The 144,179-nt window shown below is 48.7% G+C and overlaps 1 protein-coding gene across 1 annotated transcript; it reads left to right on the top strand.

The window, feature by feature from the left end:
• The first annotated feature begins 60,926 nt into the window (after nucleotides 1-60,926).
• On the top strand, nucleotides 60,927-119,539 carry UBE2S (ubiquitin conjugating enzyme E2 S). Its single transcript, XM_075329440.1, has 4 exons — nucleotides 60,927-61,261; nucleotides 80,601-80,748; nucleotides 116,135-116,325; nucleotides 119,038-119,539. Exons 1-4 carry the CDS (start codon nucleotides 61,259-61,261, stop codon nucleotides 119,329-119,331), a joined length of 636 nt encoding a protein of 211 aa, XP_075185555.1. The 5' UTR covers nucleotides 60,927-61,258; the 3' UTR covers nucleotides 119,332-119,539.
• Nucleotides 119,540-144,179: the final 24,640 nt, after the last annotated feature.

Raw genomic sequence — 144,179 nt, 5'->3', positions numbered from 1 at the left:
TAACGCAATGCTGGGGGATCATCAGGGGTAAAAAAAGTCATACATAACGGTAATAGTTATAGAGCGGGATATGAACGGTCCAACCCGAAAGCCTTTTGATAATATACCAGAAAAACTTGGTTTTAATCACATGATATGACATATCATCTGGGCACAGGACAGGACACAGCGCTGGCTCCCTGCGGTTAGATGTGCTTCGGCGCTCGGGACACTTTGTCCTTGCAGGTTGAGCTTTTCTTCAGACCAAGTATCGGTGAAAGAAGTGTTCATTATAACACTTGGTCACTATACTGGAACACTGTGTAAAGGAGCTTTTCTTTGCAGGATTATATAGATTCCGATGCTGCGTATTGATACAGCACCCCCTACCTCAGTGACCAAGAAATTACAGGACTGGACACACTAACAGTGTAGATATTGGTGTAACACCATCAACTAAAGAAATTGGACTCTTTGCATGTATAGATGTCCCTGCTGCCCTAATGTGACCTAGACATGGTTAGGATGTGATCCATAAGCCTTTTAAACACAAGGATAGGAAGACTCATGTGATACCTTAGGAGTTTTTTTGATTTACTAAACTCCTAGCATCCCATTGGCTATTCATCCATTTTTGGAGTTATAACGAGAGACAAGTTCTTCTGAATGAGAATATCTGCCAGCATATCATGTGATTAAAACCAAGTTTTTCTGGTATATTATCAAAAGGCTTTCGGGTTGGACCGTTCATATCCCGCTCTATAACTATTACCGTTATGTATGACTTTTTTTACCCCTGATGATCCCCCAGCATTGCGTTAGGTGGGGGAGAAACGCGTCGGGAGAGCGTGGGGTGACAGCTACTGCAGCGGGTCCCCTACAGCTCCACCTAACAAAATTTAAATTCATCTGACTGAAGTATCTTATTGAGTCAGGAACCAAATTTAACGCATTTGTGTTTATGTGTATATTTATGGTTTTGCACTAATCACCTGGGTTGGTGGTGGACACCCCTTGGCTAGAGATAGGGACAGGGAGGGACAGCCACCCGGAACGGGGAGTGTCCAGTAACTTAGGACACCCTCCGTCGTCAGGAAGGGTCAATAAAGGCTATGAGATCAGTAATCTGACGACTCTGTGAATATCTATCTATCGCTATCCTTTTCACGCTGAAACTATCTCCTCCCAACATCTCACTGGCACTGTGTTGTCCTTTATGTATTTTTAGAGAGACACTGTTTGTCATTTTTTATAATTTTCTAAATAAAACTTAAATATTTTTAGAGGTATTGTTTTTTCTGTGGTCTTATGCTGATACCATACCTCGGTTCTATATTTATTTGTGGTTCAAGCAGGGTGAAATGGGTTCAAGAGCGTGGGAAAAGGATGGGGGCGCATGTGTTAGTAAAGGCAGTGAGCGGGTAATGTGAAAAAGCTGAAAGGCAGGGGACGGGGTGAATTAAGTTCAGGAGCGTGGGAAACAGGCGAGAGCGCATGCGTCAGCGCTGGAAGTGAGCAAGTACTGTAAGAAAGGTGAAATGTCGGGGACGGGGTTAGATGAGTTCACCAGCGTGAGAAAAAGAGGGGGAAGCGGCATGTATATATAAAGAACAAGTGTGTGGAAATAGGAAAATGAGTGTTATCAGTGAAAATTTTTATAAGTATGCATATACATGAATAATAAAATTCGTTTATCATAGGTGGATGTGGGGAGATCTGTATATATATATATATATATATATATATATATATATATATATAAAAAATATATTTTAAAAATAAGTTATATATATATTTATAAAACAACAATAATTATATGTATGTGTCTTTAAAAATAGAGGGTAGATTTCAATTTTATTATATATAGAAAAATATATATAAAAAAATATAAAAAATAAATAAAAAATAATAAAAAATAGAGATATAAAAAAATATATATATGTATATACAACATGAAACAACAATAGAACCTGGCAGTAAAAATTTCAATAAAAAATATATAAAAACATTGGTAATATGGGCAAGGAAATAAATATAATGTCATATCCATAACAATAATTGATAAATAATAATTATAATAAATTTCCAATGAATGATGAAAGAAATAATGATGAAAGGATAAAACATATATTTAAAAAGAGCTACTAATGAAAAATATCAGTGATCTCATTAAGACCTCGAGGTTTAAGTGTATCAAGTTTATAGATCCAAAAGGTCTCTTTTCTATTGAGGACTTCTATACGGTTAGAGACATAGGGAGGAATATGTTCGATTGGAGTCACTCTTAATCTGGATTTTTTGTTATGGCACACGGTGATGTGTCTGGATAGACCATGCAACATAAAACCAATCTTTATATTGTGCCTATGTGAATTAATCCGATTATGAAGAGCTTGCACTGTTCTGCCCACATATCTTTTATCGCATTCGCACTCAATTAGGTAAATGACAGTCTGATTGGCAGGTGAGGTGGCTTTTGATGGTAAATTCAACCCCCTCTGGATTCAGGCCAAAACTTACTCTATTGTGTTGTATGGACTTACAGCATAGACATTTCTTAGCACCACATCTATATACTCCCATAGGTTTATTGGAGATGGGAGTGGAAAAAACCTCCTTCAGTCTGCTAAGGGCTAATAGGTTTTTTAGTGTAGAGGCTCTGCGGTAGATGATCCCGGGAGTTGCTGGTAGGACCCCTCTCAGAAAAGGATCATTCTGAAGAATGCTCCAATGTCTGCGGATTATGTTTTTAATCAGATCACCATCCCTACTAAAGGTAGTTAGAAAATGGGAAGAAAAATTCCTCTGATCAGTGCTGTTGTCTCTGGAATTAGGATCATTTTTTTGTATAATGAGATCGTTTTGTTTAAGATCCTTGTTCGTCTAATAAGCCTTCTTGATTAAAGTTGGGGGATACTTTTTATTTAAAAACCTTTCTTTCAGGATGTTTGCCTGTTCCCTATAATCTCTATCAAGGGTACAGTTTTTTCTTATTCTTTGAAATTGATTATTGGGAACATTTATAAACCATTTATTATAATAATTACTCGTAAAATCAATATAGCTATTGCTATCGACCTTCTTAAAAAAGGTTTTTGTGTGAATCATCCCTTCCTTATGTGAAATGGTAAGGTCTAGGAAATTAATGGATCCTTTCTCTATAGTGGGTGCAAATTTTAGGCCCCAATCATTATTTTCTATGTGTCCCAAGAAGTCTTGTAGATTATCCTCTGAATTATCCCATATAAGGGTCAGGTCATCAATGTACCTTTTATACACGACAACATGCTTGATGAGACTAGAGGAATAGATGTGTTTTAACTCAAAAAGACCCATGACCAGGTTAGCGAAAGTTGGTGCTACCCTGGAGCCCATCGCTGTGCCACAGCATTGGTGGTACAGTGTTTCCTGAAATGTAAAGAAATTATTGCTCAATTTAAATTTCATACCTTCAAAAAGAAATTTTTTTTGTGGAATGGGTAACCGATCATCACTCTCCAAGAACTGCTTAAAACATTCCATGCCCAAATTGTGTGAAATATTGGTATATAAAGCGGCAATGTCCAGTGAAACAAAACAAAGAGTGTCCATCCATTTAACATCTCTAATGATATTTATCAATTGGGTGGAATCTCTCAAATAACTTTTGAGGTTGACAACATGTGATCTCATGATTTGGTCGATATAGGTAGCCAAATTCCCAGTGAGGGACCCGATCCCAGAAATAATGGGTCTGCCAGGGGGATTATAGGGACATTTATGGATCTTGGTTAGATGATAATAGAAAGCTATTTTGGGGTTTTTTGTTTCAAGGAATTTGCTCTCTTCATTATTTAGGACCCCTAATTCAGTGGCTCCCTGTATCAAAACATGATATTCTCTGATAGCTTGATTGTAAGTAGTAAAATCGGCTACTTCATAGTGTTGAGGGTTACATAGATTCCTCAAAGCCTCTTGTATGTAGGTGTCTCTGTCTTGTAGTACTATCCCCCCCCCTTTATCGGCGTTCTTAATGACCAAAATTGGGTTGTTTTTTAATTTGATCAGAGCACATCTCTCTTCTCTGGTGAGGTTAATTTTCGAGGGGGTCCTATTGGAGGAGAGTTTTTTGAAATCCTCCAAAACTAAATCGTTGAAGGTTTTGATGTGATGTCCTTTACTTTGTAGAGGATAGAAATTAGATTTTAACTTAAGATCAGTATGATGAAAGATATCTTGTGTAGTATTCTTATTGATAGGGTTATATTTATTCATTTGGAAATGTCGGGTTAGCGTTAGTTTCCTGACAAATCTTTGAAAATCCAGATATAGTTCAAAATCATTGGAGGAAGTGGTGGGGCAAAAAGAGAGTCCTTTTTTAAGCACATTGATTTCGATATTAGACAGGGTATAGCTGGATAAATTAAAGATACCCATCATATCACTATTTAGCGTGCACTTTTTCTTTCTTTCTTGTTGGATCCTGGAACCTGCCCTGGTTCCTCTGTAAGGTTTTTTCTTTTTTCCCCCCTTGGAGTTAAAAAACTCCAAGACTAGAGGAATAGATGGACTGTGCTGGACTGTGTATTCCTGGCTCGGGGTAAAAAAGGTACACAGGAATCTTTTTTTGTGGTGTTATCTATTACAATAGTGCCCTCTCTACGGGATTCAGAGGTGGTCAACACAGGGACTGTAGAGGTGGTACACGTTGTAGATTCCTGCGTGAAAGGTAAGGGGATATAATCCTCATGTGTAGATAATTCCAACAAATCAATAAATTCTTTGTCGGGTAAGGTGTCCCCTGTAGGTGGGGAGTCAGCAACCTCAAACTTAGATATAAGATCTCTGTTTTTCTTAATTCTATCAATTTGAACCCTGAGGGCCTCTAACTGTCTCCTGGTCTCTTCAAAATCCCTGGGTTTGGTTAGAGTTTTGTGGGTGTCCAACATTACATCAATAGATGGCAACACAACTGGAGTGTTCATAATGGAGGATTCCTTGGCAGAATCCATGAACACCTCATCAGGGGTATTGATGATGTGAGAGGTCTGAGGAGAAGATGTATCAAGGGTATGAGAGAGTGTGGGTTTCTTATGATCATTTTTATCTGAATCAGTATTATCCCTTTTTGTGTGCAGATTAAATCTTTTATTGTGAAATCTACTATTGACAAAATTCCTAGAATTATTCGTGAAGCTAGGTCTCTGATGAAAGGATTTTTTACGTCCTTCTGAGTGATCCGGACGCTGTGTTCTATTAGGGATCATGTCTTGTCTATCGCGCTGAAGTTTTCTAGACTTCCTGTAGATGGTATCTTGTTCTATTTGGGTGAGTTTAGTATTGATGTCGGAGTTGAGGATTCTGTACTCCGGGTGTAAATCATATCTATCAATCAACAATTCACCTGACCATATATTCATGCCACGGTAATCAACTAGACCAACACAAGAAACTGTTCCCAATCAGGAAACCAATCAGTGGTTCATGTTCAAAACAATAATTTGTATTACACAAATAAAATAACACACATTAAAAAACAGAATTATCCTGTAGGGACACCATTTCATGCCCAGAAACCAAAGGTTACATCCTGACAAATATGGCTATAAGTTACAAAGGCAGGAGATACTCTATATAAGGCTAAGTGCCACTGAGCAGTGCTGCTAGTAAACCATGCATGCACTGACACACATATTACATCAGTAAAGTTACTCAATGAATGAAATAGTGCCTAATAACTGAAAATTAACAATGCCCTGATGTAAACAGAAGGTCATCCCAGGTCTGAACGCCAAAATAGCTACCTGATGGAAACCTGGGTCTGGGTAAATCGTCCCTGCACCCCAACGCCGTTTCGCCCTTGCTTCTTCCGGGGGCGTGCCTAATTGGGGAAAAAGCTGTCTCTTTATAGTGACGCCAATGAAGTAAATTCCTTCACCTGATCGTGCCCCTGTGATGCTCATTTGCAAAGGGTGTATCTCGGCTGCAGGCGCTGATCATCGGCCACTCCCACAGGAACAACACAAGCCGCGCGCGTGGAACGCAAGCTTGAACCGCAAGCTCCGTCTCCATGTGCGCGCGACCGGAAGTTCGGAGGTCCGCTATCAGAGTCTGCGCACAACCGTTTGCAAAGACATATGCTGCACGTAATGTGCCGATCACTGAGAAGAGTGTCTATACACATCTCGCTACAATACTAGTACATATATTACATCTAATATGCGAAACTACTATTTAATGAGAATGTCTGTACATATCTCGCTACATATATTACAGCTGATATAAAATCATACCATATAAATATGGTAAATCATATCTAGTCAAATCTTTATAGAGTTCATTAATATGGGCGGTCGCTTCGCTCGCAATATTACTTCTTTTTTTATATTAGCACTGCAACATGCCCTGCATACAATTCCATAAGTTATTGTCCCATTCTGAAGTAAAAACTGGATCAGACTGAAAAGGAGAGTCATGCTTAATTCTCAAGCCTCTAGGGCACAGTTTCTCTTCCATATAAATGGTAAGAAAACGCGCATCAAGCCCGAAGCGTAATTCCTCTTTCAATAAATCTTCAAGCCGTAAAAACAGTTTTTTCATAGTCATAGTGTCTTCATCTGAATAAACATTAGGTAGATCAAGTTCCAAAGCAGTGTTGTGGGTATCAGGTACACCTACTGTTTGGAGAATTAGTTTTTCTCTGGTGGACAATCGGTTGTTGAAATAATCCATCCCAACGATTGAAGGACCCTCTGCCGCTGTGATCGCAGGTGAAGGAGAACTGGTCACGCCAGATCCAACAGTGAACGTAGATAAAAAGAACCTGCAGACAAAAAAGCGCAATAGGGTCTTACCCTGACAGACAGGGGGTGATAAAGGAGATGATCCTACTCACCAAAGATGGTTGTGAAAGGCACAACTCCTGTAACAGCATAAATCCGGATCAAAGGCAGCAGTACCCCAGGTGGCCGATAACAGAGAGAAATTGTAGAATGGGCTTTGTAAACCGCGCCAAAGATCACTGATGAAATCTTGGATTAATGTAAACTTTTTATTCTTGCACAGGTCTACACGTTTCAGGAGACTCTGCTCCCTTCCTCAGGACCAAACAGGCAAAAGTTACATCAAATCTGTAGAAGTGTATGTCTGCCAGACATATATACACAATGAAATGACAAAGAACCTCCCACAAAAGGAAAAAAATCGGCGGGAAAAAGTCTGAAAGAGATAAAAAAAAATGTTGTGCAGTGAAAAAAAGGAAGGAAGAACAAAAAGTGTTCATGAAACCAGAGATACGATCATGTGGAAATAGCAATAAAAATAATAAAAAAAACTAAACTCACCCAAATAGAAGAAGATACCATCTACAGGAAGTCTAGAAAACTTCAGTGCGATAGACAAGACATGATCCCTCATAGAACACAGCGTCCGGATCACTCAGAAGGACGTAAAAAATCCTTTCATCAGAGACCTAGCTTCACGAATAATTCTAGGAATTTTGTCAATAGTAGATTTCACAATAACAGATTTAATCTGCACACAAAAAGGGATAATACTGATTCAGATAAAAATGATCATAAGAAACCCACACTCTCTCATACCCTTGATACATCTCCTCCTCAGACCTCTCCCATCATCAATACCCCTGATGAGGTGTTCATGGATTCTGCCAAGGAATCCTCCATTATGAACACTCCAGTTGTGTTGCCATCTATTGATGTAATGTTGGACACCCACAAAACTCTAACCAAACCCAGGGATTTTGAAGAGACCAGGAGACAGTTAGAGGCCCTCAGGGTTCAAATTGATAGAATTAAGAAAAACAGAGATCTTATATCTAATTTTGAGGTTGCTGACTCCCCACCTACAGGGGACACCTTACCCGACAAAGAATTTATTGATTTGTTGGAATTATCTACACATGAGGATTATATCCCCTTACCTTTGACGCAGGAATCTACAACGTGTACCACCTCTACAGTCCCTGTGTTGACCACCTCTGAATCCCCTAGAGAGGGCACTATTGTAATAGATAACACCACAAAAAAAGATTCCTGTGTACCTTTTTTACCCCGAGCCAGGAATACACAGTCCAGCATAACCTGTTTTTTAACTCCAAGGGGGGAAAAAAGAAAAAACCTTATAGAGGAACCAGGGCAGGTTCCAGGATCCAACTAGAAAGAAAGAAAAAGTGCACGCTAAATAGTGATATGATGGGTATCTTTAATTTATCCAGCTATACCCTGTCTAATATCGAAATCAATGTGCTTAAAAAAGGACTCTCTTTTTGCCCCACCACTTCCTCCAATGATTTGAACTATATCTGGACTTTCAAAGATTTGTCAGGAAACTAACGCTAACCCGACATTTCCAAATGAATAAATATAACCCTATCAATAAGAATACTACACAAGATATCTTTCATCATACTGATCTTAAGTTAAAATCTAATTTCTATCCTCTACAAAGTAAAGGACATCACATCAAAACCTTCAACAATTTAGTTTTGGAGGATTTCAAAAAACTCTCCTCCAATAGGACCCCCTCGAAAATTAACCTCACCAGAGAAGAGAGATGTGCTCTGATCAAATTAAAAAACAACCCAATTTTGGTCATTAAGAACGCCGATAAAGGGGGGGGGATAGTACTACAAGACAGAGACACCTACATACAAGAGGCTTTGAGGAATCTATGTAACCCTCAACACTATGAAGTAGCCGATTTTACTACTTACAATCAAGCTATCAGAGAATATCATGTTTTGATACAGGGAGCCACTGAATTAGGGGTCCTAAATAATGAAGAGAGCAAATTCCTTGAAACAAAAAACCCCAAAATAGCTTTCTATTATCATCTACCCAAGATCCATAAATGTCCCTATAATCACCCTGGTAGACCCATTATTTCTGGGATCGGGTCCCTCACTGAGAATTTGGCTACCTATATCGACCAAATCATGAGATCACATGTTGTCAACCTCAAAAGTTATTTGAGAGATTCCACCCAATTGATAAATATCATTAGAGATGTTAAATGGATGGACACTTTTTGTTTTGTTTCACTGGACATTGCCGCTTTATATACCAATATTTCACACGATTTGGGCATGGAATGTTTTAAGCAGTTCTTGGAGAGTGATGATCGGTTACCCATTCCACAAAAAAAAATTCTTTTTGAAGGTATGAAATTTAAATTGAGCAATAATTTCTTTACATTTCAGGAAACACTGTACCACCAATGCTGTGGCACAGCGATGGGCTCCAGGGTAGCACCAACTTTCGCTAACCTGGTCATGGGTCTTTTTGAGTTAAAACACATCTATTCCTCTAGTCTCATCAAGCATGTTGTCGTGTATAAAAGGTACATTGACGACCTGTTCCTTATATGGGATAATTCAGAGGATAATCTACAAGACTTCTTGGGACACATAGAAAATAATGATTGGGGCCTAAAATTTGTACCCACTATAGATAAAGGATCCATTAATTTCCTAGACCTTACAATTTCACATAAGGAAGGGATGATTCACACAAAAACCTTTTTTAAGAAGGTCGATAGCAATAGCTATATTGATTTTACGAGTAATCATTATAATAAATGGCTTATAAATGTTCCCAATAATCAATTTCAAAGAATAAGAAAAAACTGTACCCTTGATAGAGATTATAGGGAACAGGCAAACATCCTGAAAGAAAGGTTTTTAAATAAAAAGTATCCCCCAACTTTAATCAAGAAGGCTTATTAGACGAACAAGGATCTTAAACAAAACAATCTCATTATACAAAAAAATGATCCTAATTCCAGAGACAACAGCACTGATCAGAGGAATTTTTCTTCTCATTTTCTAACTACCTTTAGTAGGGATGGTGATCTGATTAAAAACATAATCCGCAGACATTGGAGCATTCTTCAGAATGATCCTTTTCTGAGAGGGGTCCTACCAGCAACCCCCGGGATCATCTACCGCAGAGCCTCTACACTAAAAAACCTATTAGCCCTTAGCAGACTGAAGGAGGTTTTTTCCACTCCCATCTCCAATAAACCTATGGGAGTATATAGATGTGGTGCTAAGAAATGTCTATGCTGTAAGTCCATACAACACAATAGAGTAAGTTTTGGCCTGAATCCAGAGGGGGTTGAATTTACCATCAAAAGCCACCTCACCTGCCAATCAGACTGTCATTTACCTAATTGAGTGCGAATGCGATAAAAGATATGTGGGCAGAACGGTGCAAGCTCTTCATAATCGGATTAATTCACATAGGCACAATATAAAGATTGGTTTTATGTTGCATGGTCTATCCAGACACATCACCGTGTGCCATAACAAAAAATCCAGATTAAGAGTGACTCCAATCGAACATATTCCTCCCTATGTCCCTAACCGTATAGAAGTCCTCAATAGAAAAGAGACCATTTGGATCTATAAATTCGATACACTTAAACCTCGAGGTCTTAATGAGATCACTGATATTTTTCATTAGTAGCTCTTTTTAATTATATGTTTTATCCTTTCAGCATTATTTCTTTTATCATTCATTGGAAATTTATAATCTTTGGAAATTTATTATAATTATTATTTATCAATTATTGTTATGGATTTGACATTATATTTATTTCCTTGCCCATATTACCAATGTTTTTATATATTTTTTATCGAAATTTTTACTGCCAGGTTCTATTGTTGTTTCATGTTGTATATACATATATATATTTTTTTTATATCTCTATTTTTTATTATTTTTTATTTATTTTTTATATTTTTTTATATATATTTTTTTATATATAAAAAAATTGAAATCTACCCTCTATTTTTAAAGACACATACATATAATTATTGTTGTTTTATACATATATATAACTTAGTCTTAAAATATATTTTTTATATATATATATACAGATCTCCCCACATCCACCTATGATAAACGAATTTTATTATTCATGTATATGCATACTTATAAAAATTGTCACTGATAACACTCTTTTTCCTATTTCCACACACTTGTTCTTTATATATACATGCCGCTTCCCCCTATTTTTCTCACGCTGGTGAACTCATCTAACCCCGTCCCCGACATTTCACCTTTCTTACAGTACTTGCTCACTTCCAGCACTGACGCATGCGCTCTCGCCTGTTTCCCACGCTCCTGAACTTAATTCACCCCGTTTCCCCACAACCCTTCCACCTTCCCTCTTTCTTTATATATATATATATATATATATATATATATATTTATGTATGTATGTATGTGTATATATATATATATATATATGTATATATATATATATATATATATATATATATATATATACAGATTTGTTTTGCGATCATACACTGAGTTCTTTGTGAGTTCTATACTTTCTCACCTCAGTCTTACTGTCCTAAACAGACACCTTTTTTAAGTATATATACATATATACATATTATTTTTGACCCAATAATGACACATTTTTTATTTTAAGATTTTTATTATTTTTATTGCTATTTCCACATGATCGCATCTCTGGTTTCATGAACACTTTTTGTTCTTCCTTCCTCCTTTTTTTCACTGGCCCACATTTTTTTTTTGTCTCTTTCAGACTTTTTCCCGCCGATTTTTTTCTTTTTGTGGGAGGTTCTTTGTCATTTCATTGTGTATATATGTCTGGCAGACATACACTTCTACAGATTTGATGTAACTTATGCCTGTTTGATCCTGAGGAAGGGAGCAGAGTCTCCTGAAACGCGTAGACCTGTGCAAGAATAAAAAGTTTACATTAATCCAAGATTTCATCAGTGATCTTTGGCGCGGTTTACAAAGCCCCTTTCTACAATTTCTCTCTGTTATCGGCCACCTGGGGTACTGCTGCCTTTGATCCGGATTTATGCTGTTACAGGAGTTGTGCCTTTCACAACCATCTTTGGTGAGTAGGATCATCTTCTTTATCACCCCGTCTGTGTCAGGGTAAGACCCTATTGCGCTTTTTTGTCTGCAGCTTCTTTTTATCTGCATACGGTATGTTGGTACAGTGTCTGATATAGGGAGAGCTTTTTCAGAGGCAGGGAGAGATTTAAAGCTGTCTTGACATCTGCTACTAATTAATCAACAATCCCAGCACTGCTACATCCCTTGTGTCTCTTCTACTAAGAATAGGTATTGCAAATTCCTAAGAAAAGTCTGAAAATTTCTAAACAATGGGTTAAGGTGTAGTGTAGTGACGTTTAGCCACCATCTCAATTCATACCAGCACAGTTGCGTCCTTGTGTTGGCTTCATAGCGTACATAAACTCCATAGTACTCTACTGCTAAACAAACCTAGTGTAAGTGTAAAAAAACCCCCAACATAAATTGCTGTCACGGCCTGTAGTTCTGCCTGAAGCCAAATACCGTTATAGCACCAATCTAGCATTCTGGTGTTTCATTCATATATGTAGCGCCCCTGAGACCCTCAGTGCACTACAAGGTACTGCATCCTCTAGGGGATGCAGGACTTATCCCCTGGGACCTGGAGTACCAGTGACGATTCCACCCAAACACAATCTGAATCCTAGTTCTCCTTTCCACACTGGGCATAGAGGGTTAACCACGTAAGGGGATGGTCGCCATGGGAACGAGTCTCTGGGTATATCCAGCCTGGTGGGAGGGGTCAGTCAGTCAATAGTGAGGAGGGAGATGAGTAGCACAGAGAAGAGGTGTGCAGACGTGCCTGAGCTGGGTCCATGTAACAGTGACCCCAGGGGCACAGGAGAGAGGTCGCCAGGACAGGTACCAGAGATACTGCTGGGACCGGAGCACGCACGGGGCACAGAGCAAGTTTTACACTGTTTGGAAAACACCTGCCCAGTGAGGACACCTCCACGGACTTAACCGAACCAAATAATCCGGGGGCATCAGCAGTAAACTAGGATCGGGGTTCGGACACTTACCTCCCCGCAGGGTCCGCACTGCCTGTCGTACAGAGAAGGAGACTGTACCCCGCAAGGGACAGTCAGGGTCCCCAGACGCTCCACGCTACGGGGACTCAATCTACAGAGTGCCGGGTACAGAGCAACCTGGGTCACTACATTGGCACTGGTACTCAAAGGGACCAGAAGCAGCAACCCCTGGGTCCACAGTGAGTACAGACTGTTAAAGACAACCTGGTGTGGTCTCCATTATTGCCTCACTACATCTCCCAGGCACAGCCCTATCTGCGGAGGGCCTACCATCACAGCTGCCACTACCATCAGCTCTGGGAGTACCCACATTGAGCAGCGGCGGTTGTCCATCTGTGAAGCCCCTCACCTGCAGCGATCGCCTCCGGGACCTCAGGGACTTCTCTCCACCTCCAGGGACGCCGCAGGGTCTTCACGTGCTGGAAATCATCTGGCAACAGGTATGTCAGGTTAACTTTAATAGGAATCGTAACGCTACTCTCGGTTTTGTGGTCAGGATGAGGGGTGACCACCACTGCAGTTTAACGAGCGTCTGGGGCTGATGGTGTCTGCAGTCTGGTGCTATGGCCTCCCGAGAGTGAGGCTGGCCCCAGGGGCTCGGGTGTATGTGCGTGGAACCACAGGTCGCAGAATAACTCAAACACAGTCCAGAATATCTTTCAGGGTTTTTACTCACGTTCGGTTGTTTCTGTGAGGTAACCCGGGCGATACTGAGATAGACTGCAGGGAGAACCAGGTATCCTTCAGGTTGAAGTAAGGGTGACTGTAAGCTCGCCTTCCTAGCACTTCTTGTTTCGGATAACCCCCGACTTGAAGTATATGGGATTTATCCAGGGAAGTCACAACTCCCTTTTCTACCCTTTCTGGCCCGTTTGCTGGCAGCGTGGACCAGGTAAAGATGGCTTCTCGCCCTATCTCACTTATGGACCCCCTCGTTGTTGCTGATGCTGTGGACTCTGTGTTGTTTGGTGTGGGACTTGTTGTCCACCCCACCGGCAGGTTTCGTAGGTAGTTAAACTTGAGCCTACTTCGGGAACCTGTTTCCCCTGCGTGCCTGGTCTGCCAAGAATCCCCGTACTCAATCACCCCGCTTCTTCCTGAGGTGTCTTTCAGTCTGACTGTGTGGCAACCGAACTCCCCCGCAAACAGCCACTACACTTGCAGGGTCTGACTAGTGTGTCTGCGTGCCCGCTCTCCGCTTCAGACTTGGCTTGTGAGTCCTCCTTCACTGCTTCCCTCTGACTCACTACCACTGCTCAACTCCTTCCAGCTTCTCCCACCGAACAACTAGCTGGGATCTGGAGGCCACGCCCCTCCTGGGTCTGCCCAGGGGTCCCCTCTAAGATGTGTGTGAGCCCTAGTTAAAGTGTGTCTGTGTGTTCACACCCTATTCAGCCTTTGGTATTACCTGTTTGTACTGACCCAGCATGGGTGCAGTACTCAGTGGTACCTGACCAGGTCAGGGGCGCCACATTCCCCCTTAGTTATCAACAGCACATCCTCTGGCTGTAAAGACAAGAAAATTTTACTTTTTAATACAACAGTTCGCACACAGGGAAGGCATTAACATAAAAACATTTAAAACATCATAAAACATTATAAAACATTCCAGGTACCATTTTTCACCACCCTCCACCCACAAGTTCGTAACCCACCCAAAAACCTCTCAGGAGGCAGGTCACTGGTCCTTTTGGCAACCAGCTCTGGGCCAGTCTATCCCAGCCTTTCCTCCAATCTTCCTCTCCTGGGGATGGTGGTTAAAGGTAGGCCCCATAAACAGGCGTACCCGCTTCCGAGTGGTGCAGAGCCAGGCCCCGTAAACAGGTGTGCTCCCTTGTCGTAGGCGAGCCAGGCCCCATAAACAGGCGTGCTCTGAGCTTTTGGACAGCAGGCGCCATCACAGGCGTGCTTCCTGGTGGTGCAGAGCCAGGCCCCATAAACAGGTGTGCTCTGGTGTTGGTACCACTAGGGTAACTTTATACACTGCGAGAGTTTGTGGCTATAGCCAGTTCATAGCCTTATGGTCCGTGTTTTCAAAATGCACAAAACCAGGTGCAAAGAGCAAAAACTTAGGGATTCTCACAAAAGTACTTGTGGGCGCATAATTGAACCGGTAACGTTGCTGAACTTTTAAACATTTTCTGGAAACTTGTTTTCTTTTACTCTGACTCCTCAGCTACATAGACCTCTTCTTCTGGTGCATCTGGATCCAATGCTGCACCTGATGTGGTATCTTCTTTGGCACTTTGTACTGTCTCTTGGGCTGCATCTGGTGCTTTGTCTAGTGCTGTGTCTTCATGAACACCTTGAGCTGTACTTTGTGCTTCATCTGCTGCTGTAACTTGTTCTGCATCTAGATCTGTGTCTTGTTCTTCATCTAGAGCTGTGTCTTGTTCTTCATCTAGAGCTGTGTCTTGTCCTGCATCTAGAGCTGTGTCTTGGGTGTCCCCTAGTGGCGGTGACTTTGGGGACCTGGTGGAATCTGTAGGGAAGTGACTTGGGCTTGCCGCTGTATGCTTGGGGCACTGCACAACGTCTAAGGCATGCCAGCCTCTTTCGCCCATGTGTCTTGTGAATTCCACTATGTCTCCCATATACAGGTCTCGACCTGGGTGTCCTCTCAGCAGGTGGGACTGGACATCTCTTCTGGACACAAATATGCCTTCCTACACGCCGGCCTCTACAATAAAACCGTAGCCAGTGCGCAGGTTGAATTCCTCAACCACTCCGCGGTGGAGGGGACCTCTGACCTGGTGCTTGGCTTGTCGCAGGGACTGTTTTTCCTCCAGATCTCGGGCCTCCACTTGTTCTTGCTCAGGGGTAGGCTGCACAGGGGGGTGTCTTGCTCTCACGCGCGCCGTCCTCCGTGGGCTGGTCTCCGCATCACCATTACCTGGCCGTCTGCTGGCTCCCAGGTCACACGCATACAGGGCATAAAGACTTTTAGTTCTTCCTCTGGTTGCGCTGGCAGCGGCTCCGGAGATGAGCACTCATCAGCTGGCCAAGGTGGTGGACTCTTCTCTGACACAGAGGTTCCTGGGACCGCTCCAGGCCCGGACGGCAGCCTGGGGACCAAGTACATGTCCACCAAGTGGGCTGAGAACCGAGTCTTTAAATCCCTCTTTAATTGAACCATTTCTTCGGCCACTTCTGGCAGGAATGTAGAGGCGGCATCCCCAGTCAGCGACTGGAGTGCTGTGACCGCTTCTGGTCTGCAGGTAGGGGTAGAAGGCATTGCGGCCTGGTCTGGTCTGGCCGGACGCGGGGTTGCTGCGCCCTGGTCTGGTTTGGCCGGGCGCGGCGTTGCTGCGGCCTGGTCTGGTCTGGCCGGGCGCGGCGTTGCTGCAGGCATCACATCAGCCTCATGGGACAGCGCCGGCGGGGCCTGCACACCCGATCGGGCAGTGGCAGCGTGGTACTCACCCAAGGGCAGCAGCATGGGGGTCTGTGTGGTCGCTTCTCGGCACGGTGCTGGCTGCACGGCCCACCTCTCATGGGCCCGAATCGCCACAGCCATCTCCCGCAGCTCAGAGCGCCACTCCATCACTTGCTGGAGGATCCGTGCTTGCACCCGGTCACAGAACTGGGCGAGCTCCGAGTCCCACCAGGCGGCAGTGCCTGGTTCTGGCTCCCCACTTGCAGAAGCCATCCTCTCTCCGTTGCTGCTCACCATTTTCTGGTCACGCTGCAGCCTAAGTTTCGTTTTCTCTCTCTCTCCTCCCAAAGGACTCGAATATTCCAGCAGTCCAGACGCAGATCCGCCCTCATCTTCTCTGTGCACTCGGTCAGAGCCCTCCAGGGGTCTCGGGGTAGCCACACCTCTTCATGGGCGGTTACTTCTTTTTGCGCGGGCTGCTGTTGTTTTCTTGGCGCGCTTTCTGCGGTGGCAATATGGCGGCGTTTCAAATTTTTCAAGCTGACCGCCAAGGTGCACGGTCACGTGTCTTCACAGGTCTAGTCCTTATCCTGTTCGTGACGCCAGATGTGAAGCCCCTCACCTGCAGCGATCGCCTCCGGGACCTCAGGGACTTCTCTCCACCTCCAGGGACGCCGCAGGGTCTTCACGTGCTGGAAATCTTCTGGCAACAGGTATGTCAGGTTAACTTTAATAGGAATCGTGACGCCACTCTCGGTTTTGCGGTCAGGATGAGGGGTGACCGCCACTGCAGTTTAACGAGTGTCTGGGGCTGATGGTGTCTGCAGTGTGGTGTTATAGCCTCCCGAGAGTGAGGCTGGCCCCAGGGGCTCGGGTGTATGTGCGTAAAACCACAGGTCGCAGAATAACTCAAACACAGTCCAGAATGTCTTTCAGGGTTTTTACTCATGTTCGGTTGTTTCTGTGAGGTAACCCGGGCGATACTGAGATAGACTGCAGGGAGAACCAGGTATCCTTCAGGCTGAAGTATGGGTGACTGTAAGAGCGCCTTCCTAGCACTTCTTGTTTCGGATAACCCCCGACTTGAAGTATATGGGATTTATCCAGGGAAGTCACAACTCCCTTTTCTACCCTTTCTGGCCCGTTTACTGGCAGCGTGGACCAAGTAAAGATGGCTTCTCACCTTATCTCACTTATGGACCCCCTCGTTGTTGCTGATGCTGTGGACTCTGTGTTGTTTGCTGTGGGACTTGTTGTCCACCCGACCGGCAGGTTTAGTAGGTAGTTAAACTTGAGCCTACTTCGGGAACCTGTTTCCCCTGCATGCCTGTGTCGCGGGTGGAGGAGGGGACGATGCGCTCTCCCACTGCTCGGGTCCGGCCGCCGCTGCTCTGCGGCTGCTGCTGCTCGGTGGCTCGAGCGATGGGCCGGATCCCGGGGACTCGAGCGGCGTTCCTCGCCCATGAGTGAAAAGGGGATTGATTTTTGGGGATTTATTGTCCGTGACGCCACCCACGGTTGTGGTGATTTTTGGTAACACCACCGCTGCTCTGTATGGGGATCCCGGGAGTGGTGACAGGGAGCAGCAGAGTTGTTAGTTCCCCCCTCCGTGGGTAGGGGTTGGTTGTCCCGGGGCCCAGTGATGGGGTGGAGGATGAGAGATGGCAGGCCACATGCGGGGCCTGGTGAGGTGCAGGGTCGCGGGGGCAGCGCTGTGCCTCACGGCACAGTGGTACTCACTCAGCCTGAGACGGTGACACAGTTCTCGGTAAAACACACGGCTGGAAAGACGGTTCCCACGGACGGCTGCTGTTGCTTTTCCCCGGTAGTTAACGGTGACTGTCTCTTTCCCTGCACCTAAGTTCAATGATGGTAGCGATGGATTCCCACCGGTAACCCGCTCCCCGACTTGGATATGGGCCGGAGGAGCCCCTCTTTGCCCGCAGGCGCTGGCCCTGAGAAACTGGTGCCTTGGCGGTGGCGGTGTCTCTCTCATACGGTTGGACTGTTGCCTTCAATCGGGACTTAGTTGTTTGGAGACCCGGAGGTCCCCTTCACTGACGGATTTGGCAAATTCACGGCAACTCCTAGCCTTGCCGGGATCCGAAAGGCCCCTGCCAATGGTGCTGGCTTCTCCTTGTGTACCGGTCCGGTACCGCCGGGCCACCACCCGTCCACGGTCCTTACGGTAACTCCGATAGGCCACTCCTGCAGACGGTCACCGCCGTCTGCTAACCTTGCTGTCTTTGTCCGGGGCACACACCCGGACCAACTTCAGGCTCTCTAAAGCTGTCACTTTCCTCCTTCACTACTTTCCCTCCTTCCACTTTTTACTCCAAAACTCAACTCCACTCAACTCAACTGCCTGTTTTTTCCCACCTCCAGGACTGTGAACTCCTTGGTGGGTGGAGACCAACCGCCTGGCTCCACCCCCTGGTGTGGACATCAGCCCCTGGAGGAAGGCAACAAGGATTTCTGGTCTAGCTTTGATGTACCTAACCGGGGTGTAGGGTGTGGTGATGTCATTACCTGTGACCCCTGGCTTGTCCAGGGCGTCACACCTGGTCTGCCAAGAGTCCCCGTACTCAATCACCCCGCTTCTTCCTGAGGTGTCTTTCAGTCTGACTGTGTGGCAACCGAACTCCCCCGCAAACAGCCACTACACTTGCAGGGTCTGACTAGCGTGTCTGCGTGCCCGCTCTCCGCTTCAGACTCGGCTTGTGAGTCCTCCTTCACTGCTTCCCTCTGACTCACTACCACTGCTCAACTCCTTCCAGCTTCTCCCACTGCACCACTAGCTGGGATCTAGTGCCTAATACCTAGATAGTGGCCTGCTGCTACTAAAACACAGTCTGAGTGCCAGAAACCAATACTAAAATAAAAGTGGTATCAAACCCTGTTTTCTTTTAGGGCTGAAAGACATTCACAACATCTTTGTCGACTCCTCCAAGTGGTATTTTGTCCAATAAAGGTACCTTGCATTTTATAGACTTACAGAAACAGCTATCGTGGGAAACTATTAACACAATTTACCAACCCGTCATCAGTGTTGTTCTACTGCCTGTACAAAAGGTCACGTTACAGTGTTCACCTTCAAATAATCAAACCCAAAAAATGGGAAAAAGAGGCAGTGAGGGCCGTGGACGAGGTGGTAGTGACAGTGGTGATTGCCCAAGCAGTGTGACCAAGCCAAAGAAAAAGGTTCCTGCTTTATCTACCTCTGCGTTTCTATCACAATTTTCTGTTCCATGTTGGAAACCACTCTTGCGCCCTGAACAGTGCGAACAGGTAACAAGTTGGCTAGCAGAAAATGTCTCCAGTTACTTGTCGAGTAGCAAATCCCAAGTCTGAGCTGGCAACATCCCATATAATTCCCACACCCAGAATAGCGTGCCCCACTTCAATCAGAGTTTCAGATGCCTCATACACAGCAACAACTCCCTCCTCCTCCTACTCTTCATCTGGCTCCTGTGCATCCTCCTCAACATCCGCAGGTGTCCAACCGTCGACATCATTCCCCAGCTGGGATCTCGGAGGCACTGCCTCGGCTAAGCGGCAACACGCTCTACTGAAGCTCATCTGTATCGGTGACAAATTGCACATGGCACCTGAGCTTTTGAAAGCAGTAACTGAGCAGACAGATGAATGGCTTGCACCGTTGGACCTCCGTCCAGAGATGGTAATGTGCGATAATGGTCGTAATCTGGTGGCGGCTTTAAAGCTTGGAAAGCTTGTACACGTTGCTTGTATGGCGCACGTTGTAAATTTAGTAGTTCAGCACATTCTCAAAAAATACCCTGAGATACCAGACCTACTTACCAAGGTACGACGTATTAGTGCTCATTTCCGCAAATCATCTCCCTCTTTTTCTGGCCTGGCAGTGCTGCAGCAGCACTTACACTTGCCTCATCACAGACTAATATGTGACCTCCCTACAAGATGGAATTCAACCTATCATATGTTGGCCAGGATCCATGAACAGCAGAGGGCAGTATCCTAATTCCAGCTGGAACATGCCTGTCAGACGCAGCTGGCAGACATAAGTACTGCAGAGTGGGTGTGTATTGCAGACATTTGTCAGGTCCTAGAGATTTTTGATTACTGTACCAACATTGTGAGCAGTGATTATGCTCTTATCAGCATTACCATTCCACTGATTTGTTTATTGAAACACTCTCTGGATGGTCTGACTGACCAAAGTGTTAATGCACCCGAGGTGTCTGTGGTTCCAGACTTCACAATGGTTGCTGGTAATCCACAGAACCTTGGCCACCAGGCTTAGGCCACCTTTGGTCAGCATCATGAGGATGAGGATGAGGAGGATGATGAAGAACAGGAATGGTTTGAAGTTACTAACCAAGGGATTGACAACCCAAGCTTAAGGGCTGTCCAGCATGGATGGCCTGAGGAGGAGCAGGAGGAGGAGAGACAAACTGTGGAGAAGAGGAGGTTTAGGGAGACAGAATGTATTCTTAGCAGTGACACACAAAGGTTTGGAGTTTGGAGTGTGATACACATGGCACAGTTCATGTCATACTGCCTTTCTCATGACTGTTGGTTAATCCACATTTTGGCAGACAACAACTACTGGTTATGTAGCTTCCTTGACCCACGCTACAGAGACAAATTCGCTTTGCTACTTGTCAAGGCAAATAAGGATTGTACTACGGAAACATTCAAGAGAGCTGTAGTGGACCAGTTGATGAAACGATTACCCTCAGATAATGCTGGTGTCAGAGGTAGCATGTCATGTCACGCAACAGGATTACAAGAGAGGGCTACGCATAGTAGGAGCAACACAGGCGGGGGACTAATGTACCAAAACTGGTCCATTTTCCACAAACCGTCAACTTCCAATCAGATACCGGTTGGGGAACTATGACAAGGAGGGAACACTTAAGTAAGATGGTGAGGGACTATGTAGGTGACCATATCAGCGTGCTTTCAGAGTCTACAGTTCCCTTTAACTATTGGGTTTCCAAGCTCAACACTTGGCTAGACCTTGCCTTATACACTTTGGAAGTGCTAGCTTGCCCTGCTGCGAGTGTGTTGTCTGAGCATGTTTTCAGCTCAGCGCGGTCAATAATAACAGATACTTACACACAACTATCCACGGAAAGTGCAGATAGTTTGACGATGATCAAAATGAACCATAGATGGATTGCCCCAGAGTATCTCAGGCCATCTGTTAACAAGACCCAATAATAACTATAGCCCCAAAATTTGTATTTCTTAAGTTCAAATAAGTGCGATTGTGTCTCATTCAAGACTCTTTTGTCTTCTATCATCTAATGAGACCACATGACTAATCTAACTTGTTATGCTGCTGCGATTTAATTGTTCAGCCTAATCACTCAGGGCAATATTTTTCAAGCCTTTGTACATTATGCACTGGCACGATCACTATCGAGGCTACACTGTCTATAACAATTGATCAGGCAGTCTCTATTTGCGTTCTTTATTGATGCTGTGCTCCACAGTGTGTTACATATGGCCCCCTGCGGAAACAGATTTTTTTTTAGCTCCTTGGCATGTTATGCACAGCTGCAAATCCTCCCAATTTAAAAAATAAAAAAAAAGCAGTTCGGAGTACCTTCTGATGCTGTACTCCATAGTGTCTGAACCATTTTCCCCTGGGGAAACTGAATTTTTTTAAATCCTCGGTGTTAGCTAGTGGAATAAAGCCTGAGTTCCAGAGTGTAACAACTGCCACTTCCACGGTGCTGCATGCTTCACAAACTGCGGTCTAGGAAGCAGGCGAAGATGCCTCCCGATCCCAACCTGCTTTTGGCCAGATGCAATCATCATCAACGACATCAGCTTTGATCTCCCAGCGTGGCGTTCATTTGTCCATAAAACAGACATTACTGAATAATTATTATTATTTATTATTATAATAATTCTTATTATAGCGCCATTAATTCCATGGCACTTTACAAGTAAAAAAGGGTATTTTGAACGTTGCTTACCGCAACCCGGGGGTTTTACTCGCTTGCAGCGATGCAGGGTAGCTTAGGCATACACAGGCAACACAGTCTCTCTCAAAAATGCAGCAGTTTATTAGTAACCAACATAAACTGCCCTTCCAAAACACAATGAAGCCTCTCCTGGCTTAAAGGAAAAGGTAAACTAAACACCTTCACATACCATGGGCTTCAATTCCATTTAAATGTCCATAGTGAAGGTATGGCTGTCTCCCCGGGAGACACGGATTTCTGGTCAGTCTTTGTAGCGGACCGCCCGCTCAGGTTTGGACACGACGAGTGTCAGAGTGGAGCTCCCTCAGCCTCCACACACTCAGTTCCAGATGGTTGAAGGCAACCTACGCTTCTTTAGGCAGGTTCCTTCCAGAGGCTCCAACCTCTCTGAGAATAGCAGCCTCTTTACCTGCCTAGGGCTTCTCCTCATGCAGGGCTGCTCCACACACAGCTTCACACTCACTGACAGTCTCCTAAATCAGACTGGACACACCCACAGGTGGAGGTTTGTGTTTCCAGACCTGCACAGCATACTCTCATTGTTAAAGGGAACCTGACCCTTATATGCAGAACCAAGCCTTTGTGGAACTACGAGTCCCATAGCAACTTCTTCACTTTAATATCGCTGGGACCTTCTCCATTGCGACACATAGCGACCATTTACCACATTGGTGGTTGCTACCTCACAGTATACATAAAACCTAGTACAACAATCATTAACAGTACAAAACAGACTGGTAAAGGAGGAGAGAGGACCCTGCCCGCGAGGGCTCACAGTCTACAGGGAATGGGTGAGGGTATGTGACGCCCTGGCCTATCAGGTCGTCACAAGGTTACTGTGCAACCTGCCCTTCTGCATGGTACCTGCTCCTCCTTGGTTACGGGTCCTGTCCCTTTGGTGTTGCTAAGAACAGGTATACACAAATCCTGAGGAACACTCTGCACCACACCCACCAGACACCCCTTGGGTATCCTGAGGGGAATAGGGCCGGCCAGATGGAGGGATGGTAGAAGGAGGGCCAGAAGTGTCAGGCAGTTCAGTAGTGAGTAGTCAGAGTTGGAGGGCAGCAGTGACAGTGAAAGGTCACACTGCGGAGCTGGGCTCCTGTACTCGTCCCAGGTGGCAGACATTGGCCTGGCCTGGAAGGAGCTGGAACCCCTGTCGCAGGGGGTAGTGGCAAGGGGCACGGTACTGCCATGGAGGGCAGTTCGGCAGCCTTGTGCTACAACCGGGCAGGGGCCAGGGCAGGATGGGTTATGCGAACCCTTTGTAAATATTCCCCCCCTTATTCATTTAGAGTGGCCGCGCGACCCCGCCTCGGGTCCGGAAACCCTTTGAGCCATGGCTGTCGCGGGGCGGCACACCTCAAAAATCTTGGCGTCACGAACAGGATGTGAGCAGGACCCACTTACCTGGGTGACATGTGCCTTGAAAAGTGAAATCCGCGGGTCCAAATACTTTTTCCCGCCACGTCTGCCATTTTTCCACTATTTTTCACGCCAAAACGCCATCTTCCTTGGGGAAAGCGTGGGAAGCCGAAGCCCCGCCCTTCGTCCTCAGCCTGAAACAGGAACCGGAAGTTCCCAGAGGGCTACAGTGTGCAATAGAGTGCTGGGAGAAAACCGAGGGGGCGTGCCTGAATGTAGCGAAAGCGGAAGAGAAGCAGGGATGCCAGGTCTCTGCCATAACGTTCCTGGGCGTTGCAGAGGCAAGATGGCCGAGAAGCGTAACTGCACACTAGAGGATCCAGCACCCAGAGTGGCTAAGCGGAGGGGGATGCAGTGAGCAGCCGCGGCAGTGCGAACCCGTGAGAATGAAGACCCATGTGTGGAGCGGGGAAGTGGTTACCCACTCCCTGCTGATTTCATTGGTCCAGCCGATGTGGCTGAGGGATCCGGGCCGCCCCTGCTCATTGCAAGCACTTGCCCGCCACTGCCTCTGCCTCCTGCCCTGGCTGACCCTGGGACGCTGCCTATGCCAACGGCAGCGGATCCTGTAGCCCCCGAATGGGATGAACAGTCTGAGATTTCCGACCTGATTGACCCAGTTACCGTGGACTCGGAGCCGGAAGAAATAATGGAAGAAGATTCAGGTTCCAGTACCCCAGAAGCAACATGGGTGCCCCGTTATAGAGGAAACGGCCGCAGAATCAGATTGTCGTCATGAGCCCAGATGGCGTTAAAGATCATGCAAATGGAAGTAGAGTCCACTTCAGATGAGGAGATCTCCCCTGGCGACATGGAAGTTGAAGTAGTACCAATCTGCCGTCGCTGCAGTTTATCGGGGCACTATGCAAGAATGTGTCCAAGAGGTGTCGAGCATTAAAGGGACCGAAGTCTGTATGCCTAAAGTTATGCAGACTGCCACTTTTGTTGAACATCCTCAGTGTTCAAATGAGGACACTGTCGGGGGCCAATACCAGGGTCCCTGATGGGAGGTGGCAGCCAAGTTTCCTGCAAGTAGATTTCGCCCTCCTTGTTGAACTTCTTTCCCGCTCTTTTGTTCCAGGGAAGAGGCCATCGGGGCCTAGTAGGTCCATGCTGGCAGATGTCAGGAGGCCCCGGTGGAGGACGGCGCAAGGGGCAACAGCTGCCAGGTTGCTCAGGGCAAAAGTTAACGATGCCATAAGAATTGTTAGGTATCGGTGCTTTTGTTTGTTATTTTTCACAGTTTCTTGGTTTTCATATAGAAACTGCTAGAAAATGAGTGCCTTAATGAACCAGGTTTAAATTGAACTGCAAAGTAACCTGATTTTCCTCTAGATTTGCTACAAGTGTAGACCCGTTCGTTAATTTTACAAGGACTTCGTTATTTTAATAGTTAAGTAAAAATGGACCACGGTCACAGGACTGGTGTAATTGCACCTCCTGTGCCCACAAGAGTCGTCTGACACATCCCGGGACCTTAACCCAGCCACGGACCTGTGGATAGGTATCCAGGACTTTGGGTTGTTTGTGGTGGTGGGTTGTTGGGATCCGGGACATTGGGACTGGACTGTCACAGGAAGGGACTGCAACGGAGCAGGTTGGGTCTCCGCTGCCATCAAAACGTAGCGTCCCCCTGTTGGCAGATGAAGTCTAATTTAGCAACGTTTAAATGAAAGTGCCTCCCCTATGTGGGATGAACCTGTTTAATAAATGTTATTTATGTTAACTCCTTTTTCTACAGTTAATAAATGCTTGGTGTCCTGTAGCTCGCGGGCGAGCTACGATTAACCAAGGGGAAATGTGACGCCCTGGCCTATCAGGTCGTCACAAGGGTACTGTGCAACCTGCCCTTCTGCATGATACCTGCTCCTCCTTGGTTACGGGTCCTGTCCCTTTGGTGTTGCTAAGAACAAGTATACACAAATCCTGAGGAACACTCTGCACCACACCCACCAGACACCCATTGGGCAGCCTGAGGGGAATAGGGCCGCCCAGATGGAGGGATGGTAGAAGGAGGGCCAGAAGTGTCAGGCAGTTCAGTAGTGAGTAGTGAGTAGTCAGAGTTGGAGGGCAGCAGTGACAGTGAAAGGTAACACTGCGGAGCTGGGCTCCTGTATCCGTCCCAGGTGCCAGACTTTGGCCTGGCCTGGAAGTTGCTGGAACCCCGGTCGCAGGGGGTAGTGGCAAGGGGCACGGTACTGCCACGGAGGGCAGTTCAGTGTCCTTGTGATACAACCAGGCAGGGGCCAGGTCATGGCGGGGTACGCGGACCCTAGGCTGGGAAGTAGCTTCACGCAGCCCAGTAATTTACCCGACGAGGACGGAGTCTTCACGAGCTGTTCTCCACCCGCTCCAAAATCGGGGTACTAGCGCACAAGGGGGATAGGACTTCCCAAAACCATCCAGAAAATCCCAAGCGTGAACCCTGAGAGCAAGCTCACTCCGTTAGCCACACGGGTGAGCGGGACCCGAGTAGTTTCAGGCAAAAGGGATCCACAAAGAGTAAACACAGTGCCAAGGGACAAAGCTTCAGACCAACCAGTAACGCCAAAAGGGCACGGACCCAGAGTGCTCCAGCAACATCTACAGGGCATTCGGGACTTTGGTTTACCCATTGTCGGTGTCAGAATTCCTGGACTATGTGAGTACGTAGTGCCCCTCTCCTCCCGACGGGTCCCCATCCTTCCACTAACGAGCTACCTTCCCCCTGCCCACGGAGGGGTTAACATCACAAGCTGCCATCCCATCGCTCCCGGGCGCTCCCCCAAATGCAGCAGTGGTGGTATCCCACATTACCACAACCCGTGGGTGGCGTCACGAACTTTATTTTTTACCCCCTTTGTAAATAAAATATTTCCCCCCTTTTTCATTTTAAGTGGCCACGCGACCCCGCCTCGGGTCCGGAGACCTCTCGAGCCACTGAGGATCCGGATCCGAGCAGCCCGTCGGCTGTCGCGGGGGCGGCACAGGTACAATAGGTGAGGATAGAGCTGGTTGCACAGTGGTGTACTAGACTAAGGGTTATTGTAGGTTGTAGGCTTGTCAGAAGAGGTAGGTCTTCAGGTTCCTCTTGAAGCTTTTCATGGTAGGAGATAGTCTGATATGCTGTGGTATAGCGTTCCAAAGTATGGGGGAGGCACGGGAGAAATCTTGTATGCGATTGTGGGAAGAGGAGATAAGAGAGTAGTAGAGAAGGAGATCTTGTGAGGATCTGAGGTTGCGTGCAGGTAGGTACTGGGAGACTAGGCCACAGATGTAAGGAGGAGACCGGTTGTGGATGGCTTTGTAGGTCATGGTTAATGTTTTGAACTGGAGTCTTTGGGCAATGGGAAGCCAGTGAAGGGATTAGCAGAGTGGTAAGGCTGGGGAATAGCAAGGGAAGAGGTGGATTAAGCGGGCTGCAGAGTTCAGGATAGATTGGAGGGGTGCAAGAGTGTTGGAAGGGAGGCCAGAGAGCAGAAGATGATGAGGTAATGTACTAATGATTTTGCTGATTCTTGGTTAAGGAAGACACGGATCCGGGAGATATTTTTGAGTTGTAGTCGCCATGAGGTGAAGAGGGCTTGGTTGTGCGGCTTGATGGATAGAGCAGAGTCGAGGGTTACTCCAAGGCAACAAGCTTGTAAGACTGGGGAGAGTGAGCAGCCATAAATTTTGATGGATAGGCTTGGTGAAGAAGTTGAATGAGGAGGAGGAAAGACAATGAATTCTGTTTTGTCCATGTTAAGTTTTAGGAATCGCGCAGAGAAGGATGAAATAACAGAGAGACATTGTGGGATTTTGGTTAGTAAGGAGGTAATGTCAGGTCCAGAGAGGTAGATCTGAGCATCATCGGCATAGAGATGATACTGAAAGCCGTGGGACTCTATGAGCTGTCTCAGGCCAAAGGTATAGATGAAGAACAGCAGGGATCCAAGAACTGAACCTTGGTGGACACCAACGGATAGAGGGTGGGATGAGGAGGTGGTGTGAGAGTAGGAGACGCTGAAAGTTCGGTCAGTTAGGTATGAAGAGATCCAAGATAGGGCCAACTCTGTGATGCCCAGAGAGCAGAGAATCTGTAATAGGAGGGAGTGGTCTCCTGTGTTGAAGGCAGAGGACAGGTCCAGGAGGAGGAGGACTTGGCTTTGGCAGTTAGTAGGTCATTGGTGACTTTAGTTAGGGGAGTTTCAGTAAAGTGATGTGGTCGGAAGCCAGATTGTAGCTGGTTAAAGAGGGACCAGGAGGAGAGGTATGGGGACAGTTCAAGATGGATATGCAGTTCCAGTAGTATTGAGGCATAGGGGAGAAGGGATATGGGGCGGTAGCTAGACACAGAGGATGGGTCAAGAGAGGGCTTTTTAAGGATAGGTAATTTGAACATGGGCAATAGCACTGTAAAGTGTTATGGAGTACGTATTCCAACTTTCACACTAATGATATAGGGGACGCAGAAAACTATTAATGACTGCCGTCCCTTCCCAATGTATGTTACAGGGCCCACCTGAGGGCCCTAAGAAGTCTGAGATTTGAGGACAGCCAGTGGCCCTTTCTACATTTGAATAGAGGGCCACTAGAGCTGATGCTATTGGTAGAAGAGGAGGGCAAGGCCAACATCCCAACGGGCACATTGTAGCTGACAAATATATCCCAAAAAAGGAGGTGCGAGACAGACACCAATATAATGTATAAGTTACAGCCCTTTCTAATCAAAAAAGGGAAAAAAATGTAAAAACCGAAACGTGTGAACATATACTAAAGTGTTTTTTTTGCGGTCGGGGCTTGATTTTACGTTTTATTAAAGTCATTAGGCACTACAAACTGTTTCTTATTAATTTCCCCTCTTTTACTTTGGTTTGAGAGCTGTTCTGGCGACTATGTAAAAGCCAAGTGCTGCCCTGAGCACCTTATTCCAAGACACCAGAAATGCAGTCACGCACCTCCTACAGGCTGTGCTTATACTGTTTCTGCCTTTTCCCATCCATTTCAGCCTTTTCCTCAGTCACCACAGCTCGCCATTAGGTCCAATGTGAAATTATTCGGGTTTCCCATAGACTTACATTGCGTATCGAATATTCGCGAATAGTCTAATAGCGGTGACCTATTCGTTGGATATTCACGAAGTCGAATATTTTGGTATTTGATCATCCCTAATTGCTATCAGGGGGGTAGGAGTTTTTGCATTTGGGTCTTCAAAAATGGAAGAGTGGCCTGAGCTCGCCAGTCACACCTTGGAGGTTCTGTCATGCCCGTCAACCAGCGTTCCCTTAGAACAGGGGTGGGGAACCTCCGGCCCGCGGGCCGCATGCGGCCCGCCATGACCTTTTATGTGGCCCCCGGGCAGATTCCCGGGGGAGGCAGTGCTGGTGCTGTCACCGGAGTTTGCTGCCGCCGGCCCTTTAAATCCACACATTGCTGTTTGTGCTGCAATGTGTTCTCCCGTCGGCCAGTGCCAATTGTGGGCGGGTCCACAGCAGCCTCAGCTTCCTGCCTTGTGTGTCCGCCCCCTGCCCTCCGGAGATCAGTGCCTGCCTTCTCCTTCTGATGCAGTGTGTCCGGCTCCTGCACTCCGGTGATGTGAGTGCAATGCTGCTGTGAGTCCAGCGCCGACCCTCTGCTGCTATGTGCCCTTCCCAATGCTTTGTGCCTCCCCACACCAGTTCTGTAAACCCTCTCCCCCAGAGTTGCATGAAACTCTCAGCGCAGTGTGGCCCCCAATGTCCTGTGTGCACCCCTCCCCCAGTCCTGTGTGCAGCCCCCCCAATGTCCTGTGTGCAGCCCATCACCCAGTAGTTCTGTTTGCACCCCCCCAATCCTGTGTGCACCCCTCCCCCAGTCCTGTGTGCAGCCCCCCAATGTCCTGTGTGCACCCCCACACAATCCTATGTGCAGCCCATCACCCAGTCCTGTGTGCACCCCCCAGTCCTGTGTGCACCCCCTCAGTCCTGTGTGCACCCCTCAGTCCTGTGTGCACCCCCAGTCCTGTGTGCACCCCCCCAGTCCTGTGTGCAGCCCCCCCAGTCCTGTGTGCAGCCCCCCCAGTCCTGTGTGCAGCCCCCCCCAGTCCTGTGTGCAGCCCCCCCAGTCCTGTGTGCAGCCCCCCCAGTCCTGTGTGCAGCCCCCCCAGTCCTGTGTGCACCCGTCCCCCAGTCCTGTGTGCACCCGTCCCCCAGTCCTGTGTGCAGCCCCCCAATGTCCTGTGTGCACCCCCACACAATCCTATGTGCAGCCCATCACCCAGTCCTGTGTGCACCCCCTCAGTCCTGTGTGCACCCCCTCAGTCCTGTGTGCACCCCCTCAGTCCTGTGTGCACCCCCCCAGTCCTGTGTGCACCCCCCCAGTCCTGTGTGCACCCCCCCAGTCCTGTGTGCACCCCCCCAGTCCTGTGTGCACCCCCCCAGTCCTGTGTGCACCCCCCCAGTCCTGTGTGCACCCCCCAGTCCTGTGTGCACCCCCCCCAGTCCTGTATGCACCCCCCCAGTCCTGTGTGCACCCCCCCAGTCCTGTGTGCACCCCCCCAGTCCTGTGTGCACCCCCCCAGTCCTATGTGCAGCCCCCCCAGTCCTATGTGCAGCCCCCCCAGTCGTGTGTACAGCCCCCCCAGTCGTGTGTGCAGCCCCCCCTCAGTGATGTCTGTGCCTCCCCTCAGTGATGTCTGTGCCTCCCCTCAGTGATGTCTGTGCCTCCCCTCAGTGATGTCTGTGCCTCCCCTCAGTGATGTCTGTGCCTCCCCTCAGTGATGTCTGTGCCTCCCCTCAGTGATGTCTGTGCCTCCCCTCAGTGATGTCTGTGCCTTCCCCTCAGTGATGTCTGTGCCTTCCCCTCAGTGATGTCTGTGCCTTCCCCTCAGTGATGTCTGTGCCTTCCCCTCAGTGATGTCTGTGCCTTCCCCTCAGTGATGTCTGTGCCTTCCCCTCAGTGATGTCTGTGCCTTCCCCACAGTGATGTCTGTGCCTACCCCCCAGTGATGTCTGTGCCTCCCCCCCAGTGATGTCTGTGCCTCCCCCCCAGTGATGTCTGTGCCTCCCCCCCAGTGATGTCTGTGCCTCCCCCCAGTGATGTCTGTGCCTCCCCCCAGTGATGTCTGTGCCTTCCCCACAGTGATGTCTGTGCCTTCCCCACAGTGATGTCTGTGCCTCCCCCACAGTGATGTCTGTGCCTCCCCCACAGTGATGTCTGTGCCTCCCCCACAGTGATGTCTGTGCCTCCCCCACAGTGATGTCTGTGCCTCCCCCACAGTGATGTCTGTGCCTCCCCCACAGTGATGTCTGTGCCTCCCCCACAGTGATGTCTGTGCCTCCCCCACAGTGATGTCTGTGCCTCCCCCACAGTGATGTCTGTGCCTCCCCCACAGTGATGTCTGTGCCTCCCCCACAGTGATGTCTGTGCCTCCCCCACAGTGATGTCTGTGCCTCCCCCACAGTGATGTCTGTGCCTCCCCACAGTGATGTCTGTGCCTCCCCCACAGTGATGTCTGTGCCTCCCCCACAGTGATGTCTGTGCCTCCCCACAGTGATGTCTGTGCCTTCCCCACAGTGATGTCTGTGCCTCCCCACAGTGATGTCTGTGCCTTCCCCACAGTGATGTCTGTGCCTTCCCCACAGTGATGTCTGTGCCTTCCCCACAGTGATGTCTGTGCCTTCCCCACAGTGATGTCTGTGCCTCCCCACAGTGATGTCTGTGCCTCCCCACAGTGATGTCTGTGCCTCCCCACAGTGATGTCTGTGCCTCCCCACAGTGATGTCTGTGCCTTCCCCACAGTGATGTCTGTGCCTTCCCCACAGTGATGTCTGTGCCTCCCCACAGTGATGTCTGTGCCTCCCCACAGTGATGTCTGTGCCTCCCCACAGTGATGTCTGTGCCTCCCCACAGTGATGTCTGTGCCTCCCCTCAGTGATGTCTGTGCCTCCCCACAGTGATGTCTGTGCCTTCCCCACAGTGATGTCTGTGCCTTCCCCACAGTGATGTCTGTGCCTTCCCCACAGTGATGTCTGTGCCTTCCCCACAGTGATGTCTGTGCCTTCCCCACAGTGATGTCTGTGCCTTCCCCACAGTGATGTCTGTGCCTTCCCCACAGTGATGTCTGTGCCTCCCCACAGTGGTGTCTGTGCCTCCCCACAGTGGTGTCTGTGCCCCCAGCCCCGCGTGTGGTGTCTGTGCCCCCAGCCCCGCGTGTGGTGTCTGTGCCCCCAGCCCCGCGTGTGGTGTCTGTGCCCCCAGCCCCGCGTGTGGTGTCTGTGCCCCCAGCCCCGCGTGTGGTGTCTGTGCCCCCAGCCCCGCGTGTGGTGTCTGTGCCCCCAGCCCCATGCCCCCAGTTAATTAATTGCTTCACCCAATATAGCAGGGTCATTGAAACATTGATAATTTTGTGCGGCCCCCGAAGGTTGGTAGAAATTTCCAAATGGCCCCCGACAGAAAAAAGGTTCCCCACCCCTGCCTTAGAACATGTCTTCAGCACTGCTGATTTTGTCTTGTAGCATAAAAGCATACAGCTGTCCCATGAAAGTATAAATTGCCTAACTTTCATCAAGATGAACATGTTAATGACTTTTCTACCCCAGTCGCAGACTGTGGAGACTAGGAGATTGTGTAGTTTTCAATGTGCTTCATCAATCTCTCATTATTGCAGTCTGTGACACCTTTCTCATTTGGATTTTTTATATGTATAAAGCACCTAATATTCCTCCTATTCCTCCTCCTTTTGCTTATGACCAGCCCTGTCTGGTGCATGGCCCATGCCTCACTGCTGGGCCAAAACACTATTGTTACTGTGGGGCAATTGATCATAGAATCATAGAATATTAGAGTTGGAATGGACCTCCTGGGTCATCTAGTCCAACCCCCTGCTCAAAGCAGGATTCACTGATGCCACTGTCCTTCTGTCTGCACCTAATTTTTGGAAATGTGGAGACTCCAAGTGGGTGTCCAAGTTGTGTCTTGTCTGTAGTGACTAGGGTCTCAGAGCAACAGGCCTACTCCTGTCAGTCATCCAATATATCTTATGTTAAAAGTCTAGGATGTTAATGGCTGCACTGTAAAACGGTTTGAGATGTTTTGGTAATTTTTGGGCCCTCTAAAGGTGTTTTCCATTCCTTTGTTTTTGCCTTAGATTGAATTCAATGGGGTTAGGATTAGTGATGAGCCACCACCCAAGTGTTCGGGTTCGGTTCGGTTCGTCGAACTTCGGGTGTTTTCGGCGAACGTTCGACGAACACTTTCGAACACCGTCGAACACCATTGAAAACAATGGCAGGCAAACACAAACACATACAAACGCATAGAAAACACATAGAAAACACCTTCTAAGGTGTCCAAAAGGTGACAAACTACTCAGAAGACACAACAAACACATGGAAAAGTGATAAGTACATATACTCATGCGAAAAGAAAAGAGCTGGACGAGTAAAAGGAGGAGGAGACTCAGATATAGGCATGTCATGCCCTTCTAAAATCATGTAAAACACAGCAAAAGGACTCCAACAAGAGTCTCAATTTTTTCCAAAAATTTGGGCACAGACACCACTTAAGTGGCATCAATTTTCCCACAGTTGCAAACTTAAAATGGTTATGTTCATAAAGCACATTCAAAAATCCACAAGCCTTTAGTCTCCCCAGGATGACACAGGGGTATGAAATTCCTTGCGGATCCATGACCTGTTCATCTTGATGAATGTTAGTCTGTCCACATTGTCACTGGACAGATGCGTGCGCTTATCTGTCAGCACACCAGCAGCACTGAACACACGTTCCGAGAGGACGCTGGCTGCGGGACACGACAAGATCTCCAAGGCGTAAGTGGCAAGCTCAGGCCATTTGTCCATATTGGAAGCCCAAAATGAGCAAGGCTCCAGTTGCACAGTCATGGCATCTATGTTTACTTGGAGATACTCCTGTGAGATTCACTCTGTGCACCACTGGTGTTTAGAGGAAAAGCCGATCTAAGATTGTGTAACAGCTTCTGCTGTTACTCCTGCATACTTGCGTCCCTTTGTATGGCAGGAATTATTTCGCCAAATTTTGACTTGTATCGGGGATCTAGGAGTGTGGCAACCCAGTAGTCAGCATTACTTCGAATTCTGACAATCCAAGGGTCATGTTGTAGGTAGTGCAGCAAGAAGGCGCTCATGTGTCTTGTGCATCCAGGAGGACCAAGTCCTTACTGTGTTGTTGGCGGCTAGGTGAGAATCATGCTTCCTTCCTCTGCCCTTTCCCCCCAACCTCGCACAACAGAAATGTGATCAAGGTCTCCCTCATCTGCTGAGTCTTCCATGCCCATCGCCAGTTTGTCCTCCATTTCTTCCTTGGCTCCTGCACCTTCCTCAACAGTTTGGCTGCTACCATGCTCCCTTAAAAATCCCTCTCCCCCACCGTCCCATGCCTGCCTGCCGTCTTGGTGCTTCTGACCGTATGGACCTTGGAGATGTTGTTATCCCTTCCTCATATGACTCCTCCTCTACTTCCTCCCCTTCCTCTTGTCCCACCACCTGACTCCGAATACTATTTAGAGTGTGCTCCAGCATGTAGATGACTGGAATAGTCATGCTGATAATGGCATCGTCAGCGCTAAACATATTCGTCGCCATGTCAAAACTGTGCAGAAGGCTGCATAGGTCCTTGATCTGAGACCACTCCAGCAGCATGATCTGCCCCACCTCTGGATCTCGTTTGCCCAGGCTACACGTCATAACATATTGCAGCAGGGCTCAGCGATGCTGCCACAGTCGCTGCAACATGTGCACAGTCGAATTCCAGCATGTCGGCACATTGCATTTCAGCCGGTGAATTGGCAGGCCTAAAGACTTCTGGAGCGATTAGTCGCTGAACTGCGTGGTGTGAATGGTGGAAGTGAGCCCATAGCGACCGTGCCCTCTGCAGAAGCCCATGTAGGCCGGGATAGTGGGTTAAAAATTGCTGGACAACCAGGTTCAACACGTGAGCCATACAAGGCACGTGTGTCACATTGCCCCGGCAAAGGGAAGGCCATGTGCAGCATTGTCGCACACGGCCTTCCCTGGCTGCAGGTTGAGTGGAGACAACCATTGATGAATCTCATTCTCCAGAGCTGACCACAACTTGTCAGCTGTGTGACTCACATTTCCCAGACATTTCAAAGTAAAGACCGCCTAATGCCATTGAGCTCTGCTGCCAGCATAGTAAGGAGGTGTGCGGGATTTCTTGTGTGCAGTTATAATGCGGGTGGCCTTACCAGACAGGCTTTGAGTGGAGGTGGAGGACCGAGACAAGGTTGAGGAGGCAGAAGCAGTGGAGGAACTTCTACATACAGAGGATTGACGCACAACTCGTGGGGACGGCAAGACTTGTACAGCAGACCCTTCTCCATCTCTCACCATAGTTACCCAGTGCCCAGTCAGCGACATGTAACGCCCCTGTCCATGCTTACTGGTCCAAGTATCTGTGGTGAAATGCACCCTGTCACACACAGAGTTTCTCAAGGAAGCGGTGATGTTGTGTGCGACATGCTGGTGTAGTGCAGGCACACCTTTCTTGGAGAAGTAGTGGTGACTGGGCATCTGGTACTGGGGCACTGCGACGGACATAAGTTCTCGAAAATCCTGTGTGTCCACCAGGCGGAAAGGCAGCATTTCTGTAGCCAACAGCTTGCACATGCTGAAATTCAACCTCTTAGCTTTGTCATGGCTAGGAGGAAATGGTCTTTTACTTGTCCACATCTGAGGGACCGAGGGCTGGCTGCTGTGCTGAGACGGCGTTGAGTAGGGTGTGTGACGCCCTGGCGCCGCCAGTTGGTCATACAGAATAGGCCCCCGCACAACACCTTCCCTCACAGGGTTAAACCTTGCCAACCAAATCCTAGTCACCCCCACAGGGTAGGAAAGGCACACCAGTGGGCGGGACCAGGCGGATGGAGAACGCCCACCTAGGGGTCTAGAGAACCTGGGGCGGGAAAGAGAGGAGATTGGAAAGGAGGAGTGGAGGTAGTAATCGAGTTGGTAGTTTGGAGGAGTTGGAGTGGAGCAGGAGGAGAAAGTGAAGCTCAAGTTCAGAGAGCGGAGGTATCGGGGTTGGAGCCCCGGCGTATTGGCTAGGTGGCAGACGGTGGTCCGTGTCTGTCAGGAGACGGGAAGACGGCAGCCAGAGATCCGAGGTGGACTGGGGCAGGGTTGGAGCCCGCCGGTACCAACACCGGAGACCCGAACCGGAAACCTTGCACAGAGGAGGTACTTGGAACCTGAAGCCAGGACCGGAACCAACGGCCTAGCTAATTAACCAATTGAGGTCATGATTATAGGTCCTGTCCCAACCAAAGTCCCAAAAGCAGAAAACCACCCACCGAGAGGGATAGGGCATCCGCCAAGGCCCGGTAGATCCCACGGGTCAGCATCAGCGGGCAAGGCTCCCAACAGAAGTACTGGGAGCGGACTCCCGTGTTCCACACCGGGAAGTCCATCATACAAAAAAAAACAGTGTGGAGTAAAGTGACACAGACCATCACTCCAGGTGAGGAACTAGAATACACCCGGCCGCGGCGGCCGAACACTAGCACCTTGGTTAACCATTGGACTTGTCTGATTCATTTAATCGTGAGTAAACTGAGACTCCCTGGTCTGACCAGGTGTGCTGGCCCCTGCCATCACTGTCCCCAGCACCAAGTCACCAGGCCCCGGGGCAACCATCACTGCCCACGGAGGGGTTAACAACCAGCTGCCATCCCATCGCCCCCGGGTGCTCCACAACAGCAGCGGTGGTGCCACACTTCACCACACACTGTGGATGGCGTCACAGACTGTGTACGGCAAAGCCCGTACAAATACGTCCCTTTCATTTGAAGTGTCCGCGTGACCCCCGGGTCTGGAGAATCCCTCGAGCCACACTGCGAATCTGGATCCAAGCAGCCTGGCTGCTACTGACGTGGGGGCAGCACACCTCAAAAACTGGCGTCACAAACAGGATTGTAACCCGTTCACCTACCTGGTGGAAGAATGCCTTGTTCTGGACTGTCAGCGGTGCTCCGCTGTAAAAATTTTGAAAAGTCGCCATTTTGCCGCCATTTTTGGGCACAAAAAATGACAACACAGTGTCTTCTTCCCCGAGAAAGGGCGCGAAGCTGAAGCCCCGCCCTCTGGAAACAGAGCCGGAAGGAAGTGACTCCTGAGGCAGAAAACGAAACTAGGGAGCCGCGCGAAGAGACTGCTCGCGACAAACCAGGGGGGCGGGCAGAGAAACTGTGGCATGTGACCCAAGGAGATAAGAGGCAGGGACACCAGGAGTCTGCCATCTTTTGTTCCTGGACACCAACGCGGAAGGATGTCTGACCGGTCAGGCAACCCGACCATGGAGGAACCTAATCCTGGAACTGCTGACTGGGTGGAAGCCCAGACTGCGAGGATGTGCCGCAAGATTCAAGCCCAGGTCAATTATCTGCTGACAAGATGGACGGCCGAGATGAGGGATCTGGCTGCAGCCGTTCGGGCACGCGAAGAGGAGATGGCCTCGGAGGAGCGGGTAAGCGACCCACGCCCTTATGTTCCACCGGAACCGGCCCACCCGGCTGAGGAGCTCGGTCTGCCCCTATCCGCCATGTCGCCTCCCTCGCCGCCCGCACCTGCAGTTAGTGCCCCAATCGGTCCGCTGCCCCAAGCAACGGCAGCGGAACCCTTCGCACCTACCTGCGAGGACCCGGCAACGGGGACCTCGGGCCACGAGCATGCCACCGCTCCGGCACCTGTACCAGTCCCACACGAGACCAAAGCCCGGAAGACATCCCCTCCGGCCCCGAGCCCAGCCGCGCCAAAGATGACATCATTAGGGGCCCCGAGGATGGCCGCGCGTATGACGAAACAGGCCCCGGCAGTCCGCCCGGCCGCATTGGAGACAGAGCCGACCTGGAAGTCGACTGCAACAGCGACTCAGACCACTGACCCGTACCCAGTTCCGATTGTGGAGCAGCTGGGGTATACCTGCAGGGGAGTGGAGCAGGCTATGGAGTGGAGCCATCAGCCGAGAATGGAGATGGTTGTAGCCAGCAGTGAGAGCATCCACATGAGCCGAGCTCCCGAGCAGGGGGAGGAGCCTGAAGACCGTGCTCCATACTGGGAGCGGCAACAGAAACAGCTCAAAAAGGAGATTGCTGCCCAGGAGAAGAGAAAGGCGGACTTGTTGTCCCGGACATATCTGGAAAAGGACCACCTCCGGCAATCCACCTTCCGGGTGCGGGGTCCGATCTACCGTGGGCAGGTCCACCATTTTAACCCCGAGAGGGGGTGGGGGTTCATCTATGAGCCGGCATGGATGCCGAGATTTTCGTGTCCCGGAGGGATGCAGCCCCTCCTGCCCACAGGACACCCGGATCGAGACCTGGAGCCTGGAGAGCTGGTCTTCTACACCCGACACTGCGGGGAGAGGGGGTGGTTCGCCCTCAACATGAAAAAGTGGGTGAACATTGATGGGCAACTGTGCCTCTACCCCCCTTCAGCATCTCCAGCAGCCAAGAATAAATAGGTAGCGGATTCCCGGCTACCCCAGTTGTTTGTCCCCGTTGGGACAGTTTTTCAGTTTTAAAAATGGACCAAGGCCGAAACTGGCAGGCCAACCCAAGAACTTTTCGGCTTTGTAAATAGACCCTCAAACCACCTTCTTGTTAGCACCGACCCGGTCTCCGGAGAGGCTGATATGAGGAAGGGCCTGCGGTGGAGTAGGCCGAGGCCCAGTCATCATTGCAACCGGTGACTACCCTCCAGACCAGGGGTCCCCGGACCATGGGGCCCGTAACAAGAACTGCCAGGTAAGGAACATTTTACCCGGCCCGTGTGGGCATCACCCGTACCCGTTCCTGGACTTGGGAAAAGGGGTGTGCACCTGTTTTAGCGGTGGCACCAGGGAACAGGTTGTGTTGGGTGGCGGGGGCGATAAGAATGTGGCCCGGTCTGTTCCGTTATTGCAATGTTTAAGATTTGTGCCTCCCATACAGGGAAGAAGTGTTTAAATGTTTACATGTTTTACTGTTACAATACATTTTTTTCCCATCAAACAGATGCAGTGTCAATAAATGTTGGTGGTCGGATAGCCCGCGGACGGTCTGTATTAAACCAAGGGGGAATGTGACGCCCTGGCGCCGCCAGGTGGTCACACAGAATAGGCCCCCGCACACTTTCCCTGACAGGGTTAAATCTTGCCAACCAAATCCTAGTCACCCCCACAGGGTAGGAAAGGTACACCAGTGGGCGGGACCAGGAGGATGGAGAATGCCCACCTAGGGGTCTAGAGAACCTGGGGCGGGAAAGAGAGGAGATTTCTAAAGGAGGAGTGGAAGTAGTAGTCGTGTTGGTAGTTTGGAGGAGTTGGAGTGGAGCAGGAGGAGAAAGTGAAGCTCAAGTTCAGAGAGCGGAGGCGTCGGGGTTGAAGCCCCGGCGTATTGGCTAGACGGTGGTCCGTGTCTGTCAGGAGACGGGAAAACGGCAGTCGGAGATCCAAGGTGGACTGGGACAGGGTTGGTGCCCGCCGGTGCCGACACCGGAGACCCAACCCGGAAACCTTGCACAGAGGGGGTACTTGGACCCTGAAGCCAGGACCGGAACCAACGGCCTAGCTAATTAACCAATTGAGGGCAGGATTATAGGTCCTGTCCCAACCAAAGTCCCAAAAGCAGACAACCACCCACCAAGAGGGATGGGGCATCCGCCAAGGCCCGGTAGATCCCACGGGTCAGCGTCAGTAGACAAGGCTCCCAACAGAAGTATCGGGAGCGGACTCCCGTGTTCCACACCGGGAAGTCCACCACACCAAAAACACAGTGCAAAGGAAAGTGACACAGACCATCATGCCGGGTGAGGGACTAGAACACACTCGGCCATGGCGGCCGGCCACCAGCACCTTGGTTAACCATTGGACTTGTCTGATTCATTTAATCGTGAGTAAACTGAGACTCCCTGGTCTCACCAGGCGCACCGGCCCCTGCCATCACCGTCCCCAGCACCAAGTCACGGGCCCCGGGGCAACCATCACTACCCACGGAGGGGTTAACAACCAGCTGCCATGCCATCGCCCCCGGGTGCCCCACAACAGCATCGGTGGTGCCACACTTCACCACACACCGTGGGTGGCGTCACAGACTGTGTACGGCAAAGGCTGTACAAATACGTCCCTTTCTTTTGAAGTGTCCGCATGACCCCTGGGTCTGGAGAATCCCTCGAGCCACACTGCGGATCCGGATCTGAGCAGCCCGACTGCTACTGACGTGGGGGCGACACAGGTGTCCCTGGCAAACTGCTGGTCTGTGAGAAAGGTGCAGGCGGAGACATAATGTTGCCTTCATCCAAAGGTGGTGCTCTCGATGTCTGAGAGAGCTCAACACCAACAGCTGTTTCCACTTCCAAAACAACTGACAACCTGCCAATCACACTGGCTGTTGCGGATAAAGAGATGGAAGGTCTGCGTTCCAAAGCATGTGTGTCCCCACAGTCACAGAGGATGAAGAGCACTTGATGGGACAGTCGGTGGTTGGCGCTCCCCGCTAGGCCGCATTGTAGCACAGTGAGCTTCCCACTGTGACATATGCTTCATATCCATGTGATGGTTCATGGATGAAGTACTTAAACTAGTGAGTTTTTGGCCTCTCCTTAGAGATTGGTGACAAATCTTACAGATGACATGAGTTGGGTGATCCTTTGCGATGTCAAAAAAGACCCACGCTAGGCAAGGCTTAGAGCCCTTGCGACCTGCAGAGCCACCCCAACTTCTGCTCAAAGCCAGAGTTGTGGCTGAGGATGAAGTTGTTGACGTGCTTTCCAGTACTCCGTCTCTGTCCAGGAAGGCGCAACCTAACCTCGTCGTCCTCCCCCACCTCCTCTGCTGACCTAATCGACTGGCTGACTGTGGGTTGACAGTAAGTGGAATCTACAACCTCATCATCACCCTGTGTGTTCTCACTCTCCTCGTTCTCAGAGCCAACCTCTTCCTGCCCTGACCGAATAGTCAAGTTGTCGTTCCAATCAGGTATCTGAGTCTCATCGTCATCAGCATGTTCCTCATTGTCTCCACCAAGAGGAGTTACAGTTTGGGAATGAGGGTCTACTTTATGTACAGAACCTTTTTCATCTGGGCCTAAATCTGACTCACAAAGCTTGTGGGCATCAGTGCAGATCTTTTCCTTGTCTGGACTCACTGCAGCTTTGGAGCAGACCTCTGGTTCCCAGGCTATAGTGTGACTGAACAGCTCTGCAGACTCAACCATCTCTGTTACCCTATACTAAGCAGGGCGGGTGGAGACTTGAGAGCTGGTAGGAAGCAATTGCGATTGGAGTGACACCTCAGAGGACTGGAATATTTGGGATGTGGAAGTTGAGGTGAAGGAGAGGCCACTTGATGGATCACTTGAGATCCATTCAAGCAGCTGCTCTTTTTGTGCCTCATCTACATTTGGTAGCGATGGTCGTTTCCGTAAGAAAGGGATCATATCAGATTGTCCACAGAAAGAAGTAGACATCTTACTTTGGCTGGAAAATGGTCTTTCTTCAGCAGATGTTACTGTTGCTTTACCACCTACTCCACGGACACAAACTTTTTTCCCTTTCCAACATGCCTGTTCCCCTTTCCACCAGCATCTGGCCTTTTACCACTCATTTTGTATGTGAACAAATTGGCAACTCTGCAGTTGTTGACAAAAAAAATTAGGATGGAAATCGAGCAGAGCTGAGTGGCCAAAGACTGCTACTATGCCCAAGGGATTGCCTGGGGTAGCTGCAGTAAAAAATTGGCTACTGGATAGACAGGCGGTGTAGCTTTCTACACTAGAGTGCTACAACACTGACAACAGCGAGCTTTACACGCTGCGACATCGCTAGCATCGGCTAGCGATGTCGAGGGCGATAGCACCCGCCCCCGTCGTACGCGCGATATTGTGTGATCGCTGCCGTAGTGAGCCTTATCGCTACGGCAGCGTCACACGCACAGACCTGCTCTGCGACATCGCTCTGGCCGGCGAACCGCCTCCTTTCTAAGGGGGCGGTTCGTGCGTCGTCACAGCGACATCACACGGCAGGCGTCCAATAGAAGTGGAGGGGCAGAGATGAGCGGGATGTAACATCCTGCCCACCTCCTTCCTTCCGCATTGCCGGTGGAGGCAGGTAAGGAGATGTTCGTCGCTCTTGCGGTGTCACACAGCAGCGATGTGTGGTGCCGCAGGAACGAGGAACAACATCACTAATAAGCATTAAACGATTTTTTGTTTCAGGATGACCTCTCCGCGGCAAACGATTTTGACCGCTTTTGCGATCGTTTAAGGTCGCTCGAAAGTGTCACACGCTAGGATCTCGTTAATGAAGCCGTTTGTGCGTCACAAACACCGTGACCCCGACGATAATTCATTAACGATATTGTAGCGTGTAAAGCCCGCTTACCAGACACTGCTACTATGCCCAAGGGATTGCCTCGGGTAGCTGCAGTAAAAAATTGGCTACTGATAGACAGTAAAAAATTGGCTACTGGATAGACATGGATAGACAGGTGGTGTAGCTTTTTACACAGAAGTGCTACACTACCTTCCCAAAAGGATTGCCTGAGCTAGATTTGGCCAAATGTTGTGAAAAACACTTGCACATCACTGTCACAGACCTGCCTAGCAAAAATTGCTAGTAACTGCTCTAACCTAGCCCTCAAAAGGGCTGAAATTAAAACTAGTCCCTACTCCCTAAACCTATCTCTCTCTTTATAGGGCCCACAGCAGCAGTAGCGGTGAGGGGACTGACACACAACTGCAGCACTGAGGTAATGGCGGCGATGGGCAAAATGTCTGGGTCTTATAGGGCAAGGACATGTGACATACACAGCCAATGACACATGCCCTTTGTTGTGTGCAAAAAATGCACTTTGCTGTGTGTGTGTGTGTGTGTGTGTGTGATTGGCCGACAGCCTGCACCGCCCCACTGTACATGTGGTTAGGAAAAAGAAAAAAAAAAGATCGCCATTATTTCAGCAGCACTGATCTAAACACCGCCCCACCGCACACTATACTGTTACGGTTGCTGCGAGCACTGGAGACTATGTCCACATTTCTTGCTACTGCACATGTGCGAGCGCTGGAGACTAAGTCCAGATTTCTTGCTACTGCACATGTGCGAGCGCCGGAGACTAAGTCCAATCTTGGAGCCATTGCACATGTGCGGGTGACATCATCGCTGACACGAGGTCACATGTCTCTGACACCTTCTATGCCGATTGGTCGCTGGTCATGTGCTTGTGACGTCTTGCTCGGTGATAGGCCAGCATGACGTCACTCCTGTCGTTCTGGCAGCGGATTGGCTCTGGTGTCCTCCATCTTGGATGAGGCACAGAGTCTATATAAGACCCTGACACATGCCGCATGGTGCTCAATCCTCTTGGTTCATGCATATGAGTAGACGCTCTGTGCGCGTTCCTCTAGGCATTCCTCTGTCTATGCTAGGTGAGCGCTACCGGCAGGGTAGCGTTCTTATACCTTACAGCTTCGGCTGCTGTCCGTATTCTTACCTCTTAGGGGAGCGGACATAGGCAGGTGCCTGAGGCACATGGTCTGGCTGGGCCTTGTGATTCTACTCGTAGGTGGGCGTTGCCGCTAGGGTAACGTTCCTTATTCTGCGTCTGGCAGTTGTTCGTATCCTCGCACACTAGGGGAGCGAACAGAGGTAGGAGCTTTGTGCGGCTTACGCTGCTGTTCATCTCTTTTGCACCACTAGAAGAGCGGACCTAGGCAGGTGCCATATCTAGTGGTTCGTGTCCTCGCACACTAGTGGAGCGAACGCAGGTAGGAGCATTGTGCGGCTTACGCTGCTGTTCGTCTCTTTTGCACCACTAGAAGAGCGGACCTAGGTAGGTGCCATTTCGCACACATTGCCTTTGTCTCTGTGATTATTAACAGAGATCATTCCACACACCCTCCAAGTAAGGGAGGAATTGCTTTACTTACTTATTATATCCTTCTGTGAGTTAACAGAGGTATTGCACTCTGCCATAGTCTGCAGCAGAGTCTTTGCACGGTGGACCCTGACTGTCTGATACTCCTTTAAGTTATTATCAGACAGCCCCCCGTAACATTAGGACTGAGCCAAGGGTCTGGCAGTTATGGCAGAATATCAGCAGTTACACCGTTACATACAAGTACTTGAGTCACGGCTCAAGAGTATAGAGGATAAACCTCAGACCATGGTGACATCTGCACATGATCCTCGACTTGCTCTGCCAAACAGATATTCTGGCGATGCCAGATCATGTCGTGGTTTCATTAGTCAGTGTCAGATACACCTAGAGGTCAACTCGTCTTGCTTCTCTACGTAGAGGTCCAGAGTAGGCTTTATCATCTCCTTACTTCAGGACAAAGCCTTAGAATGGGCGACTCCCCTATGGGAGCGCTCTGATGTGGTTACTCTGAGACATCAAGACTTTCTTGATGCTCTTAAGGCGGTATTCATGGGTCCGCAGGTTACCCATGATGCGGCCCTGAGACTGTTAGATCTATCTCAGGGTTCGTTATCCACTAGTTCTTATGCCATTGCTTTTAGAACTCTGGTGGCAGAACTAGATTGGCCAGAGAAGGTGTTGATTCCTATCTTCTGGAGAGGGTTGGCAGGCTATGTCAAGGATGCCCTTGCTACTCGTGAGGTCCCTGCTTCTCTGGAGGACTTGATCACAGTAGCAACGAGGATCGATGTACGCCATAAGGAACGTAGACTCGAGGTCTCTTCCTCACGCCCTAAGCATCGGGCTATTCCAGTTGTTGAGGATCCACTACCATCTTCCTCAGCATCTGAAACATCTCCCACTCCTATGGAGTTAGGTCATACGTTCTCCAGACTACGCAAGTCTGGTCCTCCTATATGTTACGTATGTCGTCAGGCTGGGCACTATGCCAACAAGTGTCCTAGTCGTCAGGGAAACTCCCTGGCCTAGTAACTATTAGAGGGGGGTTACTAGAGACGTCTTCTGCACCCTCTAAGTGTTGTATCCCAGGTCAGCTCTCGTTATCTGAGAATACATGGCCTATTATGGCTTTTGTGGATTCCGGAGCTGACGGGATTTTTGTGTCCTCAGGATTTGTAAAGGGACACAATATTCCCTCTATCATGTTAGAGGCGCCTATTCCTGTCCGTGTTGTTAATGGAACTATGTTGTCTGACTCCATTACATTGAGGACAGTTCCCTTGCGCCTTTCCCTGTCTCAGGGTCACATAGAGGAGATTTCTTTTCTTGTTTTGCCTGAGGGTATAGACGACGTCCTTCTGGGTCTTCCATGGCTTCGGACTCATGCTCCTCACATTGACTGGGAGTCTGACAGCATTATTAGTTGGGGTTCGAAATGTCAGTCCCGATGTCTTCCCTTACCACCTAAGGTCGTTGCGGTTGCATCAACTGATCTCTCTCCCATACCTACACCCTATTTGGATTTCGCTGACGTGTTCTCCAAACAGGGTGCTGAGGTTCTTCCACCCCATAGGCCGTATGACTGTGCCATAGACCTTATCCCAGGTTCGGTTCCACCTAAAGGCAGGGTTTACCCCCTGTCGATACCTGAGTCGGAGGCCATGTCGACCTATATAAGAGAGAGTTTAGAGAAGGGGTTCATTCGTAAGTCTGTCTCTCCCGCGGGAGCTGGGTTTTTCTTTGTTCGGAAGAAAGAGGGTGATTTGCGTCCCTGCATAGATTACAGGGGTCTCAACGCAATCACAATAAAGAACAAATACCCATTACCTTTAATTTCGGAGCTCTTTGACAGACTGAGAGGAGCTCAAGTTTTTACGAAGTTGGATCTGCGGGGTGCGTATAACTTGGTACGAATTCGAAAGGGTGACGAATGGAAGACCGCTTTTAACACCCGAGACGGTCACTATGAATACCTCGTCATGCCTTTTGGGTTATGTAATGCACCCGCAGTATTTCAGGACTTCGTAAACGATGTGTTCAGGGATTTACTGTTATCCTCAGTAGTGGTGTATCTGGACGACATCCTGATTTTTTCTCCTGATCTGGAGACTCATCGTCAGGATGTCGTTCGTGTCCTTTCCCGTTTAAGGGAGCACTCATTGTTTGCTAAACTCGAGAAATGTGTATTCGAGCAGTCCTCATTGCCTTTTTTGGGTTACATTATCTCACAAGAGGGTCTGGCTATGGATCCTGCGAAGCTCTCTGCTGTCCTGCAATGGTCCGAACCTCATTCCTTGAAGGCGGTGCAACGCTTCTTAGGATTCATAAATTATTACAGGCAGTTCATACCCCATTTTTCTACTTTGGTGGCCCCTTTGGTGGCCTTGACTAAGAAAGGTGCTAATCCCAAAGCCTGGTCTACTGAGACATCTCAGGCTTTTGAGGCAGTAAAAAGACACTTTTCAACTGCTGCCGTTCTTCAAAGACCCGATGAGAATAAGCCCTTCCTCTTAGAGGTTGATGCCTCTTCAGTGGGTGCTGGTGCGGTCTTGTATCAAAAGAACGGTGCAGGTAGAAAAAGGCTGTGTTTCTTCTTTGCTAAAACCTTTTCACCGGCAGAGAGAAACTATACCATTGGGGATAGGGAACTGCTCGCCTTGAGATTAGCCTTGGAGGAGTGGCGTCACTTGCTGGAAGGAGCGAAACATCCTTTCCAGGTCTATACAGACCATAAGAATCTGACGTACTTACAAACCGCTCAGCGTCTGAATCCTCGCCAAGCCCGCTGGTCCTTGTTTTTCTCCCGCTTTCACTTCTCCATCAACTATCTGTCTGGGAGTAAGAATAACAAGGCAGACGCCCTGTCTCGCTCTATGCTTTCTACCCAGGAAGAGATTGACGAACCTCGTCTTATCCTTCCCTCCAGGGTTTTTCATACGCTCTCCCCTGTGACGTTAGACCAAATCCCACCGGGCAAGACTTTTGTTCCGCCTGATCGACAGAATGATATACTGTCATGGGCCCACACCTCAAAGGTGGGTGGGCATTTTGGTATTAGGCGGACACGAGAGTTACTGGAGAGGTGGTATTGGTGGCCACACTTAGCCAGCCACGTCAAGAGATATGTCGGTTCCTGCTACTCGTGTGCTCGCAACCGTCCATTACGGCAGAGACCGGCTGGGCTCTTGCATCCTTTACCAGTGCCAGATAGACCATGGGAGGTGGTAGGCATGGACTTTGTGGGTGATCTTCCATGTTCACAGGGACATAGATTTGTGTGGGTCATTACGGACCATTTCTCCCGGATGGTTCATCTCGTACCGTTATCGAGAATCCCATCTTCCAGGGTACTAGCCAAACTATTCCTCAAGCATGTCTTTAGGCTTCACGGGATGCCAGATCGTATCATTTGTGATAGAGGCCCGCAATTTACTTCCCGTTTCTGGCGAGATCTTTGTAGCCTTCTGCAAATTGAGTTGAATCTCTCTTCGGCATACCATCCGGAGACTAATGGTTTGGTTGAACGTACCAATCAATCTATGATTATATACCTTCGACACTTTGTTGCTGAGAACCACGATAACTGGTCCTCCCTCCTACCCTGGGCAGAATTTGCCCTTAACAATTCGCTGGCTGAGGCCACTGGGCAGACACCGTTCGTACTCAATAATGGGCAACACCCTAGGGTACCGGTACCGTTTCCCGCTGCTGCACCTCCTCCTCTTGTGGCCGACTGGGCAACTAATGCCAGAGAGGTTTGGGATCGGACTCAAGAGTCGATCCAAGCAGCTAAGGACCGTATGAAGACGGTGTCCGATCGGTTTCGTCGCCCGGCTCCTGTCTTTTCTCCAGGGGACTTTGTGTGGCTCTCTGCAAAACACGTGAGACTTAGAGTGAGCTCTGTCAAATTTGCTCCTCGCTTCCTGGGTCCTTATGAGGTTCTTCGACAGGTAAATCCTGTAGTCTATCAATTGAAGTTACCTGTCCATCTTAGGATTCATGACAAATTCCATGTCTCACTGCTAAAGCCGGCTATTTTACCTCACGCTCGTGAAGTGCACTCTCCTGCCTCTGATTCCTCTCGCTCTAGCTATGAGGTACGAGCCATAGTTGGTTCTAAGATGGTTAGAGGGCGCAGGTTCTTCTTGATAGATTGGGAGGGCTATGGCCCGGAACATCGCTCTTGGGAGCCTGAGGAGGCTGTCCATGCTCCCGACTTAGTTGCCGATTACCTGCGTCGCCGGGAGGGGGGCCCTTGAGGGGGAGGTACTGTTACGGTTGCTGCGAGCACTGGAGACTATGTCCAGATTTCTTGCTACTGCACATGTGCGAGCGCTGGAGACTAAGTCCAGATTTCTTGCTACTGCACATGTGCGAGCGCTGGAGACTAAGTCCAGATTTCTTCCTACTGCACATGTGCGAGCGCCGGAGACTAAGTCCAATCTTGGAGCCATTGCACATGTGCGGGTGACATCATCGCTGACACGAGGTCACATGTCTCTGACACCTTCTATGCCGATTGGTCGCTGGTCATGTGCTTGTGACGTCTTGCTCGGTGATAGGCCAGCATGACGTCACTCCTGTCGTTCTGGCAGCGGATTGGCTCTGGTGTCCTCCATCTTGGATGAGGCACAGAGTCTATATAAGACCCTGACACATGCCTCATGGTGCTCAGTCCTCTTGGTTCATGCATATGAGTAGACGCTCTGGCTGGGCCTTGTGATTCTACTCGTAGGTGGACGTTGCCGCTAGGGTAACGTTCCTTATTCTGCGTCTGGCAGTTGTTCGTATCCTCGCACACTAGGGGAGCGAACAGAGGTAGGAGCTTTGTGCGGCTTACGCTGCTGTTCGTCTCTTTTGCACCACTAGAAGAGCGGACCTAGGCAGGTGCCATATCTAGTGGTTCGTGTCCTCGCACACTAGTGGAGCGAACGCAGGTAGGAGCTTTGTGCGGCTTACGCTGCTGTTCGTCTCTTTTGCACCACTAGAAGAGCGGACCTAGGTAGGTGCCATTTCGCACACATTGCCTTTGTCTCTGTGATTATTAACAGAGATCATTCCACACACCCTCCAAGTAAGGGAGGAATTGCTTTACTTACTTATTATATCCTTCTGTGAGTTAACAGAGGTATTGCACTCTGCCATAGTCTGCAGCAGAGTCTTTGCACGGTGGACCCTGACTGTCTGATACTCCTTTAAGTTATTATCAGACAGCCCCCCGTAACATATACACTGAAGTTGGATATTAGGCTGGGGCCACACGGGGATTTACTATGAACCCCAAGCATTACACTGGGCTCATGTTGGCAGTACAGCAGAGCCGAGTGTCATGCGAGTGTCCCTGCGACTGAGTTCGGTTCGTGTGAGCAGACCTCAGCTACAAGGGGCGGGCTGGTGCTGCGGAAGGGCGGGACAGCACGGAGGAGTGGAGGGAGGGATTTCTCTCCCTCTCTCCTCCGTATCTGGCTATTTCCATTCTCGCCCTGCACTCGCAGTATACCGGTGTACCGCGAGTGCAGTGAGATTTTTCTCTCGCCCCATTGACTTGAATGGGTGCTAGAGAAACAATGATCGCATTACACTTAGGTGGGCTTTGCACGTTGCGACATCGGTAACAATGTGTGATGCTGCAGCGATAGTCCCGCCCCCGTCGCACGTGTGATATCTAGTGAAAGCTGCCGTAGCGATAATTATCACTACGGCAGCTTCACACGCACTTACCTGCCGTGCGACGTCCCTCTGGCCGGCGACCCGCCTCCTTCCTTAGGGGGGCGGGTCGTACGGAATCACAGCGACGTCACACGGCAGGCGGCCAATTGAAGCGGAGGGGTGGAGATGAGCAGGATGTAAACATCCCGCCCACCTCCGTCCTTCTCATTGCAGCCGGCGGCAGGTTAGGCGAAGTTCTTCGCTCCTGCGGCTTCACACACAGCGATGTGTGCTGCCGCAGGAGCGAGGAACAACATCGTACCTGTCGCACCATCGGCATTATGGAAATGTCGGAGGCTGCAGCGATGATACGATAACGACGCTTTTGCGCTCGTTCATCGTATCAAAAAGGTTTTACACGTTGCGATATCGACTGCGACGCCGGATGTGCGTCACTTTCGATTTGACCCCATCGACATCGCACGTGCAATGTCGCAATGTGCAAAGCCGCCCTTACTGTGAAAAGCCAGTTACGCTTTAGGTGATCGAACCGTTATCGAACATAACCTCGAACTGTCGAACCAGAAGCTAATTGTTCGCATTCGTCGAACGACTCGAACATCGCCTAAAACAGGTCGAATTTGAGATTGGCGAACAGTTCGATTCGAACACCGCTCATTTCTATTTAGGATATGTTCAGCGAACCGTACGACAAACACAGGTGAGGTCGGCAAACGCAAGCTGAATCAAACCTTGGGAGCTTCGCTGATCTCTATCTTAACTCTTTAACTAGCTGCTCCTTCTGCAGCCACTGCACAGTCACAGTACTCATTGACTTCATGGCTGTTCACTGTGTTTCATAGTTGTAGACTGTACTGTTACGAGGGGCTGCTGATAAGTCTTGGGCTTTGTGATGTTTTTTTGTTTCTATGGTAACGAATGTTACATCAACGGTGAGGGAAATGATGGGGCAGCTTCCAACATACTGTGCGACGCAAGTGCGATGCTTGTTTTTAATAATTTAATGATTTACTCACATGTGTGATGCGATTGAGATGCATGTTTCCTGCAACATCTTAACAAAATTAATTCGATTACACGTGTCACATAATTAACCTTTGGAAATGTGATGTCACATTCATCTGTTGAATAATGAATGAGCGAAGTTACTGCCACACTCGCAAATTGGAACACTGGTGTGCGTGTGTGATCCTTCTTTAAACACGCTTCCATAGGAAATTATTGAGAAAAATGGTGTGAGAAACTCGCAAAAAAGCAGCATGCTGCGATTTTTTTCTCAGTCCGATTTGGACTGAGAAAAAAATCGCAAATGCGAGCTGAATCATTCACTAACATGTGTCTGATTCCAATGCGAGATTTTCTCGCATTGCTCTACTGCGAGAAACTCGCATGTGAGAAGCAGCCCATTCCCTGTCAGTCTCTCCCATTCCCTGTCAGTCTCTCCCATTCCCTGTCAGTCTCTCCCATTCCCTGTCAGTCTCTCCCATTCCATGTCAGTCTCTCCCATTCCCTGTCAGTCTCTCTCATTCCCTGTCAGTCTCTCTCATTCCCTGTCAGTCTCTCTCATTCCCTGTCAGTCTGTCTCTCTCTTTCCCTGTCTGTCTCTTTCTTTCCATGTCAGTCTGTCTCATTCCCTGTCAGTCTGTCTCATTCGCTGTCAGACTGTCTCATTCCCTGTCAGTCTCTCTCATTCCGTCTGTCTCTCTCATTCCCTGTCTGTCTCTGTACATGAGTATAGTCATTATTATTTTACAAGGGAGGTAACCTTACTTGAAAAAGGCAGGTAGTGGATAACATCTATAACTTGCCCAGTCCAGTGAATTTTTTTAGAGCATTTTCACCACATTTCTATTCTTCTTAAAACTGTTAAAAACTTAACTTAACTTAAAACTGTCACTACTCAGAAAATCTTTTATTAATCCCTGTTTTCACCCCCCTCCCCCAGGAAAAATAACACCATTTCAGTGGTGCCAGCTCTTCCTCTCCCAGAGCTCACGTGACATTTTTACAATCTCTGCGACCAATCAGCGCTAGATTCATTCTTCCCTCCTACAGATGTAATTGACATCGGAAGGAAATGAGAGAGCAGCAACTCTTACTTCCACTGGATGTATTGATTTTTTCGACGGGATAGTGAAGCCAGCGCTGATTTTCCACAGGGATTGTGTGACATAATGTCTTGTGAGCCCCGTGAGAGGCAGAGCTGACAACACTGAAATGCTGCCAGCACCAAAAATGAGTATAGGTTTTATTTTCCTTAGGGGGAACATAGTGCTTCAGAAGCGGTGTCCAAGTAGTGTGTTACCTATTTAACGGTTACTAACAACTAACTGCTGTGTATCCATGTTCAGCAGAAGTGTCCTGTGTAAAATTCCATCAACAGTCAGTATATTTTAATCTTGATCCTTTAAAGTAAACAAATCTATGATAATGTCAAGGCAAAATAAAATGACTTATAGCTCCGTCCATACCCCTATGACTGTAAGCCAGTGGCTCCTGAGAGGTTGTAAGTTCACCAGATTCATTGATTTACTGTGCATGCCCAGGGCAAAAACAGTGACACCGTTCTCGGACAGCCCAAGAGTTGTAAGGAGCTTAAGGTAATGTTGCTCTAACATCAGATAGTGCCATAATTGTAATAAAAGAGAGCCAAATGTAGAAGAAATTGGTGTCCCTCACCCGATCCATAAAAGTCCTTTGTTTGCTTAAAAACCATAGATGCAGGCAAATGCGGGCAGCGCTGCTTCATCCTCCTGCATCCATGATTTTTAAGCAAACAAAATAAAGGACTTTTATGGATCGGGGTGAGGGCCACCTATTTCTTCTACATTCGGCTCTGCTACGTATGTAGTCTATTTGAAGGTTTAGCTCCACTTTCTCCATGTGACCAGTTAGTGCTCCTTGAACTCCTTTTTACGTCCTATGATGAGTATGCTGGATTAATGTTGCCAGATCTATTTGACTGGTTGTTTGTGGTCCTAATTGTAATAAAGACCCCCCATCTAAGTAAGTATGTCTGTAGGCACTTAAATTACATATAGTGTAATTCTGGCTTTACAGCAGTTTGGACGCTGTAATTGTGCTATAGACCTCAAGCAATCCGCAAACAAACAAATATACTTCACATTCACTTCATAGTAGGTGGGCCTGCCTGCTCTCAAATGCCAGGGCTGATTTTCAGTCCCGGTCCGGCCCTGGCCTCTGTATATAAGTAGATGTGAATTGATGCAGTTACATGGGTGATTCCCGTTTTTTTCAATGCATTGGCACTTTATTAGCATATTGCACTTTATGTCTGTTTATTCTGTATACAGACATATTATGACTATGAGTGCATGTTTACATTTTTTTTCTCATACCAGTTTATCACCCTGTATACTAATACCTGTGAATTGATGTTTTAATTGGGGTGATCTCTGCTTTGAGACCAATGCATTGACACTTTACAATTACATTGCACTTTAAGTCCTTCTTACTCTGTTGTATTAATTATATTTTTATAGGTTTAGCCAGGCATTGTATCCATTTTCTGTCCTATTTTTTCTGTATTGTCTTCTATATTTTTCTATAATTGTTAAATAAAGATTTATTATATTTACGCAAAAATTAGTTTGTATTCTAGTCTCCCCTGATGTTTATGATGTAATTACGAATTGTGGCATGGTTACCCGAGGGATGTCTAACTACTATGGCTTTTCTGAAATATATACTACTAGCTGTAGTACCCGGGCGCTGCCGGGGATAGTATTTATCTCTCTTCCAGTCTCTGTCTGTCTGTATCAGTCTCTCTGTCTGTTAGTCTCTTTCCTACTGTCTCATTCCAGGTCTCTTTTGTTCTGTCTCTTTCCCGGCCTGTCTCGTTCCAGGTCTGTCTCGTTCCCCGTCTGTCTCTTTACTTGTCTATGTCTATTTCCCTGTCTCTTTACTTGTCTACGTCTTTCCCTGTCAGTGTCTCTCTCCCTGTCTGTCTCTTTCCCTGCTTGCCTGTCTCTTTCCCTGTCTGTGTATCTCTTTGACTGTCTCTCTCTGTCTGTTTGACTGTATCTGTCTCTCTCTATCCGTCTCCCCACCGACATCTTATTACCTCAGACATGAGCTTCTTATACTAACAATTTATTTTGTTCCTATAGCAACCAATCACAGCTCCTATTACTAACCTAATAGCTCGCAGCTCCATTGACTTTAATGGAGGAAGGTTTTTTGGAGAGTAACTGTAAAGCGCGGGGTTAAATTTTCCCGTCAAAACATAGTCTATGACGTTCCCTGGGTCACATGTTGTGTCTGTGCAAAATTTCGTGATTGTAAATGCGACGGTGCGGATTCCTTTAGTGGACACACACACACTCAGCTTTATATATCAGATTGGGCAGTGAGGAAAAAATAATTACATTTTTACCACTAAAATATTGTTTTGACCTCAGACTTACAATTTTCACAAGGGAAGATAGGTAAAAAAAAAAAACAAATAAAAAGGCCCTGTAATATGTTACACAATTTCTCCTGAATGTGGCAATACCCCACATGTGACTATACAGTACTGCTTGGCTTCACCGCAGGGTTCAGGAGGTAAGGAGCGCCAATTGACTTTAGGAGCAAGGATTTCCCTACAACAGTTTGTGGACTCCATTTGCAGAGCCCTAAGTGCCAGAACAGCAGAAACTCAATCAAGTGACATTTTGGAAATTACACCCCACTGTGAATTCATCTAGGAGTGTAGTGACAACTCAGTCTCTGCAAAACACCCATGGTGTCAAATGCAGTGAATGTTTCAGAATTAAAAATTGCAAATAAGCCCGTGTCGTGTCCAGTACATTGTAATGCCCGTAAATTGTGAGCAGCTCGTGATTCTGGAGACCTGCAGACCGGAAATTGAGAAGGCTCTCCTCACTACAATGGCAAACATATGGACGCTAAGGCTATGTGCGCACACTATAGTTTTTTTCTTCAGCAAAAAACATACCCTCTGTCAGAAAAACACACCTCTGGCTGAAAAAACACATCAAAAAATGCATGTGTTTTTGCCCATATGTTTTTTCACTATATTCAACGGAGTAATACAGGGGGAAAATGCAGAAAAAAAGTGACATGCTGCTTCTTTTTTTTTCAACAAAAACTGCCTTTCTGAATTCTCATAGACTTTGTTGGGGAAGGAAATGTATGCAGTGCCACAAACTGCACCCAAAAATGCAGCAAAAACTATAGTGTGCACACAGGCCTAATTGTGGTTTAGGCATATTGTGGGGCTCAGAAGGGAGGGGTGCATTTGGGAGTGCAGATTTTGCTAGATTTCTTTTTTGATGGGGGAGCCATAGCGTTTTTCCCAGAACCTTTGTACTCCCAGTAATATGGAAGCCTCTTACATTTTCGTTAACAGATGACAGACCTGAGTGGGGACTATTATTTTTTTTTTTTGTGGGTTGAGTTAAATGCTATTTGGTGGCGATTTGGGTACAGAACATTTTGGTTCAGTTCCCATCTATCCTGTGCTCTATGCTGAGCATTTACGTCAGGGTTTTTAATATAGATTTCCGAAATACATGATTCAAGTGAAACCCCCGACGGATCCATTCACTGAGGCATCGGAGATACTTTGGCCTGCATTCAGCGGTGTTCATCTTTTGAAAACTGTAGATGACCGCACTTTTGTGCACGCATAAAGACACATAAAAAGATGTTCAAAGCTGGACCACAGGCAAGACAAGAGGTCAAAGTGACTCCATCAGCCTCATTACAGTGAATTTTCATTGGGAATTTTGTCTGAATCATGTTTTTTAGAGATTTAAAGGGGTTATCCGGCTTATTTTGAGTTTTTTTCATTACCCTATTGGGCTACATTGGGGGCAGGTAAGTAGATAGAGAGCACTTACCTGCCCTACAGCACAGATTAGCTTAAACTCAAAAATGTTTGTTATGTCGGACAACCCCTTTAAGCATAATCCCCTATGTAAAAGCTCAGCGTAGAGCACTGGACAAATATGAGTCACGCTGTACTGAGATCTTTCAATAAACAAATGAACAGCAGTTGAAGAACTGGCTTTATTTTTTATGCTGTTCACCTTGCAGTATAAGGCCCTGTGCGCACTTACCGGATTTTGCCGCGGATTTTTTGCGGTTTTGCTGCATGTTTCGCTGCAGAAAATGTTCATAACATCTCTGCAGTGAATCACTAGCAAAACCTATGGGAAAAAAAAATCCTGTGCGCACTAAGCGGAATTTGACAGCTGCATGTTTTGCTGCGGGATTCCCGCAGCAAAAACAATTGCATGTCAATTCAGCACATGGGCTCTGCTGTATTTTTACCTTCCAGCCGAGGTAAGCACACAGCGGCGGCCCGGTATTCTCAGGCTGGGGAGGGAGAGGGGCAGGGTTAATGTCCCCCGCCTCACTCCCCCTGCCGCAGCCGAGAATATCAGCCGCAGCTGCCCCGGCACTGTCGCATGCATTATGCGGCAGTGGCGGCATGTCCCCGGCTCTTCCTGCCGCCGTGTAGCAGTGGCAGTCAGGGTAATACAAGGAGTTAATGGTGGCGAATCGCCGCCATTAACTCCAGGCTTGATCATGGCAGCGTCTATGAGACAGCTGGCATGATCAACCCGTAAGTAAAGTGAATAAAACACACACCGAAAAATCCTTTATTTTAAATAAAACAAACAAACCTCGTTCACCATTTTATTAACCCCTCCCGAAACAAAGCTCCGGCGTAATCCACAGGTCCTGCGCTGCTTACATCCAGCCGTGACTGACACACAGAACTGAATGTATGCAGCCTCGCAGCGAGACAGCAGAGGTAATTACCGGTCATTTCCCACAGCCGGTAATGTGAACTCACTGCCGACCGTGGGAAATGCAGCGATCTGTCCTCTATCTATCTATCCCTCTATCTATCTATCCCTCTATCTATCTATCTATCTATCTGTCTATCTATCTATCCCTCTATCTATTCTTCTGTCTCTTTATCTATCTAAAAGAAGGAAATTATTTTTTTTTTCAATGTGCTTTATTGCATTGAATGCAATAAAGCACATTTGCCAACCCGCACGCGGCAAAACCGCGGCAATACCGCGAACAATACCGCGGTAAAACCGCAGCAAACCGCATGCGGTTTACGGGTGCGGTTTGCCGCGGTTTTTTACCGCGGGTGCGGTAATCTTTCAGTGCCTGCGGAATTTTCTTGAGAAAATTCCATTTTCCAGTGCGCACATAGTATAAGTGATTGGGCAGCTTTATTCCTCAAGTCAGTACAATTACAGAAATACTAGCTTTAGGCCTGTTTCACACGTCAGTGATTCTGGTACGTTTGTGCTTTTTTTTAAACGTACCAGAATCACTGACATACGCAGACCCATTATAATGAATGGGTCTGCTCACACATCAGTGATTTTTCACTGCACGTGTCTCCGTGCGGCGTACCCGTGTGTCCGTGATTGCCGCACGGAGACATGTCCATTTTTTTCTGGCATCACTGATGTCCCACGGACCATGCAGTGGTGTGATCCGTGAAACACGTGCCAGAAAAAAACGTGCTTTTAAAATAAAAATCATTTTTACTCACCCGGCGTCCAGCGATGTCCTCTGCAGGCCGTGCAGCTTGTTGCTTCTGAGCCGGCTCATTACTGTCGCGCATATTCATGATGCACAACACAGCCGACCCGGAAGCAGCTGCTGCGGGGGTCAGCGCCGGCCGGATGCTGCACCGCGGGAGCGATCAGCACCATGGAGAGCGGGAGCGCGCACAGGTGAGTTAATCTCCAAGTGCAATCACGGGCCACGGAGAACGGAGCCTGGATTGCACTTAGACAACCCACGTGTGCCGTAATTCACAGCACACACGGAGAGACATGTGCGTGTTTTACACGCCAGTGAAAAACGTCAGTGTTTTTCACTGAGGCCTCTTCTCCACTAGCGTTTTTTTAATCACAGCGATACTCGGCTCAAAATGTAAGTCGAGTATCCTGCGTGTGATCTGCGTATGGTGTGTTTTTTTCCTCACATAGCATCCGTATGACATGTGAGCGTCATGCGGGTGCTATGTGAGTTTTTAGGTAAGCAGCGTCAGACTGGCTACAGGAGAAATCTCCTGTAAAACTAGTCCTGGCCGCGGTTACCTGCACTCAGCTCCAGAGCTGTAACCTGAGCTCCAGCGTCTGCCTGATCTGTCTGCAGCTGTGCTGACCTGAACAGCAGTCACCGGGGAATCAATCACTCGGCGCTCGCTGTTCAGGCTGCACTCTGGAGCTCAGGTGACAGCTCCGGGGTTCGGTGCATGTAACCGCGGCCAGGACTGGTTTTGCAGGAGATTCCTCCGGTAGCCAGTCTGACACGGTATGCAAGTGTCAGGATCCGTGTGACATGCGCATGCCACCCGGATTCTGACTTGCATGAGGGTGACAGAGCTGAGAATCGCATCAAATCGCAGCATGCTGCGATTTCAAGGAGCGCCCGTGCAGTCTGGAAAAAAAGGGGAAATGGAGACAGCCTCATAGGAAACCATTTGCAAGATTGCAATCCGTTTCTCAATGCGAGGGAATTTGCAGGACAAAAACGCTAGTGGAGAAGAGGCCTGACGTGTGAAACGGGCCTTACATTTTTTTTTTAGGTTTGCCTACTATCACACTAAAACCGCCTTTTTACAAAACATCACTGAACTTTGAAGGCTATAGTCTTATTTTTCTGCCAATAGTCATGTGAGGGCTTGTTTTCTGTGGGATGAGTTGGAGTTTTCATTGGTATCATTTTGGGCCACATAATATTTTGTGATTGCTTTCAATTTCACTGTTGAACCCAGCATTTAGGAGGTTTAACTGCCAGGAGCAGCGCAGGCACCACTCCTTGCCGCAACAGCCAGGTCTCAGCTACAAGATAAGCCAGAGACCCGGCAGCAATCACGGGGGTACAGTGCAGGCACCCCAGCGATCGACACGACATGCTGGGTACATCATTGGTTAGAATGGCACCAACTTTCATGATGTACCCAATACGTCCAGTGTCCTAAAGAGGTTATTGGCAATGGCACTAAATACTAATGAAATGGATGGAAACTTTTTGACTTTGCAGAAAGTAATAAAAATGCCATAAAACATTCTCTCTCAGTATTGTCATTTGGCAAATATAAATAATATTTAATATATATAATTGACCTAAAATGGGAAAGGTTTATTCTGATTTCCTGAAGATGTGTCTTTATAGACGTAAACGTGTGTGTGAGATCTTGGACACCACGAGCACGAGCCTCGGTTTATGCTTTGGGTCCGTGGTGCGGTGCCCGGAGGTTAGGGCTTGTGAGCCCCGTACACTGATTGCAGCCACCTCCTGTGTGAGCCCCGTACACTGACTCCAGCCACCTCCCGTGGGAGCCCCGTACACTGACTGCAGCCACCTCCCGTGTGAGCCCCGTACACTGACTCCAGCCACCTCCCGTGTGAGCCCCGTACACTGACTCCAGCCACCTCCCGTGTGAGCCCCGTACACTGACTGCAGCCACCTCCCGTGGGAGCCCCGTACACTGACTGCAGCCACCTCCCGTGTGAGCCCCGTACACTGACTGCAGCCACCTCCCGTGTGAGCCCCGTACACTGACTGCAGCCACCTCCCGTGTGAGCCCCGTACACTGACTGCAGCCACCTCCCGTGGGAGCCCCGTACACTGACTGCAGCCACCTCCCGTGTGAGCCCCGTACACTGACTCCAGCCACCTCCCGTGTGAGCCCCGTACACTGACTGCAGCCACCTCCCGTGTGAGCCCCGTACACTGACTCCAGCCACCTCCCGTGGGAGCCCCGTACACTGACTCCAGCCACCTCCCGTGTGAGCCCCGTACACTGACTCCAGCCACCTCCCGTGGGAGCCCCGTACACTGACTCCAGCCACCTCCCGTGGGAGCCCCGTACACTGACTGCAGCCACCTCCCGTGGGAGCCCTGTACACTGACTCCAGCCACCTCCCGTGGGAGCCCCGTACACTGACTGCAGCCACCTCCCGTGGGAGCCCCGTACACTGACTGCAGCCACCTCCCGTGTGAGCCCCGTACACTGACTCCAGCCACCTCCCGTGTGAGCCCCGTACACTGACTGCAGCCACCTCCCGTGTGAGCCCCGTACACTGCAGCCACCTCCCGTGGGAGCCCCGTACACTGACTGCAGCCACCTCCCGTGTGAGCCCCGTACACTGCAGCCACCTCCCGTGGGAGCCCCGTACACTGACTGCAGCCACCTCCCGTGTGAGCCCCGTACACTCCAGCCACCTCCCGTGTGAGCCCCGTACACTGACTGCAGCCACCTCCCGTGGGAGCCCCGTACACTGACTGCAGCCACCTCCCGTGTGAGCCCCGTACACTGACTCCAGCCACCTCCCGTGTGAGCCCCGTACACTGACTGCAGCCACCTCCCGTGTGAGCCCCGTACACTGACTCCAGCCACCTCCCGTGTGAGCCCCGTACACTGACTGCAGCCACCTCCCGTGGGAGCCCCGTACACTGACTCCAGCCACCTCCCGTGGGAGCCCCGTACACTGACTGCAGCCACCTCCCGTGGGAGCCCCGTACACTGACTGCAGCCATCTCCCGTGGGAGCCCCGTACACTGACTGCAGCCACCTCCCGTGGGAGCCCCGTACACTGACTGCAGCCACCTCCCGTGGGAGCCCCGTACACTGACTGCAGCCACCTCCCGTGGGAGCCCCGTACACTGACTGCAGCCACCTCCCGTGGGAGCCCCGTACACTGACTGCAGCCACCTCCCGTGGGAGCCCCGTACACTGACTGCAGCCACCTCCCGTGGGAGCCCCGTACACTGACTGCAGCCACCTCCCGTGGGAGCCCCGTACACTGACTGCAGCCACCTCCCGTGGGAGCCCCGTACACTGACTGCAGCCACCTCCCGTGGGAGCCCCGTACACTGACTGCAGCCACCTCCCGTGGGAGCCCCGTACACTGACTGCAGCCACCTCCCGTGGGAGCCCCGTACACTGACTGCAGCCACCTCCCGTGGGAGCCCCGTACACTGACTGCAGCCACCTCCCGTGGGAGCCCCGTACACTGACTGCAGCCACCTCCCGTGGGAGCCCCGTACACTGACTGCAGCCACCTCCCGTGGGAGCCCCGTACACTGACTGCAGCCACCTCCCGTGGGAGCCCCGTACACTGACTGCAGCCACCTCCCGTGTGAGCCCCGTACACTGACTCCAGCCACCTCCCGTGTGAGCCCCGTACACTGACTCCAGCCACCTCCCGTGTGAGCCCCGTACACTGACTGCAGCCACCTCCCGTGTGAGCCCCGTACACTGACTGCAGCCACCTCCCGTGGGAGCCCCGTACACTGACTGCAGCCACCTCCCGTGGGAGCCCCGTACACTGACTGCAGCCACCTCCCGTGGGAGCCCCGTACACTGACTGCAGCCACCTCCCGTGGGAGCCCCGTACACTGACTGCAGCCACCTCCCGTGGGAGCCCCGTACACTGACTGCAGCCACCTCCCGTGGGACCACGCTTACTGACGGGCGACACACTCCCTAGCGCGTCCGTAACTGACAGCGGAAATTACTTCCCTTCCCAGTTACTGTAGCGTCACTTTGCGATATTCAAATCGCCCAATCCAGGCCCGCGTTGTTCAACCCGAGGACGCGCTCCTACATTGCGCTCTCCTATTGGACGCTATGAATGTCAGTCATTGCGTAGGCGCCGCTACGAATCAAAATCCGTTTGCCTCTACGGCAATTGGCTATCATGCTTGACGTCGCAGCACTCTGATAGGACAGTGAGAACAGTTTGAAGTGGGCGTGTCCAGAAAATAGACGAAGGTTATATGAAGGGGTGTCGGTGGGCCGTGGAGGCTTAGTGCCGGGGAGCCGAAGCTAGGAAGGGCGGCCTGGGTGCTGGGAGACCAGGCGGTGACGGCAAGGGGTGGGTTCCGTAAAGAATAGAGCAGGCCGCCTGCGGTTGTGAGTATAAGCTAGGCCTCAGCTTGGCGTCACTTCATTTCCTTCTCGGTAGTTGCTGCCAGGCCCTTCCGTCCTGATTCTCCGCACTGGAGCGCTGTACACACCGGAGGAGATTGCGGTATCTTCTTTGGTGGCCCGGACCCTCGTGAGGCATGGTGAGTGTATGGGCCTGCGCGCAGGGCTCCGGCGTCCCCCATTGTCTGGCTGTGCTCTCCTGCGGCCTGCTCATTCTCCCGGGCTTGTGCTGTGCGGGCCTGGTGAGGAGCCCAGTCCCACAGGCTGCAGTAATAGGCAGCATTCAGCACAGTGCGGCTTTGTGCCAGGTGTAATTACTGCCGGCTCCGTGGCTACTTTCACACATCCGGTTTTTGCTCTGCAGAAAAACCGCAACCGTTTTTTTTACGCCGGTTGCATTTTTTTTTTGCATAGACTTACATTAGTGCCGTATCGTGCCGCAGGGGCTTGCGTTCGGTCCGGTTTTTGCCGCATGCAGCAGATTTAGCCGATGCCGCGGCTGGATAGAACGTTCCCTGCAACGTTTTTTGCTCTGGCAAAAAAAACCGCGCCACATCCGGGCGCTGCGGCGCATTTTTCAATGGCCTTTGGACGCCGCGCGATGCGGAAAAAAACGCATCCGGTCGCCGCATTCGGCTTTTTCCACTGCGCATGCTCAGTAGCGTGCCGCAACCGGAAAAAAACGGACGGGCTGCATGTAAAAACTTATGCAAAGGATGCAGTGTTTTCGCCGCATCCGTTGCATAGGTTTCACAGCCGGATTGAGCCGCACTGCTCAAACCGGATGTGTGAAAGTAGCCTTAAAACAAGCCATGAGAACTTTTGTAGACTTTTTAAAATTCCTTTCAGCATCTTCTCCAGCGGCACTTTGTTATATGCCAATCTGTGCCGTACTCTCCCTCCCCAGGTCCACAGTAAGGCTCTGCCGCAGCGCTGCTTGGTGGTGGCTGGGGTGCAGGCCCTTGGTGGCCCTGGAGGGGCATCATTTTGTATGGTGGTGGCGGTGCTGCAGCCTCAGCACTCCTGGAGGGGGATCATTCCGTTTGATGGTGGCTGAGCTACAATTGCTCAGAACTCCTGGAGGGGAATAGTTTGGCTGCTACTGGCTACATGGCTACTCCATGACACTAAGGGTCATTCTGGCTAGCGTTGGCTGTGGTGCAGCCACTCAGCACTCCGGGGGCTCATTCCATCTGGCGGTGGCTGTGGTGCAGCAGCTCAGTGCTCCTGGAGGGGATCATTGCGGTGGCTGTGGTGAAGCAGCTCAGTGCTCCTGGAGGGGATCATTGCGGTGGCTGTGGTGCAGCAGCTCAGCGCTCGAGGGGATCATTGCATGTGGCTGTGGTGCAGCAGCTCAGCGCTCGTGGAAGGACACATTCCTTGTGGCTGTGGTGCAGCAGCTCAGCACTCGTGGAGGGGCTCATTCCTTGTGGCTGTGGTGCAGCAGCTCAGCACTCGTGGAGGGGATCATTGCGCGTGGCTGTGGTGCAGCAGCTCAGCACTCGTGGAGGGGCTCATTCCTTGTGGCTGTGGTGCAGCAGCTCAGCACTCGTGGAGGGGATCATTGCGTGTGGCTGTGGTGCAGCAGCTCAGCGCTCGTGGAGGGGCTCATTCCTTGTGGCTGTGGTGCAGCAGCTCAGCACTCGTGAAGGGGCTCATTCCTTGTGGCTGTGGTGCAGCAGCTCAGCACTTGTGGAGGCGCTCATTCCTTGTGGCTGTGGTGCAGCAGCTCAGAACTCGTGGAGGCGCTCATTCCTTGTGGCTGTGGTGCAGCAGCTCAGAACTCGTGGAGGCGCTCATTCCTTGTGGCTGTGGTTCAGCAGCTCAGAACTCGTGGAGGCGCTCATTCCTTGTGGCTGTGGTGCAGCAGCTCAGTGCTCCTGGAGGGGATCATTGCGTGTGGCTGTGGTGCAGCAGCTCAGCACTCGTGGAGGGGCTCATTCCTTGTGGCTGTGGCACAGCTGCTTGGTGGCCCTGTCTGGCTGTGCTGGAGAGCGTATTGATGGGCTACAGCGCTGCCAGTGTGATGTCAGCACTGCTGTCAATGCTAGAGCCCAGGACCAGTGCTGTGTTCTGTGCTGTACCAAGTGAAGACTAATTCGTGACTTTAGTTTTTTTGCGTTTTTGCTGCAGAAATTTCTTGAGAAAACGGTTGTAACCTTTCTGCAGACATTCCCCAGCAAAACCTATGGAAAAATTAGCTGTGCGCACACTGCGTTTTTTTTCTAAAGAAAATTCTTTCAGTAGCTTTTCTTGAGAAAAAGAATGAGCATGTCACTTCTTTTCTTTTTCGCTCTATTGGGAGACCCAGACAATTGGGTGTATAGGCTATGCCTCCGGAGGCCGCACAAAGTACTACACTTAAAAGTGTTAGGCCCCTCCCCTTCTGCCTATACACCCCCCGTGCTCCCACGGGCTCCTCAGTTTTTTTGCTTTGTGCGAAGGAGGTCAGACACACACAGCACAGCTCCACAGATTGGTCAGCAGCAGCTGCTGACTATGTCGGATGGAAGAAAAGTGGGCCCATATAGGGCCCCCAGCATGCTCCCTTCTCACCCCACTCCCTTCGGCGGTGTTGTTAAGGTTGAGGTATCCATTGCGGGTACGGAGGCTGGAGCCCACATGCTGCTTTCCTTCCCCATCCCCCTCTGGGTGAAGTGGGATCTTACCGGTCTCCAGGCACTGAGACCGTGCTCCATCCACAACTCCTGTGGAGCCTGATGGATAGGAGCCGAGTATCGTTCAGGGACATGGCCCTGCATCTTGGAGGTACTCTGTATCCCTGTGGGGACCGCGCACGGCATCACCTCAGCTTTGCTGGGTGTGCTAGTGCACCGGGGACCGCGGCGCTGACCGGGTCTATATGTGCCATTACACACTCAGCGTCGCTGAGTGTGTTTATATGTAAGGGCTACCGCACTAACCGCCGTTGCCATGGGACACTGCGGCGCGGCTGGGACTTGTAGTTCGCCGGGGACTTTCACGCCGGCCGCGCTTTTACGGCGGCCGCGTTTATTACTAGAGTCCCCGGCTTCCTTGCGGCCTAGTTTACTTTTCTCCTGCCCTCAGCCCTGACAGGCAGGGGGAAGGGCGGGACGCTGCACGGAGCGAGCAGCTCTGAGGGCTGGAGTATGATTTACATACTCCACCCCCCTCACTGTGCACGGTGTGAGCACCTGTTCGCGCTCTTTCTTGGCCACGCCCACAGCTCCCTCATCTCGTCAGGACGCCGCAGCCATTCCTGTCAGCTCCACCGACGCTGCAGAAGAGGGACAAGTCCTGGGAGACCCAGACACGGTCTCTGGTGGCCTCACAACCGCTTTAGGCGGCTGGTAAGCAGCACCTGTTGGTGCTAGCCCCATGGTGCTGTAGTGTATTGGTACATTATTTGTGTATCATATATACTTTACACTGTATGAGCACAGTGCATTCTGGCTATATACCCTTTTGTGTAACTCAAGGAAAACTATAGCATGGCGCCCACAAAAGGCAGGGGTGCCAAAGCACAGGCTTATTATGCTGCCTGCGCCGCTTGTAAGACCCCACTACCGGCAGGTTCCACTGACCCTCATTGTGTGCAGTGTTCGACCCCTGTGCCACTTCTTCAGCCGGAGCCTATGCTAAGAGGGGCCCAGGGGGAGACACCTGTTGACACTGTCCAGGTGACGGGGACTGAGTTTGCTAAACTCTCTGAGACTATGGCTAAGATACTAGAAGCCTTGCAGTCCAGGCCGGTATCTCAGCAACGGGACCCTGTTGAATCGTTGTTCCCGGGCCCCCCTCAGTTGGACCAACAATGTCCTCCCGGGGTATCTCCTACATCCCAGTCTGAGGGTTCTGACTTAGACCCCAGCCCCAGATTGACTAAGCGGGCTCGCTTAGAATTTCCCTCGACATCATATTGTTTAGGGTCTCAGCGGGGGGAATCTTTGGTTGATGATGCGGAGACAGCTGATCAGGATTCTGATCCTGAGAGCGCTCTCAATCTTAATACTCCAGACGGGGACGCCATAGTGAAGATCTTATTGCGTCCATCCATCAGTTGCTGGATATTTCTCCCTCAGCCCCTCCGGCGGAGGAGTCAGCTTCTCAGCAGGAGAAGTTTCGTTTCAGGTTTCCCAAGCGGACACAGAGTATGTTTCTAGACCACTCTGATTTCAGAGAGGCAATCCAGAATCACCATGCTTGTCCAGATAAGCGTTTTTCTAAGCGCCTTAAGGATACACGTTATCCTTTCCCCCCGGACGTGGTTAAAGGTTGGACTCAATGTCCCAAAGTGGATCCTCCAATCTCCAGACTGGCGGCTAGATCCATACTTGCAGTGGAAGATGGGGCCTCGCTCAAAGATGCCACTGACAGGCAGATGGAGCTCTGGTTGAAATCCATCTATGAAGCTATCGGAGCTTCTTTTGCCCCAGCATTCGCAGCCGTATGGGCGCTGCAAGCTATCTCAGCAGGTCAAGCGCAAATTGAAGCAGCCACTTGCACGGCCGCGCCACAAGTGGCATCCATTACCACCCAGACCTCGGCAATTGCGTCTTACGCTATTAATGCTGTCCTGGACTCTGTGAGCCGTACGGCGGTGGCGACCGCCAATTCGGTGGTACTCCGCAGGGCCTTGTGGCTACGGGAATGGAAGGCAGATTCTGCTTCCAAAAAGCGCTTAACCAGTTTGCCAATTTCTGGCGACAGGCTGTTTGGCGAGCGTCTGGATGAAATCATCAAACAATCCAAGGGAAAGGATACATCCTTACCCCAGCCCAAACAGAACATTCCCCAACAGAGGAGAGGGCAGGCGAGGTTTCGGTCCTTTCGGGGCGCGGGCAGGTCCCAATTCTCCTCGTCCAAAAGGTCTCAGAAAGAACAAAAGAACTCTGATGCATGGCGGTCTAAGTCACGTCCTAAAAAGAACATTGGAGGCACCGCTAACAAGGCGGCTTCCTCATGACTTTCGACCTCCTCTAGTAGCATCCTCGGTCGGTGGCAGGCTCTCCCGCTTTTGCGACGCCTGGCTGCCACAAATAAAAGACCGCTGGGTGAGAGACATTCTGTCTCACGGTTACAAGATAGAGTTCATCTCTCGTCCCCCGACTCGATTCTTCAGGTCTTCTCCGCCTCCCGAGAGAGCCGAGGCTCTTCTGCAGGCGCTGGGCACTCTGAAGGCAGAAGGAGTGGTGGTCCCTGTTCCTCTTCATCAACAGGGCCACGGTTTTTACTCCAACTTGTTTGTGGTCCCAAAGAAGGACGGGTCTTTCCGTCCTGTCCTAGACCTGAAACTTCTCAACAAACACGTAAAGACCAGGCGGTTCCGGATGGAATCCCTTCGCTCCGTCATCGCCTCAATGTCCCAAGGAGATTTCCTTGCATCGATCGATATCAAAGATGCTTATCTCCACGTTCCGATTGCCCCAGAGCACCAGCGCTTCTTGCGCTTCGCCATAGGAAACGAACACCTGCAGTTCGTGGCACTGCCATTCGGCCTGGCAACAGCCCCACGGGTTTTCACCAAGGTTATGGCTACTGTAGTAGCGGTCCTCCATTCTCAGGGTCACTCGGTGATCCCGTACTTGGACGATCTGTTGATCAAGGCACCCTCTCAAAAGGCATGCCAACACAGCCTCGACGCTACCCTGGAGACTCTCCAGAGTTTCGGGTGGATCATCAATTTTCCAAAGTCAAATCTGACACCGGCCCAATCGCTCACATACCTTGGCATGGAGTTTCATACCCTCTCAGCGATAGTGAAGCTTCCGCTGATCAAGCAGCGGTCACTACAGACAGGGGTACAATCTCTCCTTCAAGGCCAGTCACACCCCTTGAGGCGCCTCATGCACTTCCTGGGGACGATGGTGGCAGCAATGGAAGCAGTCCCTTTCGCGCAGTTTCACCTACGTCCTCTTCAATGGGACATCCTACGCAAATGGGACAGGAAGCCGACGCCTTGACAGGACCGTCTCCCTCTCTCAGGCGACCAAAGCTTCCCTTCGGTGGTGGCTTCTTCCCACTTCATTATCGAAGGGGAAATCCTTCCTACCCCCATCCTGGGAAGTAGTCACGACGGACGCAAGTCTGTCAGGGTGGGGAGCGGTTTTTCTCCACCACAGGACTCAGGGTACGTGGTCCCGGCAAGAGTCCTCGCTTCAGATCAATGTTCTGGAAATTCGGGCAGTGTATCTTACCCTGAAAGCGTTCCAGCAGTGGCTGGAAGGCAAGCATATCCGAATTCAGTCGGACAATTCCACAGCGGTGGCATACATCAACCACCAAGGCGGCACACGCAGTCGACAAGCCTTCCAGGAAGTCCGGCGGATTTTGATGTGGGTGGAAGCCACGGCCTCCACCATATCCGCAGTTCACATCCCAGGCGTGGAAAACTGGGAAGCAGATTATCTCAGTCGCCAGGGCATGGACGCAGGGGAATGGTCCCTTCACCCGGACGTGTTTCAGGAGATCTGTTGCCGCTGGGGGGTGCCGGACGTCGACCTCATGGCGTCCCGGCACAACAACAAGGTACCAACGTTCATGGCACGGTCTCAAGATCCCAGAGCTCTGGCGGCAGACGCCTTAGTTCAGGATTGCTCGCAGTTTCAGCTCCCTTATGTGTCTCCTCCGCTGGCACTGTTGCCCAGAGTGTTACGCAAGATCAGGGCCGACTGCCGCCGCGCCATCCTCGTCGCTCCAGACTGGCCGAGGAGGTCGTGGTACCCGGATCTGTGGCATCTCACGGTCGGCCAACCGTGGGCACTACCAGACCGACCAGACTTGCTGTCTCAAGGGCCGTTTTTCCATCTGAATTCTGCGGCCCTCAACCTGACTGTGTGGCCATTGAGTCCTGGATCCTAGCGTCTTCAGGGTTATCTCAAGAAGTCATTGCCACTATGAGACAGGCTAGGAAACCAACGTCCGCCAAGATTTATCACAGGACGTGGAAAATTTTCCTGTCGTGGTGCTCTGCTCAGGGTTTTTCTCCCTGGCCATTTGCATTACCTACTTTTCTGTCCTTCCTTCAATCTGGACTGGAAAAGGGTTTGTCGCTCGGTTCCCTTAAGGGACAAGTTTCAGCGCTCTCTGTGTTTTTCCAGAAGCGCCTAGCTAGACTTCCACAGGTACGCACGTTCCTGCAGGGAGTTTGTCACATCTTTCCACCTTACAAGCGGCCGTTAGAACCCTGGGATCTAAACAGGGTGCTGATGGTTCTTCAGAAACCACCATTCGAGCCAATGAGAGATATCTCCCTCTCACGACTTTCGCAGAAAGTGGTTTTTCTAGTAGCAGTCACTTCTCTTCGGAGAGTGTCTGAGCTAGCAGCGTTGTCGTGCAAAGCCCCTTTTCTGGTTTTTCACCAGGACAAGGTGGTTCTACGTCCGGTTCCGGAATTTCTCCCTAAGGTGGTATCCCCCTTTCATCTCAATCAGGATATTTCCTTACCCTCTTTTTATCCTCATCCAGTTCACCAATGTGAAAAGGATTTGCACTTGTTAGATCTGGTGAGAGCACTCAGACTCTACATTTCTCGTACGGCGCCCCTGCGCCGCTCGGATGCACTTTTTGTCCTTGTCGCTGGCCAGCGTAAAGGGTCACAGGCTTCCAAATCAACCCTGGCTCGGTGGATCAAGGAGCCAATTATCGAAGCTTACCGTTCGGCTGGGCTTCCGGTTCCCTCAGGGCCTAAGGCCCATTCTACCAGAGCCGTGGGAGCGTCCTGGGCTTTGAGGCACCAGGCTACGGCTCAACAGGTGTGTCAGGCGGCTACCTGGTCGAGCCTGCACACTTTCACGAAGCACTATCAGGTGCATACCTATGCTGCGGCGGATGCCAGCCTAGGTAGAAGAGTCCTTCAGGCGGCGGTTGCCCACCTGTAGGAAAGGGCCGTTTTACGGCTCTTACGAGGTATTTTACCCACCCAGGGACTGCTTTTGGACGTCCCAATTGTCTGGGTCTCCCAATAGAGCGAAAAAGAAGGGAATTTTGTTTACTTACCGTAAATTCCTTTTCTTCTAGCTCTAATTGGGAGACCCAGCACCCGCCCCTGTTTTTTTGTGTACACATGTTGTTCATGTTGAATGGTTTCAGTTCTCCGAGTTTCCTTCGGATTGAAGTTACTTTAAACCAGTTTATAATTATTTTTCCTCCTTCTTGCTTTTGCACCAAAACTGAGGAGCCCGTGGGAGCACGGGGGGTGTATAGGCAGAAGGGGAGGGGCCTAACACTTTTAAGTGTAGTACTTTGTGCGGCCTCCGGAGGCATAGCCTATACACCCAATTGTCTGGGTCTCCCAATTAGAGCTAGAAGAAAAGGAATTTACGGTAAGTAAACAAAATTCCCTTCTTCTGCAGCTAATTGCATTATTTCACTCCATTGACTGTAATGTAATCACGAAATCATGCAGGGAATAACGCAGGTAGCAAATTCTGTGCGGTTCATTGCGTTTTCCTGCGTTATTTCACGTTTTTCAGGACATAATGGTCAATACTGCCCTGCGTTTTGCAGGGAAGTGATGTCATGAAAGGAAGAACCTAAGCAGAGTAAACACACAGATCACACACATCGACACAGACCTAGAATGCACATACAAAACAAACGTACATATCAAAAAATAAAAAACAAAAAAAAGTAGGCTCCGCCGTATTTTTACAGTCCAGCCAACGTAAACACACAGCGGCAGCCTGGTATTCTCAGGCTGGGGAGGGCGAGGGCCAGGGTTAATGCCCCTCCAGCCGAGAATAGCCCACACAGCTGCCCCGAGAATGTCGCATCCATTATGCGACAGTCCCGGCATGTTACCGGCCCATCCCGATTGCCGTGATGCGGTGGCAATCGAGTTAATGGCAACGCATTGCTGCCACTAAGTTCTAGCTTAATCACGGCAGTGTCTGAGACAGTTTCCATGATTAACCCGTAAGTAAAGTGAATAAACACACACCGAAAAAATCCTTTATTTTAAATAAAACAAAAAAGCTCCCTCTTTCACTACTTATCCCTACCCACCCCACCCCACCCCACCCAACACACAGCTTCGGCGTAATCCGAGGTCCCACGATGCTTGAATCCAGCCTCGACTGACATACTCAATGCAGCCACGTTCAGTGAGCGATGCTGCAGGGGTAACTACAGGTCATTTCTCATGGTCGGTAATGTTAACACATTACCGCTCGCGAGAACTGCAGTGTCCTCACAGGGACTCTTATCTATTATCTATCCATGTGTCTTTCTTTCTATCCATTATCTGTCTATCCATCTATCTATCCATATCTATTTATCTGTCTAACTATCTATCCTTTATCTATCCATTTTTCTATCCATCAATTATCAGTCTATCCATCTATTTATTTATCTATCTGTCTAACCATCTATATATCCATTATATATCTATCCATTATAAATTATCTATTTATTGCTGTTAAAGAATTTAAAAATACTGTGACCAACCTGCAAAAAAACGCACCAAAAACAGGGGACTGGGTACACTACCAGGAGCTTATATTTAAATCTCACCTCCATCGCTGAAAAACTTGAGTGGTGATTTAAGGGTCAGCACACACGGTGAGTAATACAGAGCGAGTGGTACGAGAAAAAATTGCATTCCACTCTGACCAATATTACTCTATTTGGCAGCTCCATTCTTTCTCAGCCCTAATTGGACTGAGAAAACAATCGCAGCATGCTGCTGCGGGTGGAATGCGATCCGGTTTCACTCGCACACATACAAGTCTATGTGGGCGAGAGAAACATCGCACTGCACTCGCATTACAGCGGTGTAACGCGAGTGCAGTGCGATTATCGCATCGTCCGACAACGGCGGAGATAGGGAAATAAATCCCTCCCCTATGCAGCTGTTGTCTGATTGCACGATCAGACCACAGTCGCAATGACGCTCGGCTCCCGCTGTGCTCCGAGCGTCATGCGAAGACTTGCACTAATCCCCGTGTAGCCTCAGCCTAAGGCTAGGTTCACATTGCCGTTGTTTTGCATCAGTCACATGCGTTGCTTGACGCTTGTGACTAATGTGTTGTACAACGGATGACAAGAATAGAATTCATTGTCGTATTCCGTTGTAAAACGTGAGAGCGAGCGATCAGCTGATCGTTCACAATAGCCGGCCGCCGGCTTTTGAGAGCGAACAGATGATCTCCCAGCGGCCGGCTAATGAGAGCGATCAGCTGATCTCTCATTAGCCGGGCAATCCGTTGATCGCTCACAGAAGGCGGCCGCCGGGCGATCAGCTGATCGTTCGGCTGCTGAAAGAGAGCATGCGCAGCGGAATCAAAAGGATTCCGCTGCTCAAACGCTACATGCTGTTCCTGCCGCCTGACGGTCAGTCATTCCACGACTGATCAGTCGCGTGGAGGATGCAATGCAGAGTCATCCGTCACAATCTGCCGCTCATACAAGTATATGGGAACAACGGAATCCGCCTGATTGCGTTGTTTACTAGAGTCGCGGATTTTGACTGATGCAAATTGACGGAAATGTTAACCTAGCCTAAGACTGCAGCTGGAGCACCACCTTTTCTGGAAAAGTGCAACCCATTCTCAGTTTCTTGTTTTGAAAGTTTGCCATCAGTCGAAATGTGGTGAAAAAAAGAATCCAGGGCTGGATCAATTTTTTTTTTGACTTGTATAAGGCTGCTTTCACACTACGTGTTAACATGCGTCCTGAACGTTTTTTGCTGCAAAAGCGGATCCTGTTTTTGCAAAGAGAAACGCATGTGTTATTTCTCTAGTCCCTTCCACGACAGCATAGGAGGTTGTCTCTCCACGCCCTAATTGGGACAGGAAGTTCAAGAGGTTTAAAAGGACCCTCCCACCTCCCATAGCCAGTGTCTTTCCTGTCCCCATGGGGCATGGAGAGGTTTTTATTTTCTCCTATGCTGTGGTGGCCGGCGAACTACAGTATAATATTTTTTCTTTTTTTTTTTTTCTTCCCCTGTTACGTTAAGCCGGACAGCATCGGTCGGGCCTTCACCGCTCCTCCCTTGCTGTTCCCTCACGCTGTGGGGGACCGCTGCTCCAGCCTTCCGGAACCTCCTCTGGGGTGATGCAGGCTGTTGAGCTCCCCGGCCGGCGTCCTCCCTGAGCCGCCGGCCGCTTCCTGCATGCACGCTGCCGGAGCGATCCGGAAGTGCTCCCGGGGGCGGGACTTCCGGTCTTGCGAACTTCCGGTTGAGCGCTTCCGGTTTGCGGAGGCAGCGTGGAGGACACGCCGCCGCTGACACGGCCTGTCGGGGACCTGCTGCAGGAGGCGGGGAACATTACCAGTCGCTGGGGGGGCAGGCCTTTCCACAGGAAGGCTGCCCGGAAGGCATCAGAACCACGGTAAGGTTTCTTCTGTGTGCACTGTCAGGTCTTCCTATGCTTCTGCAGAGCCCAGCGTTTCCCCTGCTTCAGTAAGAGGCTGAGGGACGGTCCCTTATGCCTGGTATCAGGCTGACTTGGTGAGTGGTTTCCAGGAGGATGTGCCTGCTGGTATTTGTGTCAAGTCTGACAAGTGTGCAACGGAAACTTTGCCAGCAGTGTACGTCTGTCCCTTCCATGGGCTACTGGGAGTTGAATCTCAGTGGACACTGCTGGATATTGCTGTGTCAGGATATGGGCTGGCTGCCTGGTCTGATGACGCCTCTCTGTTCCGTTGAGTGGAGAGGGCAGGCATCGTGTGTATAGACACCGTCCCTTGTGCCAAGCTACGGTCCATGTTGATACAGGAGCTTCAGGCCTCGCTGGCCTCCCTCCCTGCTGCTGACCCTTCTGCCACAAAACAGTTACCTCCAGTCGTCTGATCCTGAGGCTGATTCCGCCTCGGTGGGTCCCGATAAAGGTTTTCCTCCGGGAGGCCTGACCGGTCTTTTCTTTTTCCCTGAGATGATTGGGGGATCTTAATGGAGCAGTTGGGTGCACTATGGGGTTGGAGGATGAGTAGGTCCTCCCCTCCGTTCGGGGCGAAATATTCGCGGACCTAAAAACCACTGGGCATGCTACTGTCCTGGATCTTCTCTCTAGAATGGGATTTCCTTGAGGAGCTTTCTGGAGTGTCCTCTGACACAGTTTCCCCTGGAGAGTTCTGGGTTGCTTTGGGAGATTCCCATGCAGGTGGCCAAGGTCGCTCTACAAACAGCACTCCCCCTTGCGGACGATTACCAGCTTGGGAATCTGATCGTTAGGTCAGGAGTCTCAGGAAGAAGTCCTGGGAGGCTTCGTCGTCTCCCATCGGGCCCATACTGCCTCCTCTTCGGTCCCCCTGTCCCTCCTTCGGAGGCTCGACCAGTGGAGGCTCATTTCCTGGGGTGCTCCTAGGGTTGAGTACTGGAATCCCTTCCCTTAGGAAGGCAACTAGTTTGACAGGTACCTCTGTGTAGTCGGTCCGCCTGGCTGCCAGGACCTCAGTCTTGTCTAACTCGGACAGACGAGCTCTAGGCTAAGGCTTGGAGTAGGGACTCTACTTCCACACTGCGGATTGCTCCCGTCTGTTTAAGGGTTGGGCCTGCCCTGGATGATATTCTGGACAGGGCGACTGATCGTCAGGCCAACCGGATACACCCTCCAGGCAACGGTCATTTCGTCCCTCGATACCTCGGGCCTCCCAGCCCAAGGGGTGAGGTGAGTCTGACCGTGGGAACTACCCTTTGGGTGAGGGGAGTACTTTTCTCATCCCTTCCCATCCACAAAGTCCTCAGCATGACGAACAGTGTGTCTGCTCGGGTGGGGAGACGGCTCTCTGCCTTTCTTCCCCAGTGGCGGGCCTTCTCCGCCTGGCCAGGGGTCCTACAAGCTCTTCTCAGAGGGTCTATTGGTCTCTTCCCCCAACCAACCCCCCCCCCCCCCCCCCGGCCTCCGCGACACACCATCTGGAGACGTCCGGTTTTTTTTCATCTATCTGAGGCGTCTAATTCCAGCGGGTCAGATGCCGTCGTTTCATGAATGGAGTCTGGGAACTCTGTTGTTCCCCTGCTCGGTCTCCGCCACCTGTTGGCCTCGATTGCCCTGAGGGACGCCTAGTTCCATGTGCCCTTCCATCCTTGTCTCCGGCAGTTCCTCAAAATTGCGGTTCTGCACGGAGGGGCCATGCTTCATTTCCACTTACAGATACTTCCCTTCGGGTTCTTCTCGGCTCCAAGGCTCTTTCAAGGATCAGGGTTGAGGTGGTCACCTTCCTCCGTTGCAGAGTTGGCCTCATCCTGACAGGCATCCTTCCCCCAGAGGATCACAGATTGACGCTGCTGGCCAAACTCTCTATGTTCATAGACAAGCGCGCCCGACCCTTCGAGGCGCTATATCGGCCCTGGGTTTATGACGTCCTGCATTCCCTCAGTCTTGTGGGCTCCGGCCCACTCTTGTTGTCTATGGGATCATATCCTGGTTCATTGGGTCGGACTCCCTTCCTCCCTGAACTCCGGTTTCGCCTGTCGGCACCCGTCTTCTCGTCCCTTCTCTGGTGTGTCCCTACAACCTGATGGTTGGGGTTGCCTGGACCCGGTCACCCCTGGTTACACTGGCAGCCGATGCCAGCCAGAGGGGCTGGGGGGCTATGGTGGACGACTATCAGTTCAGGGGGGCTGGAGCCCTTAGGTCGGCACCCAGTCCTCCAACTACCGGGAACTCGGGGTGGTCGGAGAAGCCCTCCTCGCTGCCCAGGATCCCATCCGGGACACTCATGTCCAGGTCTACTGGGACAATGGCTCCACAGTGGCACATCTCCGCCCTCAGGGCAGTACTAGGTCGGCGCCCTGAAGTCTGTGTCCTCCCGGATCTTCCACTGGGCAGGGCAGTCCCTGCTGTCCCTTTCTGCAGTCCATCTACAAGGGTCCCTACACCTTCCAGCAGACTTCCTGAGTCGTCAGGATGTTCACCCAGAGGAGTGGAGTCTGGCCCAAGCGGTGTTCTGCTCTCTGGTGGCAAGGTGGGGTACTCCAGAGGTGGACCTCTTTGCTTCAGCAGGAACTCGCCAGGTCGCAACATTGTCTCCCTGAACCCTCGGGGCAACGCGTTGGGGGTGAACGCCTTCTGCCACGATTGGTCCTTTTTGCCTCGATACGCCTCCCGCCTACTCCTCTTCTCGCACGAAGCCTGAGGACGATCAGGGACGACGGAGCCACGACCATCCTGGTCGCTCCTCTGTGGCCGCGACGGAGTTGGTACTGCCTGATCCTGACTCTCAGCCTCGACGGACCGGTCCTCCTGGGTTCAGACCCCAGTTTCCTGTCTCAGGATCCGATATTCCATCCGGTCCCCCAGGAGCTCCAGTTGGCTGCCTGGCTTCTGAGGCCCGAGCACTGAAGGCCCAAGGACTTTCTGACTAGGTCGTGGCTGCTCTACAAAAGGACCGTACACCAGTGGCTAGTAGTATTTCCCCTGAGGTCTGGATGAGATTTCCTCCTGGTGTGGTTCTCGGCCTCCTGACCCGCTCCGGCCTACCATTGCGCAGATTGTCGAGGTCATCCAGAGTGGATTGGACTTAGGCCTTCGGCCCAGCGCCCTGAGGGTGCAGATCTCGGCGCTTCGTACAGTCTTGTCCCGGCTCTGGCAGATCGTCGCTGGATCCACCGTTTCAGGGTGTCCGCTAGTAGGCTCTGTCCGCGGCGGAGGATCCTGACGCCTTGCTGAGATCTCAATGTGGTCCTTACCGGATTTTCTCGGTCACCCTTTGGGCCACTGTCCTCTTGTAAGATTCGTTCTCTTTCTCACAAGACTGCCTTTCTTGTGGCTATTACGTCTTCTCGTAGAGTCGGGGAACTTCAGGCTTTGTCTATTCGGGAGCCTTCCGGACCGTCAGAGATGACAGCATTGTTTTCAGCTGGACCCTTCCTTCCTTCCCAAGGTGGTTTCGGCTTTTCACCGTTCTCCGTCCTTCATCCTGCCTTCCTTCTGTCAGAATCCTCCGGGTGAGGAAGGGTTTCATTCTTTGGTTGTTCGTCGGACAGTGTTGCACTACCTGGAGGTTACTGCTTCTTGGCGCCTTGATTATATCCTGTTCATCCAGCCCTTTGGCCGACATAGGGGCAGGAAGGTGGCTAAGAGTGCCGTCGCCAACTGGATTGTGCGGGCAATTTGAGACGCCTACCTCGCTCAGCATCTCTCTCCGCCTACCGGATTCATGGCGCACTCCACCGGGGCTACCTCTGTCTCCTGGGCTGCATGGGCAGGGGCTTCTCCTGAGCAGATCTGCAAGGCGGCTACGTGGTCTTCCCTCCATACTTTCACGAAGCATTATTGTCTGGATCCGGATTCCAGCAGGGATTGGCTTTTGGCAGGACAGTCCTGCAGGCTGTGGTCCCCCCCTAGGTATCAATTCTTTGGTATTCCTCCTATGCTGTCGTGGAAGGGACTAGAGAAATAAGAATTATTCTTACCGTTAATTCGATTTCTAGGACCTTCCACGACAGCAGGTAATTCCCTCCCCTTTTATATTCATATATTCATGGATATGTTGTACTTCTCATTTGCTATGGGTTCTTTGTAAGACACTGGCTATGGGAGGTGGGAGGGTCCTTTTAAACCTCTTGAACTTCCTGTCCCAATTAGGGCGTGGAGAGACAACCTCCTATGCTGTCGTGGAAGGTCCTAGAAATCGAATTAACGGTAAGAATAATTCTTATTTTACAGGATCCTGTCACTTGAAATTATGGGCGGGTATTGGAGTCACGTGATCGGGAGTGAGGGGAACTGAACGTGATAGAATGGAAATTGAGGGGGAGAGAGAAGACACTACCGCCCCCATCACCGCACACACTCCGGCACTACCATCCCAATCATCACCGACCGCACACACCGGCACTACCGTCCCCATAATCACCGCACACACGCATGCATTACTGCCCCCATCAGCGCACACGCGCAGGCACTACCACCCCCATCACTGCACACACGCAAACACTACCGCCCCATCATTACAGCACACACTGGCACTAGCTGAGTGATGTCACCACTGACTGCGCGACTCACTTCAGTTGCTCTGTGGAGCTCACAGGAGTGGCGGTGTTCTACAGCCGCTCCCATCAGCTTCATGTAGCAGCTGGATACGTCATGGGACCTCGTGTGGATTACGCCAGACCTGGAGGGGTGTTTGGGGATTTTAATAGTGTTGAAAGAGTTTTTTTTTTTTTGTCTTTCATTCCAAATAACGGATTTTTTTGGGTGTATGTGTTTTACTTTCACTATAGATTAATTATGGGGGGTGTCTCATAGACGCCTGCCATGATTACCCTTGGACTTAGTGGCAGCTATGGACTGCCATTAACTCCTTATTACCCCGATTTCCACCGGACTAGGGCAATTCGGGATGAGCTGGGTAGAGTCCCGGGACTGTTGCATCTAATGGATGCGGCAATTCCGGGCGGCTGCTGGCTGATATTTTTAGGCTGGGGGGCTCCCCATCCTGAGAATACTAGCCTTCAGCTGTGTGGCTTTACTTTGGCTGGTATCAAAATTGGGGGGGACTGCACGTCGTTTTTTTAAATTACATATTGTACTGCACGATATAGATCCGCCCACTGGCTGCTGTGATTGGTTGCAGTGAAACAGCTGTCACTCAGTGTGGGGGCATGTCTGACTGCAACGCAATTAATCAGAGAGACTGACAGACTCTGATCACGCCAGGCTGGTTTCTGTCCAACAGGATCCTGTCTATCAGCATGCCAGCATTCACATGCGTTTGTGTGCGGTATAGTCAGGATCCAGTGAAAAACAGTATGTGGACGCAGCTCAAAAACGCTACAAGTGGCATTTTTGAAAAATGGTAAAATATTGCAACTCGCTGGATCCTCACTATACCGCACGCAAACGCATGTTGACGCACGTCCATTGCAAATGCATTGAAATTAAAATGTATTTGCACTGGGATGATCCACTTTTGCAGCCAAAAAAGTTCAGGACGCATGGTGAAAAAAAGTAGTGTGAAAGCAGCCTTAGCGGCAGATGGCCTCACAATGGATCTGTCGACAAATGTGACGGAGACAACGTCCACAGTAATGTTTTTTTGTGTGCGTCGAAAAAACTGACTGCGATGGATACGTCACAATCTGTCGTTGTGATGGAAGCCTATCGGCGCAGGATCCATCGTCATCCGTCAAATGACAGATCTGTCTGATTCCGGTTTTTATAACTGAGCATGCCCAGAAGTGTTGTAAAATCACTGCTGGTTAGGAAAAAATGGTACGACAGATACGTATTTTTACAGGATCCGTCGCATCAGTTTTACCACAATTTCAAACGTGTCCATCGCATCAATCACAAAACTGATTGTGACTGATGCAAAATTAAACTGATGTGTGAAAGAGGCCTAAGGCTATGTGCCCACGGGGACAGTGTCCTGCGGATATATCCGCAGGACATTCCGCAGGTGCTCCCAGGAAACAGCACCACAACTTTTCTGTTTCCATGCTGCGGAATGTCGTGCGGATATTGTGCGGGCATTCTGCATTGAGGATACAGTGCCATGGCTTCGGCACTGCATCCTCAATGCAGAACAAGTGCTGCAGTGATCGGAGGAGTTCATGCTTACCTCCATCATGCAGCACCTCGCTTTCCGGCAGCCGGGTCACTCAGCGTCTGCAGAAGAAGGTGGGTGGGCCTGAACTAGCTCCGGCTGTCACATGACCGGAGCTCGTGCAGGCTCCGCCCACGTCTTCCTTCCTGTACCTGGATTCACCGCGCTCCTGTACACCGGACGGAGAAAGTGACTCCGGTGAGTCAGGTAAGTATATGGGACCCTGCGGAGAAATCCGCAACAATAATTGACATGCTGCAGATTTTCCGCACGGAAATCCGCACGATTTCCGCTGCGGAAAAATCCGCAGCGTGGGCACAGCATTTCCCAAATGCCATAGAAATGGCTGGGGAGTAGCTGTGCTGCAGATTTCTGGAAAATCCGCGGCTTTTCCGCGAGAAATCCGCGGCAAAATCCGCGCATTTTCCGCAGCGTGGGCACATAGCCTAAGGGCGTTGTCATTATTCTCTTTGGGATCATGTACCAGTGTGTCGTCACACGATCCTGGCAGTTAATCAGCTGCCGTTTCACTCCCTGCCTTTAGATAAATGGCTTACATAAGGAGGAATTGAGTGCTGCCGCGGTTTCCTACAGATGTGTGATATGTCCAAAAGCGCGAGGAGTACAGCAGCCGCTGATTAACCGCCAGGATCATGTGACATCACACTGATACATGTGACCTTGAAGAGTGCGGACACCGCTGTAACAGTGCGCACCAGAGGGGAGTGCTTTTTATTATTTTTAAGGGAACCTGTTGCCTGTAAAAACGTTAACCAGCAGATATGGGATTAATCTACAGGTTACTACCATTTGGAAGCTGCCTGGAGCCTGCACATTAAATCGCTCTGCCAGGAGGAAATTAACTTTGTCCTAGCAGCTTTCGGGTTTTAGTTACAGGGGGGACGTCTGTGCATGTTCAGTCACCACCCTGTGTATGGAGAGTGTCAGCTGTAACCACCTCCGGTGCTGACTGACAGCAGGTGCTAAGGCAGAAGGCTCAGTTCCGAGGATGTTGTTACCGCTGTGGCTCTAGATTCAGAGAGTGGTGACTGAACCAGCGCCATCCTTGTGACTGAAACCCAACCACTGCCGGGAGGAATAAAGTTTTTCCTCCCGGCAGCAGGTATTTGCAGATACTGGGCATTTTCAGAATGCTATTAGGCTATGTGCTCATGCTGCGGAAAATTCACGGAATTTGCCGCGATTTTTTTCCTGGAAATTCCGCAGATTTTTCAAAAATCCGCAGTTTGGGAACTGCTGTGCCCATGCTGCGTTTTTCCGCAGCGGAAATAATGCGAATTTCCCTGCGGAAAAATCTGCATCATGGGAATTATTCCTGTGGATTTCTCAGCAGGGTCCCATACTTACCTGCCTTGATAGAAGACACCGGGAGGAGCGCAGTGGATCCAGGAGCAGGGAGGAGGTGGTGGGCAGGGCCTGCACGAGCTCCGGTCATGTGACAGCCGGAACTAGTTCAGGCCACCTTCTCCGGCAATGTGCAGATAGACATGAAAATGAAGTGCTGCGTGATGGAGGCAAGTATAAAGGCCCCTATCACTCAGCACTTGTTCTGCATTGAGGATGCAGTGCCCAAGCCACGGTACTGTATTCTCAATGCAGAATTACCGCAGCATATCCGCAGGACATTCCGCTGTACATCCGCAGCATGTAAACAAAGTTGTGCTGCGTATTTCTGGGAGCTCCTGCGGAATGTCCTGCGGTTATATCCGCAGGACACTTTCCTCGTGGGCACATAGCTTTAGCCTGCAGATTAATCCCATATCTACAGATTAATATTTTTAAAGGGGACAGGTTCCCTTTAAGGAGGAAACAGTGATTGACAAGCAATTGTCTGAGTAGTAAACAACCCCTTTAAGATAGCAGCAAATATGTAATATCTAGAAAGTTTTAGCTTTACTAGATTTCAAGTTTCTTAGAAGTGAGGATTGTTACTCTTCCATTTGATATATTGATTAGCTTTTTTTTTTTTTGTCTTTGCAGAATTCAAACGTTGAAAACTTGCCTCCACATATAATTCGCCAGGTTTACAAAGAGGTCTCTACTTTAACATCTGACCCTCCAGAAGGCATAAAAATCATTCCAAATGAAGAGGATATAACCGACGTACAAGTCAGCATTGAAGGGCCAGGTTAGTATTACTGAGGATTCTTTAACCTTTTAACAGAGCATGTACTGGTACATCCTAAATTGTCAAGGGATAATCACCTGGTCTGCTGAGGGCAGTCAGCGTGTATTCCTGCACATGTCAGCTGATTTGAACACCTGACGTGTGCTTCGCAGGCACGGGTGGATCAGCGATCCATCCGCTCCTGTTGGCCTCTGACATCATGCTGTCAAAATGTGACAGCACGATTTAAATGCCCCGATTTTAATGTGCTATTACCCGACAGAGTCCCTGATGGTAGCACAGGGTCATGTGATTACTCCTGTAGCTCATATGACTCACTTGTAACAGTCGACCGAGTAGCCGCTGTTATAAGGGATGAGCATTTCTGGTGATCTGAGCTGTATAGCTGTAATAGAAATGAATGAGCGATCAGACTGCTGTTCTTTATAGTCCACTAGGGGGACTAGTAAATAAGTTTTTAAAAATTTTAAAAAAAAGTTCAAATCACCCCCTATTCGCCCCATTGTAAATTAAAGGGTTAAAAAATATGCACGCATTTGGTATAACTGCTTTCAGAAATGCTCAATCAAAATATAAAAACAATCTGGTAAACTATGTAGCGGCAAAAGCGCTATGGGTCCCGGAAAATGGCACAAAGTGTGCCACTTTTTTTTGGACAAACTTCAGGAATTTTAAACTTCTTAGATAAAAGTAAACCTATATTTTTGGTGTCTACGAACCCGTACCGACTTGAGGCATCACTGACACATCAGTTTTACCATATAGTGAACATGGTGAATAAAATATCCCCAAAACAATTGTGTAATTGTACTTTTTTGGAATTTTTCTGCACTTTGAATTTTTTTGCCGTTTTCCAGTAACTATATTGTAAAATTCATGATTTCATTTAAAAGTACAACTTGTCCCGCAAAAAACAAGCCCTCATATGGCAAGATTGAAGGCAAAATTAAAATGCTATGGGGCTCGGAAGAAGAGCAAAAAAGGAAAATCGCCCGTGGGTGAAGGGGTTAAGAAAAGTTAACACAATGCTCACCCTTCAGCTACGCAGCACTGCTCTGATCACTGCTGAAGCAAAGTGCTGAGTGCAGCAGCTCCACAGAACGAGCCTGTGTGCTGTGATTTCTGCAGTGCTGATGTGAGCGAATGATGTGGCATAACCATTGCAGCCGAAAAGCAAGGGGGTGCGCATGTACTGTATTACATGTACAAAAAATGCAATTTCACAATTTTTGACAGTTTTGTTTTTACTTTGTTCGTTGTCCAGTAAAAATGTTGACAATATGATTTTCTTCAGCGCTCTATTGGGAGACCCAGACGATTGGGACGATTGGGGTATAGCTACTGCCCTCTGGAGGCCACACAAAGCACTACATTAAAAGTGCAAGGCCCCTCCCCCTCTGGCTATACCCCCCCGTGGTATCACGGGTTCTCCAGTTTTAGCTTTGTGTGCGAAGGAGGTCAGACATTCCATGCATAGCTCCACAGATTTTAGTCAGCAGTAGCTGCTGACTATTTCGGATGGAAGAAAAGAGGACACATATAGTGTCCCCAGCATGCTCCCTTCTCACCCCTGGATGGTGTTGTAAGGTTGAGGTACCTATTGCTGGTACAGGGCTGGAGCCTGACATGCTGTTTTCCTTCCACATCCCCTTGTAGGGCTCTGTGGAAGTGGGATCCTGCCGGCCTCTCAGCTCTGACGCCGGGCTCCATCCACAGACCCATAGCACCTGATGGATTCGGAGCAGGAGTACGATCAGGGACAGGCCCTGCATCATACAGGTACTCTGTGTCCCCGGCAGGCACAGACACACTCCGGGCTGGCTGGGTGTTGTAGTGCGCCGGGGACCGCAACGTGGAGTTGGTGTCCCTACAGATTACTGGGGGACTTTTTTGTGTATGGGAACGCAGCGCCGACCCCCTCTGGACCGGGCGGCGCTGCTGTGACTTGTGGTGCGCCGGGGATCCGCCGTCCGCGCTTTTACGGCGGCGGCGGTTATAAATTTAGTCCCCGGCTTTTTGGGCCTAGGACGCCGGCAGCTCCGATTCGTTCCCGCCCCCACCCTGTCATTCAGGGTAGGGGAGAGACGCTGTTCGCTAGCAGCGACGAGGGCTGGAGCCTGATTTACATGCTCCAGCCCTCTCACTTGGCACAGAGGGAAGCAGGCTTCCCGCTCTTGGCCAGGAACGCCCAGGGCCCGCCCCCCTTCCTCTCTCGAGACGCCGGCAGCCATTACATGCATGCCTGGCTGGAGGAAGGACGCAAGGCTCTGGGAGACCTGGACTAGGGGCTATCTGGCGACCACACACCCGCTTTTTTAAGCGGGCGGTAAGCGATTTTTCTGTGCTGGTCCCTCTAGTGCCTCACGGTGTATCGGTGTACTGGGTACAGATATATAGATATTGTATTTCTTGCACTGTGAGGTCGCTTCTGGCTGCATATCCCAGATCGCTCTGTGGAAGCAGCAACATGTCATCCTCAAAACGCAAGGCGGCCAAGGCAAAAAGGGCTGTGTATACTGCGTGTGCTGCATGTGGGGCTAATCTACCAGCAGGCTCCGATGACCCCCATTGTGTGCAATGCTCCGACCCGGTGCTGCTTCGCCAGCCGGAGTCAGGAGAGGTAGCGACCCAGGCTGAGACGCTTGTAAGTTCTGCCCCGGTGACAGGGACAGACTTTGCAGTTTTTGCAGATAATATGTCTGTGTCTATGGCAAAAATCCTTGAAACCTTGCAATCTATGCATGGGGCTCAGTCTCTGGGCACGGCGAGGCCTCTGTCCTCAGGTCCCCCTTACTTGGAATGTATCCAGCCCACAGGGGGGTCCCCGGCTTCACAGGCCGAGGATTATGACTCAGATGATGGCCCCAGCCACCCTAAGCGAGCTCGCTGGGAAAGACCCTCGACGTCTTCACACTGCTCAGGGTCTCAGCGCAATCAGTCTCCCTGTGATGTGTCTGATGAGAGTGATCAGGAATCCACTCCTGGAACCCCTCTCAACCTGGATACCCCGGATGGGGATGCCATGGTAAACGACCTTATCTCAGCCATCAATAGGCTGTTGGATATTTCTCCCCCAGCCCCTTCAGCAGAAGAGGCGGCTGCGGAGCAGGAGAAGTTTCGTTTCCTTTATCCCAAGCGTAAATTGAGTGCTTTGTTAGATCACTCTGACTTCAGAGAATCAATCCAGAAGCACGACGCTCACCCAGAAAGGCGTTTCTCTAAACGATCTAAAGATACGCGTTTCCCTTTCCCCCCTGAGGTGGTCAAGCGCTGGACACAGTGTCCAAAGGTAGACCCCCCGATTTCCAAACTTGCAGCTAGATCCATAGTTGCAGTGGAGGATGGCGCTTCACTTAAAGATGCCAATGACAGACAGATGGACCTTTGGTTAAAATCTGTCTATGAAGCTATAGGCGCGTCGTTTGCTCCGGCATTCGCAGCCGTATGGGCACTCCAGGCTATTTCAGCTGGCTTAGCAAAAGTGGATGCTATCATGCATCCAGCAGTGCCGCAAGTGGCGCACCTTACCACGCAGATGTCGGCGTTTGCGTCTTACGCTATCAATGCGGTCCTAGAATCTACCAGTCGCACCTCAATGGCGTCCGCCAATTCGGTAGTTTTGCGCAGAGCCTTGTGGTTAAAGGACTGGAAAGCAGATGCTGGTTCCAAAAAATGTTTAACCAGTTTGCCTTTGTCTAGAGATAGACTGTTTGGCGAGCCATTGGCTGACATCATTAAGCAGTCCAAGGGTAAAGACTCCTCTTTACCACAACCCAGAACATCCAAACCTCAGCAGAAAAAGTGGCAGCAGAGGTTTCAGTCCTTTCGAGGTTCGGGCAAGACACCTTTTACCTCGTCCAAAGGGACTCAGAGGACGCAAAGAAACTCAGATTCGTGGCGGACTCACACACGCCCCAAGAAAGCAAATGGAGGTACCGCTTCCAAAGCGGCTACCTCATGACTTCCAGCCCCCCCCTCCGCATCGCCGGTCGGGGGCAGGCTCTCCCGCTTTTCCGGCATTTGGATGTCACAGGTCAAAGACCGGTGGGTGACGGACATTTTGTCTCGCGGGTACAGAATCGAGTTCAATTCTCGTCCTCCAGCTCGGTTCTTCAGAACCTCCCCACATCCAGACCGAGCAGATGCTCTGCTGCAGGCGGTGGATTCCCTAAAAGCGGAAGGAGTGGTGATCCCAGTCCCTCCTCAGGAACAAGGGCAAGGGTTTTACTCCAATCTCTTTGTGGTTCCAAAAAAGGACGGCTCGTTCCGTCCTGTTCTGGACCTAAAACGGCTCAACAAACATGTGCACGCCAGGAGGTTCCGGATGGAAACCCTCCGCTCTGTCATTGCCTCAATGTCCAGAGGAGACTTCCTTGCCTCAATAGACATCAAAGATGCTTATCTCCACGTGCCAATTGCTACAGAACATCAACGTTTTCTACGTTTTGTGATAGGAGACGACCATTTTCAGTTCGTAGCTCTTCCATTTGGTCTGGCGACAGCCCCACGGGTCTTCACCAAGGTCATGGCGGCGGTGGTAGCAGTCTTGCACTCTCAGGGACACTCGGTGATCCCTTACCTAGACGACTTATTGGTCAAAGCTCCCTCTCAGGAGGCATGTCAGCACAGCCTGAATGCTACGCTGGAGACTCTACAGTCTTTCGGATGGATCATCAACTTTCCAAAGTCGATCCTATCACCGACTCAGTCACTAACGTATCTTGGCATGGAGTTTCATACTCTAGCAGCGATAGTGAAGCTGCCGCTGAACAAGCAGCGGTCACTACAGACAGGGGTGCAATCTCTCCTGCAGGGCCAGTTGCATCCCTTGCGGCGTCTCATGCATTTCCTAGGGAAGATGGTGGCAGCCATGGAAGCAGTTCCCTTTGCGCAGTTTCATCTGCGCCCACTTCAATGGGACATTCTCCGCCAATGGGACGGGAAGTCAACGTCCCTGGACAGGAAAGTCTCGCTTTCCCAGACGGCCAAGGACTCTCTACAATGGTGGCTCCTTCCCACCTCATTATCTCAGGGAAGATCCTTCCTGCCCCCATCCTGGGCAGTAGTCACGACAGATGCGAGTCTGTCGGGGTGGGGAGCAGTGTTTCTCCACCACAGGGCTCAGGGGACGTGGACTCCGCAGGAGTCCACCCTTCAGATCAATGTTCTGGAAATCAGAGCAGTGTATCTTGCCCTACTAGCCTTCCAGCAGTGGCTGGAAGGAAAGCAGATCCGAATCCAATCGGACAACTCCACAGCGGTGGCATACATCAACCACCAAGGAGGGACGCGCAGTCGGCAAGCCTTCCAAGAAGTCCGGCGCATTCTAATGTGGGTGGAGGACAGAGCATCCACCATATCCGCGGTTCACATCCCAGGCGTAGAAAACTGGGAAGCAGACTTCCTCAGTCGCCAGGGCATGGACGCAGGGGAATGGTCCCTTCACCCGGACGTGTTTCAGGAAATCTGTCGCCGCTGGGGAGTGCCGGACGTCGACCTAATGGCATCCCGGCACAACAACAAGGTCCCGGCATTCATGGCGAGGTCGCGCGATCAAAGAGCTCTGGCGGCAGACGCCTTGGTTCAAGATTGGTCGCAGTTTCAGCTCCCTTACGTGTTTCCGCCTCTGGCGCTCTTGCCCAGAGTGCTACGCAAGATCAGATCCGAGTGCAGCCGCATCATACTCGTCGCTCCAAACTGGCCGAGGAGGTCGTGGTATCCGGATCTGTGGCATCTCACGATCGGTCGACCGTGGTCACTGCCAGACCGACCAGACTTACTGTCCCAAGGGCCGTTTTTCCATCAGAATTCTGCGGCCCTGAACCTGACTGTGTGGCCATTGAGTCCTGGATCCTAGCATCTGCAGGATTATCTCAAGGAGTGGTTGCCACAATGAGACAAGCTAGAAAGTCGAATTCTGCTAAGATCTACCACAGAACGTGGAAGATTTTCTTATCCTGGTGCTCGGCCCAGGGAGTGTCTCCCTGGCCATTTGCATTACCCAAGTTTCTTTCCTTCCTGCAATCGGGGTTAGAAAAGGGCTTGTCGCTCAGCTCCCTTAAAGGGCAAGTTTCGGCACTATCCGTGTTTTTTCAGAAGCGTCTAGCACGTCTTCCTAAGGTGCGCACGTTCCTGCAGGGGGTCTGTCATATTGTGCCCCCGTACAAGCGACCGTTAGATCCATGGGATCTGAACAGGGTACTAGTTGCTCTCCAGAAGCCGCCCTTCGAGCCTCTGAAGGAAGTTTCCTTTTCTCGGCTGTCGCAGAAAGTGGCGTTTCTTGTTGCGATCACATCGCTTCGGCGAGTGTCTGAGCTGGCAGCTCTGTCATCCAAGGCTCCCTTCCTGGTGTTCCACCAGGACAAGGTGGTGCTGCGCCCCATTCCGGAGTTTCTTCCTAAGGTCGTATCCTCTTTTCATCTTAATCAGGATATTTCCTTGCCTTCTTTTTGCCCTCATCCGGTTCACCGGTATGAAAAGGACTTACGTTTGCTAGATCTGGTGAGAGCACTCAGAATCTACATTTCCCGCACGGCGCCCATACGCCGTGCCGATGCACTTTTCGTCCTTGTCGCTGGTCCGCGCAAGGGGTTGCAGGCTTCTAAAGCCACCCTGGCTCGATGGATCAAAGAACCAATTCTAGAGGCCTACCGTTCTGCGGGGCTTCCGGTTCCTTCAGGGCTAAAAGCCCACTCAACCAGAGCCGTGGGTGCGTCCTGGGCATTACGTCACCAGGCTTCGGCTCAACAGGTGTGCCAGGCAGCTACCTGGTCCAGTCTGCACACTTTCACCAAGCATTATCAGGTGCATACCTATGCTTCGGCGGATGCCAGCTTAGGTAGAAGAGTCCTGCAGGCGGCAGTGACACCCCCGTAGGGGAGGGCTGTTTTGCAGCTCTAACATGAGGTATTTATTTACCCACCCAGGGACAGCTTTTGGACGTCCCAATCGTCTGGGTCTCCCAATAGAGCGCTGAAGAAGGGAATTTTGTTACTTACCGTAAATTCCTTTTCTTCTAGCTCTTATTGGGAGACCCAGCACCCGCCCTGTTGTCCTTCGGGATGTTTTTTTGTTGTTTGCGGGTACACATGTTGTTCATGTTGAACGGTTTTTCAGTTCTCCGATGTTATTCGGAGTTAATTTGTTTAAACCAGTTATTGGCTTCCTCCTTCTTGCTTTGGCACTAAAACTGGAGAACCCGTGATACCACGGGGGGGTATAGCCAGAGGGGGAGGGGCCTTGCACTTTTAATGTAGTGCTTTGTGTGGCCTCCAGAGGGCAGTAGCTATACCCCAATCGTCCCAATCGTCTGGGTCTCCCAATAAGAGCTAGAAGAAAAGGAATTTACGGTAAGTAACAAAATTCCCTTCTTCAAGGCAAGTATGGTTACCAAAATTGTCTAGGATTATTTTTCTTGAGTGATTAAAACGTGCGTTTTTTATTGATGGAGCTGTATGAGGCCTTGTTTTGGGGGGCTAACAGCTGGTTTTTATGGATACCATTTTAGGGTTAATATGAGGTGTTGCTTGCATTTATATTGCGATGACTAAAAATTGGGGTTTCAATTTTTTTCTTATATTTTTTTATCCATTAACTCTGATTAATTCACTTAGTATTTTAATAGATAAGACTACTGGTTATGGAATTTATTTTTCTAATTAAAGGAAAAGGGGGTGATTTGGAATCTATATAGTTAGGCATTAAAGTTAGGAAATCTTTCATTCTTAACCCCTTAACGACTGCGGGCAGTAATATTACGTCCTAGCGGTTAGTGTTACTGCCCGCAGTCTGCTGCCGGCAGCATGCAGCGATTGGCGCACATCTCAGCTGATTTTCACAGCTGAGATGTGTGCCTGCCAGGCACGAGCAGAATAGTTATCTGCTCGTGCCGTTTAACCCCTTAAATGGTGCTGTAAATATGTGACAGCGCCATTGTAACGGCATCAGCGGTAAACATTTACTTACAGGCTGATATCGGAAGTCACGTGATGTAATCACGTGACTTCTGGAGGTTGTAATGGTAGCACAGGGTCATGTGATGACTCCTGTAGCTCACATGAATTGCTTTCGGTTTCACTCGGCCCGGAGGTGGGTGAGGCAGAAAATGAGCATATCTGCTGTTTACAGCTGTATAGCTGTGATCAGCAGATATGGCAGATCGATCGGATTGTTGATCTATTTTGCTCCCTAGGGGGACTAGTAAAATAAAAGTTAAAAGAAAAGTTTTAAAAAATTAAAAAAATAACCTAAAAATTCAAATCACACCCCCCCTTTTGCCCCATTGAGAATTAAAGGGTTAAAAAAATAAGCAGCTAGAGATGCAAAAACAATCCGTCACTGAGCCATAAATCCTGAAAAATGAGCGCTATGGGTCAAGGAATATGGCGTAAAACGTGCGCCACTTTTTTCGGACAAACTTAAGATTTTTTTTAACCCCTTATATAAAAGTAAACCTATACATGTTTGCTGTCTATGAACTCTCACTGAGGCATCACACCCATACATCCGTTTTACCATATAGTGAACACAGTGAATAAAATATCTCAAAAACAATAGTGCTATTGCACTTATTTTGCAATTTATCCACATTTGAATTTTTTTTTGGAGTTTTCCAATACACTATATGGTAACTTATGGTTTCATTTAAAAGTACAGCTCGTTCCGCAAAAAATCAGCCCTCATATGACCTTATTGACTAAAAAATAAGTTGCGTCTCTCGGAAGAATGGCGAAAAAAACGGAAAGCGAAAAATCGGCCGGTCGTGAAGGGGTTAATATAACCCCACTCCTATCCAAATTTCAACAAAAAGTAGAAGCCTGGAGCAGTGATTGATCGAGCCAATTTAGTGAAAATGATTTTTATACTGCGAACTCTACGTTCTGCATAATGCTCCGCTCTGACTCCCTCTTTGTCTCTTCTACAAAATAAATAGCATCTTCCGAGACTTAATTTTGAGAAAAGGTACACTTGGGATCAAAATGCACACTGCAGAGGCTGAAGCAAGCGCCTAATAATTTTGGGAAGCATACACTCCGCTTCTATGGAGCACTGGCGTGTCCTGGTGTAACAGGCCAGATTAACCTCCCTGTCCAGACTATACCCGGGGTTAAAGTGGCCTAGGTCAGATTATACTCCTCCAGGCCAGAATATACCCAGAGGTTAAAATGGCCCAGGACAGATTATACCCGGGTATATTATGGCATAGACCAATTTATACCCTGAGGTGTAATTTGATCTAGGTAATATACTGGGGTCTGTACCCCTCCAGTGCAGAATATTGGTGTTTTTGCTGCTGTTCAGTACAGCTCTGGCAAAAATTAAGAGACCACTGCAAAATTTTCAGTTTTTCTGATTTTTCTCCTCGTAGGTATATTTTTGAGCAAAAAGGAAATTGTTCTTTTATTCTATAAACTGACATGTCCCGAATTTCCAAGCAATCAATTTTGTATTTTCTGAAAATGAGAAATGGTCAAAAAACAAAACAATGCATTGCTTTCAGACCTCAAATAATGAAAAGAAAGCAAGTTCATGATCATTTAGAAACAATACTAAAACTGTTTTAACTCAGGAAGAGTTCAGAAATCAATATTTCTTCGGCGCTCCATTGGGAGACCCAGACGATTGGGTGTATAGCTACTGCCTCCGGAGGCCACACAAAGCACTACACTAAAAAGTGCAAGGCCCCTCCCCTTCTGGCTATACACCCCCCGTGGGATCACGGCTGCTCAGTTTTCAAGCTTTGTGCGAAGGAGGTCAGACATCCACGCATAGCTCCACTGTTTAGTCAGCAGTAGCTGCTGACTATATCGGATGGAAGAAAAGAGGGCCCTTGCTAAAGGGCCCCCAGCATGCTCCCTTCTCACCCCATCTTTTTGGCGGTGTTTGTTAAGGTTGAGGTACCCATTGCGGGTACGGAGGCTGGAGCCCACATGCTGTTTTCCTTCCCCATCCCCCTGAGGGCTCTGAGGAAGTGGGATCTTACCGGCCTCCAGACTCTGAGGCCGGGCTCCATCCACAGACCCGGAGATCCTGCTGGATACGGAGCTGGGTACCATCAGGGACAAGGCCCTGCAACATTCAGGTACTCTGTGTCCCCGTGCAGACAGGCACAGACACACTCCAGCGTTGCTGGGTGTTCTAGTGCGCCGGGGACAGTAGCGCTGCGCGCCTGGGGTTTTACTCACTGCAGCTTAGCTGAGTGAGTTTATATGGGGAACTACCGCGCCGGCCGCCATGAGACAGCGGCGCGGCTGAGACTTGTGGTGCGCCGGGGACTTCGCGCCGACCGTGCTTTTACGACGGCAGCGCTGATAAATCTAGTCCCCGGCTTCTGCGGCCTAGTTACGTTCGTTCCCGCCCCCTGCCCTGTCATTCAGGGCAGGGGAGAGCTTCTTGGCTTATACCCCTATATTGCTCTGAGGAGACAACAGCATGTCATCCGCAAAAAGCAAGGGTGCCAAGGCACGGGCTTCATATGCTGCCTGTACCGCATGTGGGGCTGATCTACCGGCAGGTTCCACTGACCCCCATTGTGTGCAATGTTCGGTCCCTGTGCCACTTCGTCAGCCGGAGTCTATGCTAGTAGTGGCCCAGGCAGAGACGCCTGTGAACCCTGCCCCGGTGACGGGGACAGAGTTTGCAGTTTTTGCTGATAAGATGTCTGTGACTATGACAAAAATTCTAGAAACTTTGCAGTCCAGGCCGGTCACTCAGACCACGGGCACTGCTGATTCAATGTTCCCCGGTCCCCCTCAGTTAGAACTAATCCGTGCTCCAAGGGGGTCCCAGGCATCACAGGCTGAAGGCTCTGACTCGGACGACAGTCCCAGGCAGCCTAAGCGAGCTCGCTGGGAGAGACACTCGGCGTCATCACGCTGGTCAGGGTCTCAGCGAGAAGATTCTCTGTATGATGATACAGAACTAGGTGATCAGGAGTCTAATCCTGAGACTGCTCTCAACCTGGATACCCCTGATGGTGACGCCATGGTAAATGACCTTATAGCGGCCATCAATAGACTGCTGGATATTTCCCCTCCAGCGGAGGATGCAGCAGCACAGCAGGAGAAATTCCATTTTAGGTATCCCAAACGTAAATTGAGCTCTTTTCTGGACCACGCGGACTTCAGAGAAGCAGTCCAGAAACACCATGCTTCTCCAGATAAGCGTTTCTCCAAACGTCTTAAGGATACACGTTATCCCTTTCCCCCTGACGTGGTCAAACGCTGGACCCAGTGTCCAAAGGTGGACCCCCCAATCTCCAGGCTTGCGGCTAGATCCATAGTTGCAGTGGAAGATGGGGCTTCACTTAAAGATGCCAATGACAGACAGATGGACCTTTGGTTGAAATCTGTCTATGAAGCTATCGGCGCGTCGTTTGCTCCAGCATTCGCAGCCGTGTGGGCACTCCAAGCTATTTCAGCTGGTCTAGCGCAGGTGGACTCGATCATACGTCCATCAGTGCCGCGAGTGGCGTCCTTGACCTCGCAAATGTCTGCGTTTGCGACTTACGCTATCAATGCGGTCTTGGACTCTACCAGCCGTACGTCAATGGCGTCCGCCAACTCGGTGGTTTTACGCAGAGCCTTATGGTTAAAAGAATGGAAAGCAGATTCTGCTTCCAAAAAATGCTTAACCAGTTTGCCATTATCTCAGGACAGGCTGTTTGGTGAGCAATTGGCGGAAATCATTAAACAGTCCAAGGGCAAGGACTCTTCCTTACCCCAGCCCAGATCAAACAAACCTCAACAGTGGAAGGGACAGTCGAGGTTTCGGTCCTTTCGAGGTTCGGGCAGGACCCAATTCTCCTCGTCCAAAAGGACTCAGAAGGAACAGAGGAGCTCAGATTCCTGGCGGACTCACTCACGTCCAAAGAAAGCAGCCGGAGGAACCGCTTCCAAGCCGGCTGCCTCATGACTTTCGGCCTCCTCTCTCCGCATCCTCGGTCGGTGGCAGGCTCTCCCGCTTTTGCGGCATTTGGCTGCCACAGGTCAAAGACCGGTGGGTAACAGACATTTTGTCTCACGGGTACCGGATAGAGTTCAGTTCTCGTCCTCCGCCTCGGTTCTTCAGAACTTCCCCACATCCCGACCGAACCGATGCTCTTCTGCAAGCGGTGTGCTCTCTAAGGGCAGAGGGAGTGGTGATCCCGGTTCCTCTTCTGGAAAGAGGTCAGGGTTTTTACTCCAATCTATTTGTGGTGCCAAAAAAGGACGGCTCTTTCCGTCCTGTTCTGGACCTAAAACTGCTCAACAAGCACGTGAAAACCAGGCGGTTCCGGATGGAATCCCTCCGCTCCGTCATTGCCTCGATGTCTCAAGGAGATTTCCTAGCATCAATAGACATCAAAGATGCTTATCTCCACGTGCCGATTGCTCCAGAGCACCAGCGTTTTCTACGCTTCGTTATAGGAGACGAACATTTTCAGTTCATAGCCCTGCCGTTTGGTCTGGCGACAGCCCCACGGGTTTTCACCAAGGTCATGGCAGCAGTGGTAGCAGTCTTGCACTCTCAGGGACACTCGGTGATCCCTTACTTGGACGATCTACTTGTCAAGGCACCCTCTCAAGAGGCATGCCAACACAGCCTGAACGTTGCGCTGGAGACTCTCCAGACTTTCGGGTGGATCATCAACTTTTCAAAGTCAAATCTGTCCCCGACCCAATCACTAACATATCTTGGCATGGAGTTTCATACTCTCTCAGCGACAGTGAAGCTTCCGATGGACAAGCAGCGTTCACTACAGACAGGGGTGCACTCTCTCCTTCAGGGCCAGTCGCACCCCTTAAGACGCCTCATGCACTTCCTGGGGAAGATGGTGGCAGCAATGGAGGCAGTCCGTTTGCACAGTTTCATCTGCGCCCACTTCAATGGGACATTCTCCGTCAATGGGACGGGAAGTCGACGTCCTTAGACAGGAAAGTCTCCCTTTCCCAGACGGCCAAGGACTCTCTTCAATGGTGGCTTCTTCCCACCTCATTATCACAGGGAAGGTCCTGCCTACCCCCATCCTGGGCGGTGGTCACGACAGACGCGAGTCTGTCAGGGTGGGGAGCAGTTTTTCTCCACCACAGGGCTCAGGGTACGTGGACTCAGCAGGAGTCCACCCTTCAGATCAATGTTCTGGAAATCAGGGCAGTGTATCTTGCCCTACAAGCCTTTCAGCAGTGGCTGGAAGGAAAGCAGATCCGAATTCAGTCGGACAACTCCACGTCGGTGGCATACATCAACCACCAAGGCGGGACACGCAGTCGGCAAGCCTTCCAGGAAGTCCGGCGGATTCTCATGTGGGTGGAAGCCACGGCCTCCACCATATCCGCAGTTCACATTCCCGGCGTGGAAAACTGGGAAGCAGACTTCCTCAGTCGCCAGGGTATGGACGCAGGGGAATGGTCCCTTCACCCGGACGTGTTTCAGGAAATCTGTCGCCGCTGGGGAAGGCCGGACGTCGATCTAATGGCGTCCCGGCACAACAACAAGGTCCCAAATTTCATGGCACGGTCTCGCGATCACAGAGCTCTGGCGGCAGACGCCTTAGTGCAAGATTGGTCGCAGTTCCAACTGCCCTATGTGTTTCCCCCTCTGGCACTCTTGCCCAGAGTGCTACGCAAGATCAGGTCCGATTGCCGCCGCGCCCTGCTCGTCGCCCCAGACTGGCCGAGAAGGTCGTGGTATCCGGATCTGTGGCATCTCACGGTCGGCCAACCGTGGGCGCTACCAGACCGGCCAGACTTACTGTCACAAGGGCCGTTTTTCCATCTGAATTCTGCGGCCCTGAACCTGACTGTGTGGCCATTGAGTCCTGGATACTAGCATCTTCAGGATTATCTCAAGGGGTCGTGGCCACCATGAGACAGGCTAGGAAGCCCACGTCCGCTAAGATCTACCACAGAACGTGGAAGATTTTCTTATCCTGGTGCTCGGCACAGGGAGTGTCCCCCTGGCCATTTGCATTGCCTACTTTTCTTTCCTTCCTGCAATCTGGTTTGGAAAAAGGCTTATCGCTCGGCTCCCTTAAAGGGCAAGTCTCAGCGCTATCGGTATTTTTTCAAAAGCGTCTAGCACGACTTCCTCAGGTACGCACGTTCCTGCAGGGGGTTTGTCACATCGTCCCTCCGTACAAACGGCCGTTAGATCCATGGGATCTGAACAGGGTACTAGTTACTCTCCAGAAGCCGCCCTTCGAGCCTCTGAAAGATGTTTCACTTTCCCGGCTCTCACAGAAAGTGGCCTTTCTGGTAGCGGTCACGTCGCTTCGGAGGGTATCCGAGCTGGCAGCGCTGTCATCCAAAGCTCCCTTCCTGGTTTTTCACCAGGACAAGGTAGTACTGCGCCCGATTCAGGAGTTTCTCCCTAAGGTGGTATCTTCTTTTCATCTCAATCAGGATATCTCCTTGCCTTCCTTTTGTCCTCATCCAGTTCATAGGTATGAAAAGGATTTGCATTTGTTGGATCTCGTGAGAGCACTCAGAATCTACATTTCCCGCACGGCGCCCCTGCGCCGCTCGGATGCACTCTTTGTCCTTGTCGCTGGTAAGCGCAAAGGATCGCAGGCTTCCAAATCCACTCTGGCTCGATGGATCAAAGAACCAATTCTTGAAGCCTACCGTTCTGCTGGGCTTCCGGTTCCATCAGGGCTGAAGGCCCATTCTACCAGAGCCGTGGGTGCGTCCTGGGCACTACGACACCAGGCTACGGCTCAACAGGTGTGCCAGGCAGCTACCTGGTCGAGTCTGCACACTTTCACCAAACATTATCAGGTGCATACCTACGCTTCGGCGGACGCCAGCCTAGGTAGAAGAGTCCTGCAGGCGGCGGTTGCCTCCTCGTAGGAGAGGGCTGTTTTGCAGCTCTAACTTGAGGTATTACTTTACCCACCCAGGGACTGCTTTTGGACGTCCCAATCGTCTGGGTCTCCCAATGGAGCGCCGAAGAAGGGAATTTTGTTACTTACCGTAAATTCCTTTTCTTCTAGCTCCAATTGGGAGACCCAGCACCCGCCCTGTTTCCTTCGGGATTTTTGGTTTTTTCGGGTACACATGTTGTTCATGTTGAACGGTTTCAGTTCTCCGATGTTACTTCGGATTGAATTTGTTTAAACCAGTTATTGGCTTTCCTCCTTCTTGCTTTAGCACTAAAACTGAGCAGCCGTGATCCCACGGGGGGTGTATAGCCAGAAGGGGAGGGGCCTTGCACTTTTTAGTGTAGTGCTTTGTGTGGCCTCCGGAGGCAGTAGCTATACACCCAATCGTCTGGGTCTCCCAATTGGAGCTAGAAGAAAAGGAATTTACGGTAAGTAATAAAATTCCCTTCTTTGTGGAATAACCATGATTTTTAATCAGTTTCATGCATCTTGGTATGCTTTCAACCTTATGCCACTCTGGTGCAAAAATGTAAGCAGTTCTTCTTTGATGGCTTGTGACTATCCATCTTCCTCTTGATTGCATTCCAGAGGTTTTCAATGGGATTCAGGTCTAGAGATTGGGCTGACCATGACAGGGTTTTGATGTGGTGGTCCTTCATCCACACATTGACCTAGCTGTGTCATGGCACATTTTCCTGCTGGAAAAAATAGTCCTCAGAGTTGGGGAACATCGTCTGAGCAGAAGGAAGCAACTGTTTTTCCAGGATAACCTTGTATGCGGCTTGATTCATACGTCCTTTGTAAAGATTAATCTGCCCAATTCCTGCCCATGTTCTAGAGTAAGGTAATCTGAGTCTAATTTTTAGCTTTGCCCAAAACCTGGTCGTCAAATGGTTAGATAGACCTGGAGAGGTGTACGAGCCACAGTGTCTTGCACCCACTGTGAAATTTGGTGGAGGATCGGTGATGATCTGGGGATGCTTCAGCAAGGGTGGAATTGGGCAGATTAAACTTTGAGAGGGACGCATGAATCAAACAGCATACTAGAATATCCTGGAAAAAACATTTGCTTCTGTCTGTTCAGTCAATGTTCCCCAAATCTTGAGGACTGTTTTTTCCAGCAGGACAATGCGCCATAACACACAGGTCAATCAATGTGTGGCTGAAGGATCACCACATCAAAACCCTGTCATGGCTAGACCAATCTACAGACATGAACCCCATTGAAAACCTGTGGGATGTAAGAGGAAAATTGATAGTCACAAGCCATAAAACCAAGAACTGCTTAAAGTTTTGCACCAGGAGTGGCATAAGGTCAGAGAAAAGCAATGTGAAAGACTGGTGGAATGCATGCCAAGATGCAAGAAAGCTGTGATTAAAAATCATGGTTATTCTACAAAATATTGATTTCCGAATAAAGCTGCTTGGACTGGCAAAAAACCTGGACCAGCTGATCACTGCTCAATTAAAAAAAAACAAACCCTGATCCGCTCCGGGATCCAGTGCCCATATAAGTCAATGGGGACCAGAATACGAAGATTAAAAACATTAGTGGAAGGGATAGGGGGTAGGAGTGCGCGCAGAATACTTTCCTAGGCTGTGTCATGGTGGCAAACGCTTTCCGGGTCACGCTTTTTCCTTCTGGACTCGATAATTCAATATTCACTCTTGCCTGCCCACTGGTGTGTGTAATTGGTTGCAGTTAGATGCGCCCCAACGCTAAGTAGCAGCATATCAGCTGACTGCAAACAATCAAAGGCGCCAGGGCGGTCGGTGGGCGGGGAAAGTAATGCAAGTGTCTGGGTCAGTATGGTGAGCGTGCATATAGACACACATGTGGCACGCTCCTGTCAGAAGGGCGGCTGTGCCGGTCATGCGATGTCACTCGTACAAGTCTGGCATGACCTCACCCGACACGGCCTGCCACTCCCTGAACAGGAGTGTGCATGTACCTAGAAACACATGCACATTCCTGTCAGAAGTCTGCCGATGATGCGATGTCAGACTCGTACGAGTCCCTCGCAAGTGTGACTTTGGCCCAAAAGGGGGACTTTTAAAGTTTTTTAAAAATAAAAATCCTATAAATTGAAATCCCTGCCCAATTCGACCCATTGAAATTAAACTGTTTAAAAAAGTATGTGCAGATTTGGTATAGCTGCATTCAGAAATGTCAGATCTATAAAAATATAAAATCAGTCTGATTGGTAAACGGCATAGAAGCAAGAAAAATTCCAAACTCCAAAATTACGTTTTTTTGGTCGTCACAAATATTTGCGCAAAATGCGCAAGCGATCAAAACATGGCATCTGCGCAAAAATGGTACAGTAAGGCTATGTGTCCACGGTAGAATGTTACTGCGGATTTTTCTGCATGAAAATCCGCGACTTTCGCAGCAAATCTGCACCTTTTTTTTTTGCCGCGGATTTTTTTCCCATTCTATAGCCAAAATCCGGATCAAAATCCGCAACAATAATTGACATGCAGATTTTTCCGGATTAAAATCCGCGGCAAATCCGTCGCGGAAAAATCCGCAGCATAAACACAGCATTTCCAAAATGCCATTCAAATGGCTTGGAAGTGCCGCTGCTGCAGATTTTCGGAAAATCCGCGGCTTTTCCGCGGCAAAATCCGCGCATTTTCCGCAGCGTGGACACATGGCCTTAAAAACCAGCTCGAGACGCAAAAAAATAAGCCATCACTGAGCCATTCACTATCCTGAAAAATAAGAACGCTACGAGTTGAGGAAAATGCAAACAATGCACGACTTTTTGCCGCAAAACCTCTGGATTTTAAGTAAACCTATACATGTTTGGTATCTATGAACTCGTACCGACCTGAGACATCACACAACACATCAGTTTTACCATATAGTGAACACTGAATAAAATACCCCAAAAACCATTGTGCAATCAAACTTTTTTGCAATATTTATGCACTTTGAATTTTTTTTTGCCACTTTCCAGTACACTATTTGGTAAAACGCAATATTTCATATAGAATTGCAACTCGTCCCGCAAAAAAACAAAACCCTATATGGCAAGATTGACGGAAAAATAAGTTATGCCTCTCGGACAAAGGAGAACGAAAAATTTAAAATCGCCCGAAGGTGAACAGGTTAAGTCACTTTCACTTTCCAGACAAAGCCGAACCCACAATAAAATGTTGCTAAATTAAGTAATTCTTGAGTATCACTCAATGGTACTCATAAGCATGAAATCAGCTGTATGTTATAGCATGTTTATATAGATACAGTAGCATCTAATATATATGGTGTGTGTATGTGCATCCATATATACTGTAGCACTAGAGAAAAATCTGATCTACAGAAACAATAGCTCACTAATATTCTGGCCTGGAGGAGTATGGTGCGCTAAAGTGGCCTAAGCTAGATTAATCACCAGGCTTTTCCTATATAACCTAAAGCCAGTGCTATTCTGGCACTATAAGGCTACATGCGCACGCTGCTTTTTTTGCTGCAGTTTTGTCAGCAGAACTTTCTGACATTTGACTTCCCAGCAAAGTCTATGAGAAGTCAGATTTGTCATGCGCACATTGCAGTTTGTCAGCGTTTTTTTTTGTCAAAAGTTTGTGACACAAAAAATGCAGCATGTTCATTCTTCCTGCGTTTTTTGTCAACATTTGTCACCCATTGAAATCAATGAGGGCATCAAAAACGCAGGAAAAATGCATGCTAATCAAGTGGTGCATTTTACCTGCCTTTTACCTGCGTTTTTGGTACCAAAAACGCAGGTGATTTGTCAGGAAGTGAGGTAACGGGCAAGTGGTCCCGTCCCGTCCTCCACGTGTTCCCCGAAGTACCGCTGTCCCCAGGGGAGATGATGTGGAGGACGGGGACTATCAGCGGCGGCGGCAGCGAGAGGGAAAAAATCAATGTTTTCAGCTGCCAATGTCCATCCCCCTCTTGCTGCCGCCGCCGCTGATAGTCCCGTCCTCCACTTCATCTCCCCTGTGCGTGCACGCTGGGGACAGCGGTACTTCGGGGAACACGTGGAGGACGGGACTATCAGCGGCGGCAGCGAGAGGGGGATGGACATTGGCAGCTGAAAACTGATTTTTCCCTCTTGCTGCCGCCGCCGCTGATAGTCCCGTCCTTCACGTGTTCCCCAAAGTACCGCTGTCCCCAGCATGCACGCACAGGGGAGATGATGGACCCCTCTCGCTGCCGCCGCTGATAGTCCCGTCCTCCACGCTCCTGTCAGCGCCACGCAGTAGCGCGATCAGCTGAGCTGTCACTGAGGTTACTCGCGGCCACCTCAGTGACAGCTCAGCTGATCGCGCAGCTCTCCAGTTGCTGCGTGGAGCTGACCGGAGCGGCGGTGTCTGCTGCTTCTCCGGTCACCTCCATGCAGCAGAGCTGGAAGAGACGCTGGACCATCCTGGATTACGCCGGACATGGAGGGCTTTGTCGGGCTTATTAAATGGGAGAACGAGGGAATTTGTTAGTGTTTTTTATTTCTAATAAAGAATTTTTTCAGGTGGGTGTTTATTTATTGTAACTTACAGATTAATCATGGAAGGTATCTCGGGGAGACGCCTGACATGATTAATCTAGGACTTATTGGCAGCTATGGGCTGCCAATAACTCTTTATTATCCCGATTTGCCAATGCACCGGGGCAAATCTGGAAGATCCGGGTACTGTCCCAGAACAGCCGCATCTAATGGATGCGGCCATTCTGGGCGGCTGCTGACTGATATTGTTAGGCTGGGGGGCTCCCCATAACATGGAGCTCCCCATCCTGAGAATACCAGCCTTCAGCCGTATGGCTTTATCTGGCTGGTATTAAAATTGGGGGGGACCGCCCACCAGTTTTTTTTTAATTATTTATTTCTAATTTTTTTTTTTCAATTCAACAAGCTTTATGGGCTTGTTTGAACTGAAAAATACATGAAACAATTGACAAAACTGCAGCCAAAAACGCACCTACATTTTTTGACATTTCCAGGCTCTGACAAGGTGCAGTTTTGGCTGCAGTTTTGGCTGCAGTTTGTGAACACGAAAAAGAAGCAGCGTGCGCATGTAGCCTAAGGCTACATGCGCATGCTGCGTTTTTAGCTGCAGTTTTTTGTCAGAACTTTCTGACATTTGACTTCCCAGCAAATCCTATGAGAAGTCAGATTTGCTATGCGCACATTACAGTTTTTGTCAGCGTTTTATTTGTCAAGTTTGTGACAAAAAAATGCAGCATGTTCATTCTACCTGTGTTTTTGTCAAACATTTGTCACAAAAACACAGCAAAAACGCATGTTGTGAAAAACGCACCGAAAATGCAGCAAAAACGCACCTACAATTACAAGTATTTTTTGTGACATTTCCAGGCTCTGACAAGGTGCAATTTTGGCTGCAGTTTTGGCTGCAGTTTGTGAACACAAAAAGATGCTGCGTGCGCATGTAACCTTAGGCTACATGCTCACGCTGCAGTTTTTTCTGCAGACAAACTGCAACCAAAACTGCACCTCGTCACAGAGAGCCTGGAAATGTCAAAACCAAATGCTTGTGGTGATGGTGCATTTTTGATGCTTTTTTTGGTGCTTTATCGCGTTTTTGTCAATTCTGACTTCATGTATTAGTATAGAAACTGTGACAGAACTGCAACAAAAAAAGCAAGAATCAACATGCTGCATTTTTTTTGTCAGGAGTTTGTGACGAGTAAACTGCAGACAAAAAAATGCAATGTGCACACAGCTAATCTGATTTCTCATACTTTGCTGGTAAGTCGAAAGTCAGAACTTGCTAACAAAACTGCACCAAAAAAAGCAACAAAAACTGCAGCGTACACAAGCCTCAGGCTGATTTTTATACACACCTTTACTTGTCAGCAAGGATGTATAGGTTTTGAAACACAAGCAAGTAAAGTCAGCATCTTTTTGAATGACAGCAGCTGCTATTAGCTGGGGTGGGTATTCGGTTATCCCCTCCCCCTGTGTATGCTAATTATATTAAAGAATCTATTTACTTTGTGACTAAAAGGACCTGTGCTGTTGTCATACCCTTGTGACCAGAAGGTGAGATGCACCTATTCTGGCGCTTTTGCCTCTGCTCTTCCCGATTGCCCTAGTGTGGTGGCAAAACAGGGTAATAGTATTTAGGGTTGATGTCAACTATGTAGTCAGATGGAATCGAGCCCAGGTGTTAGGCTGGACACTGGTATCTACTGTGATCCTTGCATGACACTCGGCTGACGCTGGCAGCACAGCAGGAGCCGAGTCATGCTAGTGTCCCTGCGACTGAGGTCCGATCATGTCATCAGACCTCAGTTTGCGGGGGGGGGGCCGGGCCAGCCCTAAGGAGTGGAGGGCCGCCGCTGTAGAGGAAAGGGAGGGATTTATCTCACTCTCCTCTGTAGTCGGCTATTGCCATTCTCTGCACTCGCAGTACACCGGTGTGAGTGCAGTGCGTTTTTTTTTTTTTGTGCAAGAGAAACAAAAATCACATTGCACCCGCAGCATGCTGCGACTGTTTTCTCGGTCCGATTAGGGCTGAGAAAATAATCGCTCATGGGTGCTGACACACAGGCTAATATTGGTCCGAGTGGAATGCGATGTTTTATCGCATCCCAATCGCTCTGATCTTCACGGCGTGTGGCTTAGGTCTTAGTAATGGAGACATCCCTCCCACACACACACTTTTCCTGGATCATTTTATTAAAAATAAGAGAAAAAAAATGCAGGTCTGATGTAGTTAACAAATGAAAACACAAGACAGTCGTTCACCATTTTATTAGAAAGCAAAGTTCCAGATCCAATGTAGTCCAGTGGTTCCCACAACTTTTTTCGATTGTTTAGATCAAAGGCACAGGGAACTCAGAACGAGGCTTCATAGGCTTTGGGCAGCAGCCGGCACAAATCATGTCTCATACTGTGCTTTGCGAGACCTGGCGACTTTAATCTGTGACATCTGGGCAATTGAGGAACGTCGTGGATACTGCAGGACTGTGGTCTTAAGAACTTTGCTTTCTAGTTGGTGAATGAGGGACTGTCTTGTTCTTATTCCTCTCATGTCTTTCAGGTTTCCATTTGTGGATTTAGGCTACGTGCGCCCTAGAAAAGATTTTTCTCAAGAAATTTCTTAAGAAATTTCTTGTGAAGGATTGGCGCACCTGCATTAAAGAAACATCAATAACGCACTGAAAACGCATGCGTTTTAACGCTTTTTGGTGCATTTTTTGCAGGTTGGCCTCTGTTTTTTAATGCTTTAACAGCAATATAGATAATAGATAATCGATAGATGGATAGATTATGGATAGATGGATACAGATAAATAGTAAATAGAAAGATGGATAGATGAATAGATAATGGATAGATGGATAGACAGATAAATAGATAATGGATGGATAGATGGATAGACAGATAATGGATAGATAGAAAGATGGATAGACAGATAATGGATAGCTAGAAAGTTGAATAGATAGATATTGGATTGATGGATAGACAGATAATAGATAGATGGATGAATAGATAATGGATAGATGAATAGATAGATGAATAGACGGATAAATAGATAATGGATAGGTAGAAAGATGAATACACAGATAAATAAATGGATAGATAGAAAGATAGATAATGGATAGATGAATAGATAATAGACAGCTGGATTTACAGATTAGTCAATAGATAATGAATGGATAGATATAGATAAGCAATAGAGGATAGATCAATCGAGTCCCAGTGAGGACACACTGCAGTTCTTACGAGCGGTAATGTGTTCACATTACAGACTGTGAGAAATGACTTGTAGTTACCCCTGCAGCATCGCTCTCTGAACGAGGCTGCATTGAGTATGTGTCAGACGCGGCTGGATGCAAGCGTCGTGGGACCTGTAGATTACGCAGGACCTGGATATTTGGGGGCGTTAATAAAGTAGTGAAAGAGGGGGCTTTTTTTTTTTGTTTAAAATAAAGGATTTTTCAGTGTGTTTACTTTACTTACAGGTTAATCATGGAAGCTGTCTCGTAGACGCTGCCATGATTAAGCTTGGACTTGGTGGCAGCGATGCGCTGCTATTAACTCGTTATTACCCCGATTGCCACAGCATCACAGCAATCGGGAAGAGCTGGTAACACGCCGGGAATGTCTCATAATGGATGCAACATTTTCGGGGCAGCAGCGGGCTGATATTCTTGGCTGTGAGGGGCACATTATCCCTCGCCCTCCCCGGCCTGAATACCGGGCCGCCGCTGTTTACCTTGGCTGGACGGTAAAAATACGGTGGAGCCCACATTTTTTTCCCCGTTTATTTTTAATATGTACATTTGATTTCTGTGTATTATATAGGTCGATCTGTGTGTGTGTGATCTGTGTGTGTGTGTGATCTGTGTGTGTGTGTGATCTGTGTGTGTGTGTGATCTGTGTGTGTGTGTGATCTGTGTGTGTGTGTGATCTGTGTGTGTGTGTGATCTGTGTGTGTGTGTGATCTGTGTGTGTGTGTGATCTGTGTGTGTGTGTGATCTGTGTGTGTGTGATCTGTGTGTGTGTGTGTGATCTGTGTGTGTGTGTGTGATCTGTGTGTGTGTGTGTGATCTGTGTGTGTGTGTGTGATCTGTGTGTGTGTGTGTGATCTGTGTGTGTGTGTGTGATCTGTGTGTGTGTGTGTGATCTGTGTGTGTGTGTGATCTGTGTGTGTGTGTGATCTCTGTGTGTGTGTGTGTGTGTGATCTGTGTGTGTGTGTGTGTGATCTGTGTGTGTGTGTGTGTGTGTGTGTGATCTGTGTGTGTGTGTGTGTTCTGTGTGTGTGTGTGTGTGATCTGTGTGTGTGTGTGTGTGTGATCTGTGTGTGTGTGTGATCTGTGTGTGTGTGTGTGATCTCTGTGTGTGTGTGATGTGTGTGTGTGTGTGATGTGTGTGTGTGTGTGATCTGTGTGTGATCTGTGTGTGTGTGTGTGATCTGTGTGTGTGTGTGTTCTGTGTGTGTGTGTGTGTGTGATCTGTGTGTGTGTGTGTGATCTGTGTGTGTGTGTGTGTGATCTGTGTGTGTGTGTGTGATCTGTGTGTGTGTGATCTGTGTGTGTGTGTGTGATCTGTGTGTGTGTGTGTGATCTGTGTGTGTGTGTGTGATATCTGTGTGTGTGTGTGTGATATCTGTGTGTGTGTGTGATATCTGTGTGTGTGTGTGATATCTGTGTGTGTGATATCTGTGTGTGTGTGTGATATCTGTGTGTGTGTGTGTGATATCTGTGTGTGTGATATCTGTGTGTGTGTGTGTGATATCTGTGTGTGTGTGTGTGATATCTGTGTGTGTGTGTGTGATATCTGTGTGTGTGTGTGTGATATCTGTGTGTGTGTGTGATCTGTGTGTGATCTGTGTGTGTGTGTGTGATCTGTGTGTGTGTGTGTGATCTGTGTGTGTGTGTGATCTGTGTGTGTGTGTGTGATCTGTGTGTGTGTGTGTGTGATCTGTGTGTGTGATCTGTGTGTGTGTGTGTGTGATCTGTGTGTGTGTGTGTGATCTGTGTGTGTGTGATCTGTGTGTGTGTGTGTGTGTGTGTGTGATCTGTGTGTGTGTGATCTGTGTGTGTGTGTGATCTGTGTGTGTGTGATCTGTGTGTGTGTGTGTGATCTGTGTGTGTGTGTGTGTGATCTGTGTGTGTGTGTGATCTGTGTGTGTGTGTGTGATCTGTGTGTGTGTGTGTGTGATCTGTGTGTGTGTGTGTGATCTGTGTGTGTGTGTGTGTGATCTGTGTGTGTGTGTGTGTGATCTGTGTGTGTGTGTGTGTGATCTGTGTGTGTGTGATCTGTGTGTGTGTGTGTGTGATCTGTGTGTGTGTGTGATCTGTGTGTGTGTGTGATCTGTGTGTGTGTGTGATCTGTGTGTGTGTGTGATCTGTGTGTGTGTGTGATCTGTGTGTGTGTGTGATCTGTGTGTGTGTGTGATCTGTGTGTGTGTGTGATCTGTGTGTGTGTGTGTGTGATCTGTGTGTGTGTGTGTGTGATCTGTGTGTGTGTGTGTGATCTGTGTGTGTGTGTGTGATCTGTGTGTGATGTGTGTGTGTGATCTGTGTGTGTGTGTGATCTGTGTGTGTGTGTGATCTGTGTGTGATCTGTGTCTGTGTGTGTGTGTGTGTGATCTGTGTCTGTGTGTGTGTGTGTGTGTGTGATCTGTGTCTGTGTGTGTGTGTGTGTGTGTGATCTGTGTGTGTGTGTGATCTGTGTGTGTGTGTGATCTGTGTGTGTGTGTGATCTGTGTGTGTGTGTGTGATCTGTGTGTGTGTGTGTGATCTGTGTGTGTGTGTGTGATCTGTGTGTGTGTGATCTGTGTGTGTGTGATCTGTGTGTGTGTGTGTGATCTGTGTGTGTGTGATCTGTGTGTGTGTGATCTGTGTGTGTGTGTGTGATCTGTGTGTGTGATCTGTGTGATCTGTGTGATCTGTGTGTGTGTGTGATCTGTGTGTGTGTGTGTGATCTGTGTGTGTGTGTGTGTGATCTGTGTGTGTGTGTGTGATCTGTGTGTGTGTGTGTGATCTGTGTGTGTGTGTGATCTGTGTGTGTGTGATCTGTGTGATCTGTGTGTGTGTGTGATCTGTGTGTGTGTGTGATCTGTGTGTGTGTGTGATCTGTGTGTGTGTGATCTGTGTGATCTGTGTGTGTGTGTGATCTGTGTGTGTGTGTGTGTGATCTGTGTGTGTGTGTGTGTGATCTGTGTGTGTGTGTGATCTGTGTGTGTGTGTGATCTGTGTGTGTGTGTGTGATCTGTGTGTGTGTGTGATCTGTGTGTGTGTGTGATCTGTGTGTGTGTGTGATCTGTGTGTGTGTGTGATCTGTGTGTGTGTGTGATCTGTGTGTGTGATCTGTGTGTGTGTGTGATCTGTGTGTGTGTGTGATCTGTGTGTGTGTGATCTGTGTGTGTGTGATCTGTGTGTGATCTGTGTGTGTGTGATCTGTGTGATCTGTGTGTGTGTGTGTGTGATCTGTGTGTGTGTGTGATCTGTGTGTGTGTGTGATCTGTGTGTGTGTGTGATCTGTGTGTGTGTGTGATCTGTGTGATCTGTGTGTGTGTGTGTGTGATCTGTGTGTGTGTGTGTGATCTGTGTGTGTGTGTGTGATCTCTGTGTGTGTGTGTGATCTGTGTGTGTGTGTGTGATCTCTGTGTGTGTGTGATCTGTGTGTGTGTGTGTGATCTGTGTGTGTGTGTGTGTGTGTGATCTGTGTGTGTGTGTGTGATCTGTGTGTGTGTGATCTGTGTGTGTGTGTGTGTGATCTGTGTGTGTGTGTGTGTGTGATCTGTGTGTGTGTGATCTGTGTGTGTGTGTGATCTGTGTGTGTGTGTGATCTGTGTGTGTGTGTGATCTGTGTGTGTGTGTGATCTGTGTGTGTGTGTGATCTGTGTGTGTGTGTGATGTGTGTGGTGTGTGTGATCTGTGTGTGGTGTGTGTGATCTGTGTGTGTGATCTGTGTGTGTGTGATCTGTGTGTGTGATCTGTGTGTGATCTGTGTGTGTGTGTGATCTGTGTGTGATCTGTGTGTGTGTGTGTGATCTGTGTGTGATCTGTGTGTGTGTGTGTGTGATCTGTGTGTGTGTGTGATCTGTGTGTGTGTGTGATCTGTGTGTGTGTGTGTGTGATCTGTGTGTGATCTGTGTCTGTGTGTGTGTGTGTGTGATCTGTGTGTGTGTGTGATCTGTGTGTGTGTGTGTGATCTGTGATCTCTGTGTGTGTGTGTGATCTGTGATCTGTGTGTGATCTGTGTGTGTGATCTGTGTGTTCTGTGTGTGTGATCTGTGTGTGTGATCTGTGTGTGTGATCTGTGTGTGTGATCTGTGTGTGATCTGTGTGTGTGTGTGTGATCTGTGTGTGTGTGTGATCTGTGTGTGTGATCTGTGTGTGTGATCTGTGTGTGTGTGTGATCTGTGTGTGTGATCTGTGTGTGTGATCTGTGTGTGTGATCTGTGTGTGATCTGTGTGTGTGTGTGTGTGTGATCTGTGTGTGTGTGTGTGATCTGTGTGTGTGTGTGTGTGTGTGATCTGTGTGTGTGTGTGTGTGTGATCTGTGTGTGTGTGTGTGTGATCTGTGTCTGTGTGTGTGTGTGTGTGATCTGTGTCTGTGTGTGTGTATGTGTGATCTGTGTGTGTGTGTGTGATCTGTGTGTGTGTGTGTGATCTGTGTGTGTGTGTGATCTGTGTGTGTGTGTGTGATCTGTGTGTGTGTGTGTGTGATCTGTGTGTGTGTGATCTGTGTGTGTGTGTGTGTGATCTGTGATCTGTGTGTGTGTGTGTGAGATCTGTGATCTGTGTGTGTGTGATCTGTGATCTGTGTGTGTGTGTGATCTGTGTGTGTGTGTGTGTGTGTGTGTGATCTGTGTGTGTGTGTGTGATCTGTGTGTGTGTGATCTGTGTGTGTGTGTGTGTGTGTGTGTGTGTGATCTGTGTGTGTGTGTGTGTGATCTGTGTGTGTGTGTGTGTGATCTGTGTGTGTGTGTGTGTGATCTGTGTGTGTGTGTGTGTGATCTGTGTGTGTGTGTGTGTGTGATCTGTGTGTGTGTGTGATCTGTGTGTGTGTGTGTGATCTGTGTGTGTGTGTGTGATCTGTGTGTGTGTGATCTGTGTGTGTGTGTGTGTGTGTGTGTGTGTGTGTGTGTGATCTGTGTGTGTGTGTGTGTGTGATCTGTGTGTGTGTGTGATCTGTGTGTGTGTGTGTGATCTGTGTGTGTGATCTGTGTGTGTGATCTGTGTGTGTGTGATCTGTGTGTGTGTGATCTGTGTGTGTGTGTGTGATCTGTGATCTCTGTGTGTGTGTGATCTGTGATGTGTGTGTGTTTGTGTGTGTGTGATCTGTGTGTGTGTGTGTGTGTGATCTGTGTGTGTGTGTGTGTGTGATCTGTGTGTGTGTGATCTGTGTGTGTGTGATCTGTGTGTGTGTGTGATCTGTGTGTGTGTGTGATCTGTGTGTGTGTGTGTGTGTGTGTGATCTGTGTGATCTGTGTGTGTGTGATCTGTGTGTGTGATCTGTGTGTGTGTGTGTGTGTGATCTGTGTGTGTGTGTGATCTGTGTGTGTGTGTGATCTGTGTGTGATCTGTGTGTGATCTGTGTGTGTGATCTGTGTGTGTGATCTGTGTGTGATCTGTGTCTGTGTGTGTGTGTGTGTGATCTGTGTGTGTGATCTGTGTGTGTGATCTGTGTGTGTGATCTGTGTGTGTGTGTGTGATCTGTGTGTGTGTGTGTGTGATCTGTGTGTGTGTGTGTGTGATCTGTGTGTGTGTGTGTGTGTGATCTGTGTGTGTGTGTGTGTGTGTGATCTGTGTGTGTGTGTGTGTGTGTGATCTGTGTGTGTGTGTGTGTGTGTGTGATCTGTGTGTGTGTGTGTGTGTGTGTGATCTGTGTGTGTGTGTGTGTGTGTGTGTGTGATCTGTGTGTGTGTGTGTGTGTGATCTGTGTGTGTGTGATCTGTGTGTGTGTGTGTGTGTGTGTGTGATCTGTGTGTGTGTGTGTGTGTGTGATCTGTGTGTGTGTGTGTGTGTGTGATCTGTGTGTGTGTGTGATCTGTGTGTGTGTGTGTGTGTGTGTGTGATCTGTGTGTGTGTGTGTGATCTGTGTGTGTGTGATCTGTGTGTGTGTGTGTGTGTGTGTGTGTGTGTGTGTGTGTGTGATCTGTGTGTGTGTGTGTGTGTGTGATCTGTGTGTGTGTGTGTGATCTGTGTGTGTGTGTGTGATCTGTGTGTGTGTGTGTGATCTGTGTGTGTGTGTGTGTGATCTGTGTGTGTGTGATCTGTGTGATCTGTGTGTGTGTGATCTGTGTGTGTGTGTGATCTGTGTGTGTGTGTGATCTGTGTGTGATCTGTGTGTGTGTGTGTGTGATCTGTGTGTGTGTGATCTGTGTGTGATCTGTGTGTGTGTGTGTGTGTGTGTGATCTGTGTGTGTGTGTGATCTGTGTGTGATCTGTGTCTGTGTGTGTGTGTGTGTGATCTGTGTGTGTGTGTGATCTGTGTGTGATCTGTGTGTGATCTGTGTGATCTGTGTGTGATCTGTGTGTGATCTGTGTGATCTGTGTGTGTTCTGTGTGTGTTCTGTGTGTGTTCTGTGTGTGTTCTGTGTGTGTTCTGTGTGTGTTCTGTGTGTGATCTGTGTGTGTGATCTGTGTGTGTGATCTGTGTGTGTGTGTGTGATCTGTGTGTGTGTGATCTGTGTGTGTGTGTGTGATCTGTGTGTGATCTGTGTGTGTGATCTGTGTGTGTGTGTGATCTGTGTGTGTGTGTGATCTGTGTGTGATCTGTGTCTGTGTGTGTGTGTGTGTGATCTGTGTGTGTGTGTGATCTGTGTGTGATCTGTGTGTGATCTGTGTGTGATCTGTGTGTGATCTGTGTGTGATCTGTGTGTGTTCTGTGTGTGTTCTGTGTGTGTTCTGTGTGTGTTCTGTGTGTGTTCTGTGTGTGTTCTGTGTGTGATCTGTGTGTGTGATCTGTGTGTGTGATCTGTGTGTGTGTGTGTGATCTGTGTGTGTGTGATCTGTGTGTGTGTGTGTGTGATCTGTGTGTGTGTGTGTGTGATCTGTGTGTGTGTGTGATCTGTGTGTGTGTGTGATCTGTGTGTGTGTGTGATCTGTGTGTGTGTGATCTGTGTGTGTGTGTGATCTGTGTGTGTGTGTGTGTGTGTGTGATCTGTGTGTGTGTGTGTGTGTGATCTGTGTGTGTGTGTGTGTGTGTGTGTGATCTGTGTCTGTGTGTGTATGTGTGATCTGTGTGTGTGTGTGTGATCTGTGTGTGTGATCTGTGTGTGTGTGTGTGATCTGTGTGTGTGTGATCTGTGTGTGTGTGTGTGATCTGTGTGTGTGTGATCTGTGTGTGTGATCTGTGTGTGTGTGTGATCTGTGATCTCTGTGTGTGTGTGATCTGTGATCTCTGTGTGTGTGTGATCTGTGATGTGTGTGTGTTTGTGTGTGTGATCTGTGTGTGTGTGTGATCTGTGTGTTTGTGTGTGTGTGTGTGTGTGTGTGTGTGTGTGATCTGTGTGTGTGTGTGATCTGTGTGTGTGTGTGATCTGTGTGTGTGTGTGTGTGTGTGATCTGTGTGTGTGATCTGTGTGTGTGATCTGTGTGTGTGTGATCTGTGTGTGTGTGTGTGTGATCTGTGTGTGTGTGTGTGATCTGTGTGTGTGTGTGTGATCTGTGTGTGTGTGTGTGATCTGTGTGTGTGTGTGATCTGTGTGTGTGTGTGTGATCTGTGTGTGTGATCTGTGTGTGTGTGTGTGATCTGTGTGTGTGTGTGATCTGTGTGTGTGTGTGTGATCTGTGTGTGTGTGATCTGTGTGTGTGTGTGTGAGATCTGTGATCTGTGTGTGTGTGTGTGAGATCTGTGATCTGTGTGTGTGTGATCTGTGTGTGTGATCTGTGTGTGTGTGTGTGATCTGTGTGTGTGTGTGTGATCTGTGTGTGTGTGTGTGATCTGTGTGTGTGTGTGTGATCTGTGTGTGTGTGTGTGATGTGTGTGTGTGTGATCTGTGTGTGATCTGTGTGTGTGTGTGTGATCTGTGTGTGTGTGTGTGTGTATGTGTGATCTGTGTGTGTGTGTGTGATCTGTGTGTGTGATCTGTGTGTGTGATCTGTGTGTGTGATCTGTGTGTGTGTGATCTGTGTGTGTGTGTGTGTGATCTGTGATCTCTGTGTGTGTGTGATCTGTGATGTGTGTGTGATCTGTGTGTGTGTGATCTGTGTGTGTGTGTGTGTGTGTGATCTGTGTGTGTGTGTGTGATCTGTGTGTGTGTGTGTGATCTGTGTGTGTGTGTGTGATCTGTGTGTGTGTGATCTGTGTGTGTGTGTGATCTGTGTGTGTGTGATCTGTGTGTGTGTGTGTGTGATCTGTGTGATCTGTGTGTGTGATCTGTGTGTGATCTGTGTGTGTGTGATCTGTGTGTGTGTGATCTGTGTGTGTGTGATCTGTGTGTGTGTGTGTGATCTGTGTGTGTGTGTGTGTGTGTGATCTGTGTGTGTGTGTGTGTGTGTGATCTGTGTGTGTGTGTGTGTGTGTGATCTGTGTGTGTGTGTGATCTGTGTGTGTGTGTGATCTGTGTGTGTGTGTGTGTGTGATCTGTGTGTGTGTGTGTGTGTGATCTGTGTGTGTGTGTGTGTGTGATCTGTGTGTGTGTGTGTGATCTGTGTGTGTGTGTGTGATCTGTGTGTGTGTGTGATCTGTGTGTGTGTGTGTGTGATCTGTGTGATCTGTGTGTGTGATCTGTGTCTGTGTGTGATCTGTGTCTGTGTGTGATCTGTGTGTGATCTGTGTCTGTGTGTGTGTGTGTGTGATCTGTGTGTGTGTGTGTGTGTGTGTGATCTGTGTGTGTGTGTGTGTGTGTGTGTGTGTGATCTGTGTGTGTGTGTGTGTGTGATCTGTGTGTGTGTGTGTGTGATCTGTGTGTGTGTGTGATCTGTGTGTGTGTGTGTGTGATCTGTGTGTGTGTGTGTGATCTGTGTGTGTGTGTGTGTGTGTGTGATCTGTGTGTGTGTGTGATCTGTGTGTGTGTGTGATCTGTGTGTGTGTGTGTGTGTGTGATCTGTGTGTGTGTGTGATCTGTGTGTGTGTGTGTGTGTGTGTGATCTGTGTGTGTGTGTGTGATCTGTGTGTGTGTGATCTGTGTGTGTGTGTGATCTGTGTGTGTGTGATCTGTGTGTGTGTGTGTGATCTGTGTGTGTGTGATCTGTGTGTGTGTGTGTGATCTGTGTGTGTGTGTGTGATCTGTGTGTGTGTGTGTGATCTGTGTGTGTGTGTGTGATCTGTGTGTGTGTGTGATCTGTGTGTGTGTGTGTGATCTGTGTGTGTGTGTGTGATCTGTGTGTGTGTGTGTGATCTGTGTGTGTGTGTGATCTGTGTGTGTGTGTGTGATCTGTGTGTGTGTGTGTGATCTGTGTGTGTGTGTGATCTGTGTGTGTGTGTGATCTGTGTGTGTGTGTGATCTGTGTGTGTGTGTGATCTGTGTGTGTGTGTGTGATCTGTGTGTGTGTGTGATCTGTGTGTGATCTGTGTGTGTGTGTGATCTGTGTGTGTGTGTGATCTGTGTGTGTGTGTGATCTGTGTGTGTGTGATCTGTGTGTGTGTGTGATCTGTGTGTGTGTGTGATCTGTGTGTGTGTGTGATCTGTGTGTGTGTGTGATCTGTGTGTGTGTGATCTGTGTGTGTGTGTGTGATCTGTGTTTACCCTCTGCTCAGCTTCCTCTTTCTGTCACAATGACATCACTTCCCTGCAAAATGCAGGGCAGTGATGAACATTGTCCTGAAAAACGTGAAAACGCGGGAATAACGCAGGAAAAAGCAATGAAACTCACATAATTTGCTACCTGCGTTATTCCCTGCAGTATTTCATGATTACATTAGTCAATGGAGTGAATAACTGTTAGCTGCAGAAAAGTGACATGCTCATTTTTTTTCTCAAGAAAATCTACAGAAAGAATTTTCTTGAAAAAAGTGTGCGCACAGCTAATTTGTTTTCCATAGGTTTTGCTGGGGAATGTCTGCAGAAAGGTTACAACCATTTTCTCAAATTTCTGCCGCAAAAAGCGGGTAAAACGCACAGGGCCTTAGTCGGATTTCCCTGGCTTATGTCGGACCTGCATGGTTTTTTTTTTCCAGTTTGGGGGTTTTGGTTGTTTTTTAAATAGAATGATGAATCAGGGAAAGTGGGGGGATGGTTATTTAAACTATTTATTTTTACTTACTGGGATAGCAATGGGGTTGTCTGACAGATGCCTCCATTACTAACACTGTGATGCCAGCTGACACTACACAGCTGAAATCAACCCCAAAAGCCATTACTTTGGCCTCAGCTCTTCCCAATTGAGTTGCAGTGGCAAAGTTCCAAAATTAGCTCTGCTGTGATGCGCCATATCTGGGGTAGCTGTGGGTTCGTATTTTTAGGCTACATGTGCACGCTGCGTTTTTGTCACTTTTTTGGTGCAGTTTTGTTGTCAGAACTTTCTGACATTTGACTTCCCAGCAAAGTCTGAGAAGTCAGATTTGCTATGTGCTTGTCAGCGTTTTTTTGTCTAAAGTTTGTTCATGTTCATTCTTCTAGCCTTTTCGTCAACATTTGTCACAAAAAACGCATTCTGTCAATTTGGTGCATTTTTCATGCGTTTTTGGTGCATTTTGTCATAAGAAATGCATCAATAGTGCATCAAAAACACCTACATTACAAGCGTTTTTTTACAGGCTCTGACAAGGTGCAGTTTTGGTTGCAGTTTGTGTGCAGAAAAAACTGCAGCGTCTGCATGGATTTGTTTTGGTTTGTGTGCGCGGGTGTGTGTATGTGTGCGGGTATATTTCGGTTTGTGTATGTGTGCGGGTATGTTTCGGTTTGTGTATGTGTGCGGGTATGTTTCGGTTTGTGTATGTGTGCGGGTAGGTTTCGGTTTGTGTATGTGTGCGGGTGTGTTTCGGTTTGTGTATGTGTGCGGGTAGGTTTCGGTTTGTGTATGTGTGCGGGTAGGTTTCGGTTTGTGTATGTGTGCGGGTGTGTTTCGGTATGTGTGCGGGTGTGTTTCGGTATGTGTGCGGGGGGTGTTTCGGTATGTGTGCGGGGGGTGTTTCGGTATGTGTGCGGGGGGTGTTTCGGTATGTGTGCGGGGGGTGTTTCGGTATGTGCGGGGGGTGTTTCGGTATGTGTGCAGGGGTGTTTCGGTATGTGTGCGGGGGTGTTTCGGTATGTGTGCGGGGGTGTTTCGGTATGTGTGCGGGGGTGTTTCGGTATGTGTGCGGGGGTGTTTGGGTATGTGTGCGGGGGTGTTTGGGTATGTGTGCGGGGGTGTTTCGGGTATGTGTGCGGGGGTGTTTCGGGTATGTGTGCGGGGGTGTTTCGGGTATGTGTGCGGGGGTGTTTCGGGTATGTGTGCGGGGGTGTTTCGGGTATGTGTGCGGGGGTGTTTCGGGTATGTGTGCGGGGGTGTTTCGGGTATGTGTGCGGGGGTGTTTCGGGTATGTGTGCGGGGGTGTTTCGGGTATGTGTGCGGGTTTGCGTGCGCGCGGGGGTGTTTGTTTGCGTGCGTGGGTTTGCGTGCGCGCGCATAGGCGTTTGTGTGCGTGGGTTTGCGCGCGTGCGGGGGCGTGGGTTTGCGCGCGGGTTGGGGCGGGGGTGGGTTGGTGCGCGCGCGCTGGATGTAAAATTGCTCCAAGGTGTGAAGTATGAGAGTCTCATAAAGGCAGAACTAAGCTAGTCCAAACAAGCGAACAGACCTAGGGGTAAAATCAAATGACCACACATAACCATTATAAGATATTTAAAACACCTGCAGCTAGACATGGGTGAGCCCTAAATGCTCGGGTGCTCAGAACTACAGCAGGTCAGATGCTCTAAAAGTGCTCAATGTGAGTAACAAGTATAATGGAAGTTAATTATTGGGCAGTTTGACTCTCCGCCCACATACCGCCAGCCATAAACATGGGGCGGGTTTGTTTTTTCCATGCACTACACCCAAAAACATTATTTCAACCCCAGTGACTGTAGACAGAGAAAAAAAACTTTTTTTTTATGAAAAATAACCTTGACTATATTTAAAAGCTAAAGAAACCAAACACAAGCTCTTTATATAGTGAGTGATAGGGAAAAAGTAATTACTTTTAATAGTTATAGTATACAAAATATCTAGGTAGGAGATAAGCTCACCCTAGTGGCCCCTGAGTATATCCCTACCTAGCAATGACGCCCTAGGGTTGTGGCACCCCCATTCACCGACTGGAAACCCCAACAATCCCTAAGTCACACCCTGCACTAAACAGTGCACACATCAAAATGAAAAATATCCTCTAAGGATAGAAAAACACAGTTCCACCAATATGCCATATACATCATTGTTTTTAGTTATCTGGCAAAGAGATTCAAAAATTGAGTTCCCCAAAAGGTTGACCCAATGCATTTCCCGTAGTAGGGTATACAGGGTTTATCGGGGACATATCAAAGTAAAGGTCTGGGGTGGTGGATCTCACATCCCAGTAACCAGCAGGATCAGTATGCTTAAGGGAAATACCCCAGTGAGAGCCAGTCAGACTACGAATGGCTCTCCCTGGGGGGGCTGCACACTTCATGCAGTGAGCCTGTGTTGATGACACATCCCAGCATCCCAATGTTCGATCGAGTACCGATCAGTGGCTCGCTTAACACTACCTGTTAACTAATGCAGGAGAATTATATGAATGTGCTCTAGGGACTCCCTTGGGGCATTTAACACACATATTGACATGGAGGTCAAGTAGGTTATCTCTGTAGCAGTCACTGCGGGCTTAAAATGCATACAAAAATGCAATCATTTTTATACCTGTACATTTTTATAGCGTTTTAGACTAGCTTCATTGTAGTTAATGGTGAAAAAATGATTAACTGACATGCTGCAGATTATTTTATGCACCAGATCTGCAAGTCACAAATAAGCAATGTGTGTAGGAGACTTTAGGATTCTCATAGACTTTGCTGGCATCAGGAATCCCTTCAGGTTTAGTGACGAATCTTCACTGAAAAATGTATCAAACTCAATAGCGCAACATGTGAACACAACCTTACTGTCAAACCTTGTTTTTTGTTTTGTTTTTTTGCAGAGGGAACTCCATATTCAGGGGGTATTTTCAGAATGAAGTTAATCTTGGGCAAAGATTTTCCAGCCGCCCCTCCGAAAGGATACTTCCTTACCAAAATATTTCACCCCAATGTTAGCAACAATGGAGAAATCTGTGTAAATGTTTTAAAGAAAGACTGGAAAGCAGAGCTTGGCATTAGACATGTGTTACTGGTAAGAACAAATTTTCGTCTACCAAGAGTGATTTTTGTCAGGATTAGACAGGTTTGCTTTCTAATGAGAATGTAATTACAACTGTAATGTGTTTTATTAGTTAGATTATATCTTATAAGTAAAAATATAGTTGATTACTTCCCAACGGAATGTTCATATTCAGATATAAAGTTTATAAACTGTCATCTGGAGACATATTTTCTTAATCCATTTACTGACATGACACACGGGCACGTCATATATTGGTTTCCTTACATTAATGCGGGCTCACAGACCAAGCACGTAATTTTCCGACATGATGGCTGATTTAATCATTCATTATATGCCTTTATCAGCTGTGGGGTGGAAGGGGAAGGGACTCTGCACTGGGCAATTTTTTTTTTTTTCTTTTTTTCCTCCTCCTTCCAAGAGCCATAACTTTTTTTTTTTTTCGTCAACACAGCCATATGACTGCTTGTTTTTTGCGGGATGAGTTGTACTTTTTTGAACACCATTCACTCTGCTCCATATTGTACTTGAAAATGGGAAAAAAATAAGTGGTGAATTTGGAAAAAAAAGTGCAATTGCACACTTTACTTTAGAGTTTATGTAAAGTGTTCACAATATGGTGAAACTGGCCTCTCAATATGATTCAGGTCAGTACAAGTTCATAGATAGCATACATGTATAGTTTAAATTATCTAAGTGGTGAAAAAATTTCAGACACTTGCAAACCTAAATTGGCTTTTGTCACCATTTTCAGAGACTCAGCGTTCTCATTTTTTGGGATCTGGGGCTCACTGATGGCTTATTTTTTTTGCAACTTGAGCTTCTTGAATCAATTTTTCCATGAATGATCTTTTGATTTCCTGCTATGGCATCTTAGTGCAGTATTGCAGCGACAAAATAAACCCAAAAACTTTGGTGTTTGGTAGACAGTGTAGTAAAAAAAACTCCAATCAATTTTATATTTTGATTGGGCATTTCTGAACTCTGCTATACCAAATTAGCTTTTGTATGCGCATATATATATATATATATATATATATATATATATATATATATATATATATATATATATATATATATATATATATATATATATAGATGTATATATAGAGAGAGAGAGAGCGATGTGTGTGTGTGTGTGTGTATATATAATATATATATATATATATATATATATATATATATATATATATATATATATATATATATATAAATTTTATTTTACAAAAATTACCTTTTTTTATTGACTTTACTAGTCCCTCTAGGGGACTTTGTGCCTGGAGTTTCTGATCGCTGCTCCTGATCAGAGGTGTGCTGCAGTACCGCTGTGATCAGCAGAAATGCTTAAGGCCCCTTGCCTGTCATTACGATATTTCCGTGAAAGCCAGGGTTTAGCTGACATTTATAGATAGGGACTTTGATCAGACGATCAGTTTCCATCCCCCTAAGGAGACTATTAGATACTGTTACGTTTTTTAAAAAATGAAAGCTCAAATCACTCTCCTTTTTTCCCCCATTAAGAATAAAACAATAAAAATACACATTTGGTATTGCATTTGTGAAAGTTTGATCTATCAATACATAAAATTAATAAAAATTAATGAGATTAAAAAATGGCAGAATGACCATTGCAATAAAACTACATAAGAGGTGACCAAAACATTATATGTACCCCTAAATGGTATCAGTAAAAACATTTGGGAGCAAAAAATAAGCCCTCACATCGCCCCAGAACCCGAAAATTGAAAATATTCGACAATGGCGACACAAGCAAAACATTTTTTTTCCAAACTTGCCAACAATTTTCACCACCTAAATAAGAACTATACTTGGTGGTCTGCATAATCACTCTGACCTGGAGAATCAGTATTGTGAGCATGGTAAATAAAAGCCCCAAATAAACAATTGTGAAATTACTTATTTGCAGTTTTAATGCAATTGGAATTTATTCCTGCTTTCCAGCTTATCATATAGTACAATGAATTGTCATTAAAAGTAGAACTTCTACCGCAGAAAACGAGCCTCACAAGGCTGAGGATGGAAAATTAAAAGTAATTGCTCTTGGAATAAGATGAAAAAAAACAAATAGCCTTATGAAGGGGTTAAAGTAATTTTCATTAAAATTACATGAAAATAAACTTCATATTGTGAAAAATCTGCTTTTCTCTCCTCCTGTACTGATCATTTAATTTCAATTAGTCAAATCTGTTTTCAGTGAAGACAATATTGTCCTTGTCATGTTGCTGACACAAGGTGCAGGCTCTCACATCTGTCCCCCTGCTGCGTTTTAGCTTCTGTATTTAGCAGAAATGGACCCTTGTGCAATTATACTGAACAAAACTTCCATGACATTTGGGGTTTTCACGGTGCTGTAGGTTTGGTTTAGTAGAACAATGTGTGCTAACCTCGCTGCAGCCCTATCACTAAAGTGGGAGTTCTGATGTGTATTCATTCATCTTTTCTAACTCTTCTGCCAGCCAGGCCAAATTTTTAAAGTTTGCAAAGCAGAGTTACCAAATACTTGCAAACCAACCCCAGCAGGTTTCAAGGTGAGGATTCAAAGTGTTTTCTCTAGACAACTCATGTAAAACACTTTTGTTGCAAAACCTGCCAAGTTGTGAAAAAAAATTGCGACTAATAATGCAGATGATTGATCTTGATGTACCAGTTATTTTTCTTACAATTCTGTTTTTTTTTCTGTTTTTTCTTTGTTCTCCCCCCAAGACCATAAAGTGTTTAATGATTCATCCGAACCCTGAATCAGCGCTGAATGAAGAGGCTGGTCGTCTTTTACTGGAGAACTATGAAGAATACGCATCCCGTGCAAGACTAATGACAGAAATTCATGCCCAGAGCTCATCTTTAAGGGGCAAAGATGTCACAGACCCCTGCTCGTCAGCATCGATGGCAGTGGCTGTTGGGGACGGGCCCATGGCGAAGAAACATGCTGGAGACCGTGACAAGAAACTGGCAGCAAAAAAGAAAACAGACAAAAAGCGGGCTTTGAGGCGACTTTAGGTGGAAGTCTCGGTAGGGTTGAGGTGGAGTGAACTTTTAGACCAGGTAGGGAGGGACCGTGCAAGACGTTTTAGGGGATGTAATAAATCCATATTGTTTTTTTCCCCCTTTTTTTTTTTTTCTTTTTTAAAGCCTGCTTTTGTTAGTTTTTTCCAATCTAAGTTATTTAAATTATACGTCTATTAAAATACATTTTTTCATAAAGAGATCGAATTTGATTTGAAATCTTTTATTTTGAGCATTCCATATGAACCGAGATTTTGGTTAATGAGGGGATGGGCACATTTTGTTTGCCATGTTAAAATGGTTAATTTTCATAAACTAAGTTATTTTCCATTTTATGGTTGGGAAACTAATTTTCTTCAGCGCTCTATTGGGAGACCCAGACGATTGGGGTATAGCTACTGCCCTCTGGAGGCCACACAAAGCACTACATTAAAAGTGCAAGGCCCCTCCCCCTCTGGCTATACCCCCCCGTGGTATCACGGGTTCTCCAGTTTTAGCTTTGTGTGCGAAGGAGGTCAGACATTCCATGCATAGCTCCACAGATTTTAGTCAGCAGTAGCTGCTGACTGTTTCGGATGGAAGAAAAGAGGACACATATAGTGTCCCCAGCATGCTCCCTTCTCACCCCTGGATGGTGTTGTAAGGTTGAGGTACCTATTGCTGGTACAGGGCTGGAGCCTCACATGCTGTTTTCCTTCCACATCCCCTGGTAGGGCTCTGTGGAAGTGGGATCCTGCCGGCCTCTCAGCTCTGATGCCGGGCTCCATCCACAGACCCATTAGAACCTGATGGAGACGGAGCAGGAGTACGATCAGGGACAGGCCCTGCATCATACAGGTACTCTGTGTCCCCGGCAGGCACAGACACACTCCGGGCTGGCTGGGTGTTGTAGTGCGCCGGGGACCGCAACGTGGAGTTGGTGTCCCTACAGATTACTGGGGGATTGTTTGTGTTTGGGAACGCAGCGCCGACCCCCTCTGGACCGGGCGGCGCTGCTGTGACTTGTGGTGCGCCGGGGATCCGCCGTCCGCGCTTTTACGGCGGCGGCGGTTATAAATTTAGTCCCCGGCTTTTTGGGCCTAGGACGCCGGCAGCTCCGTTTCGTTCCCGCCCCCACCCTGTCATTCAGGGTAGGGGAGAGACGCTGTTCGCTAGCAGCGACGAGGGCTGGAGCCTGATTTACATGCTCCAGCCCTCACACTTGGCACAGAGGGAAGCAGGCTTCCCGCTCTTGGCCAGGAACGCCCAGGGCCCGCCCCCCTTCCTCTCTCGAGACGCCGGCAGCCATTACATGCATGCCTGGCTGGAGGAAGGACGCAAGGCTCTGGGAGACCTGGACTAGGGGCTATCTGGCGACCACACACCCGCTTTTTAAGCGGGCGGTAAGCGATTTTTCTGTGCTGGTCCCTCTAGTGCCTCACTGTGTATCAGTGTACTGGGTACAGATATATAGTTATTGTATTACTTGCACTGTGAGGTGCGCTTCTGGCTGCATATCCCAGATCGCTCTGTGGAAGCAGCAACATGTCATCCTCAAAACGCAAGGCGGCCAAGGCAAAAAGGGCTGTGTATACTGCGTGTGCTGCATGTGGGGCTAATCTACCAGCAGGCTCCGATGACCCCCATTGTGTGCAATGCTCCGACCCGGTGCTGCTTCGCCAGCCGGAGTCAGGAGAGGTAGCGACCCAGGCTGAGACGCTTGTAAGTTCTGCCCCGGTGACAGGGACAGACTTTGCAGTTTTTGCAGATAATATGTCTGTATCTATGGCAAAAATCCTTGAGACCTTGCAATCTATGCATGGGGCTCAGTCTCTGGGCACGGCGAGGCCTCTGTCCTCAGGTCCCCCTTACTTGGAATGTATCCAGCCCACAGGGGGGTCCCCGGCTTCACAGGCCGAGGATTATGACTCAGATGATGGCCCCAGCCACCCTAAGCGAGCTCGCTGGGAAAGACCCTCGACGTCTTCACACTGCTCAGGGTCTCAGCGCAATCAGTCTCCCTGTGATGTGTCTGATGAGAGTGATCAGGAATCCACTCCTGGAACCCCTCTCAACCTGGATACCCCGGATGGGGATGCCATGGTAAACGACCTTATCTCAGCCATCAATAGGCTGTTGGATATTTCTCCCCCAGCCCCTTCAGCAGAAGAGGCGGCTGCGGAGCAGGAAAAGTTTCGTTTCCTTTATCCCAAGCGTAAATTGAGTGCTTTGTTAGATCACTCTGACTTCAGAGAATCAATCCAGAAGCACGACGCTCACCCAGAAAGGCGTTTCTCTAAACGATCTAAAGATACGCGTTTCCCTTTCCCCCCTGAGGTGGTCAAGCGCTGGACACAGTGTCCAAAGGTAGACCCCCCGATTTCCAAACTTGCAGCTAGATCCATAGTTGCAGTGGAGGATGGCGCTTCACTTAAAGATGCCAATGACAGACAGATGGACCTTTGGTTAAAATCTGTCTATGAAGCTATAGGCGCGTCGTTTGCTCCGGCATTCGCAGCCGTATGGGCACTCCAGGCTATTTCAGCTGGCTTAGCAAAAGTGGATGCTATCATGCATCCAGCAGTGCCGCAAGTGGCGCACCTTACCACGCAGATGTCGGCGTTTGCGTCTTACGCTATCAATGCGGTCCTAGAATCTACCAGTCGCACCTCAATGGCGTCCGCCAATTCGGTAGTTTTGCGCAGAGCCTTGTGGTTAAAGGACTGGAAAGCAGATGCTGGTTCCAAAAAATGTTTAACCAGTTTGCCTTTGTCTAGAGATAGACTGTTTGGCGAGCCATTGGCTGACATCATTAAGCAGTCCAAGGGTAAAGACTCCTCTTTACCACAACCCAGAACATCCAAACCTCAGCAGAAAAAGTGGCAGCAGAGGTTTCAGTCCTTTCGAGGTTCGGGCAAGACACCATTTACCTCGTCCAAAGGGACTCAGAGGACGCAAAGAAACTCAGATTCGTGGCGGACTCACACACGCCCCAAGAAAGCAAATGGAGGTACCGCTTCCAAAGCGGCTACCTCATGACTTCCAGCCCCCCCCCCCCTCCGCATCGCCGGTCGGGGGCAGGCTCTCCCGCTTTTCCGGCATTTGGATGTCACAGGTCAAAGACCGGTGGGTGACGGACATTTTGTCTCGCGGGTACAGAATCGAGTTCAATTCTCGTTCTCCAGCTCGGTTCTTCAGAACCTCCCCACATCCAGACCGAGCAGATGCTCTGCTGCAGGCGGTGGATTCCCTAAAAGCGGAAGGAGTGGTTATCCCAGTCCCTCCTCAGGAACAAGGGCAAGGGTTTTACTCCAATCTCTTTGTGGTTCCAAAAAAGGACGGCTCGTTCCGTCCTGTTCTGGACCTAAAACGGCTCAACAAACATGTGCACGCCAGGAGGTTCCGGATGGAAACCCTCCGCTCTGTCATTGCCTCAATGTCCAGAGGAGACTTCCTTGCCTCAATAGACATCAAAGATGCTTATCTCCACGTGCCAATTGCTACAGAACATCAACGTTTTCTACGTTTTGTGATAGGAGACGACCATTTTCAGTTCGTAGCTCTTCCATTTGGTCTGGCGACAGCCCCACGGGTCTTCACCAAGGTCATGGCGGCGGTGGTAGCAGTCTTGCACTCTCAGGGACACTCGGTGATCCCTTACCTAGACGACTTATTGGTCAAAGCTCCCTCTCAGGAGGCATGTCAGCACAGCCTGAATGCTACGCTGGAGACTCTACAGTCTTTCGGATGGATCATCAACTTTCCAAAGTCGATCCTATCACCGACTCAGTCACTAACGTATCTTGGCATGGAGTTTCATACTCTAGCAGCGATAGTGAAGCTTCCGCTGGACAAGCAGCGGTCACTACAGACAGGGGTGCAATCTCTTCTGCAGGGCCAGTTGCATCCCTTGCGGCGCCTCATGCATTTCCTAGGGAAGATGGTGGCAGCCATGGAAGCAGTTCCCTTTGCGCAGTTTCATCTGCGCCCACTTCAATGGGACATTCTCCGCCAATGGGACGGGAAGTCAACGTCCCTGGACAGGAAAGTCTCGCTTTCCCAGACGGCCAAGGACTCTCTACAATGGTGGCTCCTTCCCACCTCATTATCTCAGGGAAGATCCTTCCTGCCCCCATCCTGGGCAGTAGTTACGACAGATGCGAGTCTGTCGGGGTGGGGAGCAGTGTTTCTCCACCACAGGGCTCAGGGGACGTGGACTCCGCAGGAGTCCACCCTTCAGATCAATGTTCTGGAAATCAGAGCAGTGTATCTTGCCCTACTGGCCTTCCAGCAGTGGCTGGAAGGAAAGCAGATCCGAATCCAATCGGACAACTCCACAGCGGTGGCATACATCAACCACCAAGGAGGGACGCGCAGTCGGCAAGCCTTCCAAGAAGTCCGGCGCATTCTAATGTGGGTGGAGGACAGAGCATCCACCATATCCGCGGTTCACATCCCAGGCGTAGAAAACTGGGAAGCAGACTTCCTCAGTCGCCAGGGCATGGACGCAGGGGAATGGTCCCTTCACCCGGACGTGTTTCAGGAAATCTGTCGCCGCTGGGGAGTGCCGGACGTCGACCTAATGGCATCCCGGCACAACAACAAGGTCCCGGCATTCATGGCGAGGTCGCGCGATCACAGAGCTCTGGCGGCAGACGCCTTGGTTCAAGATTGGTCGCAGTTTCAGCTCCCTTACGTGTTTCCGCCTCTGGCGCTCTTGCCCAGAGTGCTACGCAAGATCAGATCCGAGTGCAGCCGCATCATACTCGTCGCTCCAAACTGGCCGAGGAGGTCGTGGTATCCGGATCTGTGGCATCTCACGATCGGTCGACCGTGGTCACTGCCAGACCGACCAGACTTACTGTCCCAAGGGCCGTTTTTCCATCAGAATTCTGCGGCCCTGAACCTGACTGTGTGGCCATTGAGTCCTGGATCCTAGCATCTGCAGGATTATCTCAAGGAGTGATTGCCACAATGAGACAAGCTAGAAAGTCGAATTCTGCTAAGATCTACCACAGAACGTGGAAGATTTTCTTATCCTGGTGCTCGGCCCAGGGAGTGTCTCCCTGGCCATTTGCATTACCCAAGTTTCTTTCTTTCCTGCAATCGGGGTTAGAAAAGGGCTTGTCGCTCAGCTCCCTTAAAGGGCAAGTTTCGGCACTATCCGTGTTTTTTCAGAAGCGTCTAGCACGTCTTCCTAAGGTGCGCACGTTCCTGCAGGGGGTCTGTCATATTGTGCCCCCGTACAAGCGACCGTTAGATCCATGGGATCTGAACAGGGTACTAGTTGCTCTCCAGAAGCCGCCCTTCGAGCCTCTGAAGGAAGTTTCCTTTTCTCGGCTGTCGCAGAAAGTGGCGTTTCTTGTTGCCATCACATCGCTTCGGCGAGTGTCTGAGCTGGCAGCTCTGTCATCCAAGGCTCCCTTCCTGGTGTTCCACCAGGACAAGGTTGTGCTGCGCCCCATTCCGGAGTTTCTTCCTAAGGTCGTATCCTCTTTTCATCTTAATCAGGATATTTCCTTGCCTTCTTTTTGCCCTCATCCGGTTCACCGGTATGAAAAGGACTTACGTTTGCTAGATCTGGTGAGAGCACTCAGAATCTACATTTCCCGCACGGCGCCCATACGCCGTTCCGATGCACTTTTTGTCCTTGTCGCTGGTCCGCGCAAGGGGTTGCAGGCTTCTAAAGCCACCCTGGCTCGATGGATCAAAGAACCAATTCTTGAAGCCTACCGTTCTGCGGGGCTTCCGGTTCCTTCAGGGCTAAAAGCCCACTCAACCAGAGCCGTGGGTGCGTCCTGGGCATTACGTCACCAGGCTTCGGCTCAACAGGTGTGCCAGGCAGCTACCTGGTCCAGTCTGCACACTTTCACCAAGCATTATCAGGTGCATACCTATGCTTCGGCGGATGCCAGCTTAGGTAGAAGAGTCCTGCAGGCGGCAGTGACACCCCCATAGGGGAGGGCTGTTTTGCAGCTCTAACATGAGGTATTTATTTACCCACCCAGGGACAGCTTTTGGACGTCCCAATCGTCTGGGTCTCCCAATAGAGCGCTGAAGAAGAAGGGAATTTTGTTACTTACCGTAAATTCCTTTTCTTCTAGCTCTTATTGGGAGACCCAGCACCCGCCCTGTTGTCCTTCGGGATGTTTTTTTGTTGTTTGCGGGTACACATGTTGTTCATGTTGAACGGTTTTTCAGTTCTCCGATGTTATTCGGAGTTAATTTGTTTAAACCAGTTATTGGCTTCCTCCTTCTTGCTTTGGCACTAAAACTGGAGAACCCGTGATACCACGGGGGGGTATAGCCAGAGGGGGAGGGGCCTTGCACTTTTAATGTAGTGCTTTGTGTGGCCTCCAGAGGGCAGTAGCTATACCCCAATCGTCTGGGTCTCCCAATAAGAGCTAGAAGAAAAGGAATTTACGGTAAGTAACAAAATTCCCTTCGTAGTGCTTCACCTACTTTAAATGAGCAGCTTTTGAGGTTTAAATGCAAAGCACAAAGACCTAAAACCTCCATAAAATAAAAAATCCTTGTAGAGTTGGTAGCAAATGTAAAATGCCTGCATCAGCAGCCTTACTGACCTATATCATACAGAATACCAAAAATGATAAAGGCCCTAACAGAAAACTGGGTCTCCTAAGCATTAAAGGGAACCTTTCACCGGATGTTTATAATACTCCCTTAACGGTTGGTGCGGAGCAGACCGGTTGGATGGGAGTCTCCAGGTCAGCGCCTCCTCTTTCAGCCATCTTTGTCCTCCTTGCTAGTGTGGATGACATGTTCTGTCATCTACACTAGCAGCCAGTGAGGTCCCGCACAGGTTCAGGGCAGATCAAAGTGCACCTGCGAAGGACCTCAATGCCTGCTTGTGTGTATCTGTAGCAGATAATGAATTCAACAAAAAAAAATCTGTGGGTTAAATAGAAAATGGCAGCTTTTTTTTTTTTTTTCCTTTACTTTCATTTGTATAGTGTTCAGTGATAAAAGAATTGACAAGTTTATTCAGCTGGTCAGTATGATTGTGGCGATATCAGAATTAAGTCTATTACTTTAGATGTTGATATTCTTAGAGATTGTGCACATGTTTTTATGCAAGTAAGCATAAATGCTTGTTTCCTAAATCTTATGCACATTTTTTTTCTTTACTGAATTTAACCCTTTCGCGCCAGAGCCTTTTTTCATTTGACTGGGCCATTTTTTTTCATTTCTGACAGTGTCATTTTGAGGTTATAACTCTGGAATGCTTCAATGGATCCTGGCGATTCTGAGATTTCTTTTGTGACATATTGTACTTGGGGATATTGGTAAAATTAAGACGATATCATCATTTTGTTTTTGTGAAAAGATCGTACGTTTGGTGAAAATTTGTAAAATTTCGCAATTTTCAAACTTTTAATTTGTATCAACTTAAACCAGAAAGTTATGTCACACATTTCCCACATGTCTACTTTACATCAGCGCAATTTTTGAAAGTGTTTTTTTTGTTTTTTTACTTAGAAAGCTACAAGGTTTTATCAGCAATTTCTCACTTTTAGAAACAAAATTTACAAAGCCCTTTTTCTCGGTATCTCATGTGAAGTGACTTTAAAAGGCCTAGGTGACAAATACCCCAACGTGACACCATTCTAAAAACTTTACCTCTCAAAACCGTATCCAAGAAGTTTAATAACCCTTTAGCGGCTTCACAGGAGCTAAAGCAATGTGAGGAAAAATGAAAATTTCACTTTCCCACAAATGTTACTTAAGGCTCAAATTTTGCATTTTCACAAGGGTAACAGGGAAAAATGCACCATAGACTTGTTGTGCAATTTCCTGAGTGTGCCAATATCTCACATGTGGTGGAAATCTGTTTGGGCGCAAGAAAGGAGCGCCATTTTATTTTTGAAAGCAAAATCCGCTGCCATAATTTGCGATCAGCTTGTGTTTGGAGAGCCCTGATATGCTTTAACAGTGGAGCTCACCCACAACAGACCCCATTTTGGAAATTAGACCCCTCAAGAAATGTATCTAGATGTTTGATCACCTTGAACCCCAGTTGCTTCACAGAATTTCATAAGGTTAAGCCATGAAAATAAAAACATTTTGCCATAAAACTGTTGCTTCAACCAGATAGCGGGTTTTTTTTTCCCACATGGGTAACAGGAGAAAATGCACCATGCAATTTATTGTGCAATTTCTCCTGAGCACGCAGATACCTCACATCTGGTGGAAATCTACTGTTTGTGCGCACAGCAAGGCTCGAAAGCAAGGAGAGCCATTTGAATTTAAGCACAAAATTGTCTGTAATGACGCTATCTGGTTTGGAGACCCATGTGAGGTGTTTAGTGATGGGTGAACCTGAACTATATAAAGATCGGGGATCATACCGATCACGAGCTTTCCTGGGAATCTCGTGTTACAGATTGGGTCCAGGGGCTGTGAAAAAAAAAAAATCACATTAAAAAACATTATGATCATACTTACAGGTCCCGTGACTCGTCCTGCAGACCCGCCGTCTCCCGGCTGCTGCTTCTGCATCTGATCATTGCTGTGCCCCCGGTAAGCACTACAGCCTAAAGGACCTTGCATGACATCGTAAACATGTGACCAGTCTGTTGTGAATGTTGTACAGACGTTGGCTTAGTCTGGTCACATGACTATGAAGTCATCGAAGGTCCTGGAATCAGGAAGGTGGAATCATACCCTCACTGTCAGCCTGCTTCTTGATCTGTACAGAGTGATGTAGCAGAGCTGACAATGCTCTTTGCTCTCTGTAGAGACGCTTGTACACTATATAGTTGTATAAAAATAATTTAAAAAGACTTAGTGCTCTGCAGTATTTGATTCTCAGCGAAGATAAAGTGGACGGCTACTGGCTGCCACCCCCATCTGCCTGGTGTTACCTTGACTGGCGATCAAAATACAGGGAAGCCCATTCATTCTTAAAAACTAAAAACAATTTGTGGGCTCCTGCCGTATTTTGAAAGCCAGTAAGGTAAAGCCAGGCAGCTGGGGGCTGGGATTCTCCGCAGCCAGCCCTGGAAATGGCATATTGTTTCTTAGCGCCATTTCCAGGCGCTTTACCCGGCTTATCCTATGGCGGTGGCATGCTGGGTAATAAAGGGGTTAATACCAGCTTTTTATTCTCAGATGGTACTAAGCCTGAAATTCATGGTCACCATGAATTTCTAGTAAACAGTAAAAAATAGTAGTTTTCTTTGTCGCTCCATTGGGAGACCCAGACAATTGGGTGTATAGCTTCTGCCTCTGGAGGCCACACAAAGTATTACACTTTAAAAAGTGTTAACCCCTCCCCTCTGCCTATACACCCTCCCGTGGACCACGGGCTCCTCAGTTTTATGCTTTGTGTGGAAGGAGGCACACATCCACTCATAGAAAAAAAAATAAAAATTCTCATATAGTATGACGGATGGAAGAAAAGAGGTCCCCTATGGGGTCCCCGGCATGCTCCCTTCTCACCCCACTATGTCGGCGGTGTTGTTAAGGTTGAGGTACCCATTGCGGGTACAAAGGCTGGAGCCACATGCCGTCTCCTTCGCCATCCCTTATGCGGCTCTGGGAGAAGTGGGAGCCTCACCGGTCATTCACCTGCTGAGACCGTGCTCCATCCGCAGCCCCTGGTAGAACCTGCTGGACCGGAGCGTTTTCATCCCCAGGGACCAGGCCCTGCACCTTGAAGGTACTCTGTGTCCCCATGTGGGGACGGTACGGGGAGAGAGGTCGCCTTTCTCCCCAGTAGCGCCGTCCGTAGTTTTTTCATCGGACTTCCGCGCCGACCGTGCCTGCTTGTCGGGCACGGCCTTAAATTTAGTCCCCGGCTTCATCCGCGGCCTAGTCGCGAAAAATCCCGCCCCCGGGCCTGCCTGTCAGGGGTAAGGGCGGGATTACCGACAGAGGGCTGGAGCATCTTTGCATGTCTCCTCTCCCCTCTAATTGACCACTATGGGGCCTCCAGATTCCCGCCTTTGGCCGGCGCCGCCCATAGCTCCACTCCCCCCTTGAGAGCTCCGGCGGCCATGTTTGGCATTATGCCGGTGTATGCTGCAGCTGCACAGCTCTACAGCTCCGGGGGACCCACGACAAGGAATCTGGAGGACACCAGCGGTTGGTAAGCCGCACCGGTCACCTGGTGCTGGTTCCCCTAGGGTGCCGTGATATATATATATATTATATATATATATATATATATATATATATATATATATATATTATATTATATTATATTATATATTTTTATTCGGAACGGCTGTATAACCCTTTCCCATAAACCCTCAGTGGTCGCTCTCCTAAGGGACACTTATTGCTTACAGCATGTCGTCCACAAGGAGCAAAGCCCCTAAGGCACAGGTTTTTTTCGCAGCCTGTACCTCTTGTGGGGCTATGTTGCCTGCGGGATCCACCTAACCTCACTGCGATCAATGCTAGACTCCTGCCACGCTTGCTCAGCCGGAGCCTAGGGCACTTGTGGGCCCCTCGGCTCATGTAGATCCCCCTGCTCCTCCTGAGCAGGCTGCAGGGACAGAGTCACCGTCATTGGCCTCTTTCGCTGAGAAACTGTCACTTTCTCAATCCATTGCACAGTCTATGGACAAATGGTCATCTAAGCTCCTTGAGGCATTGCAGTCCAGACCGGGCTCTTCACAGGCACCGGCCCCTGTTAGTCTCCTCCAGGGCCTTCTCGGTCCGCGCCGCAGCGCGCTCCCAGGATAGCCCCTAGGTCCCAGGCGGAGGACTCCTGCCCGGATCGCAGTCCCAGACCGGCTAAGCGGCCTCGCTGGGACTCTTCCCCGGCCTCCTCACGCTGCTCTGGATCTCAGCTTGAGGACTCTCGGGATGACGAGGCGGACGTGGGAGCTCAGGGCTCTGACCCTGACTTTGCCCTCAACCTTGATACCCCTGAGGGGGACGCCTTAGTAAATGATCTTATTTCGTCCATCAACCAGGTGTTGGATCTCTCTCCCCCGCCTCCACCTGTAGAGGAGTCGGCTTCTCAGCAGGAGAAACACCAATTTCGATTCCCCAAACGTACGCGCAATACATTTTTTGATCACTCTAACTTCAGGGACGCTGTCGAGAAGCCCAGAGCGGTCCCGGACAAGCATTTTGCTAAAAGGCACTCTGACACGCGTTATCCCTTTCCACCTGAAGTCGTTAAGGGCTGGGCACACTCTCCCAAGGTGGATCCTCCAGTCTCTAGATTGGCTGCTAGGTCCGTTGTGTCTGTTGCCGATGGCTCATCCCTGAAGGATGCCACTGACAGACAGAGCTCTTGGTGAAGTCTATCTATGAGGCCACGGGCGCGTCTTTCGCCCCGGCCTTTGCGGCTGTTTGGGCTCTCCAAGCAATCTCTGCTTGTCTCACTGAGATTAATGCTGTCACACGTAATTCTGCTCCGCATGTTTCTTCCTTGACTTCTCAGGCATCAGCTTTTTCGTCCTACGCCATGAACGCCGTCCTGGACTCCACTAGCCGTACGGCTGTAGCATCTGCTAACTCCGTGGCAGTCCGCAGGGCCATGTGGCTGCGCGAATGGAAAGCAGACTCTGCTTCCAAAAGGTTCTTAACTGGTTTGCCTTTTTCTGGCGACCGTTTATTTGGCGAACGATTGGAGGAGATTATTAAGGAATCCTCGGGAAAGGACTCCTCCTTACCCCAGTCCAAACCTAAGAGACCTCAGCAGAGAAAAATCCAATCGAGGTTTCGGTCCTTTCGTCCCTCCGCCAAGCCCCAATCCTCTTCGTCCAACCGGCCGGAGAAAGGCCAGAGGAACTCCTATGCGTGGCGGTCCAAGTCACGCCCCCAAAAGGCCGCAGGAGGCACTGCCTCCAAGACTGCCTCCTCATGACTCTCGGCCTCACCTAGCCACATCCTCGGTCGGTGGCAGGCTCTCCCGCTTTGGCGACGCCTGGTGGCCACATGTTCAAGACCGATGGGTGAGACATTCTGTCTCATGGTTACCGGATAGAGTTCAGCTCCCGACCTACGGCTCGTTTCTTCAGAACCTCTCCACCCCCGCACAGGCCGACGCACTTTTTCAGGCAGTGGACGCTCTAAAGATCGAAGGAGTTGTGATTCCCGTTCCCCTTCAGGAACATGGTCGCGGATTTTACTCCAACTTGTTCGTGGTGCCAAAAAAGGACGGGTCATTCCGTCCCGTTCTGGACCTCAAGCTACTCAACAGACATGTGAGAACCAGACTGTTTCGGATGGAATCTCTCCGCTCGGTCATCGCCTCGATGTCACAAGGAGACTTCCTAGCATCGATCGACATCAAGGATGCTTATCTCCATGTGCCGATCGCACCCGAACATCAACGTTTCCTGCGTTTCGCCATCAGGGACGAACACCTCCAGTTCGTGGCATTGCCTTTCGGCCTGGCGACAGCCCCACGGGTTTTCACCAAAGTCATGGCATCCGTCGTGGCGGTCCTGCACTCTCAGGGCTACTCGGTGATCCCCTACTTAGACGATCTCCTAGTCAGGGCCCCTTCTCGGGTGGCGTGTCAACAAAGCCTTACCGTCGCTCTGGCGACTCTCCAGCAGTTCGGATGGATCATCAATTTCCCAAAATCCAAGTTGACACCGACCCAGTCACTGACTTACCTCGGGATGGAGTTTCATACCCAGCCAGCGTTAGTCAAGCTACCGCGGGACAAACTGCTTTCTCTGCAGGCGGGGGTGCAATCACTTCTTCGGAGTCAGTCACACCCCTTAAGGCGCCTCATGCACTTCCTGGGGAAGATGGTTGCAGCTATGGAGGCAGTGCCGTTCGCAATTCCATCTACGGCCACTCCAATGGGACATTCTTCGCAAATGGGACAAGAGTGCGGCTTCCCTCGACAAGAACATCTCTTTCCCTTGCAACCAAAACATCACTTCAGTGGTGGCTCCTACCCACATCTGTCTCTGGGAAAATCCGTCCTACCTCCAACCTGGGCCGTGGTCACCACGGACGCGAGCCTGTCAGGTTGGGGAGTGGTTTTTCTCCACCACAGGGCTCAAGGAACCTGGACTCCGATGGAATCGTCCCTTCAGATCAATATCCTGGAGATAAGGGCAGTATATCTAGCCCTATTTTCCCTCCAGCCACCGATGGAAAGCCGACAGATCCGAATCCAGTCTGACAACGCCACTGCCGTCGCCTACATCAACCACCAAGGCGGCACTCGCAGTCGTCAAGCCTTCCAGGAAGTCCGGCGGATTCTGCAGTGGGTGGAAGCCACAGGCTCCACCATCTCCGCAGTTCACATCCCGGGCGTAGAAAACTGGGAAGCAGATTTTCTCAGTCGTCAGGGCATGGACGCGGGGGAATGGTCTCTGCATCCAGACGTGTTTCGAGAGATCTGTCGCCGCTGGGGAACGCCGGACGTCGATCTCATGGCGTCACGACACAACAACAAGGTCCAGGCCTTCATGGCACGGTCTCAGGATCACAGAGCTCTGGCAGCGGACGCTTTAGTCCAGGATTGGTCGCAGTTTCGACTGCCTTATGTGTTTCCCCCTCTGGCGATGCTGCCCAGGGTACTACGCAAGATCAGGTCCAACTGCCGTCGCGCCATTCTCGTCGCTCCAGACTGGCCGAGGCGGTCGTGGTATCCGGATCTGTGGCATCTCACGGTGGGTCAACCGTGGGCACTTCCAGACCGCCCAGACTTGCTGTCACAAGGCCCGTTTTTCCATCTGAATTCTGTGGCCCTCAACCTGACTGTGTGGCCATTGAGTCCTGGCTCCTAGCGTCTTCAGGGTTATCTCAGGATGTCATTGCCACCATGAGACAAGCCAGGAAGCCAACGTCCGCCAAGATCTATTACAGGTCTTGGCAAATCTTCCTATCCTGGTGCGCTGATGACGGCTTTCCGCCATGGCCGTTTGCCTTACCCACATTCCTTTCATTCCTACAATCTGGAATGGACAAGGGTTTGTCCCTCGGCTCTCTCAAGGGCCAAGTATCTGCGCTCTCCGTGTTTTTCAAAAGCGTCTAGCCAGGCTTCCGCAGGTCCGCACGTTCCTGCAGGGGGTCTGCCACATGGTCCCACCTTACAAACGTCCGTTGGAACCTTGGGATCTTAACAGGGTCCTGACGGCTCTTCAAAAGCCGCCTTTTGAGCCGCTGCGGGATGTCTCTCTCTCCCGTCTTTCGCAGAAGGTGGCCTTCCTGGTGGCAGTCACATCACTTAGGAGAGTGTCTGAGCTTGCAGCGCTGTCATGCAAAGCCCCCTTCCTGGTTTTTCACCAGGATAAGGTGGTTCTGCGTCCTGTTCCGGAATTTCTCCCTAAGGTGGTATCCCCTTTTCATCTAAATCAGGATATCTCCTTGCCTTCCTTTTGCCCTAATCCAATTCACCAGTGTGAAAAGGATTTGCACTCTTTGGATCTAGTGAGAGCACTCCGGTTCTACGTGTCTCGCACGGCGCCCCTGCGCCGTTCAGATGCGCTCTTTGTCCTTGTCGCTGGCCAGCGTAAGGGCTCTCAGGCCTCCAAGTCAACCTTGGCTCGGTGGATCAAGGAACCGATTCTCGAGGCCTACCGTTCTTCTGGGCTTCCGCTCCCTTCAGGGCTGAAAGCCCATTCTACCCGAGCCGTAGGTGCGTCCTGGGCATTGCGGCACCGGGCGACGGCTCAGCAGGTGTGTCAGGCAGCTACGTGGTCTAGTCTGCACACTTTCACGAAGCACTAGCAAGTGCATACCTATGCTTCGGCAGATGCCAGTCTAGGTAGGCGTTCAGGCGGCGGTTGCCCACCTGTGAGAGGGGGCTGTTTTCGGCTTTTTATTGAGGTATTCTTTTACCCACCCAGGGACTGCTCTTGGACGTCCCAATTGTCTGGGTCTCCCAATGGAGCGACAAAGAAAAAGGGAATTTTGTTTACTTACCGTAAATTCCTTTTCTTCTAGCTCCTATTGGGAGACCCAGCACCCACCCCTGCGCCCTTTGGGCTGGTTGTTCTTTTGTGTACACATGTTGTTGATGTTGAATTGTTCTTTTGGTTCATGGTCTTCAGTTCTCCGAACATCCTTCGGATTGAATTTACCCTAGACCAATTTATAAGTTTTCTCCTTCCTGCTTTTGCACCAAAACTGAGGAGCCCGTGGTCCACGGGAGGGTGTATAGGCAGAGGGGAGGGGTTACACTTTTTAAAGTGTAATACTTTGTGTGGCCTCCAGAGGCAGAAGCTATACACCCAATTGTCTGGGTCTCCCAATAGGAGCTAGAAGAAAAGGAATTTACGGTAAGTAAACAAAATTCCCTTTTTTTCGGGTGAACAAAACTCTTAAGGAAGCCCTCCCATGAAAAGGTTTTTACAAAATCTATGTAGCAGAGTTAATAAACTCACCTACCTCCACCTCCTGGGATCCAGCGTCATGCATCTGTGACGTCACTGCTCTTCAGACTGGTGGTTTATGCTCTGCATGCTGGAAGTCTTACAATTCTATGGAGCATCATTCTGTGCCTCGTTCTATCGCTCTATAAACTTACATTGTAAAAGCCACTCTGTCAAAGTGACTGCAAAAGGGGGGTTATGTCACTAAAAGGAGCTGAAGGGCAATAAACACTAAGGCCGTAGGTGACTAGAACCCCACTACATACACAATTAAAAAATAAAACAACCTTCATGTGAGGGCTTTTTAACATGTAGAGAAATCACACGTAGTCTGGACAAAAAAAGCTGCAAAAACATGTACTTTCTGTGCATTTATGGATGAGAGCAGGTTTTGGCTGTAGAAAAAACTGAATATACACAAACTCCCTAAAGAAAAATGTGATTCTGAAAACCATTCACTCACGTTACACTCCATATGGCTGCTTTCCTAGCAATGCCCATCTTATTGGACTAAATGCTCTCTGCAGCCCCATTTCTTTTTGTGAGGGCTAATGCAGGAGGACAGCTGATTATCAGTATGCAGGCAAGATTATACTATTTACATGGACATTAACTCTATATCTGCATTTAAATGGCATTTCTGACATAGCAGGTCCCCTTTAGCAATTCACAAGGTTAGTGTCTCCTCCAAAAACACAAGCTGGAGACAATATGTAGGCAGATAAAATAGCAGATTTGCCATTTTCCCTCTACAAGGTAAATACCTGTACTGACAAAATAATCACTACATCAGTATCTTAATTCTTAGAGGGATGTAATTTCCTAAAGAGTAAGTTCTGATTTTCTGAGACCTGTGCAAACATCTGCACTAACCTTTCCTTTTGAGCCCTGCTTGTGGACTTGCGCTGTAATTTCTGCCAAGATTTTGGGCATTGCCTTGTTAGGCATGTTAAATTATTCTGAATAACCCCAGTGAAAGTGGAAATTCTGAGGCTAATGTAACTTTTATTTTCTCTGACGCCTCATTGGGGGACATGGGACCATGGGTGTTATGCTGCTTATCCATAGGAGGATACTAAGTAGATGCAGAAGATGTTAGCTCCTCCCCTGCAGTATACACCCCCTGGCCCAGCCAGGCTACTTCAGTTTTAGCTTAGTGTCTATAGGAGGCACATCTCTGCAGACTACTGCAGCAAGAATTTTTTGTTTTTAGAGGGCGACTGTTCCTTCGGGGACCAATTTCCCAAAAACCATCAACAGGTGCGAACGTGGAGTATCTCCTCCCCGTACCCCCTCCTGCGACGCTGGATCCTGGGCTGTTACTCACTGGACGACGGGTCTCATGGCACCGATTTTCCAGAGCTGATGAAAAACGTACTCAGTCCCTTTGGCAGGGTCTGAGTTGACACACGCTATGCACAAAGTGTGACCAGGCACAGCAGGCGTCAATCTCCACACTGGAGCTGAGGCGAGATCCTCCCTGACAGGAATTTTAGCTGAGGAATCGTCCCTGACAGGAATTTTAGCTGAGGAATCGTCCCTGACAGGAATTTTAGCTGAGGAATCGTCCCTGACAGGAATTTTAGCTGAGGAATCGTCCCTGACAGGAATTTTAGCTGAGGAATCGTCCCTGACAGGAATTTTAGCTGAGGAATCGTCCCTGACAAGGAATTTTAGCTGAGGAATCGTCCCTGACAAGGAATTTTAGCTGAGGAATCGTCCCTGACAGGACTTTTAGCTGAGGAATCGTCCCTGACAGGACTTTTAGCTGAGGAATCGTCCCTGACAGGACTTTTAGCTGAGGAATCGTCCATGACAGGAATTTTAGCTGAGGAATCGTCCCTGAGCTGAGGAATCGTCCCTGAAAGGAATTTTAGCTGAGGAATCGTCCCTGACAGGAATTTTAGCTGAGGAATCGTCCCTGACAGGAATTTTAGCTGAGGAATCGTCCCTGACAGGAATTTTAGCTGAGGAATCGTCCCTGACAGGAATTTTAGCTGAGGAATCGTCCCTGACAGGAATTTTAGCTGAGGAATCGTCCCTGACAGGAATTGGAGCTGAAGACTTCTCCCTGACAGGAAATGGAGCTGAGGACTTCTCCCTGACTGGGTTCACATGGGCTGATTGCAGACTTCTGCATAGCATCCACTGGTGGAGGGGGAGAGCCCCCAGGACTCAGTGCACCCGCAGCTGCGGTACACTTAGAGTTTTTTTCTGTCTACCATTGTTGTGCAGGGGGGAAGGGGAGTCCCTTCCCACCATTTTATTATATTTCCTCATGTCAACGTTGCTGTCGGAGCTAAGCCCCGCCCCCTCCGACACGCGATAAGCCACGCCCCCTCACGAAAGCGCGTGTAGCTTTCCTCACACAGGAGCTCTGAAGAGCATTGCTCCCTCTCATTGTGATCAGAGCCTCTGGGTGTGTCTCAGAGCTTCCTCCTTCCCACAGCAGCTGGGACACAGGAGGGGGGAGGGGCCATCAGAGTTCTGAGTGAGTTATATCCTCACTTTTCTTACATTAGCTCTGCAGAACATTGCTCCCTCATTAAAATCAGAGTTTGTGGCTCATCAGCTAGAGGCTGCAGTCACATGTTTTATGCCCTGCATAACTACAGCAACAACTATAAGACTTCTAAGTACAGCTATTATTCAGCCTGCACTACTTGCCACACTGAGCTACTAGGGGTTGATAGCACCTCTTCCTTCTGAGTCCGGTGCCCCTGTAGCTCCGCCCCCCCGCAGCAACCGCTGCCAGCCCAGAGCCTACGGCTCCCAGTCCCCCGGAATGGGCACAGTTCCCAGAACCTGGTGCTGGCTACGCAACATTGTCCTCACACCTTTCGGGGCCCCTGGACAGAACGCAGCCTGATGACACCTCTATAGAGGTTCCTTCTGATAATAATCAGCCCTCTGCTTCACCGGTTGCAGATCAGAAAAAGGGCATGACCCCCATGGTTCTCCCTCAGGGGTACACAGATGGGGTTCTCCCACATGTTCCACAGTCTCTGAAAAGCCGGAGGAAGGGGAATGATGTTTGTACCAGGATGATTCCTTGGTTTCAACCTCCCCGAGCGCTCAAGCTGCAATGGACTCCCTTATTGCAGCAATCAACCAAACTCTGCATGAGGAAGATCTACTACTACTACTGACCATGGTGTCTCCTTTAAAAGGGTGAAGAAACATAAAAAAAAAAATTGCCAGCGCTTTGGTATCCGTAAACTCATGGAGTCCCGGTACTCCTTTGGCTTAGCTGTCTCTAAGGGCTGGCCCGATCCGCCCTCAGTGGACCCCCCCTCTCCCGGCCTCCCGCCTGCCTGAAAGACCCTCCTATCTTTTACTTGATGGATCCTCCTTCAAGGACCTGACAGACAAGTTCATCTTAAAATAAAAACATTCAAAAGTTTATTGTATTCTTAAAAAATTCAATACATACTTTAATGATAACCCTCTGAATTTAAAATTCGTAATGTGTTTACATGGTAACTCTGCCTCCTTTTTGGATGTTCAGCTGTCTGGAGATCCACTTTCTGGATCTATTCATTCAGTTCTTTTATAGAGAACCGATTAGTGGGAATACATCTCTCCATGCAGACAGCTGCCATATGCCCCATACACTCCAAAATCTCCCCGTGGGTGAGCTTTTGCGGGCTAAACGCCTATGTTCCTCTGAGACTAATTATCAACAGGAGGCTGCCCACATTAAGATGCGACTTAAAAATAGAGGTTACACTATGCATAATTTAAATAGAGCTACTGCTATTGTTGCCGGAAGATCTAGAGCAGATCATCAGAGGGACCGTTCTGAGTTGTCTGAACGTAAGAACCGAGTGACTTTTTCTACACCTTTTAGTATGGACTTCTTCCAAATAAAACATGTCATTCAGCGTCTTTTACCCGTATTATATCAGGACGAGATTCTGAAGTCAATTTTGCAATCTGGAACCTTGCAGCCAAAAGAGCCCATACTATAGGTAATACTGTAGCACCCAGTATGTATGCCTCCAGGAAACCAAATAGTTCCTGGCTAAGCATTCTTGGCTCCTACAAGTGTGGGTCTAGCCGATGTGGACTTTGCAAATACATGTATAACACCAAATTTTTACTGGACAAGGATGGCGAAAAATGTAATATTCGATAATTCATAAATTGTTCCTCTACCCATGTTGTCTATGTATATATATGTATGTATATGTATATATATATATGTATGTATATGTATATGTATATGTATATGTATATATATATATATGTATGTATATATATATATATGTATGTATATATATATATGAGTAGTGTGCATTACACATGATCCATCAAAAGTAATCTGACAGGTGCCCCGCCCCTATCAAAATGTGTCAAAGTTGTGCTGTAGCACGCCCCTTATCTATCAAAGTGTATCAAAATGTGTTTTCTTTTATTGATTCGTGATATATTTATTGGATTTTGATAAATCTTGGTGTTGTAATTCACAATCTATATTCGTGATATATTTATTGGCTTTTGATAAATCTTGGTGGTGTAATTCACACTCTATAATATTAGTTCATAGGACTGATATTATAGAGTGTGTATTACACTACAGCATACAATTAACACCAGCAGTTGAATAGACGGTGTAGAGAACTGCTTATAAAGCGCTTTTCTACATTTGGGCTTAAAAGTTTCAAATAGCATATTCTTTAAAAACTACAGTGCTGAGCATAGGATCGTGTGTCACTCTGATTAAGTCCCTTTATCTTGCGTGTGCCCACATCTAGCAAAAATGTGAATGACCATACATTAGTGTGTGAGTTTGATTAACTGCTGTTAGCCTGTGTGATGACCACAACTAACAAGAAATGATAAGCCTGAAATGCTGTCCATGGCTGTGTCCAGAGATTACATGTCACAATTAACAGGGTCAGAAACTGCAGTGTGTGCAAAGAGGGAAAAACAGGATAGCATACACACTGTTAATAGAATATTGCTATTATATCATATTAGAGTTGTATTTAACTCTACTAGTGTATTTCACAATGTATAATATGTCAGGATTTTTTGAAACAGTAATCTGTAATGCGTCATGACATGTGTTCTCTTTTATTGCCAGTGATATATTTATTGTTTTATATCAAAACTCTGCTAGTGTAATTGAGCCTGTATAATATTAGTTACTATAATAATATTATTCTGCTACTGATATATTTATTGTTTCAATATCAAAACGCTGCTAGTGTAATTGAGCTTGTATAATATTAGTTACTATAATAATATTATTCTGCTAGTGTAATATTAGCTAATATAATATTATCTACTATCATTCAAGTGTGTATTTGATTTTGATTGGGTATATTATGTACATGCTCAATCACACTATTAGCTGACCTGGGCTATTAATCATGTTTTATAAGTTCCCGAGTATAAAGTTATACTGTTTGTATAAAAGACAGACACATTAAAAGTTTAAAAAGTTTATTGAGACCAAAAAGCAATTACATTTTAGATAAAAACCAAATACATTTTCAATGGCTCAGTCACAGAACAATCTGATACATTTACAGAATATCATTAGAGCATTAGAACACATCATTTCTGCTTATAGGGTCAAATATCATCTTCTGTAAAGCTATATTGCTGACCATACAATACTGTGCCAGGCTGCTTAACTAGCTTAATTTTGCTTACATACAAATGACCATACAGCTGTGTTGAGAGATACCATACTACAGGCTCATCAATGGTTGCAAAGAGCTATGCAAAACTGCTTATGTAGACAAATTGAAAAGTCAGTGTGATTAGATAATTTAGCTTTTACAAAAGCAGATACTATACGGTCATTACTGTTTGAATCAGTAGTAAAGCATTGTAATATTTTATCGAATGATGTACCCCGTGCTAAATGGTACAAAATGTAAACGCAGTACTGCCCACAAACACGTGAATATGTTGATTGTAATTTATTATTTTGATAACAATATAGTTCAGCGTTTCTGTTTAAGAAGCTTACAAACTCAGCAGGAAAAATTATGGAACAAGGCGGGTAGCCATAACTATCAAAGAATATTGCCTTCTTATCATCGCAGAGTACAATTAATATCCAATGACGGCCGCTTTGACTGGCGGTGTCTGTGTTCACGATGTAAGCAGCGGGTCTCTGATTCACTCTATATGACGGCAGCAAATCACACGGAAACACACCGGCAAATATACGTTCTGTATAACGATCGGACTTCAGCAGATTTGTGAGTTGCAGGGTATTCATAATTAGATATAATCAAATAACACTTCTCTTCTGTTGTTGATTTCAAGTATAGTTGAGCTGAGAGCATATACGATCATATTTACAGTATGTGGTGTAGCTACCGCAAACCGCACTTCAGCGCGTAGGTTACCGGTTTTCACAAGCGAGAAATGACCACCGGGCTCTTGATCGGGGGATAAATCAAACGCAAATAATGTGAATCCATCCATAAATTCTTCACGGTCTATTGCCAAAGCAGAATCGGACCTTTGTTTCCCAGAAATCTGGGCTAACGACATAAACTCTCGAACGGCTAAATCAACATTGAAATTAGGTTGGTATGGCCGTGCTGGTATTTGTTGGCCATCGACATAAATTGCTGTCTGGCTTATGTTGAAATGAGCAAAGCACAAAGGATTTTTATTATATGAGCCACTAAATGCTTCATTATCTACAAATCCTAATATTACTGTTGAAGGAATTTGGCCTAAGAAGAGGTTCTCGTGGTTTGAAATACGTGTACCCGCCGGTATGCTGTATACTTTCATGCAGGCCCTATCAATAGCATATTTGGCTGTTGAAGCTAGTAGGGCCTGACTGTGGCCTATTCGTACAGCTGGAGAGAAACATCTTAAAAGGCCGAATTCCTCTGAAAGAGCGTCAAAAAAATATACTAAAAAAGTGGCGTAAAGCTATAAGAACCCTGAGTGATAAATCACAGCCCATAAAGAAAAAGAAACGTCTACTAAACCAGACCGGCGGGTTTATAGGTCCTCTTTTAGGGTTTGCAATCCCGATAATAACAAGTCTACTCACGGGCAAATAATGCAGCATACGGAGAAAATGTATCTAGTCCCCAAACAAGATCTAATCAAACTAAGTCCCCCTGTTACAACCAACATACGGCAGAATGTCATTCGCCGCCTTGATGATGAAATTAGTGACATTTTACAGCGTCGTGACATACCTGACGACGTGAAAATTAAAAAATATAGCGAGGTACTACAGAGATACTTGGTTCATGCTAAACATGATGCGATGGAACTATCAACTTTAAAGATCATTAACACTCCTGAGTCTGATCATCGGCAAATGTCAAATCCAGACCCTGATGAAAACAAAACTGTTATTGAAATTGTAAGTCATGTAAACCAGCGATATAAAAAGAATGCTGAATTTTTACTAAACAGACTGCTGCAGAACAAAAATATTGCAACATGGAATGATAAAAGCGAGTTTATTTTCAAAGGCTCTGTAATACCGGGCACGAACATGTTGGATTTAGTGCGTAATACAACACAGAGTCATGCCTTGACTAACAGAAATTTACCCCAGGGCTGGAATACGTTTATGCAGGCATTGGCCGAGTTAAATATACCGTCGACCATTGTGGGTAATCCCACTACTAGAGCATGCAATCTCTCCAATGGCGATAATTAAATCACGCTTTGCATTGCATAAAATAGATTTTCTGACAGCAGGAGTTGCCTTCACTAGCGTTTTTAAGAGAGCCCAGTTACGACGGATTCTCTCAGACATCTTTACAACACTGCGTACACAGCATAGAATGTCTGATTTATTGTAAAATTCACTTTTTAGAAGTATTTTTCTTTTGAATATACACAGCTGGCAAAGCTGGTGGAAACAAGCCTGTCCTTAAGCGCAGATCCTCAGGGGTATTGGCTCTCAAGTCTAACAGCAAATACCCATAAGGCTCCCGTGTGGCGTCCTCAAAAGCTTCTAAGAAGAAGCGTGTTTTTCCGGGGTACATTTGGCGAGCTAAAGTTACAATTTGTAATTTATCTCGAGGGTTATTAAAAAGTACCATGTACTTTGTGTTCAAATTTATCGTGCGACTTTTCTTGCCCTGACAAAATATGTTTTGTACCAGGTAGAAAATGCTGAGGTTTCTATGGTGCACATACTTGGTAAATGCTTTTTCTATCTCACAGTTATCACTAGCACTCTCCATGAGGTCATCAACAATAGTCAAATTTACCTTGTCAGGCGGGAATAAATTATCATCTACGAATGTATGCGGCAGACCCTCCACAAATCTGATGTTGGGAAAAGAGAGAGAAATTTCGTCATATAATTTTTGCCAGCACGAATAAAACCAAACAATATTATCTGGTTTGTGCGAAAAATGAGTATCAATATTATGTAATAACTGTTTTACAAAATAACTTTTTCCAGAATTAGACGGCCCTGCTAGAATACATGAGAATGGGTGCTGCAGTCTTGGGTCCATCTTGAGTCACAACTAATAGCCAAAGGGTAGGGTGGTAAAATTGTCTAACAGTCGCCGCTTTGTATAAACACACTTTTGTGTTTTGCGCAATGGCCTCGTCTCAATGTCCCAGTACTTTTTATTTCTCACAATACCCGGTTGTTCAATGATAATGCGTCTCTGTGTTTCTGAGTCAGAATTACGCTGGTAGTCCAGAACTAGATCTTTTAGACTGTTGAAATTAATAGACTGCGTGTTAGCAACATTTAGTGTTATACCCTTCACTTTTAAGACAGTTTTACCAGTGTTGAGTTTGTAGCCGTAGGTTTTTGGTCCCGCAGATACAAATTCAGTGATGTACGTGTCATCAGGTATCTCACTGGTCAATTCCCCCAGGTAATCACCTAAAGTCGGGTTCCACTCACCAGCTTTCTGCACAAAAATTACTGAATCTGTGTCATGATAAAGACATCTTTCCTGCAACCTGTCCAGCAGAGAATACAGCTCTAGTCGGGCATACGCCGTTGTAAAACAGGCGATAAAAATGTTTGTGTTTTTGTTGACGGTGTGGTGTCCTTTTACATATTTCCAATTGATGGTGGCTGTTTCATCATCAATAAAATGAACCATTGAGATGTCATAGTACGGTAGAAACACACGCTGAAAAAGCTCATCAGGGTCGCTAACAATGCTGGTACATGGTAAATTAGATCTCTGTGCAAACTTGCCCCATAAAGAATTTAAGAACAATTTAGAGATCTGTCTCTTAGCCGGATTCACCCCTATATTTTCAGGGCGTAATTGTACACCTTCTCTCTCTAGAAAGGAGTCAATGTATTGCTGTTTCTTGGCGTCATCAGTGCACCAGCTGGGATAGCCGGAAGCCTCCTGCTTATCCCTAAGATGTAATTTAATGTATGGGGCAAACAAATCATCGCTGGTTTCAGGAAAATGCCAGATTTCATAGATGTGCGCTATCCTATACCCTTTTTCTATGGCCATCTCAAGTTCTATAGTGCACCATGTACCGGTCAGCGATCGCTCCTCGTCAGTATGACCACAAACCCCTGTCTGTGAATTTACAGCGCAT

The sequence above is a fragment of the Anomaloglossus baeobatrachus genome, chromosome 11 (assembly GCF_048569485.1).
Source record: "Anomaloglossus baeobatrachus isolate aAnoBae1 chromosome 11, aAnoBae1.hap1, whole genome shotgun sequence".
Classification (NCBI taxonomy): Eukaryota; Metazoa; Chordata; class Amphibia; order Anura; family Aromobatidae; genus Anomaloglossus; species Anomaloglossus baeobatrachus.
The sequence above is the reverse complement of the archived record's forward strand: the minus strand, read 5'-3'. Positions and strand labels throughout refer to the sequence as shown.

Excerpts from the sequence above, each read along its gene's own strand:
- UBE2S (XM_075329440.1), top strand. Across the intron at positions 80,749-116,134 it reads AGTCAGCATTGAAGGGCCAG|AGGGAACTCCATATTCAGGG; the intron begins GTTAGTATTACT and ends GTTTTTTTGCAG. Across the intron at positions 116,326-119,037 it reads GCATTAGACATGTGTTACTG|ACCATAAAGTGTTTAATGAT; the intron begins GTAAGAACAAAT and ends TCTCCCCCCAAG.